The 144179-nt window shown below is 43.6% G+C and overlaps 1 protein-coding gene across 1 annotated transcript; it reads left to right on the top strand.

Moving 5' to 3' along the window:
* Window positions 1-49849: 49849 nt before the first annotated feature.
* LOC126458164 (uncharacterized) lies at window positions 49850-140997 on the top strand. The gene is made up of 7 exons (XM_050095032.1): window positions 49850-50025; window positions 59702-59969; window positions 79159-79325; window positions 89034-89161; window positions 115410-115585; window positions 130625-130824; window positions 138940-140997. The coding sequence occupies exons 1-7, from the start codon at window positions 49866-49868 to the stop codon at window positions 140439-140441; spliced, it is 2601 nt and encodes an 866-aa protein (XP_049950989.1). The 5' UTR covers window positions 49850-49865; the 3' UTR covers window positions 140442-140997.
* Window positions 140998-144179: the final 3182 nt, after the last annotated feature.

Here is a 144179-nt window from a genome sequence, read left to right as displayed (position 1 = left end):
GAATGCTACATAAACAAAGATAGCTTCATCACAGAAGACAAGTCCTAGCAGAGAAAGCAAAATCAATACATGACAGAGAGAAGGCAGAAATACCGATTCGGTATCCGCAAGTGTTTCAGTGTGGATGATCGTAATACGGTGCCTTCTTTCAACGTCGAAATGGTAGATAGTAAGAGAACTGGTCGCAAAATAGAAGAGCAACAACAATCGCTAAGTAGTGGAAAGGCATGAGGTCCATATAACATACCTGTAAGATTCGATAAAGATTATGGGGAAGAACTCACTGCCCTGTTAGCAGCAGTTTATCGTAATTCACTGGAGCGACGAAGGGTACTTAGCGACTGGAAAAAAGCGCACGTCATTTGCGTTTCCAACAAGGATCGAAGGACAGACAGACGTGATTATAGGCCTATATCGTTGACGTAAATCTGTTGTACAACCGTGGAACTAGTTTTACACTGAAGAATTATGTTATATGCGATTGCAGTCTTTCTCGGCGTATTCCAGTGATGAAGTCTCCTTGGGTTATCAGCAGAGTGGTGGCGTCGTCTTGTCGCAACGTTTCGATGAGTTTCTTCTAGCGAAGATAATGGGTACACAATGTTTCGATGAGTTTCTTCTGGCGAAGATGATGGGTACGAAACTCATCGAAACGTCGCGACCAGACGACGCCACCACTCGGCTGATAACCCGAAAAGAATTCATCACAAGAATTATGATATTTCTGGATAACTAAAATCTCCTCTATAAAAATAAATATGGATTCCGCAGACTGAGATCTTGCGTAACTCAGCTCGCTCTGTTCCTTCGTGAGGTCCAGATGCCACGCTAAGATTCATGGGATGAGTCTTAAGTAAATGTGACTCATCCACTAAGGAATCGGTAAAACAAACGCCTTGTAAGCCACTTCTTAAGTATTATTCATCAACGTGGGACCCTTCGTTACCAGGTAAGATTCATAGAAGAGATGCAGTAGACCCCTGAGAATGGCGGCTCGTTTGTTCACGTTACGAGAGCGTTATAGTGATGCTCAATTAACTCACGTGGTAGGCGCTACAAGAGAGGCGTTACGCATCACGTAGAGGTTTACCATTGAAATCTGGAGAGAGAACTTTCGTGGAAGTGTCGGACAGAATAGTACTTCTTCCCATACACGTCTCACAAAATGACGACGAGAAATTTCGAGGAATTAGAGCTAATAAAGAGGTTTACAGACAATCATTTTTGTCAAGTGCCAGTCGCGGGTAGAGTAGGTAGGGAAGGGATCAGTCGTGCCGGAGGTACCCTCCGTCACGCACCGTCAGGTGGCTTGCGTAGTGTGAAGTAGATGTAGATAAATAACTCGGATCACATTGAGGCAGAGCTCTTACTGTGGGGTTTACTTACTGAACACCGCAGGTTTCGGAGGGCTCTGCTTTTCACAGCCAACGTAACAGCGGTCATCTGCACAGTTTGAGGCACGGTGCAGAGTTAGGTGAGGTAAACAGCCACAGTCGTCCCCTAAAGGTCAGCATCGCTACTCTGAAACCGTGGGTGTATCTATACGTGAAGGACCGTTCAAACTACACACAGAGAGCTTCCTTGCAACAGAAACATCATCTTGGCCAAAAGTATCAAGTCTGGAATTATTGACACACTATAAATTTGTACTGTGAGATCATCAAAGCCTATTTTGTATCTCTACTCCGCTCTGCAACACATATGAAATAAAAAAAAAGACTTAGAAATAACTTCACACAATAGTATCTTGGATAGCCTCAAATCCATGTTAAAATATAATTGAAATAGGTCGACCCCTTGACGGTGTGCGCCGCAAGATCTTGTGTGTAGTATATAATGAATAATTGTTAAACAATAATAAAACTGTCAAACCTAATTTGAGTGTCGAAGTATGCAGAAGAAATGTCATCTTGGACTCTAGTACTACAGATTTAAATGGGAAATGTAGATTTTCTAATAAAAAATACATGTCACTTTTGTAATAATAAATGTAATTTAAACCGACATATATATTTACTGTCATCAAAATGCTAATTTCGAAAATGCGACTGTTTACCAAACAGATCTGTTCCAATACAAATTTTTGAATTTTAGCTTCAGTCACATTCTTTGGTTTGTTTACACGCTGTAAAGCACGTGCGAATTGTTGCCTGTAGCAAAGTTTGTATAGTGCTGTAGAAACAACATAACTAGAAAACATGAACTACTGTACGCTTTCCAAGATGACCTGTCTGCCAAGATTTAACACAAGGATGCTAATAAGTGTAATACTGCCGTCGATGTTGTAAACAATCCCTGACACGTCAGTACATTCAGTACTTACTTGTTTCCTCTTTCCTGTCTAGCCAAGACTGCAAAACGAACCCACAATGGTACAAACGATAACTAAAAACTGTCTTCCATATGATGATGTGTCGCTAGCCGACTTGAAACGAAATAAAAACTGAACTATCAGAAAACGCATCTGGTTTCGGTTATTTCTTAAAACCTATAACCAGAACACACTCACTTTAGTCGTCACGGACTAATTTTCTTCCAGATTCAGCTACAATTAGCTCCTGGATATTTAGCGAGCTAGGGATGTCTTGTGATATCCTGCAAGAGAAAGTGATGTAAACGGATTGTCAACTGTTGCAGGACGGTTGCATCAGTGTAGCTAAGCTCAAAGTAAAGGAATTTAATATAACTTGATAAGGATCAATTCGTGTCTATATTTAATTATATGGCGGTAAAATGTTTATATGAGCTGTGGAAGGAAAGACCACCACCAAGACAAGGATGACAGAAGCGAAAAGGGTGATTTCTCCAGATGTAGACACATTCTCCCCAGTGGTCCTAATGAGAAACCACGTGTTCCATTCCTGGAGATCGTGACGTCTTGCTGTCAACATATGTCTCAGAAGCGTTAAATGTTCTCATCACTAAAAGCCTTCATCATGCCAGTGCATGATCACGAAAACACCGTTAATCATAAAAGTGTTCTTGTTGTTTGGAAAGAGAGCACTGTCTAAACACAGATGGGGGGGGGGGGGGGAATTAGAACAATTACGCAAACAGAATTCGAAGCGCTGTCCTGCAGAAGAGATAAATGGCGGGAATTTTCGGTATCTTAGAGCTAGTGGTCTGGAGATATCCTAATGCCACAGTGGCGGATGAGTAACGGCATCCCCACCAGAGATGGATGGTCTGCTTCACTTGTCTTTGAACACTTGCTTTCTCAGAACTTTCTGTAGATACCTTGCCTCCATCTTGTTTGAATCAGTTTGTAGATGCTCCTATGACCCAGCACAAACGACATCTTGTGAATTAATGGAGCATTCTGACTGGCTCTTGTTGTATTTACCCACCAAATTATGATGTGTCAGTGTGGAAGCATTGTCTGCCTTTTATTTCTTTCTGCAGACAAGACTTTCAGTGGCAAAAACTATTTTGTACAGATTACCACAGTGCACCAACAATTAAACTCTACGAAGTGGCCTACAGATCGTCAAATATGGAAAGATGATTACTCAATTACACCGCACTGCCACTAAGGACGGATGATTGAATATTAGAGCGTGAAACCAATCTCCAACACAGCAACATATGCCACCTCATACAGTGTCGATGTAGTAAACATACAATTCGCATCCTGCACCATCCAAAATCGCCCCTTTTACATCATTAATATGGCTATCGACCACCAAACACTCGTACATGTGGAATATGTGGGTGGAGGCGACTGGATGCAATCGACTACACTGCTATACTATGCCTCCCGATCAGAAAAATAGTTAATTTGCACTAGGTGTTGGCAGCTGTACTACATTTGCAAGCTGTTTCAGAACACAGAGCGAGACGTTATGGCATGATAGCATGGATAGAAGTGTCATAAAAAATCGATAGAATTGCGAAAAATGATGGAAAATACCTATAAATTGAGAGGAAATACGCTGAAAAGTGGGGAAAACTTAGAGATTGCTCTCTTTCCAAACAAAAAGAATGCTTTTATGATTACTGGTGTTTTTGTGAGCGTGCACACACATGATGAAGGCTTCTACTGATGATAATGTGTAACATTTCCGAGACGTATGCTGACAGCAGGACGTCACGATTTCCAGGAGGGCTATTTTCGTAAATAGGTCCTGGTCGCTGCACAAACATTTTGTGGTGATGCATCAGCCATGCTGGGCAGATAAGCACAGGTGCAAGGCTAGATGCAGCTTGCATGTCCTGTTAGGATATCGATGGAGAAAACAGGCGATGTTATACTGAGAAGCACTGGAAAAGATTTCAGCAGTATCTGCAGAGGAGAGTCGCCCAGCAATTAGGTCTTCACTGAACCGCAGGTAGAGAGAGGGATCGTGCCAGCAGTGGTGAACACATGTGTGCGGTACAGAGGGTGACTTGGCGCTTATTTACACGGAGGTGTGACATCACTATACCACTCAAAGAACTAACTGTAGACGTGACTTTCACATGCCATCGGCAATGGCGCAATGGCAAATGGCTAGTGTTCCAGCACTGGCATGCACCTTGCAGGCCCTGCAAGGCGTGTTTGGACATTCGAGTCTCTGATAGTTCTGGTTGGTTATAGTTCGAAAGTGTGTTTTCTATGCACTGAGTGTCTGGGCACTGGATTATTTTCGGCTGTTTAAGCGTTGTGAGCATGTTTGCATAGTTGTTTTGGTGTCTGTTGCATTATTTTGTGAACAGGTGTGCAGTGCATGATTTTGACAGTTGACGATTAGTAAGTGTCTTTGCAGAGTCTTTTAGATGCATTAGTTTGACAATTTACAAGTTGTTTGCCTCTCTGCACATCGATGTACTGCATCATTTCGGTGATTTGCGCGTAGTTTGCAAGTCTGAGACCTCAAGCACGCCAGGGAGAGCGTTTTTGTATCATTGTAGTAAATAAACTACGTAAAATCCACCCCTAAATAAATTGCCTGCATTATTCCGATAGATTACGAGTTGTTTTCGTGTCTGCACTTCAGTGTACTGCATTATTTTGATGATTTATGAGTATTTTGCCCCTCAGTGTGCTGTGTAGTGTAATCCCAAGCATGTCAGAGTGAGTGTTTTGTATCAGTACAATAAATATACTATGTCAAATCCATACCTAAATAAATTGTTCCAAAATAAATAAAGTATACTCCTTCCTCTCTCCAGCAGCCCAACACATACTCTGTCCTTTTCCCACCATTTTCCCCCAGACCGCCATCTTGGATTACATCACGGAAGGGACAACAGCGCCCTCTGGTGCCAGTACTGTGTACTAGGTCAGTTGGACTCCGGACCTCATGGTGGACACACTGGATGGAGGTACTGCCTCTAACTGTTTAAATAAAGACTGCCTGCAAAATAAAGACTTCTTTCCATCCTATCCAGCTGCCCAGTACAGGCTGTCCTTTGGCCACTATTTTCCCACACCCCAGACCGCCATTTTGGATTATGTTGTGGGAGGGAAGACAGCGCCCTCTGGTGGTAGTACTGTGTACTAGGTCAGTTGGACTCCAGACTCCATGGTGAACACACTTGATGGCAGTACTGCCTGTAATGGTTTAAATAAAGACTGAAAATAAAGACTTACATCCATCCTATCCCATTCAGATTGAATCCTTTTCCCACCAATTCCTAGGAAGATGTGACTGTCAGGTTACTTAGGTTAGTATCCTATTTTTCTGCCATTTTGTTAGGTTAGTGGAGGTAGCCATGGTGTGTTTCAGTGTCCTGATGGAATATGAACTTCCTGACAGGGGAGAGTAGAGTGTTAGTATAGTGGAGGTAGCCCAGTTGACCTATCTTGCTGCCAAAATTTGAACTTCCCGCCATGACGTCATTGCGACATTGCTATATCTATCGCTGCCGTCTTGGATCCACCATCTTGAATAAATTTGGCAACAATGAAGAGTGGGGCGACGTCCTTTTTGCTCTGTTACTCACATGTACTATGTCGTTGATGCCAGGACCTATCTTACGTAAATATTTGGAATAGTTAAGATAAATGCAATGCGTTTTTATTAAGAATGTAGTTCTTCAGGTAACAAGCCCTTTCCAACCTAACCAAGTTGTGCAGATAATTGCTACCTTAAGAAAGTATTAATGAGTTGCACTATCTGTCTGTAATTTATTTCTGCCGCTTCTTGTGGTATGGCTGTAGTGGCTGTGGCTAACAGGAGCCTAGTCTCCCACCTACCACCTGCCTAAGGGACATTTGGGCCATGGGTGTGAAGAGCGTATTTATTTTTGGAACTTTCTGGCAGTTGTAAACTACATACTGGACCAGAAAAACTTAATACCAAATGATAATCTAACCTTACGAGACCTGTGCTGCAGAAGTGGTTTCTAACCTGAAAAACAACAGACGGAAAAAATGTAATACAGTTACATATTTGTAACTACTGTGAAACACATTCATTACGTACATAAAATAATCATGTATTACACGTCACTGAAGATGCTTCACAAAGAATTAAGTGAAATGCTTATGACGAAAAACAAATGGTCCTTCATTTAGTCACAAAAATGGAATACACCTTTTAAGGAGTCCTCAATTCCTTACTCAACAATTAACACATTTTTTCTTCACACAGGTCGATGGCAAGAAAAGTCGACTGCCAAGCAGACCCAGCGCGAAGCGAGTGAAGTGTCAGAGCGTTCGAGTTTGGCATCCGCGAATTGTGGATCGAGCCGTGATCTACGTGTTGTGTCGCCTGCACTGTCTTGGGTTGACCAGCACAAAAATTTTACAGATTCGTGACAAACGATATTGCCGACAAGCGTTTTAAATGCTTAGTATGTGCCGGCCATACACTGGTTTGGAATGAAGGTTGTAGGTGTTGACCATTGTTACAGTATGTGACGTACTACCAAAAAATACTGGCCTGTGACAATATCAACCATAATGAGAAGTGTGAGACCAAAGTGGTGTTTGCCGTATACTGAGCATAAATAGAATATATAGGTCAAACAGTGTAAAACTTCTAGACATTAGTTACTGCAAAAACCGTTTATCATTGTGTTGAACATTGTCGAGCAGTCGATCCTGATTAGAAACAACTCCTGACGCAGCTAAATCCGGTTATCATTCATCCATTAGGTCACACTCACATCAAGACTTAATTTAGGCTGTTATTATTTTCAAAGCGTGTAAGTGACTTCATATTACACGTTGCATTAATACAAGTAACTTAAAACAGTATTTTCGATCATTTTCAGAATCAAATTTACCTTCCATTAGGAATGAGGAATGCACACAACGACTGTGATAAGACTTTCAAAATGATGGAGTCGTTTGGGCTCCTGTCACAGTTCATTCAAGACTGAATGAACCGTGACAGGACACCAAACAACAGGGGTTCACGTGCATGGTCATGTATTAAAAATCTAAAAGACTGCGCTGGTAATAAGTAGTTACTAGCTGAAATATAGATTTGCTTTAATGAAGTCAGAAAGGAAATGACTAATTGCTGCTTTCCATCAGTTTGAAAAAAAATAATTCTAAATTTTGCTCTGAAGTATAATATTATTAAGAGGGCATAACTCACCAATAAGATGATAGCTAGCAGCTGCAGTTCATATATGCTGTAGCTATAACTGCAAACTGCATGTTTATGCATATAATTAATTTATGATGTGTATTTCATTTCATACTTTTTGTGGAACTGAAAATGCTGGCGTCAATTTTCGATTTTCTTAGGTGTGTGCTTCTTACTATATTTATTGATGATAGTTATTTCGTCGATCTGGATTAATCAGAGTGGAAAAGTGAAGTTTATTTAGTTAATTGCTGATTAGTGAAAGTTTTAAGTTACCAAAGGTCCTTTAATGGTATTTACCAGTGGATTAGAATAAGTCACAATGTCCACTGAACCAAGGCAGGAGCTTGTGAATGTAGAAACTAAGAAAAGGGAGATAGTGCAGGAAGACAGAGATTATTCAGGAATCAGCTGCTGTGGTCGATCAGCTGAGAGTCCATTATGTCAGTCAACAGCTATCCTGAGACAACAGTAAAACCAATGAGAGACAAACCAGACATCGACGAGGACAGTCATAACTGATGCTGGCAGTAACAGCAAATATGATGCAAGAAATGTCTAAAGGTACATTAAAAGAAAACGAAGAAAATATGGAGCAGATATCATGTGAAAACAGGTCTTGAGTTGTGCTTGGGTGGCTCAGTCGGCAGAGCACTTGCCCACAAAAGGCAAAGGTCGCGAGTTCGAGTCTCGGTAAGGCACACAGTTTTAATCTCCCACGAAGTTTCATATCAATGTGCAACTCTCGAAGATTTACTGCATCACAAATCTCTTAACACAAGGAGGGGTGCTTTGAGACAATTTGCTGAGCATGTAAGGGAGTTGAATGAGATCTTGGAGTGACCATTGAATGATGATATAGTGAAAAATACAATAAAGAGGAGGCTGAAGGTACAAGAAAACCTATCTGGGAGCCTGATCAGAGACAGAGATGCATTAATGCAAGTATTGGAGTAGTTATAAGCCATTCGCTTGCAAGAAAACAATAAAGGAATGGACAACACCAAGGAGGAAACAACTAACAATAAAATCAGTTTAACATTCCACCAAGTTACAGAGGAAGGGTTCATGGTCATGGATATAGGAACCTTGGTAATGGCCATCACTTTCACAATGATCACTGGAGAGAAAATGATTCAAGAAATTACAGGAGGAGGGAAGAAAGGCGAATGGATATGAGATATGAATTGAGAAAGTAGAGAGTACAGAAAACTGAATGGTACTCCAGATGAGGGCTGGTCAGGAGTAAGACCTACTAGGATCCACATTAATCTTTTCAAATATAACAATGGTGAACATCTGAGAGAAGACCTAATGGAAGAAAATGGGCAAATTTCTAAAGAACCTGTATACCTACATTCAAAATAAAAATGTGTAGATTTAATATTGATGCCCTGGTAGACAAAGAAAGCAAAGCATGCGCTATATCCAAGAACCTATATGAACAAATATTAAATGAGAATGGCAACTTACAGAGTTTTGTTATGAGTGGTGTGAGAGCTGTAAATGTAATAGGTGCTAAGAGCAAACCCATTAAAGAGCAAGTGTCGATTACCTTCGAAGTAGTGAGGGCAGAATGTCAAGCAACATTTTTAGTAGTGCTAGGTTTGAACAAGTCACTTATTTTGTGCATGATTGGTTGAATGAAATGAAAGTGGCAGTAAGTTTTTATGAAGGCACTGTTCAAGTAAAAATGAGAACAGGAGAGAAGAAGAGATAAACTTTTATAGGAGAGGACAAAGCAGAAGAAGAGGACGCATTTAAGCAGATGAGCTTATGTTATGAAGAGGCACCTACAGTAGAAGAACAAAGGGAAGAGCTGGAGGAGGAATGTGTGCTGACATTGTACGAGGGGTTAGTGCAAGGGGACAAACATAGGGGAGATATGATAGACAAAAAACAGGAGTGAACGATACACTTGGACAAGGAACTTCAGAGAATATTGCCTACACTATTGTATAAACATAGTAAAATATTCTCATAGCAGCTGGGTACCATGAGAGTGGTAGAATGCAAACTGAAGGTAAAGGACCATAAGCCATTCAATATTAAACCATATTCCATACCCCAAGCAAAAAGGAGAGATGCAGAAGAAGAGCTACAGAGGATGATAGACCTTGGAATTATAGAAAGTGCCCACAGTCAGTGAAATAGCCCCCTATTTACAAAAGATGAAAAGGGCAAGAAAGTAAGTCTAGTATTGGATGTGCAAACAGTGCTCAAGATCGTCGAAACAGAGAAAGACAGGCCTGAGACGATAGCGAAGTGATTCAAAAATTTACTCATTAATATTGACCTGACTGTTGGATTTTGGCAAAAACCTCTTTCCCCAGAATCTCGTCAGTATACTACTTTTACGTTCACCAGCAAGAGGTACCATTACAAAAATTCTGCCATTTGGCTTCGATGTCTCTTTTTTTGAGTTCATCAGAGCACTGTATAAAATTCTAGGTGAAGACTTACTTAAGAAAGTTGCTGTGTATACTGATGATGTACTAATTGTGAATGAGACATGGGATGAACATTTTGAAAAATTAGATGCCATCCTTGAAGCATTCGAGAAATCAAGGGTGGTGGCAAATCTGTATAAATCAGTATTTGGTTAATCACAGTTAAAGCCTTTATGCCACATAACTTCAGAGGAATGTATTTATGCAGAGCCAAGTGAGTTGGAGGCTAATAGGCAGTTCCCCATCCTCAGTAGTAACAAGAAGTTGATAACATTTTCCAGCTTCTGCGAATTCTACAGAAAATTCATCAAGGATCCTGTAGTCAATGCCACAAACTTGAGGAACCTAACGAAGGCAAAGACGACATACCACTGGAACAGAGAACGCAAAGAGGAATTTGAAAAGATTAAGGTAACGTCATTGCAACGATGTTCTACTATGCTTACTTTACTGAACACTTCTGTTGGGGTACAGATACCTTAGATGACCGATTGGGCATACATCTATACCAAGTGGAAAAAGACATGGATACTTAAGTGATAATAACTATAGACTTTGGTAGCAGAAGTTTAAATGCGCGGGAAAGAAAATATTCTACTACTGACCAGGGAGCACTAGCAGCTGTATGAAGCTTCAAACGATTCCATTTCTGTTTGGCAGGAAGGTATCCGAATGTGGTTACTGACCACAACGCCCTGCCATTTCTAACCACCAGAAAATTGAGAAACAGACGATTAACTAGATTGGCTCTGGTATTGCAACACTGTGGCTTTGAAGTGATACACTACCAACTGATTCACTGGGGATAGCTGTGAACAGACAACGGGAAGAAGACATTAGGATCAACCTGATGAAAATGGTGCAATAGGAAGAATTTATAATAATGTTTTTCAGTAATCTGTGTATGGAATTGGAAACTATGTATGACAGAACATGTACTGGATATCTGGTATACACATTATAGCAATGCCCATTGTGAAACAAAGACATGTCTTGAGAAGTTGAAATTACGTAGTCCTTTCAGTAACATAAAGAGGTGTACACACAAAGTACTAACGATACCTGCCAGAAGACCAAGATGACCACAACCCAAAACAAGGGTTACATTCATCCAACCATACCCATATCAATTAAAGACATCGTAGCCATAGTTCTGTTTCGGCCTCTGCCTGCAACATGGGGGAGCGACACCCAAGTTTTAGTTGCTGAAGAGCGTATTTCCCAATTTGTAAAATTTTACCCACTGAAGAAATCCAACAGCAAAGCTAACTTTAAGGGGAGGCTTACTATCTTTTGGTTCAAAAACTCGATTTTTAATTGCTTTTTTGGATCCATAAAAGTGTTTAGAATCCACCCCTGAATCGGTTTTTCCGAATACGAAACGAAAATATTTGTTATTCGCTGTTGAACAAAAAAATGCACCTGCCTGAAATCGGCCTTTTTCACGCACCAATTTTTTTTGGGGGGAATTTCGGCTTTGTAGCCGCGAAAAATTATTGTATGTGCTTGCCCAAGGATCAAGTGATCAAGGGGCGTACGACGTACTACGGTATTCCAACTCGGTGGAACAGATGAAGAAGGCAATTTTGGCAACGTATTTCCACAAGTGTGCGACGGATGACCACCCACAACACCAAAATTGCCCGGCTGGGGAAACTAGTTGGTGCAAGTGGCGCATTGCAGAGGCTACCGGACATCTGGACGAATATAAACCTTGACCAGCAGCTCTCCAAAGAAGTTCAAAAAGTGATTCATCCGATCTACAAGGCCCTTTCGGAGGACGAGTTATTGTACCGCTGCTTGGGAGGAAACACACAAAATTCAAATGATAGTTTGATAGCGTGTGTTTAGCCCCCAAGCATTTGCATTCTGGTGCGAAGACTGTGGAGACTGCGACTTTCCTGGCAGTGAGCAGCTTCAACGAAGGGTATTCAGCAATTCTGAAGACCATGAAAACGATGGACGTCACCCTGGGACTCTATTCGACGCAGTTCGCGAAGCATACGGTGACCACCGGATTCAAGCGGCCGAAAACCGCTTGTCACCGGCCGTCCGAGCGGCTCTGGAGCAGCGCAGGATGGCCCAGATCGAGCAGAACGCCCTCTTTTATCGCGCGGTATGGTAACTTCAAATCTACTGAACCGATTGGCATGATTCTGTGTTTTCTACGAAGCTAACTAAATTGTCTAGAAGCTGTACCACTTTAATTCCGATCCATCAACCATAAATATTTGTACATGGCCGACGATGTCGAAAAATCGATGAAAAAACCCTATTTTGATTCAAATGGCCACCATTTCCTATAGTCCAAATATCCTAACCGAGGTACAACTCCTAAAGAATCTTATATACTTCGCTAACATCAACTCAATTTTGATTCCAGACGAGCCGGCTGACCTGTGACATACCGCGAGTGGAGGTCTACACTGAATTTTTTTTTCTTTCCGACGGCACTTACGCCTTTGCTCTCCGACATTTCCGGTCGAAAAAATTCCAGTTTGTAGAGGAAATATCAATAAACATTTTGGCCAAATTTGACACTCCTAAGAAAAAAAAAATCTTAAAGAACATGCTTTTTTTCGGGCCAAAAATAGTAAACCTCCCTTTAATATGTCTGAGAAGGATTATTTCAGTATCTTATGTGTGTGATAACGCTCCAAAATATTGGTCCAAGGACTCGAGTGAAATGTAGATAGATATAAAATAGAAGTGTCACCTCTAGATATAGACTGGCCTCCATTCCTGCAGAACAGACGATGGGAGCTGAGCCACCTATGTTGAACATATTGTAATAAGAAGCATGGTTCATGGGAGGATTATTTGGAAGAATTTGAATATGTCAGTACATATCTGCCACATTATTCTACCGGATTTGTGGCGTGTGAAATCTTGATAAACAAGGAATCTGATAGCATTTTTAGTGAAATATTGGAATTATCGCGAAAAACGAGGAACCTGATACTATATTTCGTGAAGTATTTGAATATCCACCAGGGAGCAATACAATATGGGAGAAGTTAGAACTACTAGAGCTGAGTATCAGGGAGAAGTCAAGGAGGAAACAAGAGAGACAAGATAAATTGGTAAAGCCAGTAACTTATCGAATGGGGGATCTGATGCTAGTGAATGTGAATCCAGATCAAAGACAACTATTTCTGAGTTACATAAGTTCAACCAAGTTCATAGGGGACCACATAGTATCATAAAAGTCTAACATACAAATACCATGGGACTTGAATATGTGCAAACAAAGAAAGTTCATGGCAAGGAGCATGTTGAAAACACGAAAAGGTGCTATCCACATAAAACTAGGGATAACCCAGGTAATGAAGTATAGTCAGAATAAGGTGTAGGAACCAGCAACTCTTTTGCTTGTGTACCAGATATTGACTTGTGTGCTCCCAGGTGGGTGGTATTTTAATTCCTGTTTCAAGTCTCACTCCTCTACCATTTTCCCATACTTATATTTAAGAATATATTAGAGATTATCAAGTACATTAAACAGTGGCTGTCCTAAAATTTCATTTGTGAACAGATCAGTAAAACCTGTGCTACAGTCATTATACTATTATGACATCAGTGTCCAGGTAGCATCTGAGGTATCAAAGAGTCTGTAATTTCTATAACCGTCGAGGAAAAACAGAGATAAATGCTAGATCTGAAAGAAAAGTCTAACTAAATTTGCAGTGAAGCCAATCGGTATTAGTAGAGAATTCTATGTTATCTTGTAAATTTGTTTAATGAGTCATGAAAGAGTAGAGGAACGATTATCACAGTTGATGGTTGTGACAAATAGGAATGAATGTGTAAAATGATATGTAGATGGGCATTTACTTCCTTGTATTAATAATATGAAGCGTAGGGTTGTTTTATATAATGAGAGTAACGATGGACAGGGAATATACGGAGAATTGAGGTATTTTTGTATATTTATTGAGGTTGTTAATTGATGTGGAAGGATTATAAATAAAGGATTACTAATGAAGAGCAAAGGAATAATGATTTGATGATCTAGTTGGCTGTTGAGTTTGGTCATTGAGGCTTTTGTATTGAGTTTCAAAAATAATTAGAATACTGACACAGGACAAGGAACCATGTGTATGGATGTTTCAAATTTTGAACTTTATGTCTACAGTATGTATCTTCTTATTTGCAATACTAATAATAATTGTTCACATACACAAACATAACCTATGGTAGAACAAGTACCCATTTCTTCTGAAACTTATATCTGGACAATTGCGTTTGTTAGAGATTATATCTGAAGAATTTTACAGAAGTTGAAGCTTTGCAAATTGTTTGTATTACTTGTTGTATTAAAAACATTGTTTTGCAAAAAATGCTTCACGTTAATACTTTGCTAAATATAAGAATAATGTATCCATTAATTTGAGGTATTTTCTCTGTCCCTTTGCGTGTGGTGCTGGAGGATAGGTGAAATAGTAATGATCGTATGGACAGCAAAAGCCCTGCTGTAGGACAGCACATCAAAAGGGAAGTTGAGATAGGTTAAATAAGAATTTTTTGTGCTGTGCTACACGAAATATAATCAGCGACAATTATGAATTTGATGGTTCATACAAACTGCTTAAAAAATTAGTTATTTATCAATAACTGCAAATCAAAAACCTGTGTAAAAGGGAGAATTTCTATATCATTCAAGTATGACAAATTTATTCAGAGATGTTCTACTTTACACTGATAAGTGTAAATAAAATGATAATTAAATCGACACCCTGGCTGCAATGATATACATCATTGGGACATGTTGAAAATGTGTGTCCCAACCGGGACTCGAACCGAGGATCTTCTGCTTACATGGTAGATTTTTTTTTTTTTTTTTTTTTTTTTTTTTTTAAGTATAGGGCGCCTGCAGGGATTTATCCCTTGCACGCTCCCCGTGAGATTCACGTTCGCAACATGTCCACACCACTACTTTTGTAGTGCGCGCAATAAATGTGATTCTACATTTGCAGTGCGCCTAATAGACGTGATTCTATCTATTAGGCCCTCTACGAATGTAGTGGTGTGGACATGTTGGGAATGTGGGTCTCAGAGAGAGCGTGCAACGGATAAGTCCCTGCAGGCGCACTATCCCCCGTGTCCTCGGTGGCTCAGATAAATAGAGCGTCTGCCATGTGAGCAAGAGATCCCGGGTTTCTAGTCCCAGTGGGGGCACACATTTTCAGCATGTCCCAATGATGTATATCAACGGCTGTTTGCAGCTAGGGTGTCGATTTAATTATCATTTCATTCTAGAGAAGCTGCACGGTCATCAATGACATCTGTTCTTTCGGGAACGGATACTACCTTCATATATAAATAAGTTTAAATGTTTGTACAATGTGTCTGTAGAGGCAGTGCACTAACGGAGTCAAAGGGATTTATAGAGTACGCTTTGTAATGCCATAGTTTGTCCTCATGTTTAATGTTTTTATTTATTTATTTATTTTAAACCTGTAACAACTTTTCTGTTTTATTTTTCACCTACAGCTACAAACGAATATTTTAGGGTGGGGATGTAAGGGTTTCGCTGTCCCTTATCCAGTGACAAACACATTTTTGCCTTACAGGCCGACAGTAAAAAAAATCGATTCTCAAGCGCTATGCCAGTGAAGTGTCAGAGAGTTCGAGTTTGTCATCCGTGAAGTCTGGGCCGAGTCGTGAGCTACGTGGCGTCCCATACCAGCTGAGTGTGTCCCCAGGGCCGTGGCTTGACCCTCAGAAAAACATTACCGATTTGTGGCAAGATATATTTTTCAAGTGGTTTAAATGTGCCAGATATTCGTGTTCCACAGCACCTGTCACACATTGTGTTGCAGTGAGGACTGTGTGTGTGTTGACGATTGTTGCAGCATGTGACTTAATAGCAAAAAATACTAACCTGTGATGAGACTAACAGTAATTAGAAGTGAGAGTCGAAAGCAGTGTCTGCCTCATACTGTTTGTAAACAGAATCAGGCAAACTGTGTAAAACAACTTGGCATTATTTATTGCAAAAGTATTTCATCATTGTGTTAAACAATGTTGAGCAGCTGCATCCTGATTAGAAACGACTTCTGATGCAGCTAAATCCGCTTAGCATTTATATACTACGCCACATTCACATCAAAATTAAACTTAGGCTGTTATTTCGGTTAGTAACAAACGACGTCATATTGACCAGAGGTGTTCCAACCTCCACCACTATTTTCGTTTGGTGGTGCTCCACTAATGCGGTTATACACACAGATGACTCGTTACCCTCGTATTTAATCGTTTCGAAGTTTAACATAGTGCTGAGGCAGAGCAAAAGCGTGCATGACGTTCTTTACGTCGGAGACACCCGGCCTGCGAGGCGTCCGGGCACAGCTGACGGTCCATCCTCAGAGTTGTTCTTTCTGCAGAACATTTCCCTTGCTTTCGAATTTCATAGAAACTGTGCTGGACACCTTGCGAGATTACCATTCTCAGAATAAAGTATATCGCGGGGAATGGGACCGTAAAAAAGTGCTGATAATTCCCGTTTACAAGAAAGCTCGTCCGATAAATGCGCATAATTACAGGCCTACATCACCGACGTCAATCTGCTGCGGAATATGCAACATGTTTTACACTCTCACATTACGAATTTCTTTAAGAGCGAAGTTCTCGTCTAAAACTTAGTTATTTTTATACGTTCTATGGGTTTTTAAGGATAATATTAAATAAAATAAAAAAGGAGCATATGTAATTTATAAAGAGATACTTAAATTTTCAGCATAATTAATATCGTAGTTCGTTGCTATTAGGATTTCTTAAGTTCCACCATATGCCCTGCTAGTACATTCTGTAGCAATACAGCGATCGGTTTTCCTGCCTGTTCCGCAGTCGTACTTTGGGGGCAGAGCTTTACCTGATCTATAAAGGGAGTCCACGCTTCTGGCTTGAGTGCTGCACATTCTGTTAACGTTGTCCATATTCTGCGCGACTGATCGAAGGCAAGGCGTCTCTTCCTTATGCGGAGCAAGTTCTGGCCAGTCTCTTACCCACGAGTTGGAAAGCTGGGCTGGGGCGTGTGGAGTTCAAATGGTTCAAATGGCTCTGAGCACTATGGGACTTTACATCTGCAGTCATCAGTCCTCTAGAACTTAGAAATACTTAAACCTAACTAACCTAAGGACATCACACACGTTCATGCCCGAGGCAGGATTCGAACCTGCGACCGTAGCAGTCGCGCAGTTCCGGACTGAAGCGCCCAGAACCGCTCGGCCGCCGCGGCCGGCGCGTGTGGAGTCCCGTTGATCTTTTCATGGATGGTTTTCTTGATCAAAGCCTTTCATTTTTCTAGTGTGACCACGTTTTGATGGATTGTGAGTTGTGGGTTCCCTTGATGAAGAAGAGTTACTTTTCGTCGAAGTCCACGGGGCCAACTGTGACTCAACATGGACAGTCATCCGACAGTGGTTGACATTAGTGTAAAGGTGATTATTCTCATTGTGTTGTTCAGCTGTGCATCGAGCATTTGTGTGTGTGTGTGTGTGTGTGTGTGTGTGGTACTAAAGTATACAGGATCACCGTTGTCTGCAGTACAGCAGAACAGTGCAAGAGCTGAAGAGCCCAAATAGTATACCCTCTGGAACGTAATTGACACTGATTTGAATTTCGTATTATGTGATCATTCCTCTCCATCAGAGTCTTTTTCCAACAAAATTCCACATGGATGATGGGAAGGGGACTGGGTTAGAGAAGGATGACTGGGGGGTTTTTCCGGACATGGAGGGGTTAATTAATTTACCTATTTAATTACTTTGTCAGTTAAATTGATATATAAAATGTGCTTGTATGGGTGAGGAAGAGGGGGGAAGGGTTGGAGGTTTTGCAGAGAGGTGGATGAGGTAGAGGGGAAAGGGGGGTGGGGGTTTCTCAGAAGGATGCATTATCCCCAGGGGACCATAAATCAACTCCAAGGCGCAAGGAACCAGCATCGGAGTCCCACCCCAGTTTGTTCTGCATATCTTATGTAGGACGTCGTTCCTGGTTCGTATCTTCACTGCGGTGTTATCCACAGGCTTCTGGAAGGACAGTGTCTGGTCCAGTGTAACCCCTAGGTATTTGGTTTGTTGATCTTAGTTAAGTAGTCTGTCACCGAAACAGACATGGAACAATCTATTCTCCGCTCAATTGCACAAATGAAGACACACATGGATTCCGTAAACAGAGGTCTTGGGAAACACAGCTCAATCTGTTCGTCAACGAAATTCAGTGTGCCGCGGACAAAGACCCATGGGATGATGCCGTTTCCCTCGATTTTACGGAATGCATTCATTACAGGTCAGCGCTGTCACCCTGTGAGTAGGATACGAGCTTACTCAGTGTCTGGCCAGATATGTGACTGGTTATAGTACGTCCTTGCTCACAACGTAACATGTTCTTAACTGGCAGTTGATCCTGAACGTAATTAATGTTCAACAGCTTCCAGTGGCACACGCTGCACGAGAGGCGTGGCGTATCACGGATTTCGAGAGCTGATATTCCAAAGAGTCGGGCAATATTACTTCCATCCACATACGCCTCGCAAAATGATCGCGATTCGAAAATGAGTGGCAATGGATGTCATTCGGAGCTTTGCCGGCAGTCACTGGGTGGATGGCAAAATAAGTGGGCACTACCCTCTGCCACACACCGTGAAGTGACCTGCGGAGTATAGAGCTCCTGTCAAATACACGGTTTTAATTAGCCGATAACTTTAAGGAAAGATGTCTTTGCAACGTCGTCTAGTTTGTACTGTCAGTAGACACTCCCTATCTAAATCAGTTTTTCGTTTTCTTCTTTTGGATATGCGCTTCGGTGTTACTAAACTTGAATACATCGTCTTTCGTGCCAATTGACTAAATCTCCTTTAGATTTATTGACAGTTTTGACACATTTCTCTGTTTTTATTTCACGCGCGGTTTTATTTGCTCTTTATCTGTAGGAGGAACAGTACGACCTCATACGTTTAAAAAAATTACTTCTCGGATCCAGGGGAGACAGTGAAATTCACTGACAGCATGCTCATTGACAACACTGAGTTCTGACGAAACCTCAAGAACAATGGAGTTTGGGACCCAGGCAGAAGCTTTAGGCAATAATTGAGGAACAACAAGGAAATCCTAGTGACTAGTATAATGTGACTTTCAGACATACTTATGTTTAAAGAGACGATGGAATATATTTGGGCAGTTTCAGCGTTACAGAAAATAGACGTTGCCACAGCAAATTAATAACAAAACATTTCTGTGGCTGACACACGACATATATGTAGAAATTTAATAATACATCCACTCTGTATGCAGTGTGTACAAAAAGTGTATTTGATGGGAATCAGACTGTGACCACTGAAAGGCAGGCGTTTTCCCACGTTGACCAGACGAGATCGTCAGTTACGACAGTACTGGGCAGGGTCTTACCGAGTCTCGAGCGTTAATTAGTGGGAACATTTGCCTGGCCGGATGAAATATGTTACGTGGTACGTCAGTCGATTGTCATGTGCGGATACGACATCATCCAAGGGAACCGCTGCTGTAAACATTCATGATGATTTAGGTTTCAAAGGGACTAAACATCTTCGTCATCAGTTCCTCTTTTCCCTGGAATGAAGAAAAGGGCAATGGTCAGTTCCAGGGCCTGTGTCCTTGTTGTCGTGGTTCAAAATTTGAGTGGCAATAGCTTAAGGCAGGTTCCTAAAAGTGAGATAACGTCCAGGCAGCGGTAAACTGTAGCTAGTGACGGCAAACAGGTGCCTGGTCGGCTGCAGCCGCGGCTCTCAGCGCCAGACATCTGTCCTACATCACCAGGGCTCAAGGATGCACCGAGAAGGTTCGTCGTACTCTCTACGACTAAACCGGGCTATTAAATTAATAACGTACAGATACAAGGGCAATTAGCTTAATGGGGTCGTCGATGAAATTGACCAAAAATGGGAATTTTTGATTTCTTTTTTATTTGTTAGTACAATTCATGGACAATAAGTTCGGAAAGTTTCAATATTGAAATCACATCCACAGTGACTGAAAATTTATTAAATGTGTGACGCGGCCTCCCTGCCACCCCAACGTTTTGAAGCAGTACTTCAATACCAGTTCAGTGAACAACGATTCTGTGTATTACTTTCACCCAAACGTGTGCGGGATACATCTAGAAGGCCGTGATACATACTCTTAGGTTTTACAGATCATCTTTGGCCGATCCTGCACTTCTCAAAAAGTGTGTTCATGGCAAAACCTAAAATCCAAATGAGTCTCTAAATTCACTCATATGGAAACGATACCCTAAAAACACATTTGCAACTGCTACAGTTGTCAGAATTGCAACTTATTATGCAGTTATTGTATTTAATGATGGGAACGTCGGGAGGATGAAGGTATTGGAAAGAATGGGCTGCAAGATAAAAAATTTTACTCAAGACATCCTGAGAAAAATAGATTTACAGCGCGTCTCTGCAGCTGAAAAGTCAGTTGACGATCTGGTAAAGGAAAGAAGACAGACAACAAGAAAACAGAAGAGAAGCATTGAACAGGAAGACGACCCAGAGTACAAATGTGGTGCGATTTGAAGAAGTGACATAAGGAAAGTTAGGTTGAACTTTAAATTGGGTTTCCTGAAAAGTTTGTTTTTACAGTTTATGTACCTTTTCCTCAGATTCTATGAATGCTAGCTAGTATTATGAAATTTTGTACACATATTTCTGTAAACCTAATATACGTTGTCTCAAGAGCAAATTTTGAAATTCTGATTGCAAGCTGAAATATGGGGCAAAGTGTTTGGAATTTTGCATGAATTTAAAATTTTACTTGGGGAATCATAATTTAAAAAATTATGAAAATTCGTCTATGTGACCGATTCCAAAAACCTCATGAGAGAAGCTTACAACATGTAAAGAGGTGAAACAGAGAAATTTCTGTAGAAATCTCTTGAATACTTTTTGAGAAAAAGGAGCGCACATTATTTTTTGAAAATAAAACTTCAAATTGCATTCCAAGAAAAGTTGAATACATATAATCAAAGGATTTTACATGTAAATGTGTTACTTCCATGTAAAGCGTGGTACAAAATTTCATTGCCATATCTCCAAAACTGTGGATTAGGTGCATTTTTGAAATAGTGTGTGGTTTTCATCTACGCCCCCCCCCCTTAAACAATTACATAAATAAAATGTATACACAAAAATTTCGAAAGTTATGGCAATGGAGATGGTAGGAGTAGTTTGACACTACTGAGGGCATACGCCATAGTGAGAGTTACTGCCGCCCACCCAGTTTGTAACGATACAGATCTCGATCCGGTATTCGTGGATCGAATGTCCCATACGATTTCCTGCTGTAGGACAGGGCCGCTCTTTGTTACGGCGATGCCCCACAGTTCTGGAAAGTGCGAGTTGGCCTCTAGAGATAAACTGGCTGGAGGCAGGGAGTCAGTCACACTCGAGCCACACCCGGAGCGCCGGCTGGGGTGGCCGGGCGGTTCTAGGCGCTACAGTCTGCAACCGCGCGACCACTACGGTCGCAGGTTCGAATCCTGCCTCGGGCACGGAAGTGTGTGGTGTCCTTAGGTTAGTTAGGTTTAAGTAGTTCTAAGTTCTAGGGGACTGATGACCTCAGAAGTTAAGTCCCGTAGTGCCCAGAGCCATTTGAACACCCGGAGCAATCACGTGAGCAGGACGCAAATATATTTATGAGAGCGTGATCGCGGGAAGTGTGTTGTTGTTAATGTTGTGGTCGTCAGTTCGAAGACTGGTATGATGCAGCTCTCCATGGCAGTCTATCCTGTGCAAGACTGTTCATCTCCGAATAACTATTGCAGCCTATGTCCTTCTGAATCTGCTTACTGTATTGCTTTCTTGACTTCCCTCTACGATTTTTACTCCACACAAAAATGGTTCAAATGGCTCTGAGCACTATGGGACTTCTGAGGTCATCAGTCCCCTAGAACTTAGAACTACTTAAACCTAACTAACCTAAGGACATCACACACATCCATGCCCGAGGCAGGATTCGAACCTGCGACCGTAGCGGTCGCGCGGTTCCAGACTGTAGCGCCTAGAACCGCTCGACCACTTCGGCCGGCAACTCCACACAGTTCCATCCAGTGCTAAATTGGTCATCCCGTGATGTTGCAGAATGTTTTCTATCAATCGATCCCTTCTTCTAGTCAGGTTGTGCCAGAAATTTCTTTTCTCCCCAGTTCTGTTCCGTACCTCCTCATTAGTTGCGTGACGTACCCATCCAATCTTCAGCATTCTTCTGCAGAATCGCAGTTCAGAAGCCTCCATTCTCTGCTTGCTAAACAGTTTATTGTACATCTTTCACTTCGATACATGGCTACACTCCAATCAAATACTTTCAGAAAAGACTTCCTAACACCTAAATCTATATTCTTTGTTAACAAATCTTCGTTTTTCATAAACGTTATTTTAGTCCCCAAATATCGAAAGTCATCTAGTATTTTAAGTGTCGCGTTTGCTTATCTAATTCCCTCAGCATCACCTAATTTAATATGACTACATTCCATTACTCTTGCTTTGCTTTTGTTGATGTCCATCTTAATCCTCCTTTCAAGACGCTGTCCATTCCATTCATGTGCTCTTCTAAGTTCTTTCCTTTCTCTGACCCTGTCTCACTTCCATCAGAACCTGTGCTTCCTTTTCATGCATCTCGAATCTACAACTGCCGTCTTGTTTCTGTACAAGTTGTAAATACGATTTCGCTTCCTATGTTTTAGCCCTGCTACCTTCCGTCAACATTATCAAAAGCTTTCTCTGAGTCTACAAATGCTATAAATGTACGTTTCCCTTGCTTTAACCTATCTTCTAAGTTAAGTCGTATCGTCTTTATTGCCTCGTGTGTTGCATCATTTTTCCAGAATCCAAAGTTATCTTCCACAAGGTTGGCTTCTACCAGTTCTTTCATTCTTCCGTAGACAATTCCTGTTAGTATTTCGCAACCTTAACTTTTTAAACTGATAATTCGGTAATATACAAACCAGTCAGCACCTGCTTCCTTTGGAAATGGACTTATCATGTTCTTCGTGACGTCTGACGGAACTTCACATCTCTCAGCCACAGTGCACACCAGGTGGAAGAGTTTTGTCACGGCTTTTCTTGAAGGGTGTTTCTCTAACTAGAAAAAAGTTACAGAAAATTTGACAACTTTTTGGAATGGATCTTTGTCATCGAGAGTACATTTCAATTTTTCAGTAACATGAAAATAGCACACCTGTGATCAGTCAACTTGCACGCCATCTGCTCGCCGATTAAGAAAAAGTTAGAATCAGTTCACTCACGTTCCTGGATGGAACAGGAAACGCACTGAGCGGTCATAAAACTTGGCGACACATCTTGGTGAGAGGAAGTACAGACAAATTTGTTAATCTGTACGTTCGTGTCTCGGTTAGCAGTTGACCCTCTTTGTAAAGTAGAGTGGCCTGCGGCGTCTTCCAAACACGCGCATCTATTAGCTGCATAGGAGCTACTTCAGTGTAAAATCCAACCACATACATCCAACCGAACCGATACCTTCCAACTTAATCTTGAAACATATTGTCACCTTTCTATCTGTGCTCTTGTGACTATAGACGCCACAACATTACTGCTTCAGAGGTCAAAGCCGACGTTTCCTATTTGTAGAACTACCACAGTTCCAGAATCAACGTCGGATAAGCAACCAGAAGGGGTGTTGGGAAATCGATCTAAGTAAAAGCAGTTGACGTGAGGGACGCCGACCTGGGTGGAGACAGGAGGGACGGGACCCGACAGACGGCAGCGGCAGGTGGGCGGCGCGCGCACCGGACGGGCGCAGAGCGCGGGCGACAGCGGCAGACGTTAGCCGCTCTCGGCTCTGTTCTCCTCTCCCCACACCCCCGCCCTTCTAGCATATGCCACAGGTGCGCACCTGTTTGCGGCGGCCGCATTTGCAACTAAACTGGAAACGGAGGCTGGCGGCACGCGGCAGCAGACAAAGTCTACCCTCTTTGCTATTTATTGGCAGCGCTTAGCGCCGCGGCCACAGACAGTGTGTTCTATACAAGTGTGTTAGCTCATTTGTAATCCAAATCACTTTCATACCTTTTGGATGAGGCTGTTCCGTGGCAGTCTGAACGGAGCAGACAGGGCATGAGTCGTAGGCTCCACAGTTCAGAGTAACTACCGACGCATGTACCCTGGAAGTAAGTTTTCACTGAAGGAAGTTATTAATGTAGGTGTTCGATGCCTTCTAAAAATGTCAAAGAGCTATGCTGAAACGTTTCCAGCAAGCTGGTATAAACAGCGTGCAGCTTACATTGTGGCGAAGCCTGTAATTTCAGTACTGATCGACAGTCTGCACGGTTAATGTGCTAATACTGGGATGACGTGCGCTTAATGGTAGATGGCTGGCAGTCCCTTGCGGTCTGGTGCAGTGTCGTGTCATGAGCCCAGACGCACTGTAGCTTCTAGCAGACAGTATATGCATGCCTCTTGACCAGCTCGGAGCACTGCAGTGGACACTGACATGTGGCATAGACCTGCAGATGGTGTGTGCACATGTGTGAAGACGCACTCAGGAGGTTTTAAAAATGTAGTTACGTGTGGTGAGTTTTGTTGATGTCGATTTCGCGACGGTATGCCTTGCGTGATTGAAAAAAAAGTCTAGTTGTGTATTTAATTACTTTTTTCTGCTGGATTTTACAAGATCTGCATATTCCAAAATGAAATGATCAGCAGAGAACGATCAGCTTTTCCCATGAAATAAAAGAGATCCAATCCCTCCAAATTGAGTCTTCGCCGGCCCTTGTGACCGAGCGGTTCTAGACGCTTCAGTCCGGAACCGCGCTGCTGCTACGGTCGCAGGTTCGAATCCTGCCTCGGGCATGGATGTGTGTGATATCCTTAGGTTAGTTAGGTTTAAGTAGTTCAAAGTCAAGGGGACTAATGACCTCAGATGTTAAGTCCCATAGTGCTTAGAGCCATTCGAACCGTTTTTTTTAATCTTATGAATAAACAGTACACCCTCTGCATTGTAATTGACACTGATTTGAATTTCGTATCGTGAGATCATTCCCCTCCATCACAGAGTCTTTTTCCAACCAAATTCTACATGGGTGATGGGAAGAGGAATGGGTTAGAGCAGGGGGGGCTGGGGGTTTAGCGGACATGGAGGGTTAAACTAATTTATCTATTTATTTAATTAGTCAAAAAACTTGATAGCAAAAGTGTGCTTGTATCGGCGAGGAATAGGGGGAAATTGTTGGAGGTTTCGCAGAGAAGTGGATGAGGTAGAGGGGGAGGGGGGTTTCTCAGAAGGATGCATTATTTCCAGGGGACCATAAATCAAGTCCAAGAAGTGATAAATCATTCAAGTTTCGTCCTGAATGTACGTACGCCCCTGTCGTACGTAACCCTCAACAAAAAAACGTACTGACACCTCTTTTGTCCCACCATTCCCCTCTACAGCATCGCTGACGCACAGCCTCCTTTCTCAACAGTCCTAGTTGAACTTCAGCACCATCTGGCCTAATTATAAACTTTCCAGTAGAGAAGTCGATTTTTCCGTCCTTCACGCATATTCTATCTCATCGTGCAATGCAATCGACCACCAATCTATTAATTACTAAGACCGTGCATTGAATCGCTACATTTACTTGTCGTAACGTAAGCATCGTTATATTTTCACTATCTATGACCATTTGCCTACAGGTCGAACTATCCACAGTTGCTTACAGGTAAAGTAGTCAACTCTTTTCTTTGACACAACCTTTCAAAGAAACCACAGGATATAGCATTTAACGAAGCACCAGTGTCCAAAACAACATTAAAAGGAAGTCCTTCAACATTCACTTGTACTGCTGATATCTGTATTACTAGATAACCCCAATTACATTTACTTGTACCATCCCAGAGTTCCTCATTTAGTTCTACACCACCATTATACCTGAAAAAATTCGCCTTCTGCATATCCCCCCCTGAAAGACGCTTCGATTGCTCCTCTCGAACACAATACGGTCGAGCTTAGATTATCTGGTGAGACCCTGGTTGGATGCGCGGGGTAGCCGCGCGGTTTATGGCACCATGTGACGGTCCGCGCGGCTCCCTCCGTCGGACATTCGAGTCCTCCCTCGGGCATGTGTGTGTGTTGTCCTTAGCGTAAGTTAGTTTAAGTTAGATTAAATAACGTGTAAGCTTAGGGACCGATGACCTCAGAAGTTTGGTCCCATAAGATCGTACCACAAATTTACGAATTTTCTTAGACTCTGGTAGGGGAACACGTTCAACAGTTGCTTCCACAATAATCAGAGGCTGCTGCCGCCAATCCTGATTTGTTTGTTGTTGTTGCAGAAGGGTGTGGTTTGTCTGACGCTACTGTTGGTTTTGATTTTGGCTCAGACAGTTACTATATATAAGATTAAGTCTCCTATCTGGTCTATTTTGTTTGCTCTTGTTAGGGCTACTACCTGATTGTAATGAACATGATTTACGTTATCCCTGCACTGCTATTATGTGTCTGATGCATACTCTCAGTCATGCGATCTGGTATTTGGTCGTGGCTGTATGCAGATCCATTATATTGGTTTGGGTTTTGCCCTGTCTTAACTTCACATCCTCTTGGGTTAAATCTGTGGAATCCAGGACCAACATAGATTCATCCACGTTATCACGTATTTTCACTGATAACTATGCCTTCTTTACGCATAATAAGTCTTTTATGAAACTGGTTCATCCCAATAACAGGCTTTGTTCATACACTACTCAAAATATCTTAATTAAACCTCTCTCCCCACCCGGAAACTGGCATGAAGAAGACTCAGATGATTTGGTGGGAAATCGATTGCGGTGTAAGGAAAATTGTTTAATCAATTTAGACAATGTGTGAAATATTGTTTATTTAAAGCATTTGTGGGATACAAGACCATGTATGGAACGCAGATTATTTATTTCATTATCAAAAGAATTTCGTGGGAAATCGATTACAGTGTATGAAATATTGTTTAAACAATTTAGACAAGGTATGGAATATTGTTTACTTAAAAAATTATAGGATACGAGGTGGTGTACGGAAAATAATTTATTAATTTGTTTAAAGAATTTGGTTTATTTAAAGAATTTGGCTGGAAATCTATTGCAGTGTATGGCATGTTGTTAAAAAAGTTAAGATAATGTGTGGAATATTGTTTATTTAAAAAACTTGTGTGACACAAGGTGATGTATGGAATATTCAAAGAATTTCGGTGAATTTCATGCCGAACGCATAAGGAAACAAGTAATGCTCCTTCACAGATCGCTTAAAGAATCTGAAAAACTTTCTGGCATCTCCCCATACACACTGGCTGCACAGAGTGAGGGTGCGCCAAAGGGAAATGGAAGCACCACCAGGCTCGCCGCACCACTGTCGGCTGTCGGCTGGCATTTCAAGTGGTCACGTCCTCTTCCTGCGTGAGCGAACCTGCCTGTCGGATACCAGCCCATGCACCCTCCTTCCAAAGCAAATACTTTACTGGGAGTCGATCCCAAAATACACCTGAAGTTAATAAACAATTAATTTCTGGTCACATGATCGTGATATTTCATTCTGCCATGGACTGTTCACTGCTCCAGGCTTCCTGGTGCCCTTTCTTGTGGTACACTTCATGGACTTCTTCAGGAATCATTAAATATGGAACGGAATATCGCATCTTGAAGACGTCACAAATTTTGCTTCAGAAGATGTGCCACAGGAAATATTAGTTAAATCGTTAATGTAGGCTTCATAATCATTTTGCTTCAGACGGTTTAAAATTACTCGAAATAAAAAAACATCGGCACTACACAGTACTATGCGTGCATAAACAACAGCGTTATATTTTTGACGCGAAATTTCATTAAATAATCCAAACCTATTGTTATTTGACGTCATGACGGGAAGCGGTGATTGAAATGATAGTTGGAATTTCAAATTTCGACATGAAATTATACCATCACAGATATAGAATTTCCGATTACTACAGGTCTGCTAAGCGTATTTTCTTTTTTAAAGCAGTATAGAATTCCTAAATTGGTTCTCTCCACTACATTTGGGAGAAGGAGGAAGAGGAATGATCTACTGCTTGATAGAAGAGAGACAACAGCAAATTCCCACTGTATACAGTGAAATTTAGTGATAGATATTGGATTGGGTTTAATAATGAATAAGAAAATAGAAATGTGGATAAGCTGCTATGAACAACGAAATGAATGCATGATCGTAGCCAAGACAGACACGAAACTCACACTTGCCACAATGGTACAAGTTGGTATGCCAACTAGCTCTGCAGACGATGAAGAGACTGAAGAAATATATGATGAGATAAAAGAAATTACTCAAATAGTTAAAGGCGATGAAAATGTAAATATGTTGGGCGACTTGAATTCGATAGTAGGAAAATGAAGAGAGGGAAAAATAGAAGGTGAACAGGGACTAGGGGAAAGGCATGAAAGAGGAAGCCGTCTAGTAGAATTCTGCACAGACCATAATTTGATTATAGTTAACACCTGGTTTAAGAATCATAAAGGAAAACTATTTACGTGGAAGAGACTTGGAGACACTGGAAGGTTTCAGATTGATTATATAATAGCTAGAGAGAGATTTAGCAACCAGATTTTAAATTGTAAGACATTTCCACGGACTATGACCACAATTTATTGGTTACGAACTGTATACTACAACTGAAGAAACTGAGAAAAAGTAGGAAATTGAGAAGATGGAACCAGGATAAGTCAAAAGAATCAGAGGTTGCTGAGAGTTTCAGAGGAAGCAATAGGAAACAGTTGACCAGAACAATTGAAGGGAGTACGTGGACTGGGTACGTTAAATAAACGAGATACTGAAGGTGGCACAGGACCAAAAAGGAAAAAAGACAAGAGAAAGGACAGAATTTAAAAATCTAGCAGATGAAGCAGGCTACAGAGATTACAAACGTTTACAACATGAGATTGACAGGAAGTGCAAAAACGCTAAGAAAGAATGGCTAGAAGACAAATGCAAGGATTTCGAAGCATATTTCACTAGGGGAAAAATAGATACTGCCTACAGGAAAATTAAAGAGTCCTCTAGGGGAAAGAGAGGCAGCTGGGTGCATGTCCAGAACACAGATGGAAAACCAGTCCTAAGCAAAGAACGGAAAGCACAAAGGTCGAAGGATTATATAAAGGGTCTACCCAAAGGAGATAAACATGAAGGCAATACAATAGAAAGGGAAGTGGACGTATATGAAGATGAGATGACAGATATGATACTCTGAGACTTTAACGGAGCTCCGTAACAGCCAAGTCAAAACAGGGCCCCAGGGGTCGACAGTATTCCATTAGAGCTACTGAAAGCCTTGGGAGAACAAGCGACGACACAACTCTTTGATCTGGTATGCAAAATGTTTCAGACAGGAAAAATATCCGCTGACTTGAAGAAGAATGTAATAATTCCCATTGCACAAAAACTAGTTGCTTCCAGATGTAAAAATTACCGAACTATCAGTTTAATAATTTATGGTTGCAAAATACTAATATGAATTCCTTACAGAAGAATGGAGGAACTGGTAGAAGTCCACGTCGGAAAACATCAGTTTGGATTTCAGAGAAATGAAGGAACACGCGAGGCAATACAGACCCCACGACTTGTAATAGGAGATAGGTTAAGGAAACACAAACCTACGTTTATAGAATGCTACTACCTAGACTTACAGAAAGATTTTGACAATGTTGACTAGAATACTCTCTTCGAAATGCTGATGGTTGTTGTTGTTGTTGTTGTTGGCGTGCTCTTCAGTCCAGAGACTGGTTTGATGCAGCTCTCCTTGCTACCCTGTCCTGTGCCAGCTTCTTCGTCTCCAAGCACATACTGTAACATACATCCTTCTGAATCTATTTAGTGTATTCATCTCTTGGTCTCCTTCTAAGATTTTTACCCTCCACGCTGCCCTCCAGTACTGAATTGGTGATTACTTGATGCTTCAGAACATATCCTATCAACCGATCCCTTCTTCAAGTTGTCCCACAAATTCCTCTTCTCCCAATTCTATTCAGTACCTTCTCATTAGTTACGTGATCTACGCATCTAATCCTTAGTATTGTCCTGTAGAATCACATTTCGAAAGTCTCTATTCTCTTCTTGTCTAAACTATCGGCCATGTTTCACTTCTATACATGGCTACACTCAATAGAAATGCTTTCAGAAAAGATTTCCTGACACTTAAATCTATACTCGATGTTAACAAACTTCTCTTCTTCAGAATAGCTTTCCTTGCCAATGCCAGTCTACATTTTATTTCTTCTCTACTTCGACCATCATCGGCTATTTTGCTCCCCAAATAGCAAAACGCATCTACTAATTCCCTCAGCATCACCTGATTTAATTCGACCAAATTTCAGTATCGTCGTTTTGCTCTTGTTGATGTTCATCTCATATCCTCCTTTCAAGACACTGTCCATTCCGTTCAACTGCTCTTATAGGTCCTTTCCTGTCTCTGAGAGAAATACAAGACGTCGGCAAAACTCAAAGTTTTATTCCTTCTCCATGGATTTTAACTCCCACTCCAAATTTCTCTTTTATTTCCTTTACTGCTTGCTCAACATATAGATAGAATAACATCGGGGATAGGCTACAACCCTGTCTCACTCCCTTCCCAACCACTGCTTCCCTTTCATGTCCCTCGACTCTTATAACTTCCATCTGGTTCCTGTAAAAATTGTAAATAGCCTTTCCCTTCTTGTATTTGACCCCTGCCACCTTCAGAATTTGAAATAGAGAATTCCAGTCAACATTGTCAAAAGCTAAGTCTACAAATGCCTCAAAAGTAGGTTTGCCTTTCCTTAATCTATCTCCTACGATAAGTAGTAGGGTCGGTATTACATTACGTGTTCCAACACTTCTACAGAATCCAAACTGGTCTGCCCAGAGGTCGGCTTCTACCAGTTTCTCCTTTCGTTTGTAAAGGATTCGTGTTAGTATTTTGCAGTCGTAACGGAGACTTCCCCGCTGCTCCACGCCAACCGACCAACTGCCCGCACACGGCACAGCTGGAAACTACAAGCGCCGCCGCCACACGCGAGGCCAAAGATAGTACAAGGGTACGAATATCGATACACGTTGTTCTGCGTCTCGCGGAAAGAGAGGATAATAGCATAATCACGAGAAACGCGGGAGACTAATCACAGAATAGCAACCAAGGTTTAATGCAAGGCATAACACAAGTCAGCTGCGGCTCAACCTCCCCCCCTTAAACTCAACACAGGGAAGGGTGACTCAACCCCTGAGCTACCTGAACTTAACTTGGCTAAGGTGAACCCGACACTGCTTACCCGAACAGTTATCCTTGACCAACAGATTTACCGGGCCTAAAATACGCACGGGGGTGCAAGGACCCAGCTTGTTTAATATGGGCTCTGAATATATTACGTCTGGCCCGGTTCCAGTTTTCTTTGATAGGCTGGGGACTAATATCTGCTGGAATAAGATCTTGAACTCCCCACTAGTTTGAAAGAGGGGAATTAACGGAATAAGAGAGGATCAAGAAGGCGGGCATCGCTCGCAAGGCTTCATGATTGGCGGTATTAAAGGCAAAACTAAGCCAAGATAGACTGGAGTTTTCTGATGATAAATAATCAACACGTAGTTAAGATTTCGGTTAACTCCCTCCACAAAGGACCCCTGCGGATAATACGGGGTGATAGTGATATGCTTGACACCGTTCTGAAAACAGAAGGCCTTGAAAGGAGCAGAAAGAAAAGCAAGAGCATTATCGCTAACAAGCTGCTTAGATGGGCCAAAAACACTGAAGACATTAGTTAAATGAGAAAAAGTGGTGGCAGCGATAACGTTACGGCTCGGGAGGAGCCAAGTAAGTCTGGAGAACGCATCGATAATGACTAGCACATATCGATGACTCTTCTTAGTACGAGGTAAAGGTCCTAAATAATCAGTGTAGAGCTTGTGCATAGGACAGGACTCTCGTTCAGAACTCAACAAACCCCGTTGTAGAGCATTCTTGGGTTTGGCTACATTACACAAGCGACATTGGGATATCATCTCTCTCACATCCCGGTTCATGGAGGGTCAAGTTAAATGCTCCTTGATTTTTTGGAGAGTCTTATAAGTATCTAAGTGGCCACCCACCAATGAACCACAAAAATAACGAAAAACAGGGCGCACCAAAGCTACAGGCAAACAGAAATTGCACTGCGTAGCATCGCCCACCCTCTTACAGGGAATACCACTCTTAACAACATACTCATCCGGCAGCTCTCCTGCCAACACACTTTGCTTAATCGGGGCCTAACATCCTGAAACAAGAGGGGAATTTCACCCAACACCGTACAATTAAGACTGTCTCCCTCTACCTGCTGGTTACCCTTACTAGGTGTAGTTTCGGCGAAAATCTGGCTGAGGAGATCCGCAAAGATATTTTCAGAGTCTCTCACATGTTCAACTTTAAACTGAAATGTCGAAATACGTACCGCCCACCTGGCAATACGGCCAGTATTACGCGGCCTAGCCAACACCAAACTCAAAGCCTGACTGTCGGTTTCTAACTGGAAAACCCGATGTTCAAGGTAGAATCATTACTTCTCTAATGAAAATAAAACGGCCAAAGCCTCGCACTCGTAGAGAGACTACTGAAGTTCGGCATCAGTTAACCGACGAGGCGCGTAGGCTAATGGCTGTCTCTGCCCCTCAAACTCATGGAGTAGAACGTCTGAAATACCAGAGTTAGAAGCGTCAGTTTGAACAACAAACCTTGTATTAAAATCGGGTACTCCTAGAACCGGAGGATTGGCTATTGCTGCCTTGATGTGCTCAAAGGCAGCCTCCTGGGCGGGTCCCCATTCTAACGCGATCCTTGCCGGCGTAAGTGATTTAAGGGTGCCACCAACTGAGCGAAATTGGGAACGAAAGGCCTAAAGCAGTTCACCATACCTATGAATTTAGCAATTCCCCGCTTATCAGTAAGTGGAGGCAACGCCAGTAAGGCTTTAGTTCGCTCTCGGTCAATGCGAATACTCTGACCCGACACTATATGACCTAAGAAAGATACCTGCTGCTTGGCTAGCGTCATCTTACTAGGCTTAACGGTCAGCCCTGCTCCCTGTAATCTTAAAAGAACTTGCTGGATATGCTCCAAATGGTCCTGAAACGAATGGCTATAGATAACTAAGTCGTCCAAATAATTATACACACAGACTAACTTCAAATCGCCAAGGATATTATTCAGCAAACGAGTCAGCACAGCATCACCAGTCGATGGCCCAAAAGGAACTCTGTTAAACTCAAACAAGATCCAATCAGTACAAAATGCGGTAGCGTGTTTACATTCTTCAACCAAGGGAATCTGATAATAGGCCTTATTCAAATCAAGGACCCTAAACCATTTAGCGCCGGCAAAATAAATAAAAGAATTGTGCAGATCAGGTAGGGGCGCGATTCAAGGACGACCTTAGCGTTTAAACGGCGGTAGTCTACCACAGGTCTGAAATCGCGCCCCTGATCTTTAGGTATTATTGGGGAACCACAAGCAGATGTAGGAGGCCTAATCACTCCTTGTTGGAGCATCTGAGGTATTTTAGCCTTGAGAACATTCACCTTAGGGGGTGAGAGGCGATATGGGTACTGCCTAACCGGAATATTGTCGGACAGACGGATATTATAATCAAAAACGTTAGTAACACCCAAGTTATCACTCAGGAGCTGGGGAAAACTGTGCAACAAATCGAGTAACTGAGAAGCCTGATGCGGCAATAGATGGACCAGATCAAACTCGTTAGCTACGGCCTCAATGGCTAACGCGCCGTCAGTTCGAAGCACAATAAGTTTAGCGCGTTCGCAAAGGCCAAACTTCTCCTCAGGAGCGAACTTAAAGGAAAAGGTGTGTCCGGAATAAACCCAGACCAACCTGGTTTATCGATGAAATAACATCCCAGAAGTAGATCAACCGTCAGTTCCTTAACCAAGGCTAAAGACATACGCCAGGAAAAATCGCGGACCGATATACTCCCACGGACCCAACCATGCAGAGGCACACAGGATAACAGCATAATCGCGAGAACTACGGGAGACTAATCACAGACTAGCAACCGAGGTTTAAAGCAAGGCATAACACGAGCCAGTCACACGACACATAACACATGACAATTACTAGAGTCGGTGAGCGAGAAAGGAAAGCAGCGGTTGAGAAGGGAGTGACACAGGGTTGTAGCCTATCCCCGATATTATTTAATCTGTACATCGAAAAAGCAGTAAAGCAAACAAAAAAATATAGTAGGAATTAAAGTACAGGGAGAAGAAATAAAAACTTTGAGGTCTGCCGCTGACATTGTAATCCTGTCAGAGACAGTAAAGGACTTGGAGAAGCAGTTGAACAAAATGGACAACGTCTTGAAAAAAATAAACATCAACAAAACAAAACAAGGGTAATGGAATGCAGTCGAATTAAGTCAGGTGATGCTAAGGCGATTAGATCAGGAAACGAGACACTTACTGTAGTAGATGAGGTTTGCTACTTGGGCGGCAAAATAACTGATGATGGCCAAAGCAGAGAGGATATAATATGTAGAATGGCGGTAGCAAGAAAAGAATTTGTGAAGGAGAGCAATTTGTTAACATCGAAGGCAGAGGTAAGTGTTACGAAGACTTTTTTTAAAGTATGCGTAGGAGTGTTGACATGTATGACAGTGTAAAACGGACGATAAACAGTTTAGACAAACAGAGAATAGAAGCTTTCGAAATGTGGTGCTACAGAGGACTGTTGAGAGTTGGGTGGATCGACCACGTAAATAAGTGCTGAAATGAGCCGGGGAGACAAGAAATTTGTGGCTGAACGCGACCAAAAGAAGGAATCGGTTGATTGGTCACCTTCTGGGATATCAAGGAATCACCAGAGTAATATTGGCGGGAAGTGTGGGTGCTAAAAATCGTACTGGGAGACCGAGAGGTGGATACAATAAGCAAATTCAGAAGGAGGTGGGTTGCAGTAGCAATTCAGAGATGACGAGGCTCGACCAAGGTACAGTTGCATGGAGAGCTCCATCAAACCAGTCTTCCGACACAAACAACTGTTTGTATATTGCAGTGAAGAAGCAAAGAAGTTGATACGTGTGCCCAATATCGTATAAGACCTCCACGAACACGCAGAAGTGCCACAACGCGACGTGGCACGACCTTGACTAATGTGTGAATTAGTGCTGGAGGGAATTTACACCTTGAATCATGCAGGGCTGTTCATAAATCCGTAAGAATAATCACGTTGCAAGGCATCCCAGTTATGTTCAGTAATGTTCATGTCTGGGAAGTTTGGTGGCTAGTGAGCCGGCCGGTGTGGCCGAGCGGTTCTAGGCGCTACAGTCTGGAACCGCGCGACCGCTACGGTCGTAGGTTCGAATCCTGCCTCGGGCATTGATGTATGTGATGTCCTTCGGTTAGTTAGGTTTAAGTAGTTCTAAATTCTAGGGGACTGATGACCTCAGGTGTTAAGTCCCATAGCGCTCAGAGCCATTTGAACCATTTTTTTGGTGGCTAGTGGAAGTGTTTAAACTCAGAAGACTGTTCCTGGAGCCACTGTGTACCAATTATAAACGTGTGGGGTGTCGCATTGTCCTACTGGTATTGTCCAAGTACGTCAGACTGCACAATGGACATGAATGGATGCAGGTGATCAAACAGGATGTTTACGTACTTTTCACCTGTCAGAGACGTACCTACATGTATAAGGGGTAACATATCGCTCCAACTGCAAACGCCCCGCACCATTACAGAGCCTCCAACATCTTGAACAGTCCCCTGCTGACATGCAGGGCCCATACATGCATGAGGTTGTTTCCATACCCGTACACGTCCATCCGCTCGATACAATTTGAATCTGGACTCGTCCGACCAGGCAACATGTTTCCGGTCATCAACAGTCCAATGTCGTTGCTGGTGGGCCTGGGCGATGTGTAAAGCTTTGTGTTGTGCAGTCATCAAGGGTACACGAATGAGCCTTCGCCTCCGAAAGCCCATATCGATGTTCTTTCGTTGAATGGTTCACACGATGACATTTGTTGATGGACCAGGATTGAAATCTGCAACAATTTGCAGAAGGGTTGTACTTCTGCCACGTTGAACGATTCTCTTCAGTCTTCATTGGTCCCGTTCTTGCAGTGTCTTGTTCCCGCTATTGTAGCAGCGATGTCGTAGATTTGATGTTTTACCTGATTCCTGATATTCACGGTACACTCGTGAAATGATCGTACGAGGAAAGTTCTACATCGTTGCAAGCTCGGAGATGCTGTGTCCTATCACTCGCGCGCCGAATACAACATCAGGTTCAAACTGACTTAAATCTTGATAACCTGCCATTGTAGCAGCAGTAACCGATCTAACAACTGCGCCAAAGACTTGTTTTCTCATATAGGCGTTGCCGACCGCAAAGCTGTATTCTACCTGTTTACATATCTCTCTATTTGAATACCCATGCCTATACCAGTTTGTTTGGCGCTTCAGTGTAGCTGCTTTTGCTGAAACGCCAGTAACAGTCAGGGCAATAATTTTTAACAGCCTTTAGATATCTACTAATGAACCCATGACTACCTGTGGCGAAGCTATGACTTCTTCTCCCAAAGAACCGTCAGAAATGGACTCAGTATCTGCTTCCTGTTGACGCTGCATTTTGTTATATTTTGAACGGATCTGACCATGATTAAAATTCGCCATGTGTTATTAATGTTCCCTCCTATGATCAGTGCACTTTAAATATATTACATTACAGAGCAGGGTGTCACTAATTACAACATTAACTGCTGTGAAACAAGCAAACAATTTTCTATTTTTTAGTATGAGGAGATCTCATTCAGAAAACTGGTACACGTGAACTACAATAGAAAAACAGTAACTGTGTTTGCCTGCATGAAATATTAACGTCTCATTAAATTCACCTGTGACGGATCAGTCTGCTCAGTTCTCACGATGACTACCAACTCCACTGGACAGATTAAACACTATATACATTTCAGATTACAAAAAAAAAAAAAAAATCCCAAGCATTAGAGTCCTTTCTACTGTTGCCACTTTCAGAAGTTGTATAGGTACCTACTACTCTTATTAAACTTTTAAATATATCTGCTATGTGACATGAGTAATACTGAAAAGTCAGTGTAGCCTCTTGCATTCCTAAGTGTCCTTCACCAGCACTAAGTTTAACTAACAAGTTTTGGAAGTATTATACATTACTTGCATTTTCACGGTCGACGTACTCAGGAAGAGATTTGTGCTGGAATGTTGTAGCTCTCTTCTGCTCCAGGCCGCCGATGCTGCTAGAGTCCGTCGTTCTCTGAAACGTTCTATAGCTACACCGCTTCGCTGTAGACAGACGTCACTACGGGGCAGGTGCAGTATTACACTCCGATGATACTTGAATGTTGGCGTCAGACAGGGGGAAAGTTACTGACAAAATTGAAACAGTTCCAGTGAAAGGAGACATATTTCGACGGAACTGTACAGTGCGTACCCTCGGACGGGCATCCATCACCAGTGGAGACAACTGGTATAAGTGTACGTGTGAACACATACACATTCCAGTAAAGTTTGTTGCGAATGGAAAATAGCTTATGTAGTCCAAAACTTTTATTTATGTAATCTTCTTGTAGCCTTTACTAACATTTAATTACATTTAAGCTGACTTTATACACCTTAGCGCTTAGATGAACTTCATTTTTAAAAAATATCACATTGGCGGCTCTTCAACAAAAGGAAAATATCCCCTCGACGTCTATTCACGCCATCTGCTGAAAACTACAGTTACAACGTCTTTTACACCTCTTCTCCTCATCCTAATAAGTTTAATAATCCACATTGTAGACAGCGTCTTTCTCGCAGGTGATAATGTTTCTCTGACAGTTGCGCTAAAATTGCTATCTTTGTCCATACGCTCATCTCTTAATTCATTTATCTACATTTCTTACAAGAAATATTAAATAAAACTGGGACTATAATATTTCACGACAGTAACGTTTCGCATTGTGAACATACAGATGTGTTATTACACTAAGTAGCGAAATAAAATCATATTGTTGTCAAACAGTAGTAATGACCAAACGTGACCTCAAGTGGATTTCATAAACAGTTGTAACTTCAGTAAAGCCCACCCAGACGCAGGTTGCACCCCGTTGTATTTATAAGAAATTTCCAGGGACTGTGTCTAAAATCATAGGATGAAAGGACTAAAACTGCTTACTTCCTAAACCAAGTGGAGGATGTAGCATGTAACTGGGCTATGTGGTTAGATAAGGAACGTTTAACGGTTTCAGATGTTCATAAGTAAGTATTGATCCAACAGCAAACAGCAAGACAAATTACTCTCCATATGCAGTCTTCCATATGGAGGGAGAATGGACAGGACTTACAGTGAGTTCTCAGAAAAGGAATTAAAGAGGAATTAGTATTTTGACGCACCGTAGAGAGAAATATGGTGAGAGGGGTGATGCAAAGGCTGCCATGCAAAGTAGGTATTTATTTAATAGGAACCGCTATTGGCTCCGTCAACTGGGTCAGGGCTATATTTGCGCGATCAGAGTGGGAGGATAGGCCGTCAGAAGAGAACAGAGAAGATTTCAGTCGTGCAGCACCTCAGCGCGTGACACGCTACGAACAGGAGTGGCGGAAAGAACAGAGAAACGGCGTAGGCCGAGGACGCGACGGTTGCACTTTCAGATCGTACAGTGAGTAAACGAAAGGCGGAAGAGGGGAGAAAGGCAGGGCTCGCGCGGAAATAGCGACAACGGATGGAGGCAGAGAGATGGAGCGGAACCTGACGAGAATGGAGGTAAGGGAAACGTGTAGTCGTTTCAGGTATGGCCTGACTTGAAACGTAAGTGACCGGGCCTCTAAACACAGATGGATAAGACATAACTATTTATGCAATAAAGGTTGAACAACTAAGAGACGAACAAGAAGGTCTTCTAGAAGATAAGGTGGTAAGTGCTGCGATGATTGAAGTTAAAATATGCGGGCGTGCAGTTAGGTCTGTAGTCGATTCTGGATGCCAGTTGTGTGCTACAACTACACCGTATATAACGAGCTACTGAAATCAGGAAACGACATACCGGGCTTACCGGTAAGTGGATTCAAATAAAAGGAGCTGTTGGTGAATATGGGAAAACGATAAACTGTCAAGTAATGCTGGAGGTTGGGATGAAGGTGATGTATACAGGATGGACGCAGTAGTCGCGCGTAGTTTTCAAGAAGAACATTGTAAATTAAGACTGGTAATTGGAGCACAAAGTAAAATTTGATTGTTGAGAAAATGAGTTTACACTTTTTGATGGAGAAAAAGGGAAGAAGATAAGCTTCGAGGACAAAACGACAGTAGACAGAGTACAAGGTTTTTCTCACATATACCGAGTAGTATCATACAAGATACAATGGAAGAGGAAAACTTGATAAATCATAGCCGGAAGAGTATAACTCTTGTCAGTATGGAAGAAGCAAGTGAGCTCACATGGAAGAAGTCAGCAGAAAAATACATGTGATTAGGAATATTGATGGAAGAGCAGCAGAAAGGCTATCCACATTCGTCAGAAGACACAGAAAAGTTTTCGGAAACAGAACATGAATAAGAAAAGGCCTACCATATCACTTAAAAATAAAGCCGCATAATACATATTTTAAGTCACCTTATCCGATACCACATGCAAGAAAAGAAGCAGTAGGGTGGGAGTTGCAGAAGATGCTAACAACTGAAGTGATAGAGAGAGGTCGAAGTCGGTACTAAGCCCACTAGTTATTGTGTCTAATAAGAATGGGAGAGTTCCTATGGACATGCAAAGATAGCCAAATGGCAAGGCGAGAGCTTGGGATAAGCAGCAAATCTGGATTCAAATCCCAGCCTGACAAAATTTTCATTGTAGTCATTCCATTCTACGGCAGGTAGTTGTCTATATTCGCAATTGCGAATAGATTTAATGAACCTATCAGTGTTTTTACTAGCATGCTAGAGGGAGCGCTGGGGAAAGACTTTCTGAAGAAAATTATGATGTATATAGACGACAAGTTAGTATCCAGTGAAAAGAGAGAGGAACGCTTAAGAACTCTAGAGGCGGTATTAGAAAGATGTGAACTCGCAGGTGCCAGGCTTATTTTTCAGAAGTCAGAATTTGGAATGGAAGTATCTTTCCTGGGGTGCATTATCGGGCCAGAATGAGTAAAACCCGAGCCAGAGAAGCTGATAGCAATTTCAAATTTTTCGATCTCAAGAAATAAGAAGCAGCTGAAAAGTTTAATCGGTCTCTAGGGATTCTACAATCGATCCACCGATAAGATAACATTAAATAGTGAAGCACTGCGTAGACTGCTGAAGAAAATCAGTCCATAACTGTGGACAGAAGAGCGTACAACATATTTTGAAAAAAATAAAAACTTTGTAGTGCTCCGATACCAGCTCGTTCAGCTATGTAAAAGATATTTTAAGCAGTGTGTGACACGTCGGATTATTGGCTATGGGCCATTTATATCAAAAAGACGAGATACAAGGAAAATAAATACTCATAACCATTGCTTTCGGTAGTCAGGTGTTGAATGCACAAGAACAGATGTACTCGATAATGGAGAAGAAAACATTGGCAAAAATTTATAGTTTAGCCAAATTTATATATTATTTGGCGAGAGGAAAATCTAGTGTAGTAACAGATCACAAACCTTTGACATTCATGTTAACATGCAGACTGCGGCGTAACAGATTAATGAGGTGGACGCATGCTCTGCAAGAATTTGATTTCGATATTCAGCATATTACAGGAACTTCACAGACAGTGCCAGAGACACTGTCTCCATTGCCTGTGTGATTAGAAGAACATTGTGTGCCTCCATTGCCAATGGAAAGCAGTATTTTTCTGAAAAGCGGCTACACACGAAGGGACATTACACAGAGTAATGAAGAACATCTACCATAGTGTAGGGGAAGATAAGATGCACCATAGCATATTATACCATAGGAACAATGTAGATGCAGATGACTGAAGTTTGTGCATTCCGGAACAAATTATAAGAAACGTAATGTGGCATACCCATCTAGTTGTGGACATTTTGGCCCTTGGAAATGTATGAAGAAGGTACGGCAGGATTGTTGGATGAGGAAACTGTTGGATAACTGCGGGATATGTAAGAAAACAAGGACTGTTATAGTTCAGCATAACATTTTTCATGCATGCAGTATTGCCAAAGGAACCCAAGGAAGCAGTTGCGGTGGATCACTGTGGTCACTCCAGAAATCTAGCGGTACAAGGGCTTACGTATTTGTGGCAACTGAGTTAGTCTCTCGCTACGTACGTTTGTACCCTTTGAGAAAAGAAAAAGGAAGAAAGACGACAGAAAAGTTGAGTAAAAATTATTTTCGTGATGTATGCCTGCCAAAGAGATATCAGTGAAAGTGGGAGTTAGTTGACTAGCAAGGCCTAGACCGATGTTTTGACACAATGTAGTGTACAACTAACATCCAAGTATAGGTCTGCTTCTAACCTGGCAGAGATGGTTATGAAGAAGATTAATAGATTATTCGGAGTATATTGCCATAACAGGCATAATAAGCAGGCCCAGTGCATTAGTATGTTTAAGAGTGTCATCAACCATATTACTCACGATTCCACAGGTTATGCTCTAGTAGAAATACTGTTCTATCAAATTCCATACAGTCTAATAAGAGAGACGTTGAGAAACACCCCTGACAAGGAGCTGACATGGAAAGAAGAATCTAAAAGGCTGAACAGGTACTTAGAGAGTTGAAGTATAAAAAAGACAATATGACAAACTATACATCCTATAGTGTAGAAGGTTTGAGACCTCGTGTACAAATATGTACCCATGTTTAATCGTAAAGGAACGATGAGATAAAAAAGTTTCACCCTGTGTGCACGAGACCCTATAAGGATGCAACTTTGAAGCATCCAAATACTTTGGAACCTGAAGTAGTGAACACAACCCTCCATTTATCTGAAAAGTTTCATCGTCATAGTGTGAGAGTGGCGGCACTGAAAACCCTCACGAAGTTCTGGCACGTGAGAGAGTTTCGCCGAAGGTAGCTGTTTCCTGCGCTAAGTCACATACAAAGCTGTATGGGCTGTTTTTCTCCTGGGAGAGGACTGTGACGGATGCCTCACGCCTCGATATGTTGCACTTGTGGGTGTTTCCACTACTGAGTAACGATTTCGAGAATTTCATCTTAGAACAAGACGGTGCACCGCCTCATCGGAGCATCGATGTTTGTCGCTACCTAAATAAAGGCATCTCTGGATTCGGCGTAGTGGTGAAGGTGATGTAGCTCTGTTTCCTTTACGGTTATGTTCATACGTCACTCACATTTGTACATCTAACAGTTTCGAAAGTATAGAGCTTTGAAAACTAATGAACTTGGGTTAGGGTGGCGATCATCTAACAGCACACACTCTGCGAGAATATGGGCTGCCACGAGAGAAATACCGCAGCTGCAGTGGATGAAATCCCTCTCGAGTTAAAAGCAATTCACTGGGCAGTCTGGTGTGGCCTATACGTAGTGGACACAGTGCGGTGGCATCTTTAGGAGAGACTTGGCAGGAGGAGTGCCACTGCTCGCTGGCGCCCTCGACGACCTCGGCAAGTTGAGGGTCTTGGTAGCCTGCCATTCCACATTCCATGTTTTCAAAAGTTCATGTCACAGCTGCAGTCGTAGGTCTGTGCCCGGTACCCCGAGTTCATGTTTCTCCCCTGTAGTTGCCTTTTTAGCTAATTTGTCAACGAGAGATTTGATGTCTTGCAGAGCCCGTGATGTGGCTACCAACAATTGTATAAATAGAGCAACAACAGAAGATCAAACTATTTCACATTTTACAATAATAACAAAGTAAACACACTCACACACACACACACACACACACACACACACACACACACACACACAGGCAGTTCCCCACAAGCCACCGTCCCTCCATGCCCAGCCTAATGTTACGCTTTACAATTCCCACGATGCATCAGTCAACTTAAATGCGTAAGAGCAGGAACGTGTGCTGAGTGCTAAATTGTAGGTCACGTGCAATAAAGTATTAAGGTGTGACCTATCTTCTGCAAGAAACGTACTCTACATGGGTCTAACACATACAGAAGAGTGCGTGGATATAGGAAAATAACTTAAAACTGATTGTAATTTAGAAAAACGCAATTATATATCTGCAAAATTTCAGATATTTTTAATGAGCTGTGAAGAAAAACAAAAGGCCTCTTCTCAAACTATGCGTAAGTACATTACAGACCAGGGCAGATGTCTAGCATTAATATGCAAAACGTGTGTCGTACACACAAACAAAACATTAAGCTGCTAGGGACGAAATTCATTCTCGTCTATATGATGAATTTTATTTGTACGAGGAACATCCTGTAAGTAAGTTTCCCTATTTTATTAAAAAGAAATACACACAGTTTATCAAGTTGAACTAGTTTGAGAGTACAAGCTGTGGCGGGAGTGCAGTCATGGACTGTACGGCTGGTCCCGGCGGAGGTTCGAGTCCTCCCTCGGGCAAGGGTGTGTGTGTTTGTCCTTAGGATAATTTAGGTTAAGTAGTGAGTAAGCTTAGGGACTGATGACCTTAGCAGTTAACTCCCATAAGATTTCACACACATTTGAACATTCTTTTGTGGCGGGAGATTAGAGCGGCAGTTTCCCGCTGCGGAGCACGTAGCAGGCGGTTGCTACGGGGCCATGGCGAGTGGCTAGTGATTACGCGGCCTTGGAAAAACCCCGGCACAAGCTTGGCAGGGGCGTGTATGGCCGTGTTTGAGCGCTTGGAGGAATTTAAATGCCAAAGAAAAATTGATAAAAACGAAACTAAGGGTGACACGGAGATGTGAGTTGGCACTCATTGACAGAAAAATATGTAAAGCTAAATTATCTAGAAGCGCCACGAAAATATATAATGGTTCAAAAGTTATTGTTGTCTTAAAAACTGTAAATTTATGTAAGTTCAAAAGCTAATATCAAGGCAATTCTTTCGCTGATTAATACGAATAAAGTGTTAACGAATGCGGCTAGTAGAGCTGCATCGAGCAGTCATAGCCAATTTAGCAGAATATGTACCATTTTTGAATGAGAGGTCGGAATATGGTATTCGATTGTTAGAAACTGTGTTTTCGGTAATAAATAAATTTAAAGAGATGAAAGTAGCGGCAGCATTCTAAAGTTTAAAGAGGTAGGTGAGTAATTAAGTATGTATTTTTATTTGTTTATTTATGTTTAGTACCATAAATCTGGGAAAAGCAAAATCACCCCACAAGAACATTATTTGTGGAAAAACGGTGGCAGATACAAAAAATTGGATTTTAAATTGTTATTGCCTGAAAAATTTCCATATTTTTCAATGTATCATATGTGTTTTTCTGTTTAGTTTTAGAATAATCGTCATTCTTTTGTCAAACATTGTTTTGAGTTAGGCAGTCATTTGGAGGGTGCATAGGGCGTCCACCTTTGAGGGGAGTTGAGTTTCAGCGACGCTAAGAGCCGGACGTGCGACCCATGTGATGATAGTATTAGGATGGTAGCACGATCGGGAACAAGTATGTATGTAGCGATGTTCGAAAACGATCAAGTTGAGAGCAAAATAGTGGTTCAGGACAGCGGACAATAGTATATTTTGTGAACTGTGAACAGACTGTCGAGTGTCATGATCGTGACATATGAATTTTATATTGAAGTTTTGTAGCATCAGTTATTAGTGGCCGCCATTTTAGGTGTTTAGTCAATATATTGAAGACTTTTCTTCGAAAAATAGAAATTATAAATCAATGTGAGTGACTCAATATTTTAAATTTCACTGCAATACCTGCCAGCATTGTTTTTTTTATATTTTATTTCAGCTTGAAAGTTGAGTTTACGACAGGCGTGAGCTGACACTCTATGACGAAAAATGAACCCAAACACCGAGACCAGCCACATCTCTGGGCCGTTTAATTAAGTTCAGTGTTGAGTGTAACCAATATAAACATTTTCGTGCCATAGTACGTGGGGGCTCGAGGTAACTACACAATCTACAGTGCATAGTGCCCTTTACCATCGTATGTGACATTGTACAATGGTACAGTTACCTCTCTTCCTAGTCGCTATGTTTTTCCAAGCATTTTTGGTAACGTGATGCAAGCTGTTCCAAACCAGTTTTGTTCCAGGTCCGATCCTGCACTCGTACCAAAAGTTCACTGATGACATGACTTCATCGTCAGTGTTGAAATGGTTACCACCAATACGACCTTTAAGTAGAGGGCACATGAGAAAATCGCTTGGATAAAGATCTGGTGAAAATGGAGGATGCGGGAACACTTAACAGTGGGATCTTCCGAAAGACACCTGGGTCATTCGACCTGCATGAGGCTGAGCATTGTCACGAACGAAGAGAACTTTACGAGACAAAAGTCTAGAACGTTTTATTTTGATGGCACCTCCCAGATTTCTCAAGACATAACCGAAGCTCTGTGCATTCATGTGGTGCTGAGAGGCAGGTAGTGAACGAGTAACAACCCCAGACAGTCTCGAAAGATGGTTGCCAGGATCTTCCCTGCCGAAAGTGTGACCTTCGCGTTTTTGTGACAATTTGCCAGGTTTTAATGTATTTGACACTATGACACTATTATTTTTGCCCTAATTTTGACTCTTGTAATTAATAATGTAATGATGTGTAATAAGAAAAAGATGATTTATTTGCAAAAAGAAAAAAGAAAAAAATATTTGGGATAAATATAGTTTCGAAAAGTTCAAAGGCTGCATTTAACATATTAAACCTTCCATAGTTTGTAAAGGTGGTGAATGCAAAGCCAGTGAAAATACACGAAGTAGCATTTTTCTTTTATCTTTTCGATTTATAATTATCTCTTTTTCGGAACACCTTGAGCTGCGCACACCTAAGGTGGGTAACCAGTTCCTCTTTGCTGAATAAATGTTAACCACATCCATATATTCGTGTCGATTCCATCATTAATCCAAACCACTAGCTAATCTGCTGATCAGTTGTATAATTTACGTTGTAATTTACATATGTTTCAGCACAAATCAGGCGAAGTTGTCGACGGATTGTTTAGTTCTAAGTTACAGCGGACTGATGACCTCAGACGTTAAGCCCCATAGTGCTCAGAGCCATTTGAACCATTTTTAAAAGGCGGGCAGCTGTGAGGTGAGATGTAAGCTCCTGCACACAAACCGACAGACGGCGCCGTTATACCAGCAGGCAGCATCCAGCTGCTCGTCTCTCGCCACAGCCAGCATACCATAGGTCAGGCCAGCTACCCTCGCTACAAAATACACACTCGTCATACACTGAAGAGCCAAAGACACTGGTACCCCTGCATAATATCATGTAGGGCCCCGTGAGCACGCAGAAGTGCCGCAACACGACGTGGCATGGACTCGCGTAATGTCTGAAGTAGTGCTGGAGGGAACTCATGAATCCTACGGGGCTATCCGTAAATCCGTAATAGTACGAGCGGGTGGGGACCTCTTCAGAACAGCATGTCGGAAGGCATCCCAGATATGCTCAATAATGTTCATGTCTGGTGAGTTTGGTGGCCAGTGGAAGTGCTTAGAAGAGCGCTGCTTTAGCCACTCTGTAGCAATTCTGGACGTCTGGGGTGTCGCGTTGTCCCGCTGGAATTACCCAAGTCCGTCGAAGTGCACAATGGGTGTAGGTGATCAGACAGGATGCTTACGTACATGTCACCTGTCAGGAGTCGTATGTAGACCCCAACTGCACACTCACCACAGCATCACAGAGCCTCCACCAGCTTGAACAGCCCCGTACCGATATGCAGAATCCATAGATTCATGAAGTTGTCCACATACCCGTACACGCCCGTTCGGTCGATAGAATCTGAAACGAGACTCGTCCGACCAGGCAACATGTTTGCAGTCATCAACAGTCCAATGTCCGTGTTGACGGGCCCGAGAGAAGCGTAAAGCTTTGTGTCGTGCAGTCAAAAGCGTACACGACTGGGACTTCGGCTCCGAAAGCCCGTATGGATGATGTTTCGTTGAATGGCTCGCAAGATGACACTTGTTGATGACCCAGCAATGAAATGTACACCAATCTGCGGAAGGGTCGCATGATTCTCTTCATTCATCGTTGGTCCCGCTCTTGCAGGATCGTTTTCTTGGTGTTGTAGCAACGGTGTCGGAGATTCGATGTTTTACGGCATTACTGATATTCGCGGTACAGTAGTGGAATGGTCGTGTTGGAAAATCCCCACTTCATCACTACCTCGGGGACGCTTTGTCCCATCGCTCGTGCGACGACTATAACACTACGTACAAATTCACTTAAATCGTGATAACCTGCCATTGTAGCAGCAGTAACCGATCTAACAACTGCGCCAGGCTCTTGCTGTTGTATGTAGGCAGTGCCGATCGCAACGCCATATCCTTCCTAGTTTCATACCTCTGTACCTGAATACGCATGCCTATACCAATTTCTTTGGCTCTTCACGATATTCGTTCTTCTCCGCAGTCTCTTCCCACAGTTGCCGTGTTCATTCAAAATCTCCTGGCTCTCGACGGTAAGAAGGGGAGAGAGGGAAGCTCATTAGAATGTTTTCAACACAATATGTTCATCATGAATCATTGTGATCGACAAATTTATTTTTAGAGTAAGTGCAGTTACGTATAAGCTCTCAGTTCGCATTTCAGTACTAAAGAAGAGCAGGCCTGGTGATTTTTACGTCGGAATGGTAAACTAGTAGTTCTGGACATGTCCCACGAGTATAGGGTGACCAACTTTTCTAAACGAAAATAAGGGAGATTCTGATATCCTTGGCAAAAAATAAGGCAGATTAGTAGCACGGAAAAATTTCGCCAGGTCTAGTTCGACATATTTTCTTTCACACATCAGATTCACTGAACACGCTTTTCGAAAGTTTGATAGCACAGTCCAAGCTCCTATTGGTTAGATTGTGTTGCACTGTGTGGTAGACTAATGAAAGTTCACCAGCAATGGTTTTCATATCTTCGATTGTTAATCCTTTTCTCAGGTGAGGAGGGATGAATAACGTAGTTATTTTGGATGAAGTAGTTACATCATATTCCTTGCCTTTTCTAACCTACAAGCAAATACAATATGTTAACTCAGAAAATTGCGGGTTACTAATTACTACGCACTAAACAGTAATATATATATATATATATATATATATATATATATATATATATATATAAGGGTGTTTCAAAAATCACCAGTATATTTGAAACGGCAATAAAAACTAAACTAGCGGCGATAGAAATACACCGTTTGTTGCAATATGCTTGGGACAACAGTACATTTTCAGGCGGACAAACTTTCGAAATTACAGTAGTTACAATTTTCAACAACAGATGGCGCTGCAAGTGATGTGAAAGATATAGAAGACAACGCAGTCTGTGGGTGCGCCATTCTGTACGTCGTCTTTCTGCTGTAAGCGTGTGCTGTTCACAACGTGCAAGTGTGCTGTAGAAAACATGGTTTATTCCTTAGAACAGAGGATTTTTCTGGTGTTGGAATTCCACCGCCTAGAACACAGTGTTGTTGCAACAACACGAAGTTTTCAACGTAGGTTTAATGTAACCAAAGAACCGAAAAGCGATACAATAAAGGATCTGTTTGAAAAATTTCAACGGACTGGGAACGTGGCGGATGAACGTGCTGGAAAGGTAGGGTGACCGCGTACGGCAACCACAGAGGGCAACGCGCAGCTAGTGCAGCAGGTGATCCAACAGCGGCCTCGGGTTTCCGTTCGCCGTGTTGCAGCTGCGGTCCAAATATATATATATAGTGTGTAAGCTTACGGACTGATGACCTTAGCAGTTAAGTCCCATAAGATTTCACACATACACACATTGACACTTGTTGATGACCCAGCAATGAAATGTATACCAATCTGCGGAAGGGGTGCACTTCTGCCACATTGAACGATTCTCTTCGGTCGTCGTTGGTCCCACTCTTGCAGGCCATTGTAGCAGTAGTAACCGATCTAAAAACTGCGCCAGGCACTTGCTGTCGTATGTAGGCATTGCCGATCGCAGTGCCGTATTCTGCCTGGTTACATACCTCTGTATATAATTTATTACCGTACCTGAAGTATTCATGTGCTGTAAACAATCGTCCTTGCCGCCATGCGCGATGTTAAACTCCAGTTTGCAAATTGAGCAGTTTTCTTTATAAGCATTTGACCGTGCTGGTCCAACCCAGGAATATAAAACTTCCCATTTCGTAAGATATGTACACATATACTTTGTTTTCTTTTTTGGTGGCGTTTTAGCTTCGTCTTCGCTGCCCATCATAAAATCTTGAACAAGTTAACGACGATTCCCAGTAAGCACTGGCACAGAAACAAAGTCACATCCAACCGCCAAGCGTCGGTCGATCATTCCAAAGATATTCGATACACGTAAGGTCGACATCTATAGACGAAGGTCGATACAGAATCAGTTGTCCCTGCTGTCTACGAACGAATCCTGACAGTGCGTGCCAAATTTAAATGACTGAAGAATATTTTTACGTACCGGTATGTGATAAGAACAATAAAGTTAAAACTGGAGATAAACGGCCACTGAGCCTGAAAATACGGGAGCCGGGAGATTATGAAAAAATGTCTCTAAATACGGGAGATCCCGGAAATACGGGAGAGTTGGTCACCCTACACGAGTATTTCAGAGAGGTGGCTATCGTCCTATAGGCATGTGGCAAGCGTACACACAAAACGAAAGAATACTTCTTTTTTTTTTTTTGACAGCTGTGTGGCAGCAGTTGGTCACTGTGACGGCAGAAACGGATATAGCTGTAATCGGGACGACAGCCGTCATCCTTCCTGTGGCTCAGTCATGAGGCGGAAGGACTCCCGACGCGCCTATCGTTATATTGGGCCCGTGCTCCTCGCGACGCGCACTGCTCGCCTTCCCGTCCCAGCGTCGGCAGCCGGCGATGCATCCAGCGGGCGCGGCGCTGGCTCTGCTGGCGGCGAACGGCACCCGTGTGCTGCGCTGCGTCTGCACGCACACCGCCGTCGTCAAGGCCGTCGACGGCCCGTTCGCTCTCAGTGCCGGCGAGCACGTCATGTGGGCCAAGTACTGCCACGCTCCCCGTAAGTACTTGTATTGTATTGCATGTTAACCGGGGACCTAGAAACGACGGAGAGGCTCCGTCCCCGCCGCAGCCGCAGTGGTCCACAACCCCACGACAACTACCGCAGTCCACTTCACCCCTCCGCCGCCCCATACCGAACCAAGTGTTATTGTGCGGTTCGGCCCCCGGTGGACCCCCCCCCCCCCCCAGGGAACGTTTTATTTATTTATTTATTTATTGTTCCGTGGGACCAACTCAAGGAGAAGTCTCCATGGTCATGGAACGAGTCAATATATGAAATTATAACACGATAGTAGAAACAGATATAATGAAATATAAAAAACATATTCAGTCGTAAGTTTAAATAAAGAAAATCAACAATGTAACACTGGAATTTGCTTAATTTTTTAGCTCTTCCAGGAGCTCCTCGACAGAATACAAGGAGTGAACCATGAGGAAACTCTTCAGTTTAGACTTAAAAGAGTTTGGGCTACTGCTAAGATTTTTGAGTTCTTGTGGTAGCTTATTGAAAATGGATGCAGCAGAATACTGCACTCCTTTCTGCACAAGAGTCAAGGAAGTGCATTCCACATGCAGATTTGATTTCTGCCTAGTATTAACTGAGTGAAAGCTGCTAACTCTTGGGAATAGGCTAATATTGCTGACAACGAACGACATTAAAGAAAATATATACTGTGAGGGCAATGTCAGAATTCCCAGACTATTGAATAAGGGTCAACAAGAGGTTCTCGAACTTGCACCACATATAGCTCGAACAGCCCGTTTTTGAGCCTAAAACACACTTTTTGAATCAGAAGAATTACCCCAAAAAATAATACCATACGACATCATTGTATGAAAATATGCGAAGTGGACTACTTTTCGTTTTGAACTGTCACTTATTTCAGATACTGTTCTAATGGTAAATAAAGCAGCATTTAGTTTCTGAACAAGATCCTGGTCATGGGCTTTCCACAACAGCTTACTATCTATCCGAACGCCTAGGAACTTGAACTGTTCCGTCTCGCTTATAATATGCCTATTCTGTCTGATCAAAATATCGGTCTTGTTCAATTCTGAGTTAGAAACTGTAAAAACTGAGTCTTACTATGATTTAGCATAAAATTATTTTCCACAAGCTACGAACTTATTTCATGAACTACATTATTTGATACTCTTTCAATATTACACACAAGATTCTTCACTACCAAGCTGGTGTCATTAGCAAACAGAAATATTTTCGAATCACCTGTAATACTAGAAGGCATATCATTTATATAAATAAGAGTGGCCCCAGCACCGACCCTTGGGGAACGCCCCACTTAACAGTGCCCCATTGGGACTGAACATCACTACCACTATCAATATTGCGGAGAATTACCTTCTGCTTTCTGTTCTTAAAGTAAAAGGCGAACCAATTGTAAGCTACTCCCCTTACTCCATAATGGTCCAACTTCTGCAGTAATATTTTGTGGTCAACACAGTCAAAAGCGTCTCACACCAGATGAGTGTAACCCCAATGTTTGCGGGGTAGAGTAACGGTGGTGTACGCGTACGTGGAAAACTTGTTTGCGCAGCAATCGCCGACAAAGTGTAACCGAGGCGGAATGAGGGGAACCAGCCCGCATTCACTGAGGCAGATGGAAAACTGCCTAAAAACCATCCACAGACAGGCCTGTTCACCGGACCTCGACACAAATCCGCCGGGCGGACTCCTACCGGGGACCAGGCGCTCCTTCCCGCCCGGAAAGACGTGCGTTAGACCGCACGGCCAACCTGGCGGCCGCCGTAAGTACTTACTTCTCCGCGCAGTACGAATTAACACGACGTTATCCACTGTGCGCTTTGTGACTTCTGAGAAGCGGCAGGGGTTGCACATATTGTCACCAGGGAAGATAACACATTTTCAGCCTGGGGGGAGACTCCGCTTAATTTTCAAACGTTTAGGGCAATAGACTGTTTCCAGCCTTTTGTGAGTAAGAAGATATCAGGGAATACGGTCTGGAAAGGTGTTAAATTAACCGTCTACGTCTCTTCATTGAGTTCAAAACGTTTTCCAGATGTCAGGCAATAGGTAGCCAAATATCGTGCACACTTCCTGCATTACCGGAGCACATTCGTGGGGAGATTGTGATGTACTTTGTCAGACTCGGCCACTTTACGTGAGTTCTATGATAATATTTTTCACATAATTTGGGCTTTCGGCAACTGTGGGAAGAGACTGCGGAGAAGAACGAATATCGTGAAGAGCCAAAGAAATTGGTATAGGCATGCGTATTCAGGTACAGAGGTATGAAACTAGGAAGGATATGGCGTTGCGATCGGCACTGCCTATATACAACAGCAAGAGCCTGGCGCAGTTGTTAGATCGGTTACTGTTGCTACAATGGCAGGTTATCACGATTTAAGTGAATTTGTACGTAGTGTTGTAGTCGTCGCACGAGCGATGGGACAAAGCGTCCCCGAGGTAGTGATGAAGTGGGGATTTTCCAACACGACCATTCCACTACTGTACCGTGAATATCAGTAATGCCGTAAAACATCGAATCTCCGACACCGTTGCTACAACACCAAGAAAACGATCCTGCAAGAGCGGGACCAACGACGACTGAAGAGAATCGTGCGACCCTTCCGCAGATTGGTGTACATTTCATTGCTGGGTCATCAACAAGTGTCATCTTGCGAGCCATTCAACGAAATCATCATCCATACGGGCTTTCGGAGCCGAAGTCCCAGTCGTGTACGCTTGATGACTGCACGACACAAAGCTTTACGCTTCTTTCGGGCCCGTCAACACTGACATTGGACTGTTGAAGACTGCAAACATGTTGCCTGGTCGGACGAGTCTCGTTTCAGATTCTATCGACCGAATGGGCGTGTACGGGTATGTGGACAACTTCATGAATCTATGGATTCTGCATATCGGTACGGGGCTGTTCAAGCTGGTGGAGGCTCTGTAATGCTGTGGTGAGTGTGCAGTTGGGGTCTGCATACGACTCCTGACAGGTGACATGTACGTAAGCATCCTGTCTGATCACCTACACCCATTGTGCACTGCGACGGACTTGGGTAATTCCAGCGGGACAACGCGACACCCCAGACGTCCAGAATTGCTACAGAGTGGCTAAAGCAGCGCTCTTCTAAGCACTTCCACTGGCCACCATAATACATCATAATACAGACCAATTCAGAATAAATATAGCAGTGACAGGGCTGCAGTTATTTAATGCAGAGAGATACAGCGATAAGAAGAACTGAGACTGTAATAAAAGTTCAAAATGTCAATCGCTGCGCAAGCGTAGTGAATCGGAAGCCAATGCATTGGGGTGATACGTTAACTGGAAAGTTCCATCCGATAAGAGAAAATGGTGAACGGCATTCTGCGTGTCAGAAATTAACAATCATCATTCCTTTACCACGGAGCAGACAATTTATCGGCGGCGACAAAATGAAGCAACTGCAAATGCCGACAACATTCGCGGAGGGCATCAGCAGTTTGAACAGACAGGATATTCGCGTAAAGGAAGAAGTGAAACGTATTGTCTCTTAGAGAGTCGTACTGTGTGCTGCTTATACGCAGGGGATCGGCGATGGGAGGCGTGAGCAGACGTCCTGCCTGCTGTCACCCGTATAGGTGGGGGATTACCCGCAGAAGGTGCGCCAAACAGTCTCAACTGCCTTCACGAATATTGATAACAATATTTTGTTATAGAAAATTTCAGGTAAGGTCTCTTACTCATTGGCCCTAGTCTTGACGTTACACCAATACAGTAAATATCACTTTTTGCAAAATAAATAATTAGGAGAGACTCTCCAGAGAATATACGAGGAGCCATGGAGTCGTACGAAACTACATAGTAGGTTATGGAGGCCACCAATTGAGGCAGTCTGTCATTAGACACGATCCAGTTGCAGTCTCCGTGTCGCCTGGGAGTGTAAACGTTTCCCATTCACAACTTACTTACGTTCATTGGTATCAGATGCGTAGCACTGTGAAGCTCGTAGTGGGTTGGGTTATTTTGGGGGACGAGACCAAACAGCGAGGTCATCGGTTTCATAGGGTTGGGGAAGGACGGGGAAGGAAGTCGGCCGTGCCCTTTCAAAGGAACCTTCCAGTCATTTGCCTGGAACGCTTTAGGGAAATCACGGAAAACCTAAATCAGGATGACCGGACGGGGGATTGGACCGTCGTCCTCCCGAATGCGAGTCCAGTGTGCTAACCACTGCGCCACCTCGCTCGGTGAAGTTCGTATTGGTCAATTGCAACAGACACACACACACACACACACACACACACACACACACACACACACCGTGAAGACATCCCGATTTTTCGGTCAATAGTGATATGTGCCGGCAGCCGTGTAATGGAATGTATAAGCGCCTGCCAACGAAATTAGCTCTCGAGCGAGATGACCTCATCAGTGCAGAGGATCTTGCCAGTGTATGGGTACGGCTCTGAAGTCACAGCGCACGGACCGCGCGTGTTTCCCCACAGAGATATTGGTGAACCTGGCAATACTTAGATCTGGGGTATTCCCCGGAATTACGTCAGAAAGCAAATTTCGGTTCTTCGTTGCAACTTCGTCCACGTTGACGGTAAGGAACTCGAAATTGTAATAAATGATACGGAATATGAATGAAAAAGATCTCGAAAATTCTTGACCGATCTACTTCAAGATGTTGCCCGATACAGTTATAAATATTTGGGGACGAACATCGGGTATATTTATGTGTAAAGTTTTTCTGTCAAAACCTACTGCGTCTTAGCTAAAACAGACTTTCATTGCACAGCACAGCATTTTCTTTCTCTCAGTGGACTCGTGTCTCAGCAACGCTACCATATCGGTCAGCAAATTCAGTTGGATTAATACACATATCAGAAAAATTTTAACATCATCCAGGTTCCCAGAACTCCTGAGGATAGACGTTGACTGTGGATATTGTATCACACACACAGTCCATTTGACTGTTCAGAGATCTCACTAAACCCACCCAAAGATATAAACAATCATGTATGAGCAGCGCCTGTTGGACAGAGGGGTCCGACAGCCGATCAGTTCCAGTCATTCTACCAGGAAGGAGGAACACGGCTCGTGTTGTCTGTAGTTCAACCATGCCTAGATGGTCAATACCGCGGTCGATAGCGTCCGCATTGTTACTTTGTGCCAGGAAGGGCTCTCAATAATGGTAGCGTCCAGGCGTCTCGGAGTGAACCAAAGTGATGTTGTTCGGACATGGAGGAGATACAGAGAGACCGCTACCTAAAGATTATGGCTCGTAGGAACCCTGACAGCAACGCAACCATGTTGAATAATGCTTTTCGTGCAGCCACAGGACGTCGTGTTACCACGGAAGCTGTTCGCAGTAGGCTGCATGATGCGCAAGTTCGCTACCGACGTCCATGGCGTGGCCCATTTTTGCAACCACGCAGCACGGTACAGATGGGCCCAAGAATATGCCAAATGGACCGCTCAGGGTTGTCGTCACGTTCTCTTCACCGATGAGTGTCGCACATGCCTTCAACCAGACAATCGTTGGAGGCAACCCGGTCAGGCTGAACGCCTTAGACACACTGTCCGGCGAGTGTAGCGAGGTGGAGGTTCCGTGCTGTTTTGGGGTGACATTATGTGGGGCCGACGTACGCCGCTGGTAGTCATGGAAGGCACCGTAAAGGCTGTACGATTCGTGAATGCGATCCTCCGACTGATAGTGCTACCATATCGGCACCATATTGGCGAGGCATTCATGGACGACAATTCGCGCCCCCCTTCGTGAATGACTTACTTCAGGATAGTGACAGCGCTCGACTGGAGCGGCCAGCATCTTCTCCAGACATGAACCCTATCGAACATGCCTGGGATCGATTGAAAAGGGCTGTTTATCGACGACGTGACCCACCAACCACTCTGAGGTATCTACACCGAATCGCCGTTGAGGAGTGGGACAATCTGGACCAACAGTGCCTTGATGAACTTGTGGTTAGTATGCCACGACGAATACAGGCATGCATCAATGCAAGAGGAGGTGCTACTGGGTTTTACAGGTACCGGTGTGTACAGCGATCTGGACTACCACCTCTGAAGGTCTCGCTGTACGGTGGTACAACATGCAATGTGTGGTTTTCATGAGCAATAGAAAGGACGGAAATGATGTGATGCAAAATTTTGTTTGATATGTGTATGTCAAACTATCCTAACATTGTTGAATAAATGGGTATCACAGTCGATTTCTGCCAGTTCGGTAAGTGTTGCGTGTTCCCATACAAGTGCAAAGCAACAAACTCTATTATATGACGCTCTCACAGGACTACAAAACACCGAATGGCAGCGCGTTTGTTGCTTACCTTGTAAGATATCCTACATAGTAACGTCGGCAATTACAGGCGAAATACAGCTCACAGGCGCATCACAGTGACTGAAACAGGAAGACAATGATATGTGCGTTATATTAATGAGAATTCTAGCTTTTCTGGATCTAGTTATTGTGACTCTAACAGAAGCTTTGGCAGGGAGCCAATGATGACAGAACACAAGTAAGTGTCGCCCCAGGAGATGAGAGTTCAGAACGTCTGGATGCAGGTGGGCGGGCGCCGTTCATGGCCCATACCGCACTGGAGCTGTGACGTCAGCAGCAGAGACCTGGCTGGGGAGCAGAGTCTGTGTGGAGCAGTTCAGGCGCCTCACGCCGAGTCTGGAGTCTACCACACCGACTTAAGATTACCTCTCCCCCTCGCAACCTGCAGAGATTTATGTGGGCGTGGCCAGCTCCTGTTCTCCATCTCGTCAATGAAATTATTTTACAATAACTGTATTTTTTACTTGCATGAAGCCTAGTAAATTTCACGCTGCTTTGGTAAGACTTGTTTTGGGCAGTTTTGTTCTGACGTTCAGAACTGATAAATAGCAACTTACGGCTGTACGTTGTTTCCGTGTATACACTGGTCTTCAGACTGCTCATACTCTGTGCGAACCGATTCTGTGACAGCATTGAAAATTCAAATTGTCTGTCTAAGACTGTCTTCAATTTCTTGATTACCGGGTTAGAAAGTGGAAGCACTTGTACAGAATATCTCCTCTATGGCTACCACAGTAGACCCCGAAAAAAATGATCATGTGAAACCAGACTAACGCTTTTTACGCATGTCATCCGAAAGCCCACAGTTCAACATGATGAGGTGCCGTTTTATTGACTTTCGTATAGTGTTTAACTAACGAGTATTATAAAAATTGGTATCCAATTAAATTAAATTTCTAACTGGCTTCAGGTAGGGACGACACAGTACAGATGGGGCGTCATGTGACAGGCGAGAAGTAAGCATAGGTAAGTTTGTTGAGGCCCTTGTTGCCCATGTTGTCTCTAAATTACCCGGAAGAAAGTATAAATAATAAGCTTAGCTGACGCAGTTAGCCGTAGTGAACTGCTACCCGAAAAGTTACACACACACACACACACACACACCCAGATATTAATACGATTTCAAAGTGTTGGTATAACAAGCAACTCTCTTTAAAGGTTTAGAAACATAAAATTGTGCAGTTCAAAAACTGGAACCAGTCAACTGACGTGAATACTGGAGTAAAAAATTTGTGAAGAGATGAAATCCAACAATAACATGGAGTCAGTCATAACTGAAGGAGGTGGTGGACTACGGTTCGCCGGCCGCTGTGAGCGAACGGTTCTAGGCACTTCAGTCTGGAACCGCGCGACCGCTACGGTCGCAGGTTCGAATCCTGCCTCGGGCATGGATATATGTGATGTCCTCAGGTTAGTTAGGTTTAAGTAGTTCTAAGTTCTAGGGACTGATGATCTCAGATGTTAAGTCCCATAGTGCTCAGAGCCATTTTTAGACTACGGTTCACTGATGGAATACAGGCAAAATCCATTCACTGTACATAGAAGCTAGCGAACAAAGAAGGTGTGTGACACGTCCTCAGTTCTTTGGGAACGGTAGCATATTGGTGAAGGGTGACAAGGTGGATTATGAGGCCGAAGGATCCATGGAAACACTGTTGACAGTATGAAAAGACATGTACTTACTCCAGTAGACGATCTAGCGGGGCAGACACGCTTCTCTCATCTTGGGTACAAATAACGGCTTCAACTGTATTTAGCCCTTTATTACTGGATCACTACCGGTTTCGTGACATCAAAAACGACATCTGCAGGTGAACATATGATTATGAAACATTAGAGCGGAAAAATTGGGAATCTTTTTACCCAACATTTGTGTCCGTCAAAACAAAAGTCCGCTAAAAGACGGAATGTCAAAGATTAAAAACAGCCAGATTGCAATATACACTACTGGCCAATAAAATTGTTACATCAAGAAGATGACGTGCTACAGGCGCAAAATTTAACGGACAGGAAGAAGATGTTGTGACATGTCAATGATTAGCTTTTCAGAGCATTCACACAAGGTTGGCACCGGTGGCGACACCTACAACGTGCTGACAAGAGGAAAGTTTCGAACCGATTTCTCATACACAAACAGCAGTTGACGGCGTTGCCTGGTGAAACGTTGTTGTGATGCCTCGTGTAAGGAACAGAATTGCGTATCATCACGTTTCCGAGTTTGATAAAGGTAGGATTGTAGCCAATCGCGATTGCGGTTTATCGTATGCCGACATTGCTGCTCGCGTTGGTCGAGATCCAATGACTGTTAGCAGAATATGGAATCGGTGGGTACAGGAGGGTAATACGGAACGCCGTGCTAGATCCCAACGGCCTCGTATCACTAGCACTCGAGATGTCAGGCATCTTATCCGCATAGCTGTAACGGATTGTGCAGCCACGTCTTGATTCCTGAGTCAACAGATGGGGACGTTTATAACAACCATCTGCACGAACAGTTCGACGACGTTTGCAGCAGCATGGACTAGCAGCTCGGAGACCATGACTGCGGTTACCCTTGACGCTGCATCACAGACAGGAGTGCCTGCGAAGGTGTACTCAACGACGAACCTGGGTGCACGAATGGCAAAACGTCATTTTTTCGGATGAATCCAGGTTCTGTTTACTGCATCATGATGGTCGCATCCGTGTTTGGCGACATCGAGGTGAACGCACATTGGAAGCGTGTACTCGTCATCGCCATACTGGCGTATTGCCTGGCGTGATGGTATGCGGTGCCATTGGTTACATGTCTCGGTCACCTCTTGTTCGCAGTGACGGCACTTTGAACAGATGTGTTACGACCCGTGGCTCTACCCTTCATTCGATCCCTGCGAAACCCTACATTTCACCAGGATAATGCACGACCGGAAGTTGCAGGTCCTGTACAGGCCTTTCTGGATACAGAAAATGTTCGACTGGTGCCCTGGCCAGCACATTCTCCAGACCTGTCACCAATTGAAAACGTCTGGTCAATGGTGTCCGAGCAACTGGTTCGTCACAATACTCTTGATGAACTGTGGTATCGCGTTGAAGCTGCATGTGCAGCTGTACCTGTACACACCATCCAAGCTCTGTTTGACTCAATGCCCAGACGTATCAAGGCCGTTATTACGGCCAAACTGCGTGAAAATGTAATCACATGTCAGTTCTAGTATAATATATCCGTCCAATGAATACCCGTTTGTCATCTGCTTTCCTTCTTGGTGTAGCAATTTTAATGGCCAGTAGTGTAGAAATAAGTAGTGTAGAATTGACCGGTCTGTGTGGAGACACTGAGCTGACTTGAAATCGTTTCACAGGTCGTTACTACCTGCACGGGTCGTGCGAGACCCTCGACCCGCCTTCCGTCGCCGTGCCGGCCGTGGCACGCCTCGTGCCGCACGGGAACTACGAGTGGCCGCCGCCGCCGCCGCCGCCGCCGCCGCCGCCCGCGAGCGACGAGGGTCGGCGCTGCGCCAGAGGCGTGGAGGCGCTGCGCAGCCTAGGGATGGACGAGGCGTACCAGCTGGTCGAAGACATCCAGTGCCGCGTCGCCGCGGACTGCATCGACTCCTGCTCCGCGCGATGGTACGTTCGCAAGTGAGGGTCCCAGCCACTAACCGTGCGTCTAATCATTTTCTCCTCTTCTTAAAGATGTTCTGTACGCTGTTCTCTTTAATGCAGTGCTTTCCATTCCCTTCTGCATCCTCATGGCCTTTAGAGGCAGTTTCCCACCCCGAGAGCAAAGAGGGCCCCGAGCCTCTGTCCACTCATCCACCCTCTTTGAACAGCCATTGGCTGAATGAGGGATCAATACTTACGCCGGAAATCTTAGGCCCCACTGCAGACGATTTTTATTCAGAATTTAAGCGGCGGCGGGTTTCGAACCCAGGGCAGAGAACGTTTTGATTACCAATAAGAACATGCTGCTTGTAACTTGTAATGGTACTTGAATTACGCAACCATTACGGCACCTCATCAGAACGTCTCGATATCAGTAATATTCTACTGTGTTTCTGCAAAGTAGTTAACATATTCATGAGACAACATTCAGATTTGATTTCATTTGTGATACATCGATATGCTTATATTGCAATGATATTATTCTTATGTGCATTCCTTCTTTTGTCACTATCATCTTTGACTTACTTGTAACTCTAATTTTTGGGCGCGTAAGCAATAGTTAGTTAGTTGTTAACTTGTTAGAGAGTCGGACCATGAGAAGGTCAAGTCTTGGACGTCACGTTGGAAAGACGCGTATTGTAGTCCGCTTATAAAATGTGAACTTTAACAGTGACTGTGAGAAAGATGTTTTCAAGTACGTTTTGTATTGTGAAGTGATGTTTTGTGTTTACGTGATAATGCAATTAAAAGGAAGTGTAACTTAATTTCGGAGTGCTAATTATTTTTTTCACATCACCATTGTCCAGCAAAAGTGTAATCTTCAAGGATGGTTTGTGAGGCGCATCTACAAAACTTTAAGGATGGTTTGTGAGGCGCATCTACAAAACTTTTGAATATAGCAGAATAAAACCTAGACCTCTTTTCATCCGAGCTTGGAATCATAACCACCTAGATTTTCAACGATTGAGCCATGATTTTACGATGAGACCAGCGTGGGAAACACAAAAAGATGAGTGCCTAGTTTTTTGATTACTACGTGAAATGACTTTATTAACTGCGCTCTAATGACACCTGCCACATAATATGACTGTTGTTGCCCGAAAATGCAGTATTTAGCAGCGTGAGCAACACCACAATCGTTATTAAATTGTGACCTTTGTTGTGGTAGGTTTGTTAGAAACTCAAAAAGTGTCACGATGATCTCTCCATTGGCAAAAGATTCTGGAGCAGTCGCCCATTTCACATCTCCGGGAGGGGACTCTCGGAGGTCACCATGAGAAAAAGATTGAACAATCAATGAAAGGATAACGTTTTACGAGTTGGGGCGTGAAAAGTCAAAAGTTTGAACATGTGAAGGAAGCTACAAAATCTGAAATGGGAAATGGTAAGGTTCAGTGTACACGTAGTGGGACGATACTAAAGTGAAATGGAAAGAAGACGAGTACTTCTGGTCAGGTGAGTACTGTGTAAAATCAACAGCAGCAGAAAATAGCATAACGGCAGTAGGATTCGTTATGAATAGGAAGGTGGGACAGAGAGTGAGTTACTGTCAACAGTTCAGTGGTAGGATTGCTCTCATCAGAACCGACAGCAGACCAACACCGACGACGACAGTTCAGGTATACATGCCAACGTCGCACGCGGAATATGAGAGAGAAAGAAAATATATCACGATATTGCACGGGTAAGTCAGTACCTAACAGAAATGAAAATCTGATAGCCATGGAGGACTGCAGTGCGATTGTAGGGGAAGGAGTAGAAGAACAAGTTACAGGGGAATGTGGGCTTGGAACTAGGAATGAGAGATGAGAAACGTTGACTGCATTCTGAAATAAATTTTAGTTAGTAATAGCGAACACTTTGTTCAAGAATTGCAAAAGGAGGAGGTATAATTGTAAAAGGCTGCAAGATGCAGGAAGATTTCAATTACGTCACAGTGCAAAATACCGTCGTTATAATTACTCCCATATCATGACGGTACTTGGCACTACGCACTGTAAAAATTCGCTGAAAATGATGAAAATATTTATATAGTTAGCGTTGGTGCTGTTCGTAGATTTTTGATAAAAATGTTAGTTTAGACTGAATATTTAGCTCGAGCCGCGACGTGCTATGGCACGAAAATATATATATTTGTTACACTCAACACCCAGCTTAATTGAGCGGCCCAGAGATGTGGCTGGTCTCATTGCTTAGCTACGTTTTTCGTCATAGGGTGCCAGCTCACACCTGTCGTAAACTCAGTTTTCAAGCTGAAATAAAATATTTAAAAAAAAACACAGGCAGGTATTGCGGTTAAATTCAAAATATTGATTCACTCACGATGATTTATAATTTGTACATGTTGTTTATTTCTGTATTCCACGAATAGTCTTCAGTATATTGACTAAACACTTAAATGCAGTCTGAGGGGCTGTTACGTAAGGGCGGCCGTTAATAACTGATGCTACAATAATTCACTATGAAATTCGTATGTCGCGATCACGGTACTCGACAGTCTGTTCACAGTTCACAAAATACACTGTTGTCTGCTGTCCTAAACCACTATATTGCGCGCCGCGCGGGATTAGCCGAGCGGTCTAGGGCGCTGAAGTCATGGACTGTGTGGCTGGTCCCGGCAGAGGGCATGGGTGTGTGTGCCTAGGCTAATTTAGGTTAAGTAGTGTGTAAGCTTAGGGACTGATGACCTTAGCAGTTAACTCCCATAAGATTTCACACACATTTGAAAATCTTTGAACACTATATTGCGCTCAACTTGATCGACTTCGAACGTCGCTACATACGTACTGGTCTCCGATGATGGCTACCAACCCAATACTACCCCCAGGTGGGAGGCGCGCCCGGCTCTTAGTGTCGCTCAAACTCAACTCCAAAATGGCTGCTCTGTACACCCTCGAAACGACTGTCTAACTCAAAACAATGTTTGACAAATAAATTACGAATATTCTAAAACCAAACACGAAAAAACATATGATACATTGAAAAATATTCCGTGCAATAACAATTTAAAGTCCAATTGTTCGTATCTACCACCGTTTTCTCAAAAATAATGTTCTGGTGGCGTGATTTTGCTTTTCCCGGTTTTTTAAACCAAACATAACTAAAAAAATAAAAATACATACTTAAATACTCACCCATCTCTTTAAGCCTTAGAATGCTACCACTAGTTACGCCTCTTTAAATTTATTTATTACCAAAAACACGGTTTCTCTCAGTCGAATCCCATATTCCGACCTCTCATTCAAAAACAGTATATATTCTTTTAAATCAGCTATGATTGCTCTATGCAGCTCTGGTAGCCGCATCTGTAAACACTTTGTTCATATTAATTGGCCGAAGCGTTACGGAGATATTAGCTTTTGAACGATCATAAATTTACAATTTTTAAGATTACAATAATTTTTAAACTATTACATATCTTTGTGACGCGTCTAGATAATTTAGCTTTACGTATTTGTCTGCCCATGAGTGCCAACTCGCACCTCAGTGTCACTCTTAGTTCTGTTTTTATCAAGTTTTCTCTGGCATATAAATTCCTCCAAACGCACAAACACGGCCATCCCCTCCCCTGCCGCCGGCCTGGGTGGCCGAGCGGTTCTAGGCGCTTGAGTCTGGAGCCGAGCGACCGCTACGGTCGCAGGTTCGAATCCTGCCTCGGGCATGGATGTGTGTGATGTCCTTAGGTTAGTTAGGTTTAATTAGCTCTAAATTCTAGGGGACTGATGATCTCAGACGGTAAGTCGCATAGTGCTCAGAGCCATTTGAACCATTTTGAACCGCTCCCCTGGCAAGCTTCCGCTCGGGTTTTCCAAGGCCGAGTAATCGCTAGCCATTCGCCACAGCCCCGTAGCAACCGCCAGCCACGTTCTCTGCGACGGAGAACTGCCGCTCTAATTTATTCCCAGAGCTTGTACGCTCACAGTTTCCACACTGAACCTGATATGAAAATACAAATGGTTCAAATGACTCTGAGCACTATGGGACTCAACATCTATGGTCATCAGTCCACTAGAACTTAGAACTACTTATGAAAATACAGTCAAGACTTGTACTGATAAGTAATCAGATACAGTTTCTACACGGAACCTGACATGGAAATACTGGCTTCTGTTGAATTCTATTTTATGGGTGTCATGCCGTGGTCCAAGGCATATTTCTATGCCTAACGCATCGTCTCCAGGTGCTGGAGTCACCCTTAAAGCCTATGAAGATTCAGATAACAGTAACTTAATGAAATGTCGGAGGAAACCACTCTGAGATTTAAATTCTGAAAAAGACTTTCCAAGTCTTTCAGCAAATAAGGCAACGCTGCAGTGATAATGAGGTAGTAAAACTACGACTGTAAAATTCGGGGTGTATTATAACCAGCAAGATATAGTGAGTACTACAAGAAATCTGCTGAATTTCGATTGCACGATAAGTCACACAAATCTGAAGGCTGTAAATTCAGCTAAATACTTAGGTATTACACTTACAAATAACCGAAGTTGAAACAATCACATAGAGAATGTCGTTGGTAAAGAAAACAAAAGGCTGCGATTCATTCGCAGAACACTTAGAAGGTGCAACAGGTCTACTAAACAGATTGCTTCCACCATGCTTGTCCGCCCTGTTCTGGAGTATTTCTGTACTCTGTGGGATCCGCAGAAGGTGGGACTGACGGATGACACTGAAAAAGTTCAAAGAAGGGCAGATCGTTTTGTATTGTCGCGAAATAGGGGAGACAGTGCCACAGACAAGAAACGTGAATTGGAGTGGCAATCATTAAAACAAAGGCATCTTTCACTGCGACGGGATCTTCTCATGAAATTTCAATCAACAGCTTTCTCCTCCGATTGCGAAACAGACTGTTGGCACCTACCTACGTAGTGAGAAATGATCATCGCGATAAAATAAAAGATAAGTGCTTGTTTGTCCCGAACGCCGTTCGAGAGTGGAACGGCAGAGAGACAGCTTGAACCCTCTGCCACGCACTTTATTGTGAATAGCAGAGTTATAATGTAGATGTAGCGGATACCCCACAACCCACAGCCTAGAAATGTCTTACCAGATCAGAAGTTCTCCCATCAAGACTGTACAGTTTATCAAAAATTCACAAACCTGACATTCCGTTAGGACCTCTTGCTAACGCTATTGATTGTTTGACAAAAGAGATTGCTAAACACTTGGAGCAAAAAAACCTATGAACGTTTCTGGTCATATTATTGAAAAATCAAAACCCTTGAGATTGAGCCCAAGAGAGACTCTAGTGACTGTAGCTGTTGTATTCCTGTTTACTATGGTTTCTCTGAAAGAAGTGATGTCACAACAAGAAGGTATTTTTGCAAAGTATATAGCAAATCTCATTAACCCTTCCCACTCCTCTAGCGAAATGCTCATACTCTAATACTCTAGTGGGGTCTCGCAGTACCCCAATAAGTTAAACGACACTGCAAGTTAAAGAAATTTTATTTTGAGTTCCACTTTTATCACTGAACATTATAAACATTTTAACGCATTTGAGATATCAGGTTACCTTCCGTTCAGAAGACTGTTGCACGCAGAGAGTGTTATATTGAATTGTAAACAACGGATTTCAGCTATCAGTCGTCATTTTTAAATTTTATTGGCAGATCTAGATTTCAGCTAGAAACTAGCCATTCTCAATGCACTATCATTTTTGATCAATGCCTGTTGGTCGGGCTTCACCCACAGTTCATTCAATTAATCGATTGTCACGTTCGCTCCTGGAGTATAATACTTTTGACATTTGTCTATAAAGAGTTCCCAGATATCTCTAATAGTTGCAATTCTGTCATCAGCCTTCCTAGCATCTCTTGTAGTAACACAATCGAAACGCAGACAAGACAAAATGAATAAAAATCTATGAACGCTCATACTTGCTAAAAACACATCACGACCAGTTCTATCATTAGCAAAAATTTCAAGAACATTTTCGTGATAAGATTTGATTACTCCAGATAAATAAAGCAGGCCCAGAAATGCTCTCAGTTCTATTATATCTAGCACCTTCATGAATGCTGGCTGAGGAGCTCTGTATTTATTTGACGTCATGTATCTTGACGTTTCTAATGGTGAGAATTAGTTGTAATAAATCTTTAGTAACGAACAATTCCAAGCAGGTAATACGTCTGCTGAATAAAGCGCTTTTGTCTCGTCTAGCGCCTGGAAGGCGACTAACTATATTGTGAGCACACGTACGAGTTGTAGGAGGAGCTTCTTTTGAGCACTTGTAGCACTGCCTTTTTCCAAAAAAATATTTGTCAGTGGAAAGCCTAATACACGCCTCTTCATCTGATTCTTCACAACTACATTCTGATGTAACTTCAGAGATGGAATCATGATCACTTAGTATAAATTCATCCTCATCTGATGTGCTCTCCTCATAAGATTGCAAAAACGCAGGATCATTCACTATTCTTTCCAACTCATCATCTTTTGATGACTTCGATGACGCTACTCTGAAAAATAATGCATACATACTCACATAACCTTAAAAATTGACGTTATCATTGGAAGTTTGCTCTTTTCGAAGTACTCTAAGACTTCAGTCGCCTAAAAGACTAATTTAGATAATGAAAAACAACTTAGGTTAATTCTCTGGTGGGGTATTCTGAGACCTCTTTCTCTTTATCTCACAAAATATTACCGGAAACACCGCATCCAACACTTCGTGTTAAACGGCATCACTTCACTGAGAACTACCAAGAACACAGGCGCCATTTGTTGTTCCGTTGACATCTATGTATTGTATTCATATCACGTTGGGTTCTCCAGGACCCCACTAGAGCAGTTAAGGGTTACATATTGTCTCACCAAGTTCCATTCTATGGGACAGTAAATTCTACGAGCAAACTAATGTTGTGGCTATTGAAACCCATCAGCGCAGTTGTAGGGAATTTCTTCATGAAAAAATTAAAGAAATAGTTCTTCAGATGACCGAGAAGAAACCCTCTTGTGGACTGTGGTACATTAATTTTCGCTGTATGGCCTCATGTAGGAAAAGAAATATCAGACTGTCTAAATTTTCTGAGTGATGTTAATTCTAATGTAAAGCCCACTATGAAAAGGAGATTGAAGTAAAACTTTCGTTTTGGGACGTACAGGTACACAAAAAGCCCGACGATGCTATACCTTCACAAAAATTGGTCTCCATCCCAAGCAGAAAAATAGGTATAATCAAAACGTTGGTGGATCAGGCTAAGTAATCCATAAGCCACAGTACTTGAGCGAAGATCTACCTTCAGAAGAAACGGCTCCTTTGACAAAGAGACAAAAAGGGAACTATCTCCTTGAAGATGATGAAAATGAACCAAAGTAAACCTCCCACTGTTAAAAGCAGTCACATATCACACCAAAAGAATACCAAAATGTTTGACAGAGTATTTAAACCACCAAGAAGTATTCAAACACTGCAAAAGACATGTGCCTTCTGGCTACCCCAGAAAGAGATACAAATTTCATTGCACATCTGGTCAAGCATACATGTTGTTGTTGTTGTGGTCTTCCGCCCGAAGACTGGTTTCATAGAGCTCTCCATCCTATTTTATCCTGTGCGAGTCTCTTCATCCCCGAGTAATTACTGCAACTCAACCTATATCCTTCTGAATCTGCTTACTGTATTCATCTCTTGCTCTTCCATTAAGAGTTTCACACACCCCTCCCCCCACCCCTCTTCTCTCCGGTACCAAACTGGTAATCACATGATGTCTCAGAATCCGGCTGCCTCGGTGCAGGTCTTTTTACATTCGACGCCACTTTGGGCGACGTGCGCACCGGATGGGGATGAAATGATGATGAAGACAGCCCTTCTTGTAGTCACAGTGTACCACTAATTTCTGTTCTCCTCCATTCTATTCAGTACCTCCTCATTAGTTCCGTGATCATCTCATTTAATATTCAGTATTCTTCTGTAGCACCACATGTCAGAACTTATATTCTTTTCTTGTCGAAACTGTTTATCGTCCGTGATTCACTTCCATACTGAGCTACACACCTACACTCCATACAAATATTTGCAGAAAATGACTTCCTGACACCTAAATCTATGCTCGATGTGAACAAATTTTATATCCTCTCTACTTTGGCCATTGTCAGTTATTTTGCTGCCTGTACAGTAAAATCATCTTCTATGATAAGTGTCCCATTTCCTAATCTAATGTCCTCAGCATCACCTCATTTAAGTCGATACATTTCATTACCCTCGTTCTGCATTTGTTGACGTTTATCTTATATCCTTCTTTCAAGACTCTGACCATTCCGTTCAAATGTTCCTCCAAGTCCTTTGCTGTCTCTGACAGAATTACAATGTCATCGGCAAACCTCATAGCTTTTGTTTGCTCTCCCTGGACTTTAATTCCTACACCAAGTTTTTCTTTTGCTTCTTTTACTATTTGCTCAATATTCACATTGAATAACGTGGGAGATAGGTTACAACTATGTCTCACTCGCTTTTCAACCATTGCTTCCCTTTTATGCCCCTCGACTATTATAACTGCCATCTGGTTTCTGTACAAATTGTGAATATCCTTTAGTTATCTGTATTTTACCCCTGATACCTATAGAATTTGAAAGACAGTATTCCACTCAGCATTGTCAAAAGCTTTCTCAAATGCTATAGATGTAGGTTTGCCTTTCCTTGACCTATCTTCTATGAGGAGTCATAGGGTCAGTAATGATTCCTATGTTCCTACATATCTCCAGAATCCAAACTAATCTTCCCCAAGGCCGGTTCTTATCAATTTTTCCATTCGTTCGTAAAGAATTCGTGTTGGTAGTTCGCAATCGTAACTTATTACACCGATAGTTTGGTAATATTCACATCTGTCAGGACCTGCTTCTTTGGGAATTGGAGTTATTATATTTTTCTTGAAACCGGAGAGTATTTCTCATGCCTCTTATATCTTTCTCGCCAGTTGGAGTGTTTTGTCATTGGTGGCTCTCCCATGACCATAGAAATGGAAATGAGAATTTGGCGTCATTGGCCGGAGGCCCCTTGCAGGGCAGGTCCGGCTGCCTCGGTGCAGGTCTTACTACATTCAACGCCACATTGAGCGACCTGCGCTCCGGATGGGGATGAAATGATGATGAAGACAGCAAAACACCCAATCCCTGAGAGGAGGAAATCCCCGACCCAGGCGGGAATCGAATCTGGGTCTGTAGGACGGCAATCCGTCATGCTGACCACTCAGCTATCGGGGCGGACTCCCATGACCATCAATAGTTCTAACAGAATGTTGTCTAGTCTCGGGGCCTTGTTTCGACTTGGGTCTTTCAGTACTCTGTGAAATTCTTCATGCAGTATCATATCTCACATCTCATCCTCACCTACGTCCTCTTCCATTTCTGTAGTACTGCCCTCAACTACATCTCCCTTGTATAGACACTTTATATACTCCCTCTGTATACTCCTTCCACCTTCGTGATTTCCCTTTCTTGCTTAGGTCTGGTTTTTCATCTAAGCTCTTGATATTCTTACACGTGGTTCTCTTTTCTGCAAAGATCTTTTTAATTTTCCTGTAGGCGGCGTCTGTCTATCTCCGAGTGACATATGCTCCTAATTTCTTACATTTGTCCTCTAGCCATTGCTGCTTAGACATTTGCACTTCCTGTCACTCTTATTTTTTACGTATTTGTATTCCTTTTCGCCACTTTACTTACTGTACTGCATTTTTATATTTTCCTCTTTCATCAATTAAATGCAACATCTCTTGTGTTATCCAAGATTTTTTGTAGCCCTCGTCTTTTTACCTACTTGATCCTCTGCATCCTTCACTTTTTCTTCTACTGTATTTCTTTCTTCTGTTTTTGTGAAGCGTGCCCTAATGCTCCCTCGAAACTTTCTACAGCCTCTGGTTCTTTCAGTTTATCGAGGCCCCATTTCCTTAAATTCCTGGAATTTACAGCTGCCTCTGGAAATGTCTTGCAGATAAAAATCTGGTTCCGAAATCTCTGTCACATCACTATGTAATCAATCAAAAACCTTCAGATGTCTCCAGGTCTCTTCCACTTATACAACCTTCTTTTATGATTCTTAAACCAAGTGTTAACCAAGTGTTAGCTATGACTAAATTATGCTTTGTGCAAAATTCTACCTGGAGGCTTCGTCTTTCATTCCTTTCCCCCAGTCCATATTCACCTACTACTTTTCCTTTTCTTCCTTTCCCTACCATCGAATTCCAGTCCCCCATCACAATTAAATTTTCATCTCCCTTAACTATCTGAATAATTTCTTTCATCTCATCATATATTTCTTCAATCTCTTCCTCATCCGTGGAGATAGTTGGCATATAAACTTGTACTACTGTGATGGGTGTGGGCTTCGTGTCTATCTTGGACGCAATAATTTGTTCACTATGCTCTTCATTTTAGCTTATCCGCGTTCCCACTATTTTATTCATTATTAAACCTACGTCCTCATTGCCCCTATTTGATTTTGTGTTTATAACCGTGTATTCACCTGACCAGAAGCCCTGTCCCTCCTGCTATCATATATCGAAGCGAAACATGGACGGTAAATAGTTTGGACATGAAGAGAATAGAAGCTTTTGAAATGTGGTGCTACAGAAGAATGCTGAAGATTAGGTGGGTAGATCACATAACTAATGAGGAGGTATTGAATAGGATTGGGGAGAAGATAAATTTGTGGCACAACTTGACTAGAAGAAGGGATCGGATGGTAGGACACATTCTGAGGCACCAAGGGATCACCAATTTAGTATTGGAGGGCAGCGTGGAGGGTAAAAATCGTAGAGGAAGACCAAGAGATGAATACACTAAGCAGATTCAGAAGGATGTAGGTTGCAGTAGTTACTGGGAGTTGAAGAAGCTTGCACAGGATAGAGTAGCATGGAGAGCTGCATCAAACGAGTCTCAGGACTGAAGACCACAACAACAACAACTTACCTACTCTATTAAAGGATCTAATATTGCACATAGTTGCCACAAACAGAAGCACTAACTCCGAACTTAGTGAAAAGCGGAAGAGTTACGTGGAAAACACGGATAAATCAGTAGTGAGAGAACGTGCAGTCGGATCAGGGAACTACCAAATTCTTATGTTCCACACTATGGTTTTATGATCTAATGGCTACTTAGGTAGGATTTATAGTGTGTTCACAGAAATTCAAAATGAAAAATCAAGTTTAACAGAAACTAAATGAAATGAGACAGGTTGTTGGCCTCAGAGCTGAATAAAGCAGAAAGCGCATACTCTTCCCGATTACAAGCTGCATCACACGGGTCGGCGTGACTAGGCGAACGTAAGCAACGGTATGATGAGGTCACGACCCGACCGTTGCATGGATACGTGTAAACAATTTGGCTTGCAGAACTTGTTTACTTTTGAAACTGCTCTCTGAGCCTTTATATCTTTTGACGATGTCTCCAGCATTTGGAGGTCGAAACGTAATGCAGATAACGATGGCTTGGGTGACGGGTTAATGAGCACAACACAAGATTCACCATGGACGCAAGAAGCGGCCGTGATTGCTATGGTTGTGGGACCGACACAGTCTGTGGCTCTGCTCCTGCTTTGTGTTGTGGTTGAGAAATCTGCAGTAAAAGTAAATAAATGGAGAATGACAGTGTTGTACTTAACCATTCTATCTAGAATACCTTCTAATCTCAACTCTGAAGGGAGATAGGTTACAACTATGTCTCACTCGCTTTTCAACCATTGCTTCCCTTTTATGCCCCTCGACTATACCTATAGAATTTGAAAGACAGTATTCCACTCAGCATTGTCAAAAGCTTTCTCAAATGCTATAGATGTAGGTTTGCCTTTCCTTGACCTATCTTCTATGAGGAGTCATAGGGTCAGTAATGATTCCTGTGTTCCAACATATCTCCAGAATCCAAACTAATCTTCCCCAAGGCCGGTTCCTATCAATTTTTCCATTCGTTCGTAAAGAATTCGTGTTGGTAGTTCGCAATCGTAACTTATTAAACCGATAGTCTGGTAATATTTCTGGAGCAATAAAGCCTTTTGCTAGTTCTTTGATGTAAGTGGATGTCAACAGAAACTTTTGGCAGTAAAGACTGGCTGTACTGCAAAATCATTGTCATTAAAAATATGGTTTCAGTACATTAGTAGAACGCTCTGTAGCCCCCTATCACTTGTTAACTACAAATTTCGATCACTGTCTGGATGAAATATCATCCATAAGGTGAAACACGTGTGCAGGCAGTTCCTGGAGCAGAAGCCCGCTGCCGTGTGTCCCCCTACAGATGGACACCCCACCCACCCACCCACCGTGGCCTGCCCACTCCTTAGAGTGCGGGCCGGCCTGGCCGTGTTCTGGCCAGTCAGCCAGCCAGCCAGTCTGCCAGCCAGTCCGCCAGCCAGCAAGTGGCCGACGCTTCTGTCCACCCGCCCGGTTTCAGCTCTTCTCGTGGCTTCCATAAATCTCTTTCAGTGAAAGCTGGGGTTTTTCCTCTGATAGGACACGGCCCATGCCCTTCCCCATTCCAAATTTGCTTTTCTGTTCTAAAGAACTAGTCATCGAAGGGAATCTCTTTCTTATTCACTTGGAAGATATCGTTTCGAGTGTCGTGTTTAGGACCAAAACGTGAATAACTGGGTATGTCCGCTGAAGGAACTATGGCACTTCAAGCTCAAACGGGGCCCTGTAAAAAAGAGCCGTGCTGGGATTCACTACTACGGCAGAGAATGGATAGTACTGTTTACTGTTTTATATCTACATCTAGAGAATGGACGGTGGTAACTGGAAATTTGTGGTAAGTTTCGATGGGATCAAACTGCTGAGGCCATCGGTCCCTAGGCTTACACTCTACTTAATCTAACATAAACTAGCTTACGCTACGAACAACACAGAGACCCATGCCCGAGAGAGGACTCTAATCTCCGACGGGGGGAGACGTGCACCGCTGCAAGGTGCTAAAGACCGGACAGTACTGCTTGTTCTTTTTATACCTACGTCTACACTCTAGCGATCAGTATGAGGTGCGTGGGGGACAGTATGTTTCATCGTTCCAAATAGACTACCGGAAAAAGAAAAATTAATATCCTGCAACAACGTTTCTACAGATCGAAGTTCCATTGTACTGCTTCATCAGTTTCCCAGTGTTTTTCTCGTAATTGGGAGAACGGAATTTCTGGAAAGAGAAAAATTTGTCAATCACTAAGACCTCGAAGACTTTGATATCTGTGGTCGTTGTCTAAAATTCATTGGGAACCTCGTCACCAGCTAGCAAACACTCTTACACACCGCCTATGCCAGTATAGATTTCAAGCCACCAACTACGCATCATGCATGGTAGCAGGGATACCAATTTCTTCTACTATCTAAACTGCTCGTAAAAAGTCTTACGCTACCTTCACAGCAGACAGCGTAAATGGGTTTACATTCTTCTTTATTATTTTTACTTTTTTAATTCTTTATTTTTTAATCAGTCTTCTGACTGGTTCGAAGCGGTCCACCACTAGTTCTTCTCCTCGTGCCAGCCTTTTCGTCTCAGAGTAGCACTTGCGCCCTACGGCCTCAATTATCTTTCGGATGTATCCCAGCCTCTGCCTTCCCCTACATTACCCTCCACAGTTCCCCCTAGTACCACAGAGCTCGTTCGCTGATGTCTCTACACATATCCTATGATCCTGTCCCTTCTCTTTCTCAGATATCCATATGTTCTTTGCTTCTCCGATTCTGCGGTAAACCCTCTCACTCCTTCTCAGTCTAGATACTTTTCCACGTTCTTCTTTAGCAACACATCCAAAACAATTTGAATTTTTTCATTTCCGATTTTTTCACAGTCCACGGTTCACTACCATACAACTCTGTGGTCCGCCGGCCGCAGTGGTGTAGCGGTTCTAGGCGCTACAGTCCGGAACCGCGCGACTGCTACGGTCGCAGGTTCGAATCCTGCCTCGGGCATGGATGTGTGTGACGTCCTTAGGTTAGTTAGGTTTAAGTAGTTCTAAGTTCTAGGGGACTGATGACCACAGTAGTTAAGTCCCATAGTGCTCAGAGCCATTTGAACCAATTCTGTGGTCCAGACGTACATTTTCAGAAATTTCTTCCTCAGATGAAGGCCTATGATACCAGAGAATTTCTTTTGCCCACGTATGCCCTCTCTGCCAGTGCTAGTCTGCTTTTTATGTCCTCCTCGCCTCGTCCGTTATGAATTATGTACTTTTCGCTATTCTCATTTCCGCTACTTCGTTACTTCCATCTTCCTTTGGTTTACTCTCAGTAAATATTCTATGCCCACTCGACAGTTGATTCAGTTCACCAGATCCAGCAAATTTCCTTTCATCCCGAATTATAACCCAACTATTGAACGTTACTTTCTTTTCTCCAACCCTTCTTCGATGCATGTATTACACAGTAGGTGTGAAAGATTACATCCGTTTCTTATTTTTTAAACCGGGCACTTCGTTCTTGGTCTTCCATTCCTTTTTTACCTCTCGGTTCTTGTACATATTGTATTTTACCTGTCTTCCCCTATGCGTACTCCCACTTTCGCCAAAATTTAAATATGTTGCGCCGTTTTACACTGTCGAACGCTTTTCCCAGGTCAACAAATCCTATGAACGTATTTTAATTTGTCTTCAGACTTGCTTCTATTATCAAGCGCAACGTCAGGACTGCCTCACTAGTGCCTTTATCGTTCCTAAAGCCAGACTGATCGCCATCTAATCAGTTCCTCAGTGTTTTCCATTTTTCTGTATTTAATTCTTGTCATCAACTTCGGCGAATCACCTATTAACCTGATTGTGTGATACTTCTCTTACTTATCTGCCCTTGCTGTATTCGAAATTGTGTGTATAACAGTGTTTCGAAAGTCAAAGTCTGATTGTGCGTTGGCAGTCTCATACGTTCCTCACACGAATTTCAAAAGTCACTTAGTTGCCATTTCCCCTAAAGATTTTAGAAATTCCGATGAAATATTGTCCATTCCTTGAGCCTTGTCTGACTTGAGTCTTCCAAAACTTTATTAAACTCTGCCTCTATTTCTGGATCACCCACCCCTTCCTTATGGTCCAACTTTTCCTTCTATCACATTATCAGACAAGTCCTACCCCTCATATAGACATTCGGTGTACTCTTTCTACCTGTCCACTTCCTCTTCTGCGTTTAACAATGGAATATCCACTAAACTCTTGTTAGTGTCCCTTGCTTTTCATTTCACCAACTTTTGTTTTGGCTTTTCTCTATGTCGAGTGATTCCTTCCGACGAGCGTTTCTTTTCGATTTCTTCTCATTTTTCCTCTTGATATTTTGTCTGAGCTGCCTTCTGCTTCCTATTTATACTACTAACTGATTTATATTACATTAATCCTGTCTTTCCCTAACATCTTCGTACTTTCTTCTTTCGTCGAACGATGGATCTCCACAGCTAGCTTCGTTGCACCTGTGTTTATCTTTCCAACGTCTGTGAGTGCCCTTTTCATGATATCCACTCCTCTTCAACTGTGCTGTGTTATTCCTTATCCTCAATACGTCTGTATCCCACTCACACATTGATTCTTATAGAGAAATCTCTTAAACTTCAGTCTGTTCTTCACCTTTACTAAACAGTAATAGGAGTATGTGTTTTTTTCTAGGACACGTCTTAGATTTGCGAATCTGAATTCGGAATCTCTGTCTGGTAATGATGTAATCCAGCTGGAATCTTCGTGTCTCCTTTCTTTTTCCAAGTATGCCTCGTCCTCTTGTGAATCTTGAACAGAATATTCCCTGTTACTAGCTGGAATTAATTACAGTACTCAATTAGTCTTTCTTGTCTCTCATTGCCACTACCGAGCCCATATTTTCCGGCAACTAATAACGCTCTTACCTCTCTGGCTTATTAGGATTTTCTGTATGACCGTGTACCTAAAATCCCTAATCTGTGAGGAAAAGACATGTACTCCGAATAATAAATGCAAAACCGAGACAAGTAGATGAAGCTATAACCGAATCCTCACTGCTCAGTATTTTAGCAATGACGATTAGAAACAAAGTTGGGTTAACTATTTTAATTATGTGAACTAGTTTTTTAATTAACAGTAATTAGTGGAAAATATGGAAGAAAGGATTTCAGAGTATGTCATTAATTAAATAACCAACGGCCGCCAGTTCCTTACCGGAACAAGAACAATTAAATTACAACTGAAGTTTATACTCGTAAGCAATCTTACGTAAGAAAGAGTGTTTGAATTTAGCAGTCACTTTGATATTTCTTTGTAATAAAAGTTACAAATTATGCCGCAAGCTATAAATTAGAACTATGTTTTGACAATGAAATTGAGTGTCCATGTTACGTTAAGTTTTACTGCCATTTTTTATTATGAAAGCTACTCTATTTTTAGCTGGCTTTTGCATCATTCTATTTCTGACATTATTCGTACTACAACCAAAGATTTTATTATTACGTAATTGCCCAAATGTTACAAAAATTATATTTTGATAATCCAGTAAATTAATGTTCACTTCATTTTCAGTTCATTTTCTGATTATCTCGGTCCGTACAAAGGGATAGGATGTATACTACTTGGATAATGACTTAGGAAAATTATTTACGCGAGAGTATGCACGACAACAATGTTATTCAAGCAGTAAAATCCCAACTACGCTGGTCAGTCTATTTCACTTCTAGTTATAATAGTCTAGATCTCACTTCACTTCATGAAGCTGTTGGTTTGTCGAGTGGCTTCATTTAGCGGAAAATAGGGCACAGGTTGAAAAAAATGGTTCAAAATGGCTCTGAGCACTATGGGACTTAACTGCTGTGACCATCAGTCCCCTAGAACTTAGAACTTCTTGTAACTAACTAACCTAAGGACATCACACACATTAACGCCCTAGGCAGGATTCGAACCCGCGACCGTAGTGGTCCCGCGGTTACAGACTGCAGCGCCCAGAACCGCACGGCACAGGTTGATCTTCTTGCCATACCACAGCCAATAGCAAGGGCCCACAGTACTCTTTATGTTACGTGTATTACTCTTGCTGCATTTGTACTGTGCCCTATAAATGCCATTGCTTGCCCATATTACACTGATTATACTGGCCCTACGACTTACCTTAGAAGAAAGATTCAGGAAAGACAAACCTACGTTTCTAGCATTTGTAGACTTGGAGAAAGCTTTCGACAATGATGATTGGAATTCTCTCTTTCAAATTCTGAAGGTGGCAGGGGTAAAATACAGAGAGCGAAAGGCTATTTACAATTTGTACAGAAAGCAAATGGCAGTTATAAGAGTCGAGAGACATAAAAGGGAAACAGTGGTTGGGGAGGGAGTGAGACAGGGTTGTAGCCTCTCCCCGATGTTATTCAATCTGTATATTGAGCAAGCAATAAAGGAAACAAAAGAAAAGTTCGGAGTAGGTATTAAAATCCACGGAGAAGAAATAAAAACTTTGAGGTTCGCCGATGACATTGTAATTCTGTCAGAGACAGCAAAGGACTTGGAAGAGCAGTTGAACGGAATGGACAGTGTCTTGAAAGGAGGTTATAAGATGAACATCAACAAAAGCAAAACGAGGATAATGGAATGTAGTCGAATTAAGTCGGGTGATGCTGAGGGAATTAGATCAGGAAATGAGACACTTAAAGTAGTAAAGGAGTTTTGCTATCTGGGGAGCAAAATAACTGATGATGGTCGAAGTAGCGAGGATATAAAATGTAGACTGGCAATGGCAAGGAAAGCGTATCTGAAGAAGACAAATTTGTTAACATCGAGTATAGGTTTAAATGTCAGGAAGTCGTTTCTGAAAGTATTTCTATGGAGCGTAGCCATGTATGGAAGCGAAACGTGGACGATAAATAGCTTAGACAAGAAGAGAATGTTTTGAAATGTGGTGCTACAGAAGAATGCTGAAGATTAGATGGGTTGATCACATAACTAATGAGGAGGTATTGAATAGAATTGGGGAGAAGAGGAGCTTGTGGCACAACTTGACTAGAAGAAGGGATCAGTTGGTAGACATCGAGGGATCACCAATTTAGTATTGGAGGGCAGCGTGGAGGGTAAAAATCGTAGAGGGAGACCAAGAGATGAATACACTAAGCAGATTCAGAAGGATGTAGGCTGCAGTAGGTACTGGGAGATGAAGAAGTTTGCACAGGATAGAGTAGCATTGAGAGCTGCATCAAACCAGTCTCAGGACTGAAGACCACAACAACAACATTACACATCCGTCAAAACAAACCTTTAAGTTGCCACTGCTCCGCGTTTCGGAAAAAGATCCTTTGTCTCCGCACTTTTGCATATCCAAACCGCCGAGTACACACAACCAACGACACCAATCGTCTCCTCGCGACTCCCAGCTGCTACTACATTTGGTGCGCTCGCACGCCCAGCGATAATGCAATTTATTGCACTCTTTGACTATAGCTTTTCCCTGACTAGGCCAGCGTGTCTACTTACAAAAAATTATCGTTCCATGGGTATTCTCTTTCTTAAATAATGTTCAGCACAGCTAATAAAGCAAACTTCGCAAAACACGTAGAAACTGTATGATCATCCACAGAGTTGTGGTGTTACAAACTCCTATTCCTTCCACTACAACCGCGATCCGTTTATTCAATGAGCATTAAACTTTTAGTTCCCATTGCATGCTGAATTAACCGTTCAATATCCTCATATATTTTCTCTGCCGTTTCGTCTTCTGCTTGTGACGTTGGCATGTATACCTGAACAATTGTAGTCCGCGTTCATTTCCGGTCGAATCCTGTGAACTGTTCACAGTATGCCACTGACTACCCTACCTTCCTATTCACGAGGAGTCCTACTCCATCAAAATTCTTACCATCATTTCACTTGACGGGCTTTCACTGTATCTAGACTCAACTTTTGTATTTCCCTTTTCAGATTTTGTAGCTTCCCTACCTCGTTCAAACATCTGACAATCCAGGCTCCGCCTTGCAGCACGTTACCCTTTCGTTGGTTACCTAGTCTTGTTTTCAGAGCTACTTCCCCCTTGGCTGTCCCCTCCTGGAAATCCGAATTGTGACCTAAACCGAAATCTTTTTCCAATGGAGAAATAATTACGACACTTATTAAGTTAGAGGCCTCATGTCCTATGGAAAAGGTAAAAACTGGAGAAGAGGTAAGCTGAGTTTAGCTTCCACTGTTCTGTTCTAGAAAATATAATCAAGCTTCAGTATACCATTTGTTACGTCAAGTAACTTCATTTTATTTTGAAAGGATGACCGACATGGAATGGAACGTGGAAACGCTGAAAACGGATCATCTGAGGGGCACTATACTCTCCCAGTTACTGCACACCGTTCGGAGCATCACAAAAGCCATAGATGAGAGGGTCATATGTTACGTCGGAAGAGCTTTACGTCTGCTACACGTTAACGGAACCGGTGAGTAGGTCCATTATTGTTAAAGAGAGTTCAACGTTGTCTTTAAGGTATGGCATCAAGAAAATCTCGCCGGCCGGAGTGACCGAGCGGCTCTAGGAGCTGCAGTCTGGAACCGCGCGACCGCTACGGTCGCAGGTTCGAATCCTGCCTCGGGCATGGATGTATATGATGTCCTTAGGTTAGTTAGGTTTAAGTAGTTCTAAGTTCTAGGGTACTGATGACGTCAGATGTTGAGTCCCATAGTGCTCAGAGCCAGCCAAGAAAATCTCGACTAAGATGATGGGCCTGCGTCGGAGCTGACAACAGCACCGTAATCAGAAGTACACTGGGAACAGCAAAGTTAAAAGTAAATGATAAACCACACTGGAAGAAAAAAATCAAAACCTGCAGATAACGGGACTGCACGTGAGGTACCTATCATGCATAATAATAAATCAATATCTGCACGTAAAGAGCTTGCGCGTGAGGTACTTATTGTGCACAATAATAAACACAAACAATAAGGAGTAATTTCAGCTGACGTCCGATAAACACGTCAAACAAAAAATTAACCAAACCCCAGAAAAATTTACAATTCCTGTGACGGTCAGTGGAATGAGAAATGGGGCTGCAAATGCGTGTGCTCGCTGGCTCTCATTATCTAACTCAGAGATAATATCCAGCCATTAAGCAGCCAGACACACGCGCTTAACACCGGTTAAAATGCATAAATAATATAATCTCGATACTGCTAACCGACAAGTACAAATGTTAGCCAGGATACAGTCTAGAAGGTTGAAGTCGGATAACGAAAGGAACGCGTGTGTTAAGTTTCTTGAAACTCACAAATTTTTGTTCATAACTGAATACAGTTCACTGGTTGTGTCTTCCAAACAGTTACGTGCCGTTTTAATTTATGCTAGAGCACCCAGTAGTGATTACCGAACATGTTATAAATTGTAATAAAAGTTGTTGGCTGCTGAAGAACATAGACTGATATTTAGCACATCGATCAGTTCGCTAGAACACGTCCTAATTCCGATGATCTAAAGTTCACTCGACACTAGCTCGAATTCCTAAATGTCGGCTGCCACAGTATATTCCAAGACCCAACTGATTTAAACATAGTTAAAGCCCGTGGCACTGCTTCAGAATCAGTCAACAACATGCACAGCAACAACCATTCTGAACTGTGTATCGAAGTCATATGCATTCGTCACCTGTTTCAGAGAGGAACCAACAATTTCAAGCAGTTTTGTACGATCGTGAAGCTTCGTTTTTGGAGTTGTCTCCCCCCCCCCCCCCTCCCACCCCTTTTATAAACTTCAACTTTTTCTTCTGCAGGATCCTTTCGCAGACTTCTTTTCATATTTCCGTAACAGGTTTTGAGCCTGTCACAGGATCTTATGGTCACACCTGAAATTAAATAAATGTCATAGTTCCCGGTACCCTTAATTAATCATATATTATTTACAATCATGAGTCCATTTTTCATTCTGAGGCTCTTAATATATAATTTCAATAAAATCTAAGCTCTATATATGGCTGTTTTAATTTCAGTTGGTATGGTACAGTGTAGACTTTTATCTTAAGAAAACGACACAGAGCTAATTGATGAACCTATGCTAACAATTTTCAACAAGAATGCTTATTTAGCTAAACTGTAGTATTGCAGAAGATTTTAAATCTAAAACAAACAAAACAATCCCTACCGTAAACGTACACAGCCCTATGACACGTATTTCGGTGGTAGGCCAATAACACTTCCCAGCATCAAACAAAGACCCGGAAAGCACTGAGACGGATTAAAAACACTGTATACCGTATCCCATACTTAAGATGAATCCAGAACGTTCATTAATTTATGAATTAACTTACCAGGACTAGAGTCTAATTGAGCCCCCACATATGACCACATTGCATGTTCTCTTTTGAACTGCAGCCGTCAATTTTTATTTTTTTATTTTCCAGAACAAATGCATTTGCCCCATCAGTTCAAGACGTATAGGTATCTCGTACTTCGAGAAATTAGGCGTACTTCTTTTCTTTCCCTTTTTCGCCAAACAAATGAATGTACTAGTACATAGTAGCGCAGTAGGTATAAACACTTCAACTTGTTGACGAAAATCGCGGAAGTGAGATCACGTGACAAAGAAGTCACTCACCAGCAACAGTCTGTGTAATTTCATGTCTGTAAACATCTGTCACAACCTGGGTACGCTCCACTGCAATATACTAAGTCTACCGCGGTCAAATGCGCGTTTGGCTGACGACGGCTTGCTGTCCAGTGATTAAGGCTGCTGCACCGCAGAGACAGTTTAAACGCTGTTGACTCTTCGTAGTGATCACGGGACTTGGGCTATCCTGGTTCCTGACTGGGGTTGGTGCACTCGGCCGCATGTGGCTTATATTACGGTATTCTTCTCTTTTCCTGGACATTTGTATACTTTCTACTTTCGTTTATCTGTTGAAGTATTTCTTATGATACTCTATGTTTCTTGACAGTTACATTCCTTGTATCTATATTTGCCTGTCTAATTTCTGTGCTTGCCTATTTAGACACGTCTATCCCCCTTAAACAGGACTACTTATTGTGGGATTCATCGTCACAATATCTACAACATTAGAGAACTTCAAATAGGACTCGTTATTCATCAGTAGTCCAGTGTCATACTTGTTTTCACACAGATTCTCTTAAGCTTTTACCTCTGTTCATCATAACTATCAGAGTTTAGTATACCTGCTTTTAGGTACTTCTTTCAATCCAATATTTGACTTTGGAATCGCACCACGATGTGATCCAGTTGGAATATTCCCACGTGTCCATGCCTTTTCCATATATTTCTCCTCCTCTTAATATTTAGGAAGTGTACTTACCAGTGCCGTCTAGGGGTAGCTGTTTGATTAGTAATGAAAATGTCCTCGGGTCCAGGTTCGAAAAACACCACCACTTAAATTTTGAACAATAATCGGCTCTGGCGGCCGAAGACTTCCGGCTTAAGAAGTCACCCTCATTCTGCCAACGGCCTCGTCAAAGAGGGCGAAGGAGCGGATAGAGGTTCAGGACACTCTCTTGTCCTAGGGGTGGGAAACAGCCCCTCAAGAGGGAAGAATCAGCAATGATCAACAGTATGAGGATGCAGAAGGCAATGATAACCACTGCATTAAAGAAACGTAATGTGTATCCACAGGACATGTGGCCTGTAATTGAAGAAGTGTCATGATGACCTCTCCATTGGCAAAAGATTCCGGAATAGCCTCCCAATCGCATCTGCGGGAGGGGACTGCTAATGGGGAGGCGACAATGAGGAAAAGACTGAATAATCAATGAAAGCATAACGTTCTACCAGTCGAGCTGTGGAATGTAAGAAGCTTGAACGTGGAAGGGGAAGTAGAAGATCTGAGAAAGGAAATGCATAGCTGAATGTAGATGTAGTGGGGGTCAGTGAGGTGGAAAGGGAAGAAGACAGGGATTTCTGTCCAGATCAGTATAGGGTAACATCAACAGCAGCTGAAAGTGGTATAACGGGAGTAGGGTTCGTTATGAATAGGAATGTAGGGCAGAGAGTGTGTTACTGTGGACAGTACTGTGATAGGGTTGTTCTTATCAGGATCAACAGCAAATCAACACAAACAACGATAGTTCAGGTATACTCTCCGACGTCGAAAGCTGAAGACGAAGAGATAGAGAAAGTATACGAGAATGGATATTGAAACAGTAGCGTACGTAAAGGGAGATGAAAATCTTATAGTCATGGGGGACTGGAATGAAGTTGTTGGTGAAGGAGTAGAAGAAAAGGTTGCAGGAGAATATGGGCTAGGGTCAAGGAATGAGAGAGGTGAAAGACTAATTGAGTTCTGTAATGAATTTCAGCTAGTAACAGCGAATATTCTATTCAAGGATCACCAGAGGAGGAGGTATACTTAGAAAAGGCCAGACGATACGGGAACATTTCAGTTAGATTACACCATGGTCAGACAGAGGCTCCGAAATCACATACTGGACTATAAGGCGTACCCAGGGGCAGACATAGATTCAGATCATAATGTAATTTCGATGAAGAGTGGGCTGGAGTTCAAGAGATTCGTAAGGAAGAATCGATACACAAGGAAGTGGGTTACAGAGGTACTAAGGAAAGCAGGAATACAAGTCGCTGAGGAATGGAATAAATAGGAAGTGCAGGAAAGCTAAAACGAAATGGCTGCGTGAAAAATGTGAAGAAATCGAAAAAGAAATGATAGTTGGAAGGACCCACTCAGCATACAGAAACGTCAAAACAGCCTTTGATGAAATAAAAAGCAAGAACGCTGACATTAAGAGTCCGACGAGAATTCCACTGTTAAATACGTAGGAGAGCCGGGTAGGTGGAAATAATACATTGAAGGCCTCCATGAGAGAGAGCACTTGCTGGTAACGCGATAGAGGAAGAAACTGGAGTCAATACAGAAGAGATAGCGGATCCAGTATTATAATCCGAATTTAAACGAACTTTGGAGGACTTAAGATCAAATAAGGCAGAAGGGATAAATAACATTCCATCAGAATTTCTAAAATCACTGGGTGAAGTGGCGACAAAACAACTATTCACCTTGGTGTTTAGAAGGTATGGCTCTGGCGATATACCATCTGACTTTCGGAAAAATGTCATCCACACAATTCCGAAGACTGCAAGAGCTGACAAGTGCGAGAATAATCGCTCAATCAACCTAACAGCTTATGCATCCAAGTTGTTGACAAGAATAGTACACAGAAGACTGGAAAAGAAAACTGAGGCTGTGAAAAATGAAGATAAATTTGGCTTTAGGAAAGACAAAGCCACCAGAGAGGCAAGTCTGACGTTGCGGTTGATAATGGAAGTAAAACTAAAGAATAATCAAGACGCGTTCACAGCACTTGTCGACCTGGAAAGAGCGTTCGACAGTGATAAATGGTGCAAGATGTTCGAAATTCTAAGAAAAATAGGGATAAGCTAGAGAGAGAGAGAGAGACGGGTAATATACAATACGTACAAGAACAAAGAGGGAATAATGAGAGTGGGAGAGTGGACGACCAAGAATGAAGCGCTCGGATTAAAAAAGGTGTGAGACAGGGATGCAGTGTTTCGCACCTACTGTTCAATCAGTGCATCGATGAAGCAATGATGGAAATAAAAGGAAGGTGAAGGATTGGAATTAAAATTCAAGGTGAAAGGATTTCGGTGGTACGATTCGCTGATGACATTGTTATCCTGAGTGAAAGTGAAGAAGATTTCCATGATCTGTTGAATGGAATGAACAGTTTAATGAGTACAGATTATGGGTTGATAGTAAATCGAAGAAAGGCGAAAGTCATGAGAAGTAGTAGAAATGAGAACAGCGAGAAAATTAACATTGGGATTGATGGTCACGAAGTAGATGACGTTAAGGAATTCTGCTATCTAGGCATCAAAATAAACAATGACGGCCAGAGCAAAGAAGACATCAGAAGCAGACTAGCAATGGCAAAAAGGGATTGCTGTCCAAGAGAAGTCTACTACTCTCAAACGTAGGCCTTAATTTGAGGAAGAAATTTCTGAGAACGTACGTTTGGAGGACAGCATCGTCTGATAGTGAAACACGGTAGTCAGAAAACCGGAACAGAAGAGAATGAAAGCATCTGATATGTGGTGTTACAGACGAATGTTGAAAATTAGATGGATTGATAAGATTAGGAACGAGGAGATTCTGCGCGTTATCAGAGAGGAAAGAAATACGAGGAATGCACTGACAGAGAAGGAACAAAATGATAGGACATCTGTTAAGACATCTGGGAATGGCTCCCATGGTACTAGAGGCAGCAGTAGAGCGCAGAAACTTTAGAGGAAGACAGAGATTGGAATACATCAAGCAAATAATTGAGGACTATGCTACGTTGAGATGAAGAGACAGAAGACAAAAAAAATTGCTACTGTCAAACCCATATTCTTCCCTGTTTTCTATTCTTTCCCCTACTACCACGCTACTGTCACACATGATACTAGATTTTCGCCTCTCTTCTACACTAAATTCCACGTTCAGTGTCCTCAGACGCTCTGTGTCTTCGTCCCCTGCTTGTGACGTCAGCATGTATACCTGAACGGTTGTTGTTGCGATTGGTTTGTTGCCGATTCTAGTGATAGTAATCCGACCACTCCGCTGTTTACCGAAACTCACTCTATGTCCTACCTTCCTATTCATGACGCTATTTTGTGCTGATGTCGATATTAGCGTACGTTCTGCTGAGCATAAATCCTTATTTCACTTCGCTGACCCCAATACATCTAGGCTGAGCTTTGACACTTCCTTTTCAGATTTCCTAGCTTCGCTAACACACTCAGACTTCAGCTATTCCACACTCAGACTCGTTTCGTTGGTTATCCAGCTTTTTCTCGTCGTCACCTCTCCCTTGGCTGTCCGCTCCGGGAGATACATGTCCGGCACATTTCCGGAATATTTTGCCAACGGAGAGGTTATCATGACGATTTTTCAGTCATAGGTGATATGTCATACGTATTATATTAAGTGTCTTTAATGAAGTGGTTTGCATTGTCGTCTGCATTCTGACGCCGTCGATAACTACTGATTCCTCTGCCCTTTAGGGACAGTTTACCATACCGATGGCAAGACGGTGCCTTGCGGCCTCTCCAACTAGGTTGTTAGAAGAACGAGGGGTAGTGTTTGTATTGGAAGTTTTCAGTCGTATTTGGAGATCATAATTTTATTTTTATGGGGATCATTGATGAAGGGACTTAGATGAATATGACACACGTCAAGAATCTTATAGACCGTCTTCGTCTTAAAATTGAATTCATTATCGAGAAAGGCTAGAGATGGTATAATAGAATATTTTCGTGATGTCTCGTAAGAGTGACTAACTTTTCATCCAATGCGGCTACAGTCAACCACGAAGGAGACAGTTTCTTGGTCTCCTTCTTAAGTCTAACATGGAATACTGAGGAATGTTACTTAATCTTGAATTAACAATGTGCACATAATAACAATAATAATAATAATAATAATGAAAAACTGTAGTATTAAATATTTCAGTCCCGTAAAATCGTGATATGTTCACGTTCCTTTCAAAACGGATTTAGTTTGTACTATCAGAAATACGCAGCAGCAACACCAAGAGAACTGAATCTAGAGAAGAGCTGAAATTGTCAGCGGCAAGGAGGAGTCACAGGCGACGTCTGTGCGGCTATCTGGACACGCTGTGGCGGAAACTGGAAGTTTTACCATGACAGACCAGTCTGATATTTTTCAAACTTTGTCAGTAGTTCGTGTTATAACGGGTATTAAATGATCAAACTTTCATATCATTCAGACCTGACATCCAGCGTCATAAACACTCTGTGAACGACTTCTTCAAGAATTTCTCGCCATCTTGAAACCCATGCTTTGTCAATTCACGAAGATTGCTGACTAGAGGCCGAGACGAAGATATACTTCCTTCTACAGCAGCCCAGTAAACTGTATGAATGACAAATCAGGGGACGCGCTGGTCACTTGGTCACTCGTCGATTCGTACATTCCTCAAGATGTTTATGATGTGAGAGGTCGTGCATTATTCTGCTGAAATATGTCAACTGGAACCACTCACATGAAGCACAGGGTTTATAATTCTTGGCATGTACTGGCGAGCGTTCAGCTTCCGTTTGCCAATTTCGAAATCGTTCCCGTTGTCAAATCCAATAGCTGTCGACACCACGAATCTGTCAGTATCTTGAGGGCCCCTGTGTGTGTGTGTGTGTGTGTGTGTGTGTGTGTGTGTGTATGTGTGGTTTGAGGTTTTCGGGCGCTAAACAGCGTGGTCATCAGCGCCCAAACGCATAGAAACAGGAACACATGCGATGAAGGGACGAACAGCGAACAAGGAGAACGGCTAAAAGACACAGGCCTGACGCAGTTCCAAATCCTCTTATGCAGAGGCAAAACAAGAGGAAAAGAAACGCACTAAAAAAGGAAAGGAAACACAAGGAAAAGAGAACAGAAATCGAAGTGAAACAAGTAGGTTATCGTAACTGGCGGACCTCTCACCTAAAACCTGGGTGAGCCAGTCACCCAGCAGCACATTAAAATCCTCTCCCTAAAATCCGAGGCAACAAATTGGACAGGACACAAAACCGTAAGACCTTAACCACAGTCGTTGCGTCGTCTTGCAAAATAGAGGGCAAATCCGGTGGCAAGGAAACCACCGCCCTGGCGTTTACCATCTTTGATGCCGAATTGTTTGCGATCTTGCGGGCATTGGAGCATCTGTTCTGACTCCCTGAGTGCCCTTCAGACCATGCAACACTTGTACCCAGCGGATACGGTCGTCCAGAACATCCATGACGCCCTACTCCACCTGCAACGGCAGGGGAAGGAGGTTTCCTTCTGCTGGGTGCCGGGGCACGTGGGTATTAGGGGAAACGAACCGGCGGATGTGGCTGCCAAAGATGCATGTTCCCTCCCTCAAGTTGTTGAATGTGCCGTCCCCCTCCATGCTGTTACCTCCCTTTTGCGTTTTCGTGTTATGCGTCAATGGGAAGAGGAGTGGCTGGCAGCCGGTGAAAATAAGCTGCGTTTGGTCAAGGCCACCACGCGGCCATGGCGTACGCCCTACCTTTCGTGCAGGCGGGATGAGGTTCTCCTCACTCGCCTCCGCATCGAGCACAGTCCCTTAACGCATGGTTTTTTACTCCGGCGGGAGGACCCCCCAATCTGCAGTGCTTGTGGCGTCCAGATTACTGTCCGCCACATTTAACTTGACTGTCCTTTATTCTCTGACCAGGCCTTTCAACAGGTTGCCTATGGAAAAAGTAGTTTTATCTGGACCTCCACAAACACAAGTGATATCCAGCATAGGACACAGGAGAACGGCGCTCAGTGTCCCAGTTTGGCTCTACACCACGCGGGTCTCCGTTGCCTGAGGCGGGGTGTCAGCGGAGGTCGAGGCACGGCGACTCCGGATCTCAGTCCAGCCTCCGTTGTCCTGGTGCCGGCGGTCAGTTGTCTCCTCCCCACTCTGTCGCCTCGGGGCCACCTCGTCAACACAGGTTCTGTGGTCACACATCTGTGTCACGTGTCGGTGTGACGTTTACAAATCCTTCTTGTCAAAGATTCGACCTTTCTCATGTTCAGGGAGATGGCGTTAAGCTGAACGTGCTCGAACTCTGGACGTTCCGTGTAGAGATCTGCCCATGAACAGTTCCAGTAGCGTCAGACACACACTGTGTCATCACATCACATTTCATCTGTAGGACCTGCCGCAGTGGCCGAGCGGTTCTAGGGACTCCAATCTGGAACCGCGCGACCGCTACGGTCGCAGGTTCGAATCCTGCCCCGGTCATGGATGTGTGTGATGTCCTTAGGTTAGTTAGGTTTAAGTAGTTCTAAGTTCTAGGGGACTATAACCTCATATGTTAAGTCCCATACTGCTCAGAACCATTTCATCTGTAAGAGTCCCTTCCCTCCGTACTGAAAATAGTGAAAGTAATGTCGCATATGGATAAGAATTCGATCAACATATCCCACAGACATAAAGTTACTGACATAAGAGTTTGGTAACGTTAAGATTTCCATGCTGTAATTCTTATCATTTCTAACAGTACGTATAAATTTAGTTTCTAAACGTAAATTCTGCTTTCGTAATCACTGTAAGCTGATGATGACAGAAAGTGAAATTTGTGTTTCTACAGAAATCAGATCTGTTAGGGAGTTCACTAGTATATCGTCCATCTTCTTGTCCAGCACTCGAAGCCATCATGGCGGTACACCGGGATCTCCTCTCCAACAACTTGCGAGACGCTGCGCAGCTGTTCTCACTCGGTGCGACGCACCTCTCACAACTGGTGGTTCCACTCGCGTTCGAACACATGGTAAGTGGTGTTTTTCCCCCTCTTTTGAGCTGTGTTATGTGTAGCAGGGACGAGAAGTGACACACACTACCTCTTGTTAAGTGGTCAGTTTCCTGATTAATTTGCCTCACACTGTCGTTTCCTTTGCCTCTCCGACTGTAATGTTCAGTTCGTTCACGTGCGCCGGCCTGTCTCTACGTCTCTAATCCTCGTTGGGTCATTAGACATGGAGCACAATCCCAGAACGTTAACTACAGCGAAGAGAGTCGTCTGTATAGTTTTTCGTATTTTACAATAATTTGGGTAACTTCGTATCACATCCTGCTTAATGTACGTAAACCTATTGCCTGCATGTGCTTGATAGCTTTCCGGGAATTACGCCGGATAATATTGTAGAAACCGCACAATATTTCAGCGAGACAACTGCCCGCCATCTTCAGGTGCTACGCGCTAGCTCGGTTGGTCATGTGTTGTATGTGGTCCCCCCAGAGTAATTTCCGGTCCATCCAGACACCGAGGTATTTGACTTTCTCACGGAAACGTATTGGGCGTGCATGTAGTGTTATTGGTCTGCAGTATCGGTGTTTGCGCAGTTGCTTCGGTCTTCTAGTGATCAGAACGGCTTCGCTCTCGTCGACGTTTACTCTAACACGCCATTTCTCCAACCAAGGCTCAGCCACTCTGAGTGCAGTCTGTAAACGTGACGTAATGTTTGATGGTTTCCAACCTTGCGCGAGGATGGCTGTGTCATCCGCGTAGATTGCCATCGTTGTGTTGTGTGTGGCCGGCCGGTGTGGCCGTGCGGTTAAAGGCGCTTCAGTCTGGAACCGCGTGACCACTACGGTCGCAGGTTCGAATCCTGCCTCGGGCATGGATGTGTGTGATGTCGTTAGGTTTACGTAGTTCTAAGTTCTAGGGGACTTATGACCACAGATGTTGAGTCCCATAGTGCTCAGAGCCATTTGAACCATTTTGTTGTGTGTGGTTGGGAGATCGTTTATGTAGAGGATAAACAGTAGGGGCCCTAGGATGCTTCCCTGGGGTACTCCCGCGTGTATACCGTGTCGTGTTGATTGTTTTCCCTGCACGTCAGTGTTGAAACTTCTGTCTGTGAGGTATGAGTGTATTAGACGCACCAGCCCGTCGGGGAATCCCGCGTCGCTGAGTTTTCGAATGAGGCCGTTGTGCCATAGACGGTCGAAAGCCTTTTCGATGTCCAGGAACACCGCCCCTGTAGCTTTGTTTATGTTGAATCCATGTGTTGTATGTTCAACGACCCGTAAGAGCTGTTGTGTTGTGGAGTGGTGATTCCTGAAGCCGAATTCCTCCGGTCTCAGGATGTCATTTGTTATGCAGTGCCTAGTGATGCGTTTGAGTATCACCTTCTCAACAATCTCACTGAGCGAGCTCACTGGGGGAGGCTGTGGTCTTTCCCGGCTTCCTGAACATCAGGACCTTGGCCGTCTACCAAAAGGCGGGGAAGTGTTGGTGTTTTAGTATGGCATTCGTTATATGTGTTAGGTACTAAGTAGCTTTATCCGTGAACTCCTGGAGGACACGGTTTTGAATGCCATCATGACCAGGGGCTTTCCTAGCAGCGGAATGCATTGTATCCCAGGAGACTTCGGCTGTGCTAGCATGTCGAATGTCGTTGCGCGATGGTTGGACTAGAATGCGTGTAACCTCTTGGTCAGTAGCAAGTGTGAACACTGGATCTGATGGTACCAGGTTCGGTGTAAATGACGCTGCGAGTGTGCGGGCCATTAGTTCTGCTTTCTCTTCCGCTGAGTATGCAGGTCCGTCAGGCCCTTGAAGCGTTGGGGTGTATATTTTCTCCCTGGTGAAGTGTCGGGCTAGTTGCCACACGCAAGGTCGCGCGGTGTCCAGCCCTTCAAGGTTTTGGTTCCACTGTTGTGTTCTATGTGTTTGTATTTTATAGTGTATGATGCCCTGTGCCTATTAATGTGCCGTTTGAAGTACTGACGCCTGGTCCGCTGCCATTGTCTCCTGAGGCGATTTCTCATTGAGATTAGGCCCAGGATTTCCTGGGGCAGGGGCGCACTGTGTTGTTGTGAAGTGCGATCAGGTATGGTGCCTGCCATTGCGTCCTGAACGGCGTTAGTGAGGGTTTCTACTGTCTCGTCAATTTGTGCTGTTTCATTAATTTCGTGTATGGGTGGGATGTGGCTATCGAGCGTTTCCTTGAACGATGTCCAATTCGCACGCCCGCAGTCCAACATCTTGCGTTGTTCCACGTGCTGCAGTGTTTCCTCAATGTATAGTATTACAGGTTGGCGGTTTGAGGGCAGATCGTTTTCAACGGCAACGTTGAGTGTCGATGTAATGCCCTTGATGAGGGCCATGTCTATCACGTCTGGCCTGTGACCCCTCTGATAGGGAATGTGCGTCGGTTCAGTCGGCGTTAGTATAATGTAGTTTCTGCCTAGTGAATGTTCGTACAGTTTTTTGCCGTTGGGATTTCGTATGCGTGAATTCCATTCTGCCAGCCGCGGTGGTCTCGCGGTTAAGGCGCTCAGTCCGGAACCGCGCGTCTGCTACGGTCGCCGGTTCGAATCCTGCCTCGGGCATGGATGTGTGTGATGTTCTTAGGTTAGTTAGGTTTAAGTAGTTCTAAGTTCTAGGGGACTGATGACCACAGAAGTTAAGTCCCATAGTGCTCAGAGCCATTTGAACCATTTGAACCAATTCCATTCTGTGTGTTTAGCGTTCAGATCTCCAGCGACTATTACTCGCGATGAAATGTTGAGTAGTGTGCTGATATCCCGTGTTGAAATGCTTACAGGGCTGTTGTATACCGATATCAGTGTGGTGTAGGCTCCGTTGAACTTGACCCTGACGGCCGTGGCCTCGATTTTTTCCAGTTCAGGGAGCTCTTATGTTTGTGTGCTCAATGTCTTTGTGTATGACGATTGCAGTTTCACCTGCCACGGCGTTGCCCGGTCGGTCGGTACGATAGACGCAGTAGCCAGGAAAGTTTAATTGTTTGTGCGGTTTAAGATTAGTCTCGCTCAGTAGCGCGACAAGGGTTCCCTTGCGCTCCATGAACGCGGCAAATTCTGCCCTTTTGTTGTGGATCGAGTGTGCATTCCAGAACAGGATCTGTGATAGTGTGTGCGGGTTTGCTTTATGGGCCGGGTGTGGTATATTATTCATGTAACAGTGTGAAAGAGTGTTGTGATGGCAGTGTGTATGACAGCCCAGTATTGCCCGAGTTCTGTGCTCATGAGCTGGGTGATGAGTGTAGTGACGGCCGTCAGTACCTTGGTAAGGATTTGAACGGTCGTGTGCCGAGGGAATAGTGTTTCCAGTATTCCCCCAGGTGATGTGTTGGTGTTGGGTGTGGCAGCCTGAGTGCTGTTGTGGAGTTAGCGGCCGCTTGTGCCGGTATTGGTCTGTTGTTAGGAGTGACATTTGTGTTTATGTTTTGTGACGGAGGTTGTGGCTGAGAAGCTCGCCAATTTATATGCTGACTTTCTAGAACAGCGCAGGCGCCAACGGGGCATAACGTTATGGAAGACCAATCGTAGACAGCGTCGAATACCAGAGCCCTCTGCTGGAGAAACGGGTCGCGGTCTGCGAAAGCGCGCCGCGGCGCGGGAAATGCGGCCGCGAGCGACGGACCCCGTTCGCGCGAGCGAGGTGTTGGCGCGCGTTTTAAGCATCTGCTCTAAGGCTTCCCATGCGTTGACTCGGTGCAGCTGCTAAACTGCGGCTGACGTGTCCTTAGTGCCGCCAAGGCTGGCTCCCAAGCTTTGCTCAGGTGAAACCCCGTGTCTCTGTTTATTAGGTCACTGCTTATACGTATTTCGACCGCCTCTTTGATGATGGAGTCCCAGTATGTGGAAGCATGAGAGAGGATCTTGGTTTCTTCATAATTCATGCCGTGTCCCGTGTCTAGGCAGCGTTCAGCAACCGCAGATTTCTCTGGCTGACCCAACCTCGTGTGAAGTTTATGTTCGTCGCACCTGTCATTAACCGTACGACACGTCTGGCCAATATAAGACTTCCACATTGCACGGGACCCGTTTCTCCAGCAGAGGGCTCTCGTATTCGACGCTGTCTACGATTGGTCTTCGATGACGTTATGCCCCAATAGCGCCTGCGCTGTTCTAGAAAGCCAGCATATAAATTGGCGAGCTTCTCAGCGATGCGACAGTAGCACCTGAAGATGGAGGCAGTTGTCTCGCTGAAATATTGTGCGGTTTCTACAATATTATCCGGCGTAATTTCCGGGAACCTATCAAGCAGATGCAGGGCCGGGAAAGCCCCAAACAGCACATCTATTGCCTGCATGTTTACTGGAGGTAGATCTAGATTCAATGATTTTATCTCAGTATCTGCGAATTTGTTTGTTCGGAATCTGTTGCAACCAAGGGAGAGTAGGGGAGAAAGGGGGTAAGAGATTACATAGCCAGCGTAATTACAGTATTTAATAATGTATCATATGAACAATCTTTTTCCCCGATATGGATGCCATAGAAAATATTCTTATCCATCGTCACTTTAACGAGCATTTGTAATTTAATGGAAATTCAGCTGCTAGGGCCACTCTAGGAACACTCATTTTGTTTCGGCTGCCAAGAAATGGTCTACATTCGTGAAACATATTTGCTTACTGGTAGCAGTCCTATTGATATCATACAATTCAACTCTTTAATGCGATGAGGTATTCTCGTTTGAAAAAAGAAGAGGAACTTTAAATTCAAAATTGTTGAGGCTTTCGTGGCCACTTGTTGACAAACTGCCTACTGGCTTCTGTCTCGGGTTCTTCGGCCGACGTTCATCTAATGATTTTTCTGACGTTTCGCCAGCACGAGTGGCTGGCATTGTCAAAGCTTCACCCTCCATTGCTGGTGGTGAACTGGAGCCGAGCTCGCGGGTGCAGACTTTATGTACCTGGCGCGCCAACATCCTAGGGCTTCTCCGCGGTCATTTCCGGTGCGGTTCTCCTCCTGCTACCTGAGACGGTCGTTCGCTGCAGTACGGGAAGCCAGGATCCGTTTACCTTAAGGCTTTCCTCTTTCTTGTTCAAACTGTTCGCGTGTTTTTGTATTTCCACAGCTTCTCTGAACAAGCGCGTGTGATAGTGCTTCTCTACATCCAGAACTTCCGTGTCGGCGAATTTTATTACGTGGTCGGTCTCATTCAGTGCGTGCTCTGCCACGGCCGATTTCTCCACCTGCCCCAACCTGCAATGTCGCTTATACTCTTTGATCCTGGTGTTAATGGATCGTCCAGTCATTCCAACATAAACTTTTCCGCATGTGCAAGGAATACGGTATATTCCCGACATTGCAAGTGGGTCTCTTTTCTCCTTCACCGATCTAAGACACTCTTTGATCTTCCTTGTCGGTTTGAAAATCGTCTTTACACCATGTTTGCGCAATATACGGCCGATTCTGTCCGTCACTCTGGGAATGTAGGGCAGAAAGGCCGTACCCGACATTTCTTTTTCTTTAAATTGGTAGTAAAGTATTCTAAAAATGAGCTTTTTTCGTAAATGGTAGTTACCCGGATGTCTCAACTTCCTTACTAACTTTCGCTGCGATTTCACCCATGTTAAAAAATTCAGAATGTGTTATGGCTGTTGCAGTTTCACTTCCAAAGTCCCATGCCGGAAGTAAAACTCGGAGACGTAAATCATACAAATTAACCAGCTTCCATTGTAATTCCATTAAAATTGATGCATAATATTACGACAAATAAAAAATGCAACACACTCATACAGCAGTTTACACACATCCTAGGCACGATCCCATAGGTGCATAAGCCAAAATATTTCTGCTATCAAACGTTATAAGTTACTGAATAGAAATGAATACCTGTAAACAGCTCTGCGCCGTATTAGCTACCCCAACATTTTTCTTGTAATAATACGGTCCATTGGATTTGAGGGTAATCGGTTCCTTCAAGGGGCAAAAATGGTGAAACCGTGTGCCTACTAGCCGTTAGGCGCACGTAATTAACTGCCACAAAGAATTAAAAACTACCTCTGACAATGAACCTCAGCAATAACGGACGATTTCCATTCACGTTATTAATCTTGAATCGATAGAACACACATGACAGATTTTCTCATCCGCACAGACACCGTTCAGAAACCAAAGTCAATTTATGTCAGAGAAGCCAAAGTTGATTCATTACGGATGTGGTTATAACTATCGTAGACCCGGCTATACGTTATTTCGGGTGGCGGTGTGGACACCAAAGACTGGCAACCATTTGTATTCTACATCTACATCTACATCCACATCCATACTCCGCAAGCCACCTGACGGTGTGTGGCGGAGGGTACTTTGAGTACCTCTATTGGTTCTCCCTTCTATTCCAGTTTCGTATTCTTCGTGGAAGGAAAGATTGTCGATATGCTTCTGCGTGGGCTCTAATCTCTCTGATTTTATCCTCATGGTCTCTTCGCGAGATATACGTAGGAGGGAGCAATATACTGCTTGACTCCTCGGTGAAGCTATGTCCTCGAAACTTCAACAAAAGCCCGTACCGGGCTACTGAGCGTCTCTCCTGCAGAGTCCTTCCACTGGAGTTTATCTATCATCTCCGTAACGCTTTCGCGATTACTAAATGATCCTGTAACGAAGCGCGCTGCTCTCCGTTGGATATTTTCTATCTCTTCTATCAACCCTATCGGGTACGGATCCCACACTGCTGAGCAGTATTCAAGCAGTGGGCAAACACGTGTACTATAATCTACTTCCTTTGTTTTCGGATTGCATTTCCTTAGGATTCTTCCAATGAATCTCAGTCTGGCATCTGCTTTACCGACGATCAACTTTATATGATCATTCCATTTTAAATCACTCCTAATGCGTCATCCCAGATAATTTGTAGAATTAACTGCTTCCAGTTGCTGACGTGCTATATTGTAGCTAAATGATAAAGGATCTTTCTTTCTATGTATTCGCAGCACATTACACTTGTCTACATTGAGATTAAATTGCCATTCCCTGCACCATGCGTCAATACGTTGCAGATCCTCCTGCATTTAAGTACAATTTTCCATTGTTACAACCTCTCGATATACTACAGCTTCATCCGCAGAAGGCCTCAGTGAACTTTCGATGTTATCCACAAGGTCATTTATGTGTATTGTGACTAGCAACGGTCCTACGACACTCCCCTGCGGCACACCTGAAATCACTCTTACTTCGGAAGACTTCTCTCCATTGAGAATGACATGAGGCTTTCCATTATCTAGGAACTCTTTAACCCAATCACACAATTGGTCTGATAGTCCATATGCTCTTACTTTGTTTCTTAAACGACTGTGGGGAACTGTATCGAACGCCTTGCGGAAGTCAAGAAACACGGCATCTACCTGGGAACCCGTGTCTATGGCCCTCTGAGTCTCGTGGACGAATAGCGCGAGCTGGGTTTCACACGGTCGTCTTTTTCGAAACCCATCCTTATTCCTACAGAGTAGATTTCTAGTCCCCAGAAAAGTCGTTATACTCGAACATGATACATGTTCCAAAATTCTACAACTGATCGACATTAGAGATATAGGTCTTTAGTTCTGCACATCTGTTCGACGTCCCTTCTTGAAAATGGGGATGACATGTGCCCTTTTCCAATCTTTTGGAACGCTACGCTCTTATAGAGTCCAACGGTACACCTCTGCAAAGAGGCGTGGGGGGCAAGTTTCTTCGCGTACCCTGTGTAAAATCGAACTGGTATCCCATCAGGTCCGACGGCCTTTCCTCTTTTGAGCGATTTTAATTGTTTTTCCATCCCTCTGTCATCTATTTCGATATCTACCATTTTGTTATCTGTGCTACAATCTAGAGAAGGAACTACAGTGCAGTCTTCCTCTGTGAAACAGCTTTGGAAAAACACATTTAGTATTTCGGCCTTTAGTCTGTCACCCTCTGTTTCAGTAACATTTTGGTCACAGAGTGTCTGGACATTTTGTTTTGATCCACATACCGCCTTGACATAAGACCAAAATTTCTTAGGATTTTCTGCCAAGTCAGTACATAGAAGTTTATTATGTAAGTCGACACCCGGCATCGTAAAATTACTACTACCCAACCTTAAGGATGTCCCAGTTTACAACTTAACGTCTGTACGTGAACTAATATACAGCTCTATATAATGGCTTCACTACTTCCCACCATAACGTTCACCTGTCCAGAGCCTGCGTCTCTGAGACCACGTGTTGACGCTGTCGACCTCGTCTACTGACCTACTACTGCAGTCACCTCACATTGCCACAGTCCCCACGAAAGGCTCGTAAGAGTGATAAGGGCCCTGTTCTCTTGCAGTCTCCAAGCAAAACATTTAACGAATATGTTAAGAATAATGGAAATGTACGCGGCACTCACAACCGCATTTCCGCTTTTCGCGAGCATTCGTCTTAATAACTGCGATTTCTGTGCACGCCTGCAGATCTAACTCACACTTTCATTGTCTCTGATATCTCTGCTTGTGATTTTTGAACACTACCACCAGAGATTCTCCCACAAATGCCGAGTGACAGATACTGGTCTTAAGACAGTTATAGCTACACTGCGCATTATTCGCGCCTGACTTCTAACGTTACTACACGTGAAAATAAAAATGGCATAATATGATCAGTGGAGTCGTTGTAAGTTTTTGTGTCGTCCGTGAAGTGTGTAAGCACCTAAAATGTCGTGTCAAGGTAAAATTGCTTCTTTTGTGAAGAAAAATCGGCGGTTCCTAGTGCAGTGAATTGATAAGATTTTGGGGACAGAAAGTCTTCTTTCAAGAATTTTATGGAATTAAGCTGGATGATACGAGAGATTGATTCCAAGGGCTCTTGCATAAACAACAGCAGTTGAGGAGCGCTACGTGTTGTTTTGGATACATTGCAGTACTTTTCGTGATTTCCATATAGTGAAGGTTTAATGCAGTTGCTAAAAATCTCGTGCTTTTATCAGTTTTCAGTCGTGTCGTGTCTTCTGTGATTCAAAACTTACGTTCAGTGAATATCTGTGTGTTGTTTACATTTTGTGGTCTTACGTCTACCAACAAACTGCACAACCCACTCAAAGATAAGGTTTCACTAATTATTACTTTATTACAGCTTGACTGTGTTGCAGATCAAAAGTATCATCATGTGTGGCAAATGTGGCTGTTGACGCAGTTTAGTTAACACGGTACGAACAGGTCAAGACTGTGGGTTTATGTTTCACTCGGGTGATTGTACAGGGTAAACCACTAATGCGTCAGATGCGTCTCTACCATGGAGTTGTAGGTAATGCAGTCGAGGCCAGAAAATCGTGGAAGGGGAAAGAAAGATTTGTGCCTTCGGCTAGAATCAGAAATGACGTATTTTGAATCAGCTATATTTAAGGGGAATAGACGATTGGAGCAGGGAAAATATGACAAGTAATAGGCAAACGGAGAAAACCTCAGAAATCACATTTCAGATTCCGGTTAGCAATTAAATGGACTTGTTACCTAAAGTAGGAGAAGAGCCTCAACCGGTTTTTGAGCTACACAGAGTGCAGCAAACTCGCAGCAACAGCCTTAAGCCGACATCGATAGGAAAAAAAAGAAAAAAAACAGTGCTGCTAGTAGCTAGATAGCAGTCAGAGCTGTAGGCCAAATGATATAAATGGTGCCCGCATCTCGTGGTCGTGCGGTAGCGTTCTCAGCTTCCACGCCCGGGTTCCCGGGTTCGATTCCCGGCGGGGTCAGGGATTTTCTCTGCCTCGTGATGGCTGGGTGTTGTGTGATGTCCTTAGGTTAGTTAGGTTTAAGTAGTTCTAAGTTCTAGGGGACTGATGACCATAGATGTTAAGTCCCATAGTGCTCAGAGCCAGCCATATAAATAATACAGGAAAAGCTGGATGTATAACACAAAGTCACAATCTTCGTGGTGTCTAGTACCAAGCTCAGTTAGGTGACAGAACATCGCAGCGATCTTGATTCGGAGGATAAAGTACTTTTAGAGGAAGCAGCACGAGACAGGCTGGCTAGCGACTTATACACTCCTGGAAATGGAAAAAAGAACACATTGACACCGGTGTGTCAGACCCACCATACTTGCTCCGGACACTGCGAGAGGGCTGTACAAGCAATGATCACACGCACGGCACAGCGGACACACCAGGAACCGCGGTGTTGGCCGTCGAATGGCGCTAGCTGCGCAGCATTTGTGCACCGCCGCCGTCAGTGTCAGCCAGTTTGCCGTGGCATACGGAGCTCCATCGCAGTCTTAAACACTGGTAGCATGTCGCGACAGCGTGGACGTGAACCGTATGTGCAGTTGACGGACTTTGAGCGAGGGCGTATAGTGGGCATGCGGGAGGCCGGGTGGACGTACCGCCGAATTGCTCAACACGTGGGGCGTGAGGTCTCCACAGTACATCGATGTTGTCGCCAGTGGTCGGCGGAAGGTGCACGTGCCCGTCGACCTGGGACCGGACCGCAGCGACGCACGGATGCACGCCAAGACCATAGGATCCTACGCAGTGCCGTAGGGGACCGCACCGCCACTTCCCAGCAAACTAGGGACACTGTTGCTCCTGGGGTATCGGCGAGGACCATTCGCAACCGTCTCCATGAAGCTGGGCTACGGTCCCGCACACCGTTAGGCCGTCTTCCGCTCACGCCCCAACATCGTGCAGCCCGCCTCCAGTGGTGTCGCGACAGGCGTGAATGGAGGGACGAATGGAGACGTGTCGTCTTCAGTGATGAGAGTCGCTTCTGCCTTGGTGCCAATGATGGTCGTATGCGTGTTTGGCGCCGTGCAGGTGAGCGCCACAATCAGGACTGCATACGACCGAGGCACACAGGGCCAACACCCGGCATCATGGTGTGGGGAGCGATCTCCTACACTGGCCGTACACCACTGGTGATCGTCGAGGGGACACTGAATAGTGCACGGTACATCCAAACCGTCATAGAACCCATCGTTCTACCATTCATAGACCGGCAAGGGAACTTGCTGTTCCAACAGGACAATGCACGTCCGCATGTATCCCGTGCCACCCAACGTGCTCTAGAAGGTGTAAGTCAACTACCCTGGCCAGCAAGATCTCCGGATCTGTCCCCCATTGAGCATGTTTGGGACTGGATGAAGCGTCGTCTCACGCGGTCTGCACCTCCAGCACGAACGCTGGTCCAACTGAGGCGCCAGGTGGAAATGGCATGGCAAGCCGTTCCACTGGACTACATCCAACATCTCTACGATCGTCTCCATGGGAGAATAGCAGCCTGCATTGCTGCGAAAGGTGGATATACACTGTACTAGTGCCGACATTGTGCATGCTCTGTTGCCTGGTCTATGTGCCTGTGGTTCTGTCAGTGTGATCATGTGATGTATCTGACCCCAGGAATGTGTCAATAAAGTTTCCCCTTCCTGGGACAATGAATTCACGGTGTTCTTATTTCAATTTCCAGGAGTGTATATAGGACTAAAGATGACGTGGAGAAACAGGAGTAGCAACAGTTCACACCCATGTGGGGTTTGTGGAGGTTTTACAGCGCCATGACTATCCCAGGGTTAACACGGCTGTTACGCATGCAAACATAGAACTGAGTGGATTGCTTTTGACAAACTATATCTAGTATCTGTGCTGTGCCCTTCGATGCAATTGGGAGATAGGGATGCAGAAGTCGTGGTCAGCAGCAGAATGTGAGCGAGAAGGAAAGATTAGCTTTGCATCTTCCTGAAACTTAAGAGGGACCCACAAGCACAGACGAAAAAAATCCCTGTGGTCACTGGAGTAAGAGGGGCACATTTTTTAGGTTCGATTCAGGTTACAGACTTACATTATTGACAGAAATTGCAACAGAACAGGACCATAATATAGCTAACAATTTCCAGAAAAATAAAATTAATTTGTTTCGTCTGAACATTGGAAAAAATATAGAAGAGCTTCTTGTATGTCTACAAGAAGCGAAAAATTCCGAAGTGACAGAGGTTCTGTGCACCTCCGAACACCACATAACCACAGGGATGGAGAAGTTAAATGTCAGGAATTATATTCTAACACCGTCGTCTTGCAGTTAACTCGGATAAAGAAGGAGCTGCAGCATATTTAAAAGTAGTTCACAGATCAAAATACTGAAACGAATAGTTTTCGTGCAGATCAGAGTCTAGAAACATATGCTTGTGGGTTGTTACAACAGAATACTTCTCTGGTAGCTACAACAATCTACAACAGTCTAGGAAACTTTCACCAATTTATTCCAAATCTGGACGCATTATTGAGCTGCCTGTCAGACAAAAAGAAACAGTAAGTAGTGTTGGAGATTGCAATGTAGATTTCATAAAAGATATGGATAGAAAAAGTGACCTGGAATCATTATTTGGATGTTAAGTCTATTTTTGGTAGCCAGTTCCAAACTCGTGTGCGGCAAGATCTTAGGACACAGGTTGATAACATTTTATAGATATTTCTCAGGCTGCAACAATTAATGTGTACCCAACTATTAATGTACTAGCTGATTATGACACGTAGTTCATGGAAATAAACAATGTAGGACTTTACAGTCCTGAGGCAGTTTCTTACAAAGCAGTGACTGAATACAATGTTTAAAGAGTAAGTTAAAAGAGAAGGTATGGGATGATAACGTGTGTCGATATTTGAAAGTTTCTTTGTGACAGAATTATTCAGAAAATCTATTAAAGAGATAAATAAGCTGTGGATAACTAAGGAAATTAAAATCTAAAGGAAGAGGGAAGGACAGAATAAGTCGAGACGTAGCACTACTTGGATGCTACAAAAAAATACTGCAAAAGTTCAAGGGTAGGATTAAAATGTCAAGAAGCATGAATATTCTGACAGAAATTAATACTCCGGATAACAAATTCAGAATTGTATGGAATATTGTCTGATCATAGACATGACAACCAGTCAGTGTACAAGATGCTGTGAACAGTTAAACTAAATGACACGTTCCGGCTGATAATTCACAAGTTGCGAGTGCTCAAATAATCACCTTTTAAACGTAGCGGTAAATATGGGATTGAATGGTTTGGTGGAAGCAGCAAGAATATATTAAAAATGTTACGCCATAGAACTTTGAGCAACTAGAAGTGACACCAACATGCTTCACTGAAATTCGCAAAATTATAAATATTCTAAAACCAGAAATTCATTTCGTGCTGATGGAATTTCAAACATAATTCTGACAGTTGCAGAAATTTAAATAATTTGTCCGCAGCTCGTGGTCGTGCGGTAGCGTTCTCGCTTCCTGCGCCCGGGTTCCCGGGTTCGATTCCCGGCGGGGTCAGGGATTTTCTCTGCCTCGTGATGACTGGGTGTTGTGTGATGTCCTTAGGTTAGTTAGGTTTAAGTAGTTCTACGTTCTAGGGGACTGATGACCATAGATGTTAAGTCCCATAGCGCTCAGAGCCATTTGAACCATTTTTTAAATAATTTAATAACAAATATCCCCAGTGATACATGTAATGCATCACTGGCAAACGGAATTCTTCCAGACATATTAAAATATGCAATTTTTAAACCTGTTTATAACATACTTTATAAGGAGGACTTAAATAATTATTGTCCAGTTTCTTTAGTGGCACCTTTCTCGAAAATATTCGACAAATTACTGTTCTCAATAGTATAAAAATTTACTTAATATACTACTTAATATACAACACTCTCAGGCACGATAGAAAATAAAGAGGGGAAAATACTGTTTGGTGAAGAGATGGAAATAATACACTCCTGGAAATGGAAAAAAGAACACATTGACACCGGTGTGTCAGACCCACCATACTTGCTCCGGACACTGCGAGAGGGCTGTACAAGCAATGATCACACGCACGGCACAGCGGACACACCAGGAACCGCGGAGTTGGCCGTCGAATGGCGCTAGCTGCGCAGCATTTGTGCACCGCCGCCGTCAGTGTCAGCCAGTTTGCCGTGGCATACGGAGCTCCATCGCAGTCTTTAATACTGGTAGCATGTCGCGACAGCGTGGACGTGAACCGTATGTGCAGTTGACGGACTTTGAGCGAGGGCGTATAGTGGGCATGCGGGAGGCCGGGTGGACGTGCCGCCGAATTGCTCAACACGTGGGGCGTGAGGTCTCCACAGTACATCGATGTTGTCGCCAGTAGTCGGCGGAAGGTGCACGTGCCCGTCAACCTGGGACCGGACCGCAGCGACGCACGGATGCACGCCAAGACCATAGGATCCTACGCAGTGCCGTAGGGGACCGCACCGCCACTTCCCAGCAAATTAGGGACACTGTTGCTCCTGGGGTATCGGCGAGGACCATTCGCAACCGTCTCCATGAAGCTGGGCTACGGTCCCGCACACCGTTAGGCCGTCTTCCGCTCACGCCCCAACATCGTGCAGCCCGCCTCCAGTGGTGTCGCGACAGGCGTGAATGGAGGGACGAATGGAGACGTGTCGTTTTCAGCGATGAGAGTCGCTTCTACCTTGGTGCCAATGATGGTCGTATGCATGTTTGGCGCCGTGCAGGTGAGCGCCACAATCAGGACTGCATACGACCGAGGCACACAGGGCCAACACCCGGCATCATGGTGTGGGGAGCGATCTCCTACACTGGCCGCACACCACTGGAGATCGTCGAGGGGACACTGAATAGTGCACGGTACATCCAAACTGTCATCGAACCCATCGTTCTACCATTCCTAGACCGGCAAGGGAACTTGCTGTTCCAACAAGACAATACACGTCCGCATGTATCCCGTGCCACCCAACGTGCTCTAGAAGGTGTAAGTCAACTACCCTGGCCAGCAAGATCTCCGGATCTGTCCCCCATTGAGCATGTTTGGGACTGGATGAAGCGTCGTCTCACGCGGTCTGCACGTCCAGCACGAACGCTGGTCCAACTGAGGCGTTAGGTGGAAATGGCATGGCAAGCCGTTCCACAGGACTACATCCAGCATCTCTACGATCGTCTCCATAGGAGAATAGCAGCCTGCATTGCTGCGAAAGGTGGATATACACTGTACTAGTGCCGACATTGTGCATGCTCTGTTGCTTGTGTCTATGTGCCTGTGGTTCTGTCAGTGTGATCATGTGATGTATCTGACCCCAGGAATGTGTCAATAAAGTTTCCCCTTCCTGGGACAATGAATTCACGGTGTTCTTATTTCAATTTCCAGGAGTGTACATAGAGGAGTTGTAATCCGGAACACCTCTTTTGGAGGAAGTAATAGGAAGAGAAGAGCAAGTAAACGAAGATGGCAAGGTAAATGACATTCTGCAAGAAGAATTTGACAGAGCTCTAAAAGAACTACAGGACAACAAAGCAACGGGTGTTGAAGACATCCCTGAAGAACTAACAAAGAATGCTAGTGACAGCATGTATATGATGCTGCTTAAACTTATTAGGTCCATCTATAACACAGAAGAGATACCGACAGACTTCCAGAAATGTATCATTGTTCCTATCCAAAGAAGGCAGCAGCTACAAAATGCGAACACTAGCGAACTCTAAGCCTAATATCACATGCATCAAAAATTCTCATTAAAATAGTTCTGAAGAGAACTGAAGAGAAGGTGAAGGATACGCTGAGTGGAAGATTAGTTTGGTTTCAGGAGGGGCGACTCATTATCAAAAAGCAATTACAGAAAAATAGACCAACTTATATTGCCTTTGTAGACATGGAAATGGCATTTGATAACATTATCTAGCAAGAGATGTTCAGAGTGCTGAGGAAAAGTGGAATAAAGTACAAAGACATTCGTGCGATACTCAGTTTCTATAAGAATGAGGTGGTAGTGATTACGAACTGTCACTATGAACAAGAAGATAATATTAGAAAAGGGGTAAGACAAGGATGTGCTCTCTCTCCTCTTATATTCAATGGTTACATCCAGGAAGCTACAGACCAAGTTCGAGAAACTAATGAGGCGGGGATAAAAATTAATGGGCAGAAGACAGACATGCTACGTTATCCACATGATATTGCTATAGTCACGGAGACAAAAGAAGATATAGAGGAAGTCCTCAGAAAAATGGAAAAAATTCTATGCAATCAGTATGGAATGAGAATAAACAAGAAAAAGACTAAAGTGATGGTATGCATTACAGGAGCAGAATATGAACCTCTCGGAATGAGAATTGGAAAAGAGGAGCTGGAAGTGATAGAGGAATTTACTTACTTGGGAAGCACAATCACAAGGGATGGTAGAAGCCGGAAAGAAATTGCGAGCAGAATACATAGGCCAAAATTGCATTAGCAACAACATCAGTCTGAAAATAAGGAAACGTATCATGAAAGGTTTCGTTTGGAGTGTGGCCCTATACGGATGTGAAACTTGGACAATAGGAAGAGAAGACGGCTAGAGGCCCTGAAGATGTGGTGCTATAGAAGGATGATGAAGATCAGCTGGAGAGACAAAGTAACAAATGAAGAGGTGCTTAGAACAGTACAGGAAACCAGATCGCTGTGGAGGCACATCCAAACAAGAAGAGACAAACTTGTAGGGCACGTCCTACGACACAACAACATCATTGGAATAATAGCAGAAGGAGCCACTGAGGGAAGGAATCGGCGGGAGTGACTAACGATATCATACATGCAACAGATCAAGAATGACGTTGGATGTAACACATACGTGGAAATGAAGCGGAAGGCAGACAGAAGAGAGGAATGGCGCTCTGCTGCAAACCAACCTCAGGGTTGAACACTAAAAGAAGAAAACCACAGTTTGGATTCCAAAAAGTTTTCACAGCTAAAATGCTGGTTATACATTCACATCGAATATTACAGCCATTATACACATATCAAAAAAAGTTTTGCTTACCCTCGGTTCAGAGAGTTCCGGAACCTGTACAGAAAATTGGAATAGAGCTCAACATAAACATCATTTCTGCCCTTTTTATTGCTCATGAAAACCACACATTGCATGTTGTACTACCATACAGAGAGACCTTCAGAGGTGGTGGTCCAGACTGCTGTACACACCGGTGCCTCTAATACCCAGTAGCACACCCTCTTGCATTGATGCACGCCTGTATTCATTGTGGCATACTATCCACAAGTTCATCAATGCACTGTTGGTCCAGATTGTCCCACTCCTCAACGGCGATTCGGCGTGGATCCCTCAGCGTGGTTCTGGGTCACGTCGTCCATAAACAGCCCTTTTCAGTCTATCCTAGGCATGTTTGATGGGATTCATATCTGGAGAACATGCTGGCCACTCTAGTCGAGCGATGTCGTTTTTCTGTAGAAAGTCATTCACGATAGAGGCGCGAACTGTCGTCCATGAAGACGAATACCTTGCCAATATGCTGCCGATATGGTAGCACTATCGGTCGGAGGATCACATTCACGTATCGCCCAGCCGTTATGGTGCCTTCCATGACCACCAGCGGTGTACGTCGACCCCACATAACGCCACCCCAAAACAGCAGGGAACTTCCACCATGTTGCACTCGCTGGACAGTGTGTGTAAGGCGTTCAGTCTGACCAGGTTGCTTCCAAACACGTCTCCAACGATTGTCTGATTGAAGGTATATGCGATACTCGTCAGTGAAGAGAACGTGATGCCGATCCTGAGCTGTCCATTGGGCATGTTGTTGGGCCCATCTGTACCGCTACATGGTGTCGTGGTTGCAAAGATGGACCACCCCATGGACGTCGAGAGTGAACGTGCGCAACATGCAGCCTATTGCGCACAGTTCGAGCCGTAACACGACTTCCTGTTGGTGCACGAAAAGCATTATTCAACATGGTTGCATTGCTGTCAGTGTTCCTCCGAGTCATAATCCGTAGGTAGCGGTCATCCACTGCAGTAGTAGCACTTGCGCGGTCTGAGCGAAACATTTCATCGACAGTTCCTTCCTCTCTGTATCTCCTCCATGTCTGAACAACATCGCTTTGGTTCACTCCGAGACGCGTGGACACTTCCCTTGTTGAGAGCCCCTCCTGGCACAAAATAACAATGCGGACGCGATCGAACAGCGGGATTGACCGTCTAGGCATGGTTGAACTACAGATAACACCAGCCGTGTACCTTCTTCCCCGTGGAATGACTGAACTGATCGGCTGTCGGACCCCCTCCGTCTAATAGGCGCTGCTCATACACGGTTGTTTACATCTTTGGGCGAGTTTAGTGACATCTCTGAACAGTCAAATGGACTGTGTGTATGATACAATATCTACAGTCAACGTCTGTCTTCAGGAGTTCTGGGAACCGGGGTGGTGCAAAACTTTTTTGACGTGTGTATTATAACATTTCGCCAGTTGGCATTTTTTTGTGACCTTTCCATGGTATTTCATTGTGCAGATCAGCCGGCCGGAGTGGCCGAGCGGTTCTAGGCGCTACATTCGGGAACCGCGAGACCGCTACGGTCGCAGGTTCGAATCCTGCCTCGGACATGGGTGTGTTTGATGTCCTTAGGTTGGTTAGGTTTAAATAGTTCTAAGTTCTAGGGGACTGATGACCACAGCAGTTAAGTCCCATAGTGCTCAGAGCCATTTGAAACATTTTTTTGCAGATCATGTTACATTCTTGGAAAATCTGAAGTGTCATAGAAGTTATGGCTTTGGACACAGCTGGTTTCAATCATACCTAAGAAACAGAATGCAAATGTTGACCTGAATAATTCGAATAATGTTCAAATGGGTAGAAAATGTTAGTGACTCTGGGGAAAGCACAAAGGGTGTCCCTCAGGATTATTCCTGTTCGCTATACATACGAATTACGTTCTTCTTAACATGGAACAAGCAAAATTGATACTTTTGTAGACCGTTCTAGCGTTATTATCGATCGCATTAGAGAGAGAAAGCAACACAAGAGATTGTTAATTATGTTTTAGAAAGTATTACTGCGTGCATCTTTGAAAACTGATTGTTCTACATTTTGAATGCACAAAATTCAGTACTATAAGACAAACAGAGTCATATGAAAAACTGATGCAGCACATGTATAAACCAGTAAATAGGGTAAAGTCTGCAAATCGCTGGGTGAACGTACTGATGAAATCTTCAACTGAAAGTTGCATATTACCGAGCTCCTCAAACACTTTGGTTCAGCTACCTTTGCTCTTCATATAATTGCTAGGCTTGGAAATAAACGAATGAATCTCCTGACATATTTGATATATTTCCACTTAGTAATGTATGGTTACTCATCACTTAGACGGAAAGTATTGACTGCATAAAGGAGAGCAGTAATAATAGTGTGTGGTTTTCGCCCACTGACGTCATGTACAAACCTATTGAAAGAGTTAGGCATTTTAACTGCAAGGTCATAATACGTACAGTATACTCGCGAAGTAAATTCGTCATAAATAATCTATCACAGTTTCAGAAGACCCGTGTTGTATCTGTGTACAACATTAGGGGTAAAAACGAAGTTGATCAGCCTTTGTTAAAGTTGTCAAGGGCTCAGGAAGGAGTTCAGTACGTAGCAACAAATATTTTTGATCATTTGCGCAATAACAATAAACGCCTGACAAGCAGCGAAGCAAGTTTTAAATCAAATTTAAAGTCATTTTCCCAGGGCAATTTCTCCTACACCAAGTACAAATTTCTATTTAAAAACAGGTAGCCTTTAAAAAAAATCAAGTGTAGTCGCGTGAGTAGGACTAAAAAATAATGTTTTCGGTAATTTTGACGTTAATTGTGTATACGTATCCTGTAAAATGTTTCGCCTCACATCATTTTGATAAAATAATCGTTGAGGTGATCTATGGAACATATAAGAAAGTACCTCATATATTGGGACTGTTTACGGCACTCTGCGTGTCATGACGCGCCTCCCTCGGACGGGCGTCTCCTCGTCTCCGTTGTCGAGGCGGAACAGCACGCTGCGCCGACGTGGGGCCGATGTGGCAATGCGGCTTTTCTGCCGCATGGGGCGCTGTGATCGTGGTTTCACACGTACGTTCTGTAACGCAGCGCCCTCGTTCATGTCTGTCCACCACTCACTCTGGAGTAAAAACGGACCAGTCACATGTTGTGTAACTGAAGACACAGAGACGGCCAGATCCGCAGGTGTTGCAGCGGCACCGGAGATGTCGCAGGTGTCGCCACCGACGACCCACTGTCGCTGCAGCCCTGAGCAGCTGCCGGGAGGTTGTCGGCCGTCGACAGTGCGGCTTCCACCTGTTTACTGACAGCTTGTGATTCTCCTCGTGTCCGCCCACAATAAACACAGTCACTATCCGTATCGTCCTGCATAAGAAAACCGAATAATAGGTCGAAAATACACGTAAGGCTGTCAGCAGTAGGTGAGAAAGTACAAACAGACCCTCGCAAAAGAGAAAAGTACCAGACTGGGACACTACTGAGGTTGGTATGGGCGTAAAGCATAAAATATAAACGAATAGAGTAAGCGAACCCTAAAAGCTGCTCTACTGAGTTATCATGACAGTCAAAGTTCGCAAGTTCTTCAAACGGAAACAAATTTCTCAACAGAAAATAGATATCTCCTTACTTTGTAGAAGAACACTGGTTACATAAAAGTTGTTGGGGGAAATAAATACCCAAACTCTAAAGCACTGATCTTAACTACACGCTGTGTGCTAAAAGGAAGCTAAAACGAAGTCACGTGATGTGGCGCCTCTGGTGGCAGGAAGGTACCCATGAAAGTTGCTTCACAGAAAGACATGCATTAAGATTTATGCGAAAATCTTAGAGTAAGTTAGTAAACACTAGTCTACTGAGAAGTAAGTTAGGATAAAGTAAACTAAACGATGTGTACAAACTCTGTTCAAAGAAAACGGCTCTGAGCACTATGGAACTCAACATCTGAGGTCATCAGTCCCCTAGAATTTAGAACTACTTAAACCTAACTAACCTAAGGACATAACACACATCCATGCCCGAAGCAGGTTCAAATGGTTCAAATGGCTCTGAGCACTATGGGACTTAACATCTATGGTCATCAGTCCCCTAGAACCTAGAACTACTTAAACCTAACTAACCTAAGGACATCACACAACACCCAGCCATCACGAGGCAGAGAAAATCCCTGACCCCGCCGGGAATCGAACCCGGGAACCCGGGCGTGGGAAGCGAGAACGCTACCGCACGACCACGAGATGCGGGCTCCCGAGGCAGGATTCGAACTGTGACCGTAGCGGTCGTGCGGTTCCAGACTGAAGCGCCTAGAACCGCTCGGCCACACCGGCCGGCTACAAACTCTGTGTAACCAATACGATGCTCCTTCCGGTGCTGGTCTCAGCTCTGTAAGGATCCCGGAGCTCTACATGACTTTTAGAGGGACATAATAACTGGGGCCGTCATAGAGACCGAGCGCACAGAGGTCGGCTGCAGAATGTGCGAGACCGAAATGGACTCAGGACGACAGCATGGCGGAGGAAAAGCCGTGGGTCACTCCAGAGAGCCGACATGGCAAGGACAGGCTGTTCTAAACGCTTTGACGGATATACGGATGAGAACAGCTGCCATCCGGGTGGGAGGTGTGCAGGCAGAGCATGACCACGAACCGTCGGCAGCAGATTGCTGGAAGCTTGCCTGAGATCCCAAAGTGTTACCAGTCGTTCACAGCTGACAACGCAGCACAGATACCTGCAATGTGCAAGATCAGAGTCAACTCGGACACCGACTTGGGTTCCTGTGGTGTTCCACGATGAGTATCACATCTGTGTGTGTTGGCCAGACACACGCAAAGCTGCCTGTGGACCACCCGGCGGAAGGTCGTAGGATACAGCGTTTCTCGAGATTCACACCTCTCAAACTCCTGGAATCGTGGTGTGGGGATGTATTCCGACAGGACTGACTTGGTTACTGCTTGAAGTAGGCTGAATGCTCACCTGCTATAATACTGAAACGGTTCCCTACCTTTATACCCTGTCAAGTCCTTGGAGTCTCGTGATTTGATGTCTTACTCAAATAGCTAAAAACTATTTGCAAAGATCGTCCAGCTGATGTACACTACTCTGTTTTTACAGTTAAATGCAATCTCCAAACACAGTTACACTGTCCTACTGAAGTGATACAATGAACAGTTAACACTATAAAAGTTTGACACTATTATAGCATAATGAAAACAACAGTGCACACGATATGTTTTCCATAAATTCACTTTAATGAAAGATTTAAATGTTAAATCAATCACTGTATAAATCCAGAGGAAGTGGTTGATATGTTGGATAGTTAACGGTGTACTAACTCACAAGAGAATAATGCGCAGATGCGTTGCCGTAGGTGATGTGTGGTTGTTAAAGCGCTCTATACATACACGCGTATGTTTCGAAAGGAGGTGTTGGCAACATAAAGGTTGGTTGCCGCTTGTCAGTTCAGAGATGTTAGCATGTTCTCAATAAACTTGCATTCAAATGTTACGTGTTTCTTTCCCTACTGCAGACTTTGTCGACACATGTGTTGCTTGTTTCGCAGCACAATTAGGACTGACTACTTTGGCTGGTGTCTGAGTATTTAAACGCTCGCGCTTAAACCGACAGTTATTTTAAGAACTACATAAAATCATTTCAGAAACACCTACACTGGCTACTGCTATGCAAGACTGACTATAAATATTAACAGAAGTTTTGTTTATTAAACATGTACTGATCTACAAATTTAGAAAGGTTAAGGACAATATTTTTTGCATCGACGTTGGGGTACCTCACTTGCCGGCCGGTGTGGCAGAGAGGTTCTAGGCGTTTCAGTCTGGAACCGCGGGTCCACTACGGTCGCAGGTTCGAATCCTGCCTTGGGCATGGATGTGTGTGATGTCCTTAGATTAGTTAGGTTTAAGTAGTTCTAAGTTCTAGGGGACTGATGACCTCAGATGATAAGTCCTATAGTGCTCAGGGCCATTGTTTTGGTACGGTACCTCAATTACGAGTGCAAACGCGATATTGAAAATTATACTAAATTATAAGTCTTAGTAATAGGTTATTCATTTACTGAACTAGCAGAAGTTGTGCATGAAAATCAGATCAACAAAAATTTAATAGCAAATTTCAGAATCTAACAGGTAGGTGCAAAGCCAAAATCTGCAATCGAAAATATTATTTTTTATGAATTTTAATGTTAATTACCAGGTAAGCTAATTAGTTTCACAGAATTTAGAATACGTTACTGAAAGGTTGGAACTCCGGTCTGTATAACCAATGCTATCAGTCTTACCACATCTACTGATAAGTTAATTGGAAATTTACCCTTATGTTTTACATTACCAACTTCAGTTACCCATTTCTTTTCATTAGGATAATGTTCATGAAAACTACATACACTGAAAAAAATCAGCACATTAAAAGTAATAATCTGAACAACGAATGCCAGTGAAAGTTAGTCTAGATAAGAAATTGAAATATTTATGTGTATGTAACATATCAGTCACGTAATTAATTGTATCAAAGTAGGATATATATTGGAAAAATTCCGTTATTATTGGGAGCTGAGGTTATGACAGAAGGGGTAGTTCATCTAGGTATGTCTGTAACATCCATGACCACGGTCCCAATTAGGATATTCCAACTGGATATTGCAAGATCCCACAGTCCAGTTAACACTATAAATACCTTGACCAATGTACAATCTTTAGCAGGTTTTCGCGGTCCTCTGACGTGTCACCCATGAAGCTTGTCTAGGGTGGGATTGGAGGAAATGTAATTTCAAACCAGCAACCTTCTTCCGCTGACAAAAAAATAGTTCAAATGGCTCTGAGCACTATGGGACTTAACATCTGAGGTCATCAGCCCCTAGAACGTAGAACTACTTAAACCTAAGTAACCTAAGGACATCACACACATCCATGCCCGAGGCAGGATTCGAACCTGCGACCGTAGCGGTCTCGCGGCTCCAGACTGTAGCACCTAGAAGCACTCGGCCACCGTGGCCACCTCTTCAGCTGACACAGCATTAGTTTGTGGTACAGCAAAAACTTTCACAAGATAAACCTCAGAGGCTATTACCACCATGTTGCAACGAACGAACAGGTTATTTGTGTCCGTGGGTGTCACGTCTCATATTGACGTTGATGATGGTCATCAGCTCTACATGGAACGAAAGTTTAATTGTTTAATATCCGTTGTGTGATGAACATCTCCACAAAGTGTCGGACTTGTCCCTTATGGTGCTACACTTTCCATTGCCATCATTGTATTTGCTCACAGTAGCTTACGTTATCTTTGGTAGATGAATCTCTTCTGAATCCTCATTCTCAAACTGAATACTGTGGGGCTCCTTCTCGCTATGTAATCTACGTACATCACAGACTAGCTCTCCAACAATTTTTCCAAGAACGTTATCTTCTTAGTGGTGTATGTGGACATTTTTAACAAGTTGAAATTCTGATTGGAAGAGGAACTGAAACCGGACCAGATCGCCTCCCACTGAAACTCCTCTTCCCACTGAGGCACCAGAGGACGCCTCAGTGTCTAATTTGACACCCGCCGGCAGACTCCACAAGGCACTACCACTACCACGTATGCTGTGCGACCAGCAGCCGAGGAAGAGTGGCTGCAGCGGAAGTTTGGTCGCCTCGATGTCCTGTGACAGTAACAGAGAACACGCAGTTTGCACTTGGGTTAACTTATAAAGAATAAATGTTCTGCTCCACAGCTACATTTACATACACACTCCGCAGGCCACACTATGGTGCGTGGTGGAGGGTATCTCGTACCATTGCTAGGCATTCCCTTTCCTGTTCCGCTCACAAATGGAGCAAGAGAAAATGGGGCGAGAGAGAATACACTGTCTGCGTGCCTACGCACGGACTCTAATTTCTCTTATGTTGCCTTTTCCGTCATTAAATGAGATGGAAGTTAGTTACAGTAGAATCAACCTGCAGCCAGTCGTAAATGTGTTCTTTAAAGTTTCTCAGTCGTGTTTCCCGAAAATAACGTATCGTCTTGAATTCACGGAGTATATCCGTAATAGTCGCGTGCTGATCGAACCTACCGATAACAAGTCTAACAGGACGCCTCCGAACGGCTTCGATCCTCTTCTTTAATCCGACTCTGAGAGGATCTCAGACTAAAGAGCAGTACTCAAGAATGGGTCTCGCTAGAGTTGAATATGTGGTCAGCTACAGTTGCCTAAAATTCTCCTAATTAACGGAAGTCCTATCGAGCAGTACTCAAAAATTGGTCTCAGGAGTGTTGAATGTACGATCGCCTACAGTTACTTAAAATTCTGTCAATAAACCGAAGTCGACCATTCGTCTTCCGTGCGACAGCCTTTATGTACTCGTTCCATTTGAATATGTATTTAACTGTGTCGATCAGCACACCACAGACACTTATTCGAACATTACTGGATTGTTTATCTTACTCATCTCCATTAGCTTACATTTTTCTACATTTAAAGCAGCCCACTAATCATCACACCAAACAGAAATTCTGTCCAAGTAATCGTACCTCTTCCGACAGTCACTCAGCGACGACACTTTCTCGTAGACTACAGCGTCATCAGCAAACCATCGCAGACTCCTGCTCACCCTGCCACTTACATCGTTCAAATATGTAGAGAACGAGAGTGCTCCTACAACACTTCTCTTGGCGCTCTTGACGATAACCTTTTCTGTGATAAACATTCGCCGTACATACTGGTTATCTTAGTCCATGCAACAGATCTCTGATTTTGCTTCTCTGTTAGGACAACTGGGACAGGCTCATTTTTTCACATCTGAAACTCTTGAATCCATAAACATTTCTTTATGCCTCCAAATCTGCAAGACTCCAGACATATTAAGTAATAGGTTATACACGCCAGACACCCAACAACAATCTTAAATGTTCAGGAAAAGTGAGCTGGAAGACAACAGGAAAACGCTACAAAATTTTGAATCTAACTGACCTTTAATATGAGCAAAAGTAACTGAGGAACTCTTTCTGATATGGAGTGCTTTTTGTCCACCATTACGTATGCATATTGTCACAACATGTGTACATGTTTCCCACAGTACTGTTAACGAGTAAGGTTTTGATGCAATAATCAACTATCTCTTTTTGAAAATCGTTCATATCTCTGAATAAAATCTCGGAATCCCAACCATGACGTGTGTCTATACATGTAGGAACTTGACGCTTCTAGAAGCCCTGGAACATTTTATTCAATCACATTGCCGATAGGACATGCATTCATACATTTAAATGTCTGTACTCTAACTACCTAAAAGTATCTGTAGTTTTCTGATTCTGCAGGTTGAGGATTCTGTGTGGCTGATAAGACATCGCTAGATACTTACTTTGCATTAATCTTGTAATGGCTGCACAAAACTGAATGGATCGTCATACACCAGCAATAATTTAAATGTTATATAATGACAGTGCCTGTAAGTTATGATGACTGCTGCTTCTGAATATAGTGTAAGTAATTTGAACTATTTTCTGTGTGTCACAGGGTAACCACACGACTCTTCAGCGACTCGATGGATGGATTAAGGACATGGAACGTGTGAGGGACATGCTAGACAGGAAATTAAAGGATTGGGTACATGACATACATTCCGTCTTGGAGCAGATACCGACATACAAGATAGAAGAAGACAAGAACGGAACTGAGGAGTATTTAATAAGGTATAAAACAATGTACATTCAAACCTTTCTGGAACTTACCATAATTCGTAAATATTTCTTGTACTTTTTCCCCTGGAGCGTAGTCTTTACAGTTATACATTCCACTAAGGTAATCTAATTCAGGACGGGGTAAAGAAATGTGACTGACGGACAACAGTGAATCAGGTGGTTACAGGATTTAGTCATTAACAAATCTTTAGGAATCCGTTTAGTGTTCAGTTTTTGGATTTGTTTTTTTTGTCTGAAAAAGGACTACATATTTAGGCGGCAGATGAGCACAGCAAATCAACACAACATACCATTATAATGCACGGTGTTCCTACTTTGACTATCAAATATCTTTGTTGTGGGATGCCACCTAAGTTTACATAATTTATGGGAACAATAACAACTTGGGAACACCTGTGGTACCTGAACACGATAACTGAGTATTTCGTCACCACAGTACATCCGTACGAGACTAAGAACACGTGGCAAAGAAAATTAGTCATGCCCAGGTGAAATACCGCTAATACCGTGTAACATCACACATAGCCTAGATAATGGCACCAATAGGGCGAGGGAGAGACTCAGTAGGTCATGTTAATCTCAGTAGACGGAGAAACAAAGCACCCATTAAGATTAAACAAAAAATGGTAAGATGTCGTCAGAAGGGGGAGGGATGGGCTGTCGCCATGGTATTCACATCTTGTGCTCCGATTAGTGTGTTTAAAAACTATTCACAGCACAGGGAGCGAAGTACTGGAAATTGGTGGGGAGAGTGGAAACTGTTATGTGTCTCCACTGGTGGACAGAAAATCCGTGGAATGCTGAATTTAGGATCGTCAGCGACTGTGAAAGTGTCTTGCACGTTGGAGGCGGAAAATTTCACTTTAGTTAAATGTCACGATGTTGATTGTTGAGAAGGAGTGGGTAGTGTGGGGAGGATTGCAGCTAATACGTCTATAGAAATTTTTCTCCTTTAGGGACAGCAGCGTAATATATATCTAGTAACGATTTGATTGTTAATTAGATACACCAAATAGATGCTTATAATAAGTAATCCTTATTTACGACGGTCTGCTTCGGCTTAATCGCCATTTTCAAGTAACTGCAATTACAATTTTGGTGACAATAGGTATGGACGCCAATATGTCATATTGAACGGTGCTTATTATAAGCAGCTATTTAGTGTATCTACTCTAACAGTCTATGGAAAGCTTTCCAATACTTACTTGGTTTTGTATTAAAACAGTCCAGGCATCTTTTGCATTAAGGATGTTGTGGACATGTCTCTGTAATTGCCGGTGGCGAGTTAATGTGAAAGTAAAGAAAGACTGTGCTAGTAAACTTCTACGTTATTTGATACAGAAACAGCTGAGTAAAACTGAACGTACTCAGACAGTTTTCTCTTTACTTATTCTGATCATTTCTAAACTGACACACAATATTTTAGCGCAACGCAATCTGACTTTTAATAATCCCTACAAAAGAACAGGCCTGACTGACAATAACCTATACCTTCCATGAATCGCTTACCTCACCAAAATCTTCGTTACTCGAACTACTAGAATACAGCGAGCCCCAATGCTGCCAGCTAAATAAAAATTCTAACTACTGCAGGCACTAACTACTGATAGGCATATAGTTAGCATATGACAAATTTTGATAGAGAACAAACAATGTACTTACCTTAATAGTGTTCAAAAGTCATAATTTATGTATAAATCTAGACATCTATTCTGACAAATTTCCTTTTTCTGACGGACACACATCCAGATCGTCCGCTCATATTAACATCTCAAAACTCTGGCATCTCTCGCCCCACATCTATCACTGCTGGCGTCTGATCTCCAACTGCCCAACGCTAAGGGCTGTTCACATCCAACTGCCCAACACTACAGTAGCGAATAATCCAACAATGGGTCCAACCAGCCACAGACTGCAAACAGCGCAGTCAGCGATTTTAATACAGAGCGCTACGTGACGTCACCAACATAAAAACCTAAACAGCCTACTTACAAAAGATCCGGACGAAGGAGCCGCAGGACTTGCGGGATTCTGTGAATGTTTCAAGAGCTAGTGGGACGAGGAAAAGCCAAGTGGATAGATGGGAAGGAAGTAGTGTTGGAGGCATTTTCGTGTGGTAGGCGGTGACAAGGTTGCTTCTGGTATGAGTACGGATAGAGCAGGCAGCCAAGATTTTGTACTGGTGTTCTTGGATTATTTTGTGCGGGTTATTGCGGCGTAGGTTTGAAGGTATGGAGTGCAGATTAGAACTGACTGTTGAGTCGTGGTCGGTTCCAATAGAATCAAGGGCTCCTGCAGTTAAGCATCAGAGTAAGTTGTCACAGGAGTCAATTTGGAGGTGGGTGTCTTACGGAAGCGGACTAGGCCTCCTGAAGAGAAGGAGGTCACCGGACACCCCTGGTTAAGTTCTGCAGGGGAACTGCTGTGGACATACACCTCAGCATCAATAAAAAGAGGTGGAGTTGGCCAATGTGAGCGCGGAAATGATATAGGATGACTCGGACAAACTTTGGTAGGGGCACAGGAGACTGTTAGGGTGATAAACTAGATGCTCAGGATAAAGCATTCAGTGTAAAGATGATTTAACTGGGTTTGTAGCAGAGTATGGCTGTTTTTGAGGAAACCAATTGACACTCCACATCTGGGTTCACTGTACATTATAGGGAGATATTGTTTTGCCTGTAATCTCAAAAATTTTAGAAAAGATAATACGCAGTCGATTTCTTAACCATCTCACGGCAAATACAATATTATCCAAATCACAATTCGGGCACCTATAGGGTTCCGAAACTGAGAAGGCTATCTGCACATACTGTGTGACTGCTTGTGAAGTGTCTGATCTGCTAGCGTAAGTTGCGATGATTACGGTCGGTTCAATGTCGGCGAAAAGTCGAAAACCGGAGGTGTATGAGGAGTCGCAGAGGTGCAACGGCGGCAACGGTGCTTTGATTTGGTCCTTCTATTCGAGCATGCAGGATTACGCATATCTTCTATAGCTCTAGTGTCACCGTTTACAGTAGGCTGTCTCAAAATTCTAGCAATCCACTTATTTACTGCAGTCATGTGACGTTGTAGTAATGGCTCTAGCGCAATTAGCCAAAACTATGGATCAAGAACTGACCCCTGGGGGCAGGCTTTCTGTGCACATTGTCGACAGTTGTCTTCCATGATAGTGGTCACCCAGGCATTGTATATTTGGACACTTCAGCTCCTTCTGGCGAGTATTTATTACGTCTTCTGTTGACTTGCCATTGACTTGCCACTTTGTGCACTAACGCATGTGCTCTTCAATTGACTGTCGTAATCAATATTGTATCATCACTGATGGGCAAGACGGCCGCCGTGTAGATAGTGGGTTAATGTCCACTCCGTTTGTATTACGTATTTCCTGTGGAAAACGCAATCCAGTAACGTTAGCGTTCGGTTAGCAATTGCGTGTAGTGGCATCACTTTCACTGTGACTGCAACCCGCGCGCACGCTACTGGGATAGTACGAGACACTCCTCGTGTATTCGTCTGCGTCTAATTGCCGCTCTCCGCCCCCCTACACAGGCTGCGTACGCAGACTGCGACACCGCCACCAGCTGTCGCACCGCAGGTTACCCGGACATCGTCTTCGTCGGCAGAGACAGCGTATGAGCTGGCCGGGGTGGCCGAGTGGTTCTAGGCGCTACAGTCTGGAACCGCGCGACCGCTACGGTCGCAGGTTCGAGTCCTGCCTCGGGCATGGATGTGTGTGCTTCCTTAGGTTAGTTGGGTTTAAGTAGTTCTAAGTTCTAGGGGACTGATAACCTCAGAAGTTAAGTCCAATAGTGCTAAGAGCCATTTTTTGAACAGCGTATGACGTCGACGACTGCGGACACAACAGAGACGTCAGCAACGACGGCGTCTGTGTGTATGCGTGTGTACCGGGACAGCAGGGCCCAGGTATGTCATCTGCACATTGTGTAACACGGACGAGGCAAAAAGTGACAGAGAGATTGCAACAAAGCACTTCACAAAAACTTCCGATCACTCAGAAACAAGTAAAGTACAGTTGGACGAACTGGAGGACATGATACGCCATACTGATGAGAAAGACCGCATAACCACAAAGGTTACTGTCGCAAAAGTACTGTATTCGAAATACAAACTCACACATTGCGCAATGTCACACGAAAAACTGACTGGGCGTATAGAACAATTAGAAAACGAGAACACCAAGCTTAGGGAAGAAAACAAAAGCAAGACAGTCCTTTCGTTCGTCGTTGGCAGGCATAAGTGAAACAGAAATAGAGGAGGAAATCAGGAACCTGAAATAAAATTCTAAGCTAAATAAAGAAATGATAAGTGAGCCATCTAGGAAACATGGGCCGGACGTGATAGTGCATGACGTCCCAGTTAGCATGACAGAAAGTAAATTAATTGTCTCACTGTACGAACAGAACCCGGAGGAGCCGGCCGCAGTGGCCGAGCGGTTCTAGGCGGTTCAGTCCGAAACCGCGCGACTGCTACGATCTTGGCTTCGAACCCTGTCTCGGGCATAGATGCGTGTGATTTCCCTAGGTTAGTAGTTCTACGTTCTAGGGGACTGATGACCTCAGATGTTAAGTCCCATAGCCCCAGAGCCTTTCGAACCAGAACCCGGAGGAAACGACAGATAGGAAGCAATTCTTAGAAGAAACAAAAGTCATGTTTAAAGCAGGCCCACGGCAGAAGCTGACATTAAGTTATGTACTGAAGGTACAATGGATATCGATCATCATTGTGAAGGACTACGTTTCAGTTACCCAATGCTATAACTGCCACGGCTTTCGGCATATTGTAAAGTAATATAAGGCAAACAAACAGACATGCTTCCACTGTGGAGAGTGTGACCATCTAAAAAGAGAACTGTAAAAATACCAAGCGAGCTCCAGTGTGCATTTCCATATGCGAAAAGGAAGAAAGCCAACTAGGTAAAGACAGTACGACGTACCAATGTTCTTTTAGCGGGAAATTCAAAGAACCGCTCCACTGGCGAGCATCACAGGAAACCACAGAGTAAATACAAAAGCAGCAAATATGACGTCGACAGTCGAAGAAGATGAAATGGTATCTAGGGAAAAAAACTATCGAGCCCACTTATCAAACGGATTATAAAGTTACCTGTCATATTTGTGAACAACGGAAACCGCCATCGAAAAGGAAGCGAGATGTAGAAAGAGCTAAAATACACTCCTGGAAATTGAAATAAGAACACCGTGAATTCATTGTCCCAGGAAGGGGAAACTTTATTGACACATTCCTGGGGTCAGATACATCACATGATCACACTGACAGAACCACAGGCACATAGACCAGGCAACAGAGCATGCACAATGTCGGCACTAGTACAGTGTATATCCACCTTTCGCAGCAATGCAGGCTGCTATTCTCCCATGGAGACGATCGTAGAGATGCTGGATGTAGTCCTGTGGAACGGCTTGCCATGCCATTTCCACCTGGCGCCTCAGTTGGACCAGCGTTCGTGCTGGACGTGCAGACCGCGTGAGACGACGCTTCATCCAGTCCCAAACATGCTCAATGGGGGACAGATCCGCAGATCTTGCTGGCCAGGGTAGTTGACTTACACCTTCTAGAGCACGTTGGGTGGCACGGGATACATGCGGACGTGCATTGTCCTGTTGGAACAGCAAGTTCCCTTGCCGGTCTATGAATGGTAGAACGATGGGTTCGATGACGGTTTGGATGTACCGTGCACTATTCAGTGTCCCCTCGACGATCACCAGTGGTGTACGCCCAGTGTAGGAGATCGCTCCCCACACCATGATGCCGGGTGTTGGCCCTGTGTGCCTCGGTCGTATGCAGTCCTGATTGTGGCGCTCACCTGCACGGCGCCAAACACGCATACGACCATCATTGGCACCAAGGCAGAAGCGACTCTCATCGCTGAAGACGACACGTCTCCATTCGTCCCTCCATTCACGCCTGTCGCGACACCACTGGAGGCGGGCTGCACGATGTTGGGGCGTGAGCGGAAGACGGCCTAACGGTGTGCGGGACCGTAGCCCAGCTTCATGGAGACGGTTGCGAATGGTCCTCGCCGATACCCCAGGAGCAACAGTGTCCCTAATTTGCTGGGAAGTGGCGGTGCGGTCCCCTACGGCACTGTGTAGGATCCTACGGTCTTGGCGTGCATCCGTGCGTCGCTGCGGTCCGGTCCCAGGTCGACGGGCACGTGCACCTTCCGCCGACCACTGGCGACAACATCGATGTACTGTGGAGACCTCACGCCCCACGTGTTGAGCAATTCGGCGGTACGTCCACCCGGCCTCCCGCATGCCCACTATACGCCCTCGCTCAAAGTCTGTCAACTGCACATACGGTTCACGTCCACGCTGTCGCGGCATGCTACCAGTGTTAAAGACTGCGATGGAGCTCCGTATGCCACGGCAAACTGGCTGACACTGACGGCGGCGGTGCACAAATGCTGCGCAGCTAGCGCCATTCGACGGCCAACACCGCGGTTCCTGGTGTGTCCGCTGTCCCGTGCGTGTGATCATTGCTTGTACAGCCCTCTCGCAGTGTCCGGAGCAAGTATGGTGGGTCTGACACACCGGTGTCAATGTGTTCTTTTTTCCATTTCCAGGAGTGTATATTGGTCGAATGTGAAGGGCAGAACAAGAAGAGACATAGCGACAGAAACCGGAAACGTGACTCACCATCGAGACAAAGGCCATAACGAGATGGACAATGGAAAGGTCATCAGGAAGAATAATGGAGAAAAGGAGTGGAGTTTCCGGAAATGACTAAGAAGAAACGAAAACAAGGAACGGACAGCATGCCTACCGCTAGACAAGGAAGACTTCAAGAACTACTTATTATCAAATTCAGAAAAAGTGCATAAATACAAGATATGACAGCCTGCAACGTTGTGGTAGCGAAGTCTGATAGCACCCAGCACTTTATGAGAAGGCACATATTATAAAAATTATAGATGTTAACGGGAAAAGGATACAAACAGTGATGGAAGAAATTTATGGCCCGCCCCGCCACCTGTTTCCGAAATGTGTGAAAATGCAATGAGACCAGCTAAATTAGAGCATATGCATTTATTAACGATAGCAACAAGGCATCTCGCACAGTCATCGCAAAGGCTGCACCATAAATTTTGCTGTCTTGGAGGAAGTTGATCATATTCAGCTAAGGGTCAACAACTTGCCTACAAATGCGAAGGAACTGCAAACTCTATTGGACTTCGTCTTTTAAGAGGAGACAGAAGGCACTTCACATTGAGCATCTGTACAAGCAATTAGTGGTAACACATGGCGAAATTGTATATGATTACAGGTTGCACTGGCCCTGTAGCTATGTGCTCACTAGATTGCCGTAGCATTCACTTACCATCAGATCGCACCCCAGCGCCGATTGAACGGAGATAAATGATTAAAATCGGCCAGATAAATGAGATGCGCAGTGCCATTGTGGCTGAGGAACGCGGGAAAGTGTTACAGCAGATAGACCCACACATACTATGTATTCAGGAGCCATTACCCCACATGCCCGTTACAGCATAGATCATAACATCAGGTCAACATCCAATGGCCGTGATTGTGGTGCCAGATAAACACATAACGGTGACAAAGATACATCGATTCTGTGACGAACACGTGGTGACTGCCTCAGGAACATTTTACACTACTGGCCATTAAAATTGCTACACCACGAATATGACGTGCTACAGACGCGAAATTTAACTGACAGGAAGAAGATGCTGTTATATGCAAATGATTAGCTTTTCAGAGCATTCACACAAGGTTGACGACGGTTGCGACACTTACAACGTGCTGACATGAGGAAAGTTGCCAACCGATTTCTCATACACAAACAGCAGTTGACCGGCGTTGCCAGGTGAAACGAAGTTGTGATGCCTCTTGTAAAGAGGAGAAATGTGTACCATCACGTTTCTGACTTCGATAAAGGTCGGATTGTAGCCTACCGCGGTTGCGGTTTATCGTATCGCGACATTGCTGCTCGCGTTGGTCGAGATCCAATGACTGTTAGCACAATATGGAATCGGTGCGTTCAGGAGGGTAATACGGAACGCCGTGCTGGATCCCAACGACCTCGTATCACTAGCAGTCGAGATGACAGGCATCTTATCCGCATGGCTGTAACGGATTGTGCAGCCACGTCTTGATTCCTGAGTCAAGAGATGGGGACGTTTACAACAACCATCTGCACGAACAGTTCGACGACGTTTGCAGCAGCATGGACTAGCAGCTCGCTGATCGAGGCTGCGGTTACCCTTGACGCTGCATCACAGACAGGAGCGCCTGCGATGGTGTACTTAACGACGAACCTGGGTGCACGAATGGCAAAACGTCCTTTGTTTAGGATGAATCCAGGTTCTGTTTACATCATCATGATGATCGCATCCGTGTTTGGTGACATCACGGTGAACGGGCATTGGAAGCGTGTATTCGTCATCGCCATACTGGCGTATCCCCCGCCGTGATGGTATGGGGTGCCATTGGTTACACGCCTCGCTCACCTCCTGTTCGAATTGCCGGCACTTTGAACAGTGGACGTTACATTTCAGATGTGTTACGACCCGTGGCTCTACCCTTCATCCGATCTCTGCGAAACCCTACATTTCAGCAGAATAATACACGACCGCATGTTGCAGGTCCTGTACGGGCCTTTCTGAATATAGAAAATGTTCGATTGCTGCCCTGGCCAGCACATCCTCCAGATCTCTCACCAATTGAAAACGTCTGGTCAATGGTGGCCGAGCAACTGGCTCATCACAATACGCCAGTCACTACTCTTGATGAACTGCGGTATCGTGTTGGAGCTGCCTGGGCAGCTGTACTTATACACACCATCCAAGCTTTTTTTGACTCAATGCCCAGGCATATCAAGGCCGTTATTACGGCCAGAGGTGGTTGTTCTGGGTACTGATTTCTCAGGATCTATGCACCCAAACTGCGTGAAAATGTAATCACATGTCAGTTCTAGTATAATGTATTTTTCCAATGAATACCCGTTTATCATCTGCATTTCTTCTTGGTGTAGGAATTTTAATGGCCAGTAGTGTACATGACCAATCAATATTTTCAATACACTCAGGAGTTATAACCGTACATAGAAAACATAAAAACAGCAGCAATACTGTGTCGGAAAGCCAAACATTTTCGTAAGGAACGCAAACGTGAAATCAACAGTGTGGCATAGCAGAGTACCGGACGAAAGAGGACTGTCTTCACGGCTCCATACAAGAACTTGACCTTCATGTCATGAAGGCTACTCAGCCCACCTACTTCCCAAAATCACGCAAGAGTGGCGACAAACAGAGATATCACACTTGCAAACTCGAAAGTCAGTGACCACATTGCCAACTGCAAGGTCTGCGATGGAGTTACAACAATTGACAACAGCCTCATTCACTTCACAATTACAAGCGCAGATAATGACTTAGACGCTAATATTCAGCCCGAGCTACCGCATACGCTATGCAAGGCGAATTGGAAACTTTTAAAGGCAGAATTCAAGATACAACCACTGCAAGAGAGAGGATTTCATGTCGACTCCAAAGCGGACGAATTGGTGCGAGCGCTGCAGATGGCGCAAGATCCCTGTATTTGTCAGCAAGCCAAAATGGTTTAAAATCCCCTGGAGTCCCACCATACAGTCGTTAAGACGTACAACAACACAGGTGAAAAGATACTGCCAAAGGTCTTTAGGGGAAATAGAACGGCAAAGAAGGTTGATTCGCTATCGAAGAGTCAAATAACAATATAAAGAACTACTACACCAAACAAGAGTAGAAAAACGGGATGCGTACATTAAGGACCAAAGGGTACTAGCTGTTTGGGGTTATCCATACGAACTTGCAACAAATAAGGTTCGATCACCCACTGTGAAATCAACCCTGAGAAGATCCGACAGCCCGATGACGACAGACTGGAAAACATCACTGCAGTACCTACTCAGAGCTTGGTTGCCGGACTACAGAACGATGGAAGACACAGAGTTCCATTAGAATCTTTGTTCTGAATTACTAGAGCAGCACATGAACAGCAGTGTTGTGATTCCATTTGCCCAGGAGGAAGTGAGACTGGCAAAAATGAAGTTAAAGAGGAAGAAGAAGAAGAAGAAAGCACCAGGACCGTACAGAATACTGGCAGGAGTGCTGCATCAGCTCGTGGACCAAATTTTGCCATATATAATAGAGCTATCAAACGAATCTCTTTTGCAGGATCTGGTGCCCATAATCTGGAAAATCTCTAATGTCATTGTACTAAAAAAAAAGGAGAAGAGAGAGACCCAAGAGAACCGAAATCTTACAGGCCGGCTTGTTGGTAAATTCTCTATCCAAAGCACAAGAAAAGCTTATGTGCCGCCGTCCGAGGGACTACAGACAGTTATTAGGCATGAACCCCCTGCAGTACGGTTGCAGGGAAGGGATATCCACCGAGCATGCGATAAATCGGGCAATGAATATTGTGAACACTTCAAACGACAAGTACGTTATAGGCATGACAATTGATATTGGTGGGGCGTTCGACAATTTGTGGTGGTCTGCCCTGTTCAAAAGACTGAAACACATGAATTGTCCAAGGTGTTCCTATAACAGTTTACAAGGTTATTGCACAGACAGCCAGGTGCAATACACTGCAAAGAAAATTGCGAAACAGTTCGCCAAAGGTTACCCCCAGGGCTCCGTTTGTGGTCCAACGTTCTGGGATGTTGGCACAGAGCCATTACTGAACTAGATTCAGAGTATAACAAACACTAGAGGCTGCATCGTCTACGCAGACCATCTTCTAATTATAGTATCTGCTAACATACAGGCTAAATTAGCGGAAAACAATGACATAGTTATTGAAAGACTAAATAAGTGGTGCATAGAAAACAAAATAATGATAGCAGTGCACAGAACAGTCTATACGTTACTAAAAGGTACTTCGTCACGAACGAAAAATCCAACAACGAAAATAAATTAGCAACCTGTGAAAAGAAAAGAAATATTTAGGTACCTTGAAATTAGCATCGACGAAAATCCAAACTTTTTCCGCATGTAGAAATCGTCTGCCAGAGAGACATTAAAATCATAAGTAAAATAGCAACAATTGGCCAAAGAAGTTTTCAGCTGCCACTCAGTGCAATACGAACGTACCACAACGCAGTCTTACTCGCTTTCGTGGGCTACGGGTCGGGCGTTTGCAATCGTAGAGCCAGAGAGCTAAGGACAGCACAGGCTCTACGGCGAACACAGAGGAGTGTACTCCTGCGCCTGAGAGGCGCGTGTAGAACAACGCTGACTGAGGCGCTGCCGGTGATATTAGGCTTGCTACCTGTCGACCTAGGAATAAGGAAGGGAGGTGCAAAGTATTAGCTCAAAAAGCGAGAGTGTGATAAGGAGACACTGGGCACAAGGGGGGGGGTATCGATAAAGGAAACAAAAACATGCACTGACCGAAAATAGCATGACATCTGAGACAGGGTAGAAACATGGAGGAGAATCTACCAGTTCCTTCCTGATGTAAAAGGAAGATCAAGAATGACATAGTTCCTTCCGACCGAGGGGGCTATACGCTACCTGTCGGGACATTGCCCGTAACCTAACTACTTATTAAAAATACAATAGACACTTGTGAATGTGGAGCAATCGCTAACTCGGATCACATCGTCTGCAAGTGTGCCGTTAGACAAGATGTTACAGACGAGGCAATGAACGCATTTGAAAATGTAACAGTCCATACCATAATAAGGAATGGGCAACTGTGGCACAAGCTGATCTCGCTTGCAGTGAAGATATCAGCTTATGAACTGCAAGCCTACATGGGTGGGAGGCAACCAGCAACAGGCCATACGTCACCTTAACGAGACTCGCCACGGCAGAACACCCACCTACAACAACCTTCTGGAAGCAGTGAGCCGGCCGGGGTGGCCGAGCAGTTCTAGGCGCTACAGTCTGGAACCGCGCGACCGCTACGGTCGCAGGTTCGAATCCTGCCTCGGGCATGAATGTGTGTGATATCCTTAGGTTAGTTGGGTTTAAATAGTTCTAAGTTCTAGGGGACTTATGACCTCAGAAGTCAAGTCCCATAGTGCTCAGAGCCATTTTGAACCATTTTTTGGAAGCAGTGAGCAGACGAGCTTCGCGGAGTACCGGGAAGGAATTTCTGAGACCGTGATAGCCATCTCCCAATCTCTACACCTTGGATGTCACATTCCCTGCGATTCCTCAATTGCACATCAGTGCGCCGGGGGCTAACTATCCAGAATGAGAAATCCAGCTGGTTCCTAATACCAAGTACACAAATGTAGTGTGGCGTAGTGCTGTGTAGTATAGTGTTCTAGTAGTATAGTCTGGAATTATAAATTACAAAATTTTCTGGTCTACCAATGCCGCATAGCATAATCCCAGTAGTGTGTGACTTCTGAAATTCGCAGAAATAGATGTTTGTGCCCCAGATGGCCAAATGGGAGTATTGAGACTTTTTTAGTTATTATTGTAATTTTTTGTTTTCATGTAGCTACTCGATGTAGATTTCCGCCCCCCCTTAAACAGCATAATGCTCAGTTATCGTAAAAACATTTGAAATTTTAAGATTTACATACTTATTCACTCCAAGTCATGTGCAAATTCGGTCTTTTTTTCGATATTAATAACAGAAAATAGCAAATAAATAAATGAAATGAATAATCATCACTGGTATGTAAGAAACCTACAAGGTGTTCGTAAGTTTCAGGGCCTTTCCCTACACTTGTGGTTGAAATTATATGCTCTCCTCATTCTTTCTTTGGTTTCCGTTGCACCATTATAAAACCATCCCTCTCCCGAATTTCATCCTCAATGATTATCCATACTGACGTCAGTATCCACCTATTTCCTCCATCTCTGGTATGCAAAAGATGAATATCATCACGTCACAGATTCTGAGTATCCAGCTTGTTATTCGAGTAAGTATGGTTCTGTATGTCGAAGCGCAACGGGCTGCAACTGGGATACATTATATGGATAATAGCCAGCCGAAGTGGCCGTGCGGTTAAAGGCGCTGCAGTCTGGAACAGCAAGACCGCTACGGTCGCAGGTTCGAATCCTGCCTCGGGCATGGATGTTTGTGATGTCCTTAGGTTAGTTAGGTTTAATTAGTTCTAAGTTCTAGGGGACTAATGACCTCAGCAGTTGAGTCCCATAGTGCTCAGAGCCATTTGAACCATTTTTATGGATAATTGACTTGTGAGCCTTAACATCATGGCATTAAAAGTCTTGTAAATGCCGGCCGCTGTGGCCGAGGGTTCTAGACGCTTCAGTCTGGAACCGTGCTGCTGCTACGGTCGCAGCTTCGAATCCTGCCTCGGACATGGATCTGTGTGATATCCTTAGGTTAGTTAGGTTTAACTAGTTCTAAGTCTAGGGGGCTGATGACCTCAGATGTTAAGTCCCATAGTGCTTAGAGCCATCTGATTTTTGTCTTGTAAAGGGTTGCTTTCCGGAGAAACTGGGGACCAGAAATCATACGGAATTCGTTAGCATGGACCTTCATTCTTTAATTGACACTGATGCCCTCAAGTAATGCTGGTATCCAGAGACCACTCTACGACAAATAGGAGCTCATCCGTATTTTATCTGGCAGTATGGTAGCTTCCCGTCGTTGGCAGGTCTATGCGGAACGCAGTCGCAGATTTACTAGGGAAAAAATTATTCTAGCACCGCCTTTAAATGCTCTTTAACATATCAAGGTCGATTTTCAGCCTTTTGTTCTCATCGTAAGACGTATCTGATACATATGCATCGAATCGATGCACGGAAAGCCCATCTTATGATCACGTCTTACGGACACCCGATTCCCTATAACAAATTTCACTGTCAAACAAGAGACCCACAGCACTGTTCACGAAGCGATGCCCCAAACAAATGTTTTCTGAACCTGGTAAACAAACATTTGTGTGTAACAGTGGTGCTTTTATTCTTTGTGCTTTATGTCAGGTAACTTGTAGCGCTGCAAATCGAGTTGCAAACAGGCCAAAAAGTCCAGTATTAGACGCAGGAATACCGCGTCGTGGCTGTCCTCAGTCGCTGAGTTAGTTGCAAAGCACTCGATACCGAAAGTTTCAGATCAGCGCATACTCCGCTACAGACTGAAAAATCCATTACGGTACCAATCCTGTAGGCAATTACTCTGTGGCACCCTCTCTTACAGTAATGTTAGTGTGGTGTCACCGCCAGACACCACACTTGCTAGGTGGTAGCTTAAATCGGCCGCGGTCCATTTAGTACATGTCGGACCCGCGTGTCGCCACTGTGTGATCGCAGACCTAGCGCCACCACAAGGCAGGTCTCGAGATACTATAGAGCACTCGCCCCAGTTGTACGGACGACATTGCTAGCGACAATACGGACGAAGCCTTCCTCTCATTTGCCGAGAGTCAGTTAGAATAGCCTTCTGCTAAGTCCATGGCTACGACCTAGCAAGGCGCCAATTGTAACAGTGCATGTATCTTACGAGTCTCATTTGTATAGTCAAGAGAGATGTATCACAAGGAGTCATTAAAGTTAAGTATAAACCAGCTACGTACTTTTCTTGCTACCATTCAATAGTTATCCTGTTCCAGACTTCACGCCCGTCTGCGTTAGATAGCGTGCCTATCGGCCCCCTCAAAATAACACTGTGTCGGCACTTCTGTCGACACATCAGTTAGTCCAGGAAGACACGCAGCACATCAACTGTGAAGTCTGAAACGTAAGAGCTGGTGGAAGTAAACCTGTGAGGGACGGGCGTGATTCGTTATACAAACCTAGGCAAATTACCTTCATCTACAAAAATGTCAACAAATCATTCATATCATTAACATAAATGCCACATGTTCACTTTCTTTCGATACACTTACAATTCGTATATAAAGATAAGATGTATTCTGGACCAGTAGCAATTCTGCTACTTAATTTCTATAACTTTCATTTAAAACCATTTAAAACTATATATAAGCAGAGAACAAAGAAAATGTTCTGCAAGAATCAAATCATTTAGTGTTATATATAAATGTATGTTGCAGGTTGCCGCTGTTGAGTCATCGCCTACTGATCTATCACGTTCCGCAACTCTCCTTCCGTGAAGACTTTGGTGCGCTATGCAAGGAGCAACAGCCACAGGCTTCACAAATGTTCGGCCTCGCCGACGCGCTGTACACCTTCTTCCGTACCTTCTGGTTTCAACATGTACTCGGTGCAAGTTTTCACTATGTAAATACTGTAGGTAAGTTTAGTAAAGAGAATCGTCCACTCGTTCATGTTTATGCAGTGATGATTGCTGACTCTGTTCTAATTAGAGGTATGATGATAAAAAATCCTGTGAATATCCATTTTTACATCTTCTGCGACATTCTGTGTCACTGCAAGATAATTTCTGATGTTCTTCTCATAGCCAGTTCTTCGTTTGGTTGGCGTCTTTGTGTCTACCTTAAGCTGACTACTTCGTTCCGACGTAGTATTGACTCCTGTGATATGCGTGATATGCATGGTGTAGAAGAACAACGTGCACAAAATTTTTGATTGATCTGAAATGTTAAAAAAAACTCAGTTGCACCATGTCCCCACGGCGAAGGATTCGACTCTAGTGATGTTCAGGGACAGTGTTCAAACTGCCTTTAGATGAATAATCTATTAGAAATGTTGCTGAAAATAACGAAAGTTTACATTAATTCTCAACTGCCATGTGTGCACTCAAAACAATCAGGCGATTCGGAAATAATGGCTACAGCCTCAGTCAAACGGGCTACCTGCTCTTCTGTAGCATCTGATCGTGTCTTCTACATCAAAAGCTTCATCTCGCTCCACAAGATACAATCCATTACACATCAGCAACATTTCTTGAATAAAATTGATAACACTTCAGTGTAAACATCGACTCTGAACATCGCTCTCATCAAAATCATCTGAAGGGAATGCGGTGCAAATGCGTCTTATTTATCACCCAAAAATATTTTTTATTTGCTCTTAACATACTAAAATTCTGTACACGTAGTTTTTAACACCCTATATATAATTTGGTTTAAAATCAAACTTCGAGTCTCTAACACAACGGCTCCACACCTAAATTACATTTTTTGTTAAAATGGTAAAAGGTGTAGTGTTTCCAATGTCACATACGTGAGCTGCATCTAAGATTTCCCATATTTTCAATTTTTCTTTAATGAGTAATTTCTCGGTTTATAATTAAATAGTCAGCTGCGGAAGATAAATTGTTAATTTGTGTCCTTATAACTGTTAATAGCCTTAACTGTGACAAGATTGTATCATGTACACCAGTAGTAGTGGCGCAGAACCGATTTACAAAGTCAGAGTTTATGCGAGGTCTAGCGCGAGGTATTAGACCATGCGGTGCAGTACACGCTCGCGGCGGCAGAGGCGCTGAGGTCGCTTTCGCCTAAGCCGTCCCTCTACTTGGCTTGGTCTTCAAATCCCATCACTGCGACGCCCCGTAAATGCGCCGCCATATATATATATATATATATATATATATATATATATATATATATATACAGGGTGTTTCAAAAATGACCGGTATATTTGAAACGGCAATAAAAACTAAACGAGCAGCGATAGAAATACACCGTTTGTTGCAATATGCTTGGGACAACAGTACACTTTCAGGCAGACAAACTTTCGAAATTACAGTAGTTACAATTTTCAACAACAGATGGCGCTGCGGTCTGGGAAACTCTATAGTACGATATTTTTCACATATCCACCATGCGTAGCAATAACATGGCGTAGTCTCTGAATGAAATTACCCGAAACCTTTGACAACGTGTCTGGCGGAATGGCTTCACATGCAGATGAGATGTACTGCTTCAGCTGTTCAATTGTTTCTGGATTCTGGCGGTACACCTGGTCTTTCAAGTGTCCCCACGGAAAGAAGTCACAGGGGTTCATGTCTGGCGAATAGGGAGGCCAATCCACGCCGCCTCCTGTATGTTTCGGATAGCCCAAAGCAATCACACGATCATCGAAATATTCATTCAGGAAATTAAAGACGTCGGCCGTGCGATGTGGCCGGGCACCATCTTGCATAAACCACGAGGTGTTCGCAGTGTCGTCTAAGGCAGTTTGTACCGCCGCAAATTCACGAAGAATGTCCAGATAGCGTGATGCAGTAATCGTTTCGGATCTGAAAAATGAGCCAATGATTCCTTTGGAAGAAATGGCGGCCCAGACCAGTACTTTTTGAGGATGCAGGGACGATTGAACTGCAACATGGGGCTTTTCGGTTCCCCACATGCGCCAGTTCTGTTTATTGACGAAGCCGTCCAGGTAAAAATAAGCTTCGTCAGTAAACCAAATGCTGCCCACATGCATATCGCCGTCATCAATCCTGTGCACTATATTGTTAGCAAATGTCTCTCGTGCAGCAATGGTAGCGGCGCTGAGGAGTTGCTGCATTTGAATTTTGTATGCATAGAGGTGTAAACTCTGGCAGCTGCAACACGGCGAACGGAAACCCGAGGCCGCTGTTGGATCACCTGCTGCACTAGCTGCGCGTTGCCCTCTGTGGTTGCCGTACGCGGTCGCCCTACCTTTCCAGCACGTTCATCCGTCACGTTCGCAGTCCGTTGAAATTTTTCAAACAGATCCTTTATTGTATCGCTTTTCGGTCCTTTGGTTACATTAAACCTCCGTTGAAAACTTCGTCTTGTTGCAACAACACTGTGTTCCAGGCGGTGGAATTCCAACACCAGAAAAAACCTCTGTTCTAAGGAATAAACCATGTTGTCTACAGCACACTTGCACGTTGTGAACAGCACACGCTTACAGCAGAAAGACGACGTACAGAATGGTGCACCCACAGACTGCGTTGTCTTTTATATCTTTCACATCACTTGCAGCGCCATCTGTTGTTGAAAATTGTAACTACTGTAATTTCGAAAGTTTGTCTGCCTGAAAATGTACTGTTTTCCCAAGCATACTGCAACAAACGGTGTATTTCTATCGCTGCTCGTTTAGTTTTTATTGCCGTTTCAAATATACTGGTCATTTTTGAAACACCCTTTATATATATATATATACATATATATATATATATATATATATATATATATATATATATATATATATATATATATGAAATTTCATGAAAACATTCAAGTGATTAGGTGATTAACACTGCAAGACCACAGGTCTCCCTCTACGATCTTTAACCCCGACACTCTTCCCTCCAGTACTAAACTGGTGATCCGTCGACGTCTCAAAACGTGTCCTACCAACCGCGAAACCCGCAATGGACTGGCGGAGTCCTTATATTTTAGCGGCTGCCTACCGTATTTAACAGTAACTGCCACCGCTGCTTCGCAATGTAATACTGCCTTGAGATAACTACCAGGATGGTATGTGAATTATTACAACGTTTGTGTTTAACTAAACATTGCACAGTGCAGCGGCCTCTCAAAAACATATAAAGCAATAAAATTCCGTACTTCGCACAGTGATCCGTATCATACTGCAGAACAGAGTGCGTCTCCACCGCATTGCACGTCCCGGAACATTTGCATGTAATAAGGCATCTCGATCATTGGCTGCTCGCATGTGCAATGGCCTTTCCCGCCCCTCCGCAAACAGTAGGCGTAAAGACAAAGGCGCTATGTGTGACCCGTTGCGACTGGTCGCATACGGATGCTCTGCTCTTCATCTCCGAATGCGAGGTAGCACACCTCTGTCTGACTCTATAGAACCCTCTCACAACTATCACAATTTTAAAAAATGGGTTGGCCACCTCCTTTGTCCTATATATTCGAGCAGACCATACGTGTAAATTTACATCTCTCCTGAAACCTTGTACACGTTTCCAAAGATATGTGACTTCATTTGCTCTTCGAAAATTCACGTTCATTTACGCTATGACAGTTCTAGTATTTTTTCCGTCATTCCGACCCACCGATCGTTGATAAATGAATTACATTTGAACTGACGTTCCAAATCCAGTAGGTGGCTTTCCTCTCGTTTCAAGTTTCACTGTGGTAGCGACCAGATATACGCCTTGTCACTCCTAGTAGTAGTCGAGCATATTCGTTTTTCGTCTGCAGCTTATACCATTCGTGAATTGGGCACGGGTGGAATGTCTTCCTCCCGGTTATAATTTTTATGTTGCAGAGTAATTCCATATCTTCATTCACTGTTTCTTATCTGCTAGTGAACAACGTAAATTTAGTCTGCCTTTTAAGATGTCAGTCCATCCATTTATAGACAGACCAAATTTACGGAAGAATGTACACTATCCACCCAGAATTCTCAGTCACTAATAAAGACTACAGCACTCGATTCACCCTACTCCAACTTTTCAGAGCAGTGATAATAACTGTTGAAGTAATGTACTTATGCAATTACACTCATTAATGAAGCGGTTGAAAGAAAATACTAAAGTACAAGTCAACTCTGTGTTAGCAATGTTTAATGTTTTCTTCCACAAGTCACCGAAGGACGAACATTGGAGTCCTTTGTCTCTTTAGCTTGATGCAGCAAGGTGCTGCAGGCAATTCGTCCAGTGTCGTTTATTACTGATCATCATTTAGAGGATAATACAAACACGTTACAACCTGCTTTCTTTGCTGGTTGTTTCTTTTTGGTGGATGGAAAGAACGTCGGTCTGTCGATCAAAACTTTTGAGCTGCAGAGCGGTGCCAGTACTTTATTCAGATAACTTTATCTAGGAGTAAACAATGTAAATTTATTCGACCTGTTAAGATATAAGTCCATCCATTTTCAGGCACACAACCCTCGCAGAAGAATATTATCTCTCACTGCATGATTTGCACAAAATTTAAAGCGCTTATAGACGTGTTGCTGATTTAGCACAGTCAGTATGGTGCTTTAAAATAGAGAGAAAAGGGAGTGACCCACTCGTCAATATCTGGTTGTTCTAAATCACTCGCACATTATACGTGAAAGAAATTACAATGAAGAGATGTATTTGATAGGTGACACAAGGTACAGGGCTGCTGGAGTGGAACGTACGAACCCAGCCGAGGATACAATATAACAGCATTCCTTATTTACCAATACATAACAGTGTTGCACACTGGTAACAACATTGACATCCAGACTGCTACAACCGATGCTTAGTCCATAAAAATTTTAAAAAACACAGTGCATAGAAAGTATGTGTATACATACATATGCCTCAGTTCAAAAGAAGTTAGCAGTAGTTACAAGACATTTTTAATGCGAACGGGGTGGGGAGGGGGGTATTGCAAGTAGAGCAATATTTGAAACTAAATTTAGAACTTAAGTCCAATAATAATAATTTCATGAATCATAAACAAATTGAGCTTGAAACATTCAATTGACCATTCTGAAAGAGAAACTGTAATCAAAACACAGTTTTAAAAAATTTCTTTAATCAAAATGTAGAGATAATCTTTTAGACGACGGGTTAATTTATCGAATCCGCTGGATGGGCCCAGTTGAAATAGAATTCTTTACTCTTTTAATTTAAAATAGTACGACTTACGAACTATAATTTAAAAAGAAAGCGCTTTCTTGGTATCTTACAGCACTTCAATTATGGTACAATCTGACTATGACAACCTTCAGAGAGGTTGGCACGCCTGGCTGCAATGGACAACGACAACGCCTAAGGTAGCACTCGACATGACACACACAAAATGTGGCCCACTCTGTAACATTAATAAAAAAGAGAAAAAACAAATTCACAGCCAAGGGTGACAGTACTTGCCGAGTCAGCAAGCTTTAGGAAGCATCAATGTAAGACAACTCCAACTACGTAAAGCAAGGATTTTTTTTTTCTTTTTAAAATAAATCAACCTTGGCACCAGTTGCGGTTCGTATGGTCAACATAATTCTATCTTTAAACTGAAACCCAGGACAGTGAAAATTAATGAAACCACTACTCCGCCTCTGTTACATAACTAGGAGGTACAACCAATAGAAGCAGGGGATCAGTACTTAATCACACGGACGAAATGACCGTCCTAGCCTGCTCCTTTACATCTCACGCAGTCAATCGAGCCATAACAGTCGCCGACCAAATGGGAGAACCGACAAGCGACCAGCGTCAAACATAATGAAAAAGCGCTACGGAACAATACTAAAAACATAATTTTTTATTCCATCCCTTCACAGTGCAGGCGGGCCTTCAACGGCCTTTAATATACGAGGGCTGTTCCTTCGTGGATAACACTGCTTGTCCTTCCCATATTCACACCTTCAACAATTCCTCAATTCAAATACTTCAACTATCGGTATATTGTTGTACAACGCAGCAATTGCCTCATTGCACTCACTTCGTGAATTGTATGTGGGTGGGAGAAATATGTTCGCTCCCGACACTTGGACGGAGCGGTAAAGAGATAACCTCTCTGCCCCCGTTTTGTCAGAGTATCGCTCATCACCCATATTTTCACCATTCAGAACCTTCCAGTCTTCGATACATATCATTTCCATCTACCTGATTTTGGTGAGCAAGGCTGGCTCTAGACGTCTCTAGCAAATTCCGGACCCTGATAATTCTCTTAAAATTCCATAATGTTGCAACGGCACTGTTCGATTGATGGCTGTCTGTGTAGAAAGCTATCACAACAATGAAAAATGGCACACTAACATACTGGAAGAAATTCACAACGATGTGGATGCTTACACCCACATTTTTGACGATTGGTGCTCTTTCCAGTCATTTTTCTTCAGCGGCGTAATAGAACAGCAGCAGGTCTGTCTAGCTATTTGGTTTCAATAGTTAACTTTGATTTAAATTTAGCTCCAGCTCCCACCAGCCGTCAACCCTCTGCAAATCGGTATAGCCCACTAGTGCCGCCGCCTACATCTAAATACACAACTGGCCATTAAAATTGCTACACCAAGAAGAAATGCAGATGATAAACAGGTATTCATTGGACAAATATATTATACTAGAACAGACATGTGATTATATTTTCACGCAATTTGGATGCATAGATCCTGAGAAATCAGTACCCAGAACAACCACCTCTGGCCGTAATAACGGCCTTGATATGCCTGGGCATTGAGTCAAATAGAGGTTGGATGGCGTGTACAGGTACAGCTGCCCATGCAGCTTCAACACGATACCACAGTTCATCAAGAGTAGTGACTGGCGTATTGTGACGAGCCAGTTACTCGTCCACCATTGACCAGACGTTTTCAGTTGGCGAGAGATCTGGAGAATGTGCTGGCCAGGACATCAGTCGAACATTTTCTGTATCCAGAAAGGCCCGTACAGGACCTGCAACATGCGGCCGTGCATTAACCTGCTGAAATGTAGGGTTTCGCAGGGATCGAATGAAGAGTAGAGCAACGGGTCGTAACACATCTGAAATGTAACGTCCACTGTTCAAAGTGCCGTCAATGCGAAGAAGAGGTGACCGAGACGTGTAACCAATGGCACCCCATACCATCGCCAGTATGGTGATGACGAATACACGCTTTCAATGTCCATTCACCGCGATGTCGCCAAACACAGATGCGACCATATGATGCTGTAAACAAAACCTTGATTCATCCGAAAAAATGACGTTTTGCCATTCGTGCACCCAGGTTCGTCGTTGAGGCTCTCCTGTCTGTGATGCAGCATCAAGGGTAACCGCAGCCATGGTCTCCGAACTGATAGTCCATGTTGCTGCAAACGTCGTCGAACTGTTCGTGTAGACGGTTGTTGCCTTGCATACGTCCCCATCTGTTAGGGATCGAGACGTGGCTGCACGATCCGTCACAGACATGCGGATAAGATGCCTGTCATATCCACTGCTAGTGATACGAGGCCGTTGGGATCCAGCACGGCGTTCCGTATTACCCTCGTGAACCCATCGATTCCATATTCTGCTAACAGTCATTGGATCTCGACCAACACGAGCAGCAATGTCGCGATATGATAAACCGCAATCGCGATAGGCTACAATCCGGAAACGTGATTGTACGTGTTTCTTCTTACACGAGGCATCACAACAACGTTTCACCAGGCAACACCGGTCAACTGCTGTTTATGTATGACAAATCGGTTGGAAACTTTCATCATGTCAGCACGTTGTAGGCGTCTCCACCGGCGCCAACCTTACGTGAATGCTCTGAAAGGCTAATCATTAGCATATCACAGCATCTTCTTCCTGTCGGTTAAATTTCGCGTCCGTAGCACGTCATCTTCGTGGTGTAGCAATTTTAATGGTCAGTAGTGTATGTTGACCTACCGCCTTACATTTTCGGTAATACCTGTATGTTTGTTGGTTGCGACATATTCTAAACATTGATCACAGATGATTCAGTTGAGCAACCGCCAGTGTTATCGAGGAGAGTTGAAGTTTCGCTACCTTTAGTGTGTGAGCACCACCTACTTTCAGCGATTCTTTTGCAGATGAGGAGTGGCAGCTAGAGGACAGAAGCAACGCTACGCTGTACGTGGATACTGGCTGCATGCAGCTGCTGGCCAACGCGCTGGACCATCCCACGTGTCCACTGGAAGACCTGCCACCGGAGGCCACCGAGCAGCGCGAGCGGTGTCGCGTGCAGCTGTGGAATGACATGGTGCAGAGGTCGCCCTACTTACCCGTCATCAGCTACCTGGCCTACACGCAGAGGGCGAACGTCAACCTCTGCCTCTTGGCCTGGATGGCTGCCAACTCGTTCAGCATTTGTCAGGACGTACCCTTTAGTATGTTACGGTCTGTACACGATGCTCGCTGCTATTTCGATAATCCTGATGACCAATCATGTCTGGGATCGAACGCTACGGATGCAATCTGCTCTGTTTCCAGAGCTATTCTGTTCATGAAGTGTCGCGACTTTTTCTCTCTTAAGCCTGCCGAGAAATGTCTCGTCGGACTTCATGCGGATGGATCGTACGTAAAGATGTTCAATCAAATGTGGAGAGAAGGTGATTTCGAAGGGGATGGAAAGCCAACAGAAATAACACTGAGCTACAAAGACAGTTTGAACAATGCCACCTTGAAATACAAGGACTTTAAAATCGACAACTTACAACTTTTAGAAATTTCATTTATAGCAGTAAATATTCTTTTCCGATTTTTGGCTGCCGGAGTATACACGTACCTTCCCCACTTACGTAATTTACCCGGGAAAATATTCTTGTGCTTTCAGATCACGGGTATAATCCAGATCCTGTGTTCTGAGGTCGTGTATCGTATGGCAGGTGTGCCTGATTTATCTACGGCGGTGCTAATCGATAGCGCCCTCACTCTTCTCGGCTGCATCTGGCTAAACTCATTCTGCTACCAAATGTACGCGTGCATTCGTCACCTGAGGCTTCCTAACGACCTACTACCTGCTGAAGCAAGAAAAGTATTCTGTCGTCAGGCGCTGTATGCTCTAATATCCTGGAGTGTAGTATGTGCAGCATGTGTTGCCTTGGAAAAAACGAGTAAATATTATTTGTCCCACAGTCGAATAATATTGCTCGTGGGAATTTCACTTTCGATAGCTTTTAATTTGGTTTGCCTCGGACTAGTGGGGTACATGTACGTACGTACTCGGAACTCCATGCGCCAACTCAAAATTTACAGTAAAAATAAATTTGGCTCAAAGAAAGATGTTCTGTTTATGTCAGTGAAGACTGTTATCCTAAGTGGTATAGGTGTGATTATTAGAATTGGGTTCCACCAGGCACAAGGTATTGCACAGTTCGTGTACTACGTGCACATAGCTACGATGATGCAGGGGCCGGTGCTGTTCGTTTTTTTCATTTGCAACGGAACAACACTGCCTCTGCTCAGGGACAGAGTACTGGGATGGTTTAACCGAGACGCGGTCGGTCCAGGGCGGGAACTGTGTTCAGCAGCGGAGAGAAATCTGGCGAGGATGAAGAAGGAACGGTCTCTGCCTGCAGAATCCTCGTTTTAATCCCCGTGTGTATTCTTCTCTAAGAAGTGTCTTAATTGTAGACTCCACTAAAGCCTGTGATCAAATATAAAGACACAGTCCAGCTGCTGAAATAAAATTAACTGTGATGAATACCGTGAGCCAGTGCCACAGTTTTATAATTTACCCTTTATTTACAATCGCGTGCTTATTTGTACAAGGTACGTCCGTCTAGAAATAGTAAACGACTCTAATAATTAAATGTGTGAAATGTAGTCTGAAGTGAACGAAAAGTTTAGGGTAATGGCGATTGTTAGCAAGATGTTGACTTGATGAGTGGGAGATACAGCGAGGTACTGTAGAAGACGTTAAAAAGTATTGCGCATGTAGTGTGTTAGTCTTAAGCAAGTAAGAAGGCTATTTAAAAAGACATTTATACAAATAGTATTGGGGTAGGAAACACATGCGCCAGAAGCTGAACTAAAGGGCACACGTCTTGCCACAAATTAATCTATAACGGCATTATAGATGCAACTAAGTGTTATATGTTATCAATAAACTTTCGCCCATTTGTTCAAATAAAAACTGAGTCAGCGACTGTGTGAATTTAATATCCATTCCAACTCAACACCCTGACATAAACTGTACTAGATAGATCTGATTTTCAGAAACTGTCTAGTTACAGCAGTCATCACTCCACCAAGTACCAAAAAAATTGACAGTGAACTTCATGATATTCAAGGAGTACGAGTTGTTGGATACAATGGAACCAGAAACTGCACATAAGGTAAGTGCCAGATACAGCTTTCTTCCATACGCCTTTAACCACAAAAAGACATTGACAGCAGAGGCGAACCAAACTGTGTCACTCTGGACATACTTACCCGTCCGTTCTTCGGAGCTTATGTAACGTCGTGCGGACTCACACTGGGGTTGAAGCGAAACTCCAGGCAGCGTGCGGCGCGCAGAACACATTACATCGCGTAGTGTTCCGTGGACTTAAATGTTAACATTCACTTGAGGACCAGAACAAATTTCCTACTCTGCTACACGTGTAAAATCAGTGTAACGGTAAGGGTCGCCAGCATTACTTTGACTTGGAAGACAAGGTTAAACTTCAGCACTCAGAATTGTGTAATAAATAGTCCGGTTACTACCTAGCTACTTTCAGGGAAGACTCCGAGCTATGATCATAGGACTGGGAAGATTCACCGCTAAGCTTAATAAATCACCAACTGCGTGTACGCAGTACACAGTTGAAAGTCAATATGGAAACGACCACTCTAAAAATATTAATCACAGATTTGCATCGAAACAAATTAAGTTCATTGGTGTGAAATAACCCTAGTCAATTCCGTCACTTTTTACATAACCGTCACTTCCAGCTAGCTAACGTCAAGTTCCCTCTGAGTTGTTAACTGACTGAAAAAGTCGACACTCATTATTCCATAACACACTTAGAGAACAACAGAGAAATGCCCAAATGGTAATCGACTCCCGCGCGCAGGAATTTACTTTCGAATACTTTGTCGGCTTTCTTCACTGGAAACGTACCTCTGCAGATATCGCACGATCTCTCACTCCAGAACTCGGAAATGATGGCCACGTCAAAACACAAAGTCCGCCCTAGAGGGCCACACCCATAAGAGGGCTCAAGGCCGACTTGGCGATTTATCGAGCTCCCAGCTCCTCCACGAGACTGTCCGACACACAGCGATAGTCCTTCCAGGAGGCACAACCAGGAGCCGACAGGGAGACACCCCCTTCCGTTCCTTAGCGTAACTCCTGTAAGGTGCTACCACCTGGTACGACCTTCAGAAACTTACCTGTATCGACCGTCATCAAGAAATTTCTCTCCCTTACAGTCACAAAGCAGGTTCCAACAGACTCATTTAGGAGGGAGAGGGAAAACCCCCTTCCCCACGCAACACAAAACTGATTGGGGTGGACTAGAAAGACGAACAAGCTAGCACACATCATTGCCCATGAAATGATATGTTACACGGTGTGCACCTAAAGTGTAGAAATCCTTAATATTTTGAACCAATATGCAGGGTGTTTATAATTGAAGTTCAGGTTTCAAAACGCTGTAGAAAGAGAACCACAGCTCAGAATGGTGTCAAATTTGAACACCATATTATTTGCGCTGGAGGAAAGATCATGGACGCCTAACATCAGTGTCTCCATGACAGACCGTGTGCTGAGGGTAAGGCTCTTTTACAAGAACGACTGGCTTATAGCCCTCCAGAAGTTCCCGACACTCACAGTTATGAAAAAAAAAGCGTTGGTGAAGTCTGCTAAGGGTCTGGGATAAATGATAGCAAAATTCGGAGAGACGGGTTCTTTTGAAGCGCAGATTGGCAAGGGGGGGGGGGGGGGAGGGGGAAGCAGTTGATACGACGTCTGTCGAATATGTGACCACAGCACTGCAGGAGGAGTCCGACTATGATGTGCAAACATACAGTGCAAGGGAAATTGCCCGAATGTTGGGACGTGTCTAGGAGTACGGTGCACAAAATCTTACGTAACATCTTGAACTGCCATACGTACGAAATCACCCATGTTCAGAGTTGCTTGCTGCTGACCTACCAGCAACACAAGCGTTCGATCTCAATTTTCTTGTTCGCATGGAAGTGAACAGTGAACGGACACGGAAAATTTTGTGTCCAGGCGAAGCCGATTTCTTTGTCAATACGCAGAGTCGCAGAAAATGGGCAACGGAAACCCCGCACATACATCAACCGGTACCAGTTCACTGTGCAAAGATAACCGTGTGGTGCGGGTTGACGGTAACGTTCATCGTGGGGCCATATTTTTTTCGAGAAGATGAGTCCTGTGGGTCCTATAACCTATATCGTCACTGGTAAGCGGTATGAGACTCTTTTGCTCACCAGCGTCATTCCAACTCTTCAACAGCGTGGGCGTGTGGATAGGATCATTTTTTTTTTTTTGTAAGGCAACGCACCTGCGCACATTGGAAACGACCACTCTAAAAAAATTAATCACAGACAGAGCTGGGTCAGCTAAGGTCACATCAGATCACTTTGGGTCAGCTCTGGACAGGTGTGGACCAGTGTGGTCCTGTCAGATCAACTCTGTCACAGTCCTACCCAGTCTGGACTGGTTTGATCAGGTCCAGTCTACTCCAGTCTGGTCTGGTCCAATCTGATCCAGTCCTGTCCAGTCCAGACTGAACTGGTTTGACCCAATCTGTTGCAGTCCATTCTGCACCAGTCAGGACAGGTGAGATAAAGTGAGATCAGATGAGGTCAAGAGAGATCAGGTGAGGCAGGGTGAGCCCAGGCTGCATCAGGTTACATCAGTTAGGAAAGGATAGGTCAGGCTAGGTAAAATTAGGTCACATTACAAAATGTTAGGTCACATTAGATCAGGTTAGGTTATGTTAGGTTACATTAGGATTGGTTCTTACGGAACACTTACTATCTTCGTATAATTAAAGGCTACCCAGCCATTGACCTTCTTCTATGTGAATGTGCACACTTTGCCCAAACTCTTACAGGAATTGTCATCTTACAAATTTAAGTTGTGGACAGTTGCGAAAGTGTGTCTCACAAGAAGTGTGCATGGGATAAGTCCCTGCAGTCGCGCTATCCTCTGTGCCGTCGGTGGCTCATACGGATACAGCATCTGTCATGTAAGCAGGAGATCCCAGGTTAGAGTCCTTGTTGGGGTACACATTTTCAACAGTCCCCATCGAGATATATCAACAACACCTGTTGGGAGCTGATAGTTTCGATTAATTATCATTATATTTAGCAT

Source organism: Schistocerca serialis, chromosome 2 (genome assembly GCF_023864345.2).
Source record: "Schistocerca serialis cubense isolate TAMUIC-IGC-003099 chromosome 2, iqSchSeri2.2, whole genome shotgun sequence".
NCBI lineage: Eukaryota > Metazoa > Arthropoda > Insecta > Orthoptera > Acrididae > Schistocerca > Schistocerca serialis.
The sequence above is the reverse complement of the archived record's forward strand: the minus strand, read 5'-3'. Positions and strand labels throughout refer to the sequence as shown.

What these genes read in the sequence shown, in the direction of transcription:
- LOC126458164 (XM_050095032.1), top strand. Translation starts at nt 49,866, where the DNA reads ATGCATCCAGCGGGCGCGGCGCTGGCTCTGCTGGCGGCGAACGGCACC. An exon ending in GACTCCTGCTCCGCGCGATG is followed by an intron (nt 59,970 to 79,158) that starts GTACGTTCGCAA and finishes TTATTTTGAAAG; the next exon opens with GATGACCGACATGGAATGGA. An exon ending in ACTGAGGAGTATTTAATAAG is followed by an intron (nt 115,586 to 130,624) that starts GTATAAAACAAT and finishes TGTATGTTGCAG; the next exon opens with GTTGCCGCTGTTGAGTCATC.